The sequence below is a fragment of the Tiliqua scincoides genome, chromosome 1 (genome assembly GCF_035046505.1).
Source record: "Tiliqua scincoides isolate rTilSci1 chromosome 1, rTilSci1.hap2, whole genome shotgun sequence".
Lineage (NCBI taxonomy): Eukaryota > Metazoa > Chordata > Lepidosauria > Squamata > Scincidae > Tiliqua > Tiliqua scincoides.
The window spans coordinates 48,341,035-48,462,837 of NC_089821.1; the positions used below are offsets into that span (position 1 = coordinate 48,341,035).

The window sequence follows — 121,803 nt, forward strand, 5'->3', positions numbered from 1 at the left end:
TTGTTGTCATTGAGTTAGAGCCTAATCCTAGGCATGCATGTCTACTCAAAAGTAAGTCCCAGCATAATCAATGGCGCTTACTCACAGGAAAGTGTGGATAGGATTGCAGCCTTACAGCCCAATCCTATGCATGTCTCCCAGAAGTAAATCCCACTGAGTTGAATGGGCCTTACCCCCAGGAAAGTGTAGAGAGGATTGCATGTCTACTCAGAAGTAAATCCCACTGAGTTGAATGGGCCTTACTCCCGGGAAAGTGTGGACAGGATTGCATGTCTACTCAGAAGTAAATCCCACTGAGTTGAATGGGCCTTACTCCCGGGAAAGTGTGGACAGGATGCAGCCTTGCTCTGCCGGGACCACAGGGCGCCGTCGTTCCTGCCACCCACGCGTTGCACCAGACAGGCAGGGCTCCGCGCTTGCGCCTGGCGCAGCAGCGGGCGGTGGGGGTGGAGGGAGGAGGGCCGTGGCGATCCCGCCTTCTCTCGCGGTTCTTGGCCGGGGCGGCTGGGCCGGGCCTGTGTGTTGCCGGCCGGCTTGCTGGCTGGGGTGCTGGTGCGGGGCTGCGCGAGAGCGGGGCATGGCCCACCGAGGCTCGGCCGCGCCGGCGGAGGCGCCCAAGCAGGCGGAGGCTGCCCTGGAACGGCGGGAGCAGCAGCGGCAGATTGCAGGTGGGAAGCAGAAGCGGGAGGAGGAGCGCTGAGAGTCGGCGTCATGCAGGTCCAGGGCAGGAGGGGGGATGTGTGGGGTGACGCTGGGCGAAGCAGCTGTGGACGAATCGCGGACAGAGGCTTGTGCCCTCCTCAGGCAAGGAAGGCCTGCGAAGAGGAGGAAGGATGAGTCAGAAGAAACATTTTCTAAGCGTGCTTGGAAGCAGTACTTAATTTGTGGCGTGAGGAGTGATGCCCTGCCTAGGAAGCACCAGGGAGGTGTGGTGAGTGGGGAGGCAGGTGAGGCAGAGCCTCCCCGCTGGGGTCCTTTGGAAAGCACCTCACGAGCCACCCACACTTGCCTCACCCACAGCTGAGGCATGCCTCCCCACTGGAGTCCTTCGAACAGCACCACCATCTTGTGAGGCACCTAAGCACCCACAATCTGTGCGTGTGGGTGGGGAGGCAGGTGAGGCTGTGCCTCCCCACTGGAGTCCTTCAAAAAGAACTGCTGTCATCTGAGGTGGAGGGCACCAGGATGAGGTCTCTTGTTATCTGGTGTGCTCCCTGGGGCATTTGGTGGCCCGCTGTGAGATACAGGAAGCTGGACTAGATGGGCCTATGGCCTGATCCAGTGGGGCTGTTCTTATGTTCTTATGAGGTGCTCCACATGTGGGATGTGGTACTTGGGTGCCTCACAAGTTGGCGGCACTTTTCAAAAGACTCTGGTGGGGTGGCACTGCTTCACCTTCCTCCACACCCACCATAGGTCCCTGGATTGCACGATATCCCCAGTTAGAAATCTTTCTCCATAATTCCCCATAGGTCGATTGCACTTGACATCTGCTCCAAGGGGCACTGTTATTACACATTTCAAACGAAAGCTCTTGTGGTGCAAACTGGTGCTGTGGATGATGAGGCCTGTTTAAAGTCCTGTTTACATGACGTTCAGTGGGCTCTGTGGGTGTGGATTGACACGTGATGGGGTGTGGAATAGTTTCTTCATGTTAACTTTCAAAGTTGGCAACCCAGGACTCTCTCTATTCATAAGTCTCTGTGGGTGGTATTGTGCAATTTGCTCTCAATCTACCTTCAGAGAATTTGCATCCTACATCAAGACGTGCTGTAAGTGTGAGTAACGATAGGTATGACCAATAATCATAAACTAGTGTTTCTAAACCACTGGTGGTACTTGAGGTGGTGTCCGGTGGTATTCGCGGGACTCCCAGGTCCTCTCCACTTGGCAGTGATACCAGCAATGCAAAGCAACAGGCAGTAGTAGGAGGCTTGGCAGGTAGAGCTGCAGCATGCATGATCCATGAGCTCAGAAAAACCTTTCTGTCTGCCCTGAGCCTCTTACTGGTGTTTGTCACATTACATCTGGTCTCCCCATCTGGAAATAACTGGCGATGACATCATTGCCAGCTACTTCTGGTGGTAAGTAAAGTACCATGATTAACCTAAAGCTAAAATGGCATCTCAAGTCTCTAACACTAGCTAGAGCTATCTTCAGAAAGGCTTGAGAGATGACTATGAAGCTGCTGGAGCTCTGTAATATCATTGTGAAGGCGAACCAATCTGTCCAGATACCATTTCAGTTTTAGGTTAATCATGGTAGCTTACTTTTTACATAAGAGCTGAGGGGAAGTGCTCCAAAGATAATTATGTTGGCTAGTCAGGGTCTCTGGATGGAGAGACAGACTCTGTGATGCGACAAGACAACTCACTTTAACAACTGAATTCTTTGTATGATCATTTATTTCCCCTTCTTTTGCAAATTTGGGCAGATGTGGTTTCACAATTTTTGTTTTTATTTTTTAATCAAAAATGTGTGCATCGTTTACCAAGCTTTCTTTTAATTCCATCACAGTTCCAAAATTAAGGTGACAAGCCTGATTAGCCTTGCCAGTAGCAATTTCCAAGCTCAGAGCAATTAGGGTAAGCTCTCCTTTTAATAGACATAGGACCATAAGAAGCTGCCATTTTTCGGTCTAGCTCAGTTCTGGCTACACCAGTGTTTCTGAAACTGTGGGTCAGGACCCACTAGGTGGGTCGTGAGCCAATTTCAGGTGGGTCCCCATTCATTTCAATATTTTATTTTTAATTTTAATTTTAGACTTGATTCTACCGTGGTATGTGACTGCATTCAGAGTAATGTTACAGACTTGTACTTTTAACAAGCTACTATGTATATTCTTTTAACAATGAGAGTAAATGGGACTTATTCCTAGGTAAGTATGGGTAGGATTGCAGCCTAGGATTGTTAAAAATTTTCCTGCTTGATGATCTCACTTATGGTCATGACATCACTTCCGGTGGGTCCTGACAGATTCTCATTCTAAAAAGTGGGAGAACCACTAGTCTACACTGGTCTACACTATTGGTGACTTTTCAGGTAAAGGGGCTTTTCCCCAAAGAAGACTGGGTTGGAATCTGAGGCCTTCTGCATGCAAAGCATGTGCTCTACTAATGAGCTATAGCCCTTCTCTGCATGATATCAACTTTGCTTAAACCAGGAGTGTCCAAGTTTTTGGCAGGCGGGCCACATCATCTCTCTGACGTCAGGGAAAGAAAGAATTAATGGACATTTGAAATTTGAATAAATTTACATAAGTTTACATAAATGAATATATTAAAGATGAACTTATATGAATGAATGAAGGTCTTGCAATAGCTCAAGGCCTATAAAAGGCCTTGCACAAAGCAAGGCTGGCCTTTCCTTTGCTGCTGCTACTGCATCACAGACATGAAACAACAAGCAGTGGAGGAAGCCCTCATCCCACAGCTCATGCAAAGAGGTCAAACAGTTGCCTTCACTCTGAGAGCAGTTGTGTCAGGCCAGTGCAGGCTCCAACAAATCTGGAGGGCCAGGGTCTTATTGAAGACTGGGGGCTCCCTGAGGGCTGCATTGAGAGGCCTCGAGGGCCGCATGTGGCCCCAGGGCCAGGGTTTGGGCACCCCTGGCTTAAACCATAGATTTTAACAGAAAATTCTAGAACTCTGTAAATCTTTTAGGAATCTCTGGCTAATGACAGTTGGATCAGGGATGTAGTAGGTCTTTCATATAAAATAAATCTAGGCTCATTGTCTTACATTCCCCATTCTACTTACTCTTTCTTGCCCAGCAGAGCTGCAACAGTAAGATATTGAACTGTTTTCCATATTTGGGTTTGACCTCTGCATTTAGCACTTTTTTGAAGAATCCACATGGCAGTTCTTCTCTAACTCCATATAGCTGACCTGGTTGTCTACATGTGGGACATGCAAGTGTACAGGTCCTGTCTTCAGGTCATCATATCTTGTCTAACTTGTTCATGGTTGTTCCAATGCCCATCAACTTCAATCAGACTGGTCTGAAAGAACAACTTCTTGCAAGTTGTCCAAAGGATAAAGTTGACTAAGAAGTTGTGTTTCCATTAGAAAGGGATGCTCACAATGTCATGCATAAAAATAATACCAGCAGTGACTGAATATGTCTAACCTATGCAACAAAGATTATTTGGGAAGAGACATTTAAAGACAATCCCAAGTTTGATGAGCTGTTACCATAATAAACAATTGTATTCAATTTCCTTACGAATGTGCTTTCCTTGTCCTGAAGGTGACAGGGAGCTCACAGCACTGGCACTGGCAAACATGCTGTATGGCATGTTTGCACCTCTCAGGGAGTAAGCAGCACCAGCGGGGAGGCCTGTGCCACCCTGTTGATGAGGCAGTTGGAGCTCTGGCTGCCATTGGAGCATGGGTAAGCTTCAAGGGGTGTGGGGGTGGTAGGAGGGTGGGGGGAGGTGTTTCTGGGTGGAATTGGGGGGTGGAACAAGCCTGGGAGGGGGGTGTGACTGACGGAGGCCTCCTCTTCCAAATCGAATCGCCCCCCTGGCCTTGGAAGCCTGACATGGGTCTTCTCTAGTCTATGCCAGTTAAGTAACTGGAGCAGCTATGAGAAGCCCCCTTGAGTAGGCTGTGGCTTTTTTCAGGTTAAAGCAGTGGTTTTCAAACTCTCAGGGACAGCTGCTGCAGGGACTGGTGAGTGCATCGCAGACCCTACAGCCTCCCCCAGCGATGCGATCCTTGGGATTGGGTCGCTGCCTTCACCCTGCCTCCTTGCTGCCCCTGCCTCTTACAGGGGCAGAGGCCAGGGCCTTCATGCTGGGGCGTCGCGATGCCCCAGTTTGAAAACCACTGGATTAAGGGGATGAATGTCCTCTTACTCCAAGGAGACCTCCAGCTTGTTTATATCCAGCATAGGATGCAGTAGCTGCCATTTGGTGCTGGTGCTCCTATGCTGTAGGATTGGACCCTAAACCTATTACTTTTAAGCAAAGGCTGAAGTCGTTGTACAGAACCTTCAATTCCCAAAACTCACAGACTTGGAGTTTTCATTTATATACCTGTAATTACTCCCTCCTAAACTTAGCGTATGGCTAACATTACTATTACAGAAACTGTCAATTCAATGGTAAAATATGACACCTTGCCACTTATCCACAAAGTTTTTGTTGGCTTTGGTAATTATCACTTTGTGGCTTTAAACTGCACACAGTTTCTATCCTATATCAGCTGTGACTACTGTGCATATTTCAAATCTGTGTGAATACATATTCATACAGTGGCCCACTTTAGGACAGTAAAAATCTGATTCTGTTTACAGAGGCATGCAGTGCCTGCAGCACTGATGCAGTGTCATGGGGTGTGTAATGTCTCATTCTAAACCCAGACCAAATGTGAAAAAACCCACATGGTAATGGGAATTATTTATGAAATAAGTTGTGGGTTCCTCATCCTATGGATTTCATGCCGTGGAATATCCAAGTATCTTGTTCCTACTCATCCCCTTAATCTTTGGAGTTTGGCACCTTCCATGTGGGTTTTTGAATGTATGGTTGAAGAAGTCACATGGTTCTCAATATTATATTTATTATTATTAACAGGTTCTCAATATCTGTGTGTTTGGTAGGTGAGATGGCACCCTAGACTGTCCTCTTGGGGAACCCTTCACACAATAGCAACTTTTTTCTTCCCAGGCAGGAAAAGGGACTTCTGAGGCAATCCTGTGCATGCTTACGTGGTAGTAGTGCCTCCTCAGAAGGCCCAGGAAACAAGCAACATGTGAATCCTGCTGCCACTGGCAAGAGCAGGACATTTACTGTTATCAGTAGGACAAACCCTCACGGGGAAACTACCACCCCTTCAAGGGATGCAAGGGAGGGCACCAGGATGCAGATCTCTTGTTGTCTTGTGTGCTCCCTGAGGCATCTGGTGGGCCACTATGAGATATAGGAAGCTGGACTAGATGGGCCTTTGGCCTAATCCAGCAGGACTCTTCTTATGTTCTTATGTACTCCTTTTGGCTGGCAGGAGTTTCTGAGATGCATGCAGGCACAGTAAGTCAGCCCAAGGATGATTGGCAGTGTGGGAGGAGGGTCTAGCACAGCTTTTGCCGTGAAGAAAGTCCAGGACTGCAGTGAATGTGCAGTAGCAAATGCCATGCGAGTTGAAACCCACTGATGTGACTCACAAATGTTTTTTTGCTGCAGAATGACTGCATGGTTGGTCTGGGCCGAACTGCATGTTTACTAAGAGTCTTAGAACTGGGCTAGTCACATTTTTATTTATGCAGGAGATGAAATAGGTCATTAGCACTTTTGTTCTGTTTTTATCCTTAAACAAGTTTTAACAATTAAAGAAATTGTCACACATTTAGTTCTCCCGGGTGTTCTAGACACATGCATCCTTGAACTTTAAAAGCCTCATTTCTTTAGCATGAAAACCAGCCACTGGCTTTTTTGTTAAATGTCAGGTCTGAAAGAAGAACATAATGCATGTTGCCCAGTAAGCTAAACTTTGTGAGAAGACTCTTTACATTTTGTCTTAGAACTACTATTGGGATTGAAAAACTTAGTTTTGGGTAGAATACACAGCATTTGATTGCATGCACTTTTAGCTTAATATGTTTGGTTTTATTGAAATCTACAGTGCTGTTTGTCTAGCGGTTTTATTAATATACTTAGCCGCTTGCCTGGTGGTCTACCCTGGTTGTCTACCCAGTCTGCTCTAGCACTGTGGTTTCTAAAGTACTTGGACTTTGGGAACCTTATAAGTTTTTGAGTGGGGGGACGGACGGCAGCAACACAATCGCTATGATTGCCAGGTTTGTTCACTTACCTGGGGATTGCTATGGCTCTCTGGAGCAGGGGTGCTCAATAGGTGGATCGCGATCTACCGGTAGATCGCGAGGCAAAATGAGTAGATCGCAGAGTGCCGACCCCCCCCTTCAGGTGCCTCTGGGAGGAAACGCCGGGAGTAAGGCCCACTGTACTCAATGGGGCTTACTCCCAGGTAAGTGTGGCTAGGATTGCAGCCTCACAGCCTAATCCTAGGCATGTCTACTCAGGAGTAAGTCCTGTTATACTCAGTGGGGCTCAAGGTACACCAACATACATTGTACACATAAATGTTATATGTTATGATGGCGCGAACATTGTAAAAAAAACTCTGGTAGATCTCTGGGCCTTGCTGGGTTTCAAAGTAGCTCTCGAGCCAAAAAAGTGTGAGCACCCCTGCTCTGGAGTGTCTGGGGAGCCTACGACCCCCTCTGCAGCCCTCTCCTAAGCCTCAAAATGTAGAAAAAGGGGGAAAACCCACTTCCTGCTTTAGAATGAAGACCACAAGTGAGTTTCCCCACTTTTTTTATATTTTGAGGCTGCTGATAGGGATGCAGATGGGCTATCAGGCTCCCCAGACCTTCCAGAAAGCCATAGCAACCTCCAGGTAAGTGAAAAAAACCCTTCCCTGCTCAGCAGCAGCATGATCATAGTGATTGTATTGCTGCCAATTTCTGAGCCATTTTCCTTAAAGGGGAATGGCCCTTTTTCAGTTCCCCTGGTCAGTCATGACCCACCAGTTTGGGAATGACTGCTCTAACAAATGTTCAAATTTCATGTACACTGTGACAATTATTAGCTTAAAGCAGTGTTTCTCAAACCATGGGTCAGGACCCACTAGGTGGGTCACAAACCAATTTCAGGTGGGTCCTTATTCACTTCAATATTTTATTTTTAACATAGTAGACTTGATGCTGCCATGGTATGCATTTGGAGAATTTTATAGATCTATACTTTTAACAGGTTAATGTGTATATGCTTTTAACAATGATAACACAGGCCTACAAAATTGAGGGTCAGAAAAGTTTTTCCCAAACTTGATGGTGGTTTGATATGAATTTGGGGTGCAGATTGCAAAAGTGGTGTCCGTTTTGCTCTGTCACGTCTAGTTTTGGAGATATAATATAGCCTCTTTAGTAAATGGTTCAAGCAACTTCCTTATGAGGAAGCCATGGTGTAGGCTTCCTCATGAGGAAGCTGCTTGAACCATTCACTAAAGAGGCTACGCGGTGTCTCCAAAACTAGATACAATCACTTAGGAAGGTTGTGAAATGGATTGATTGATACTGATGGCAGTGTTGGTAACTGTATTTTATTACTCATACTGAAATTAAGTGGGAACACCAATAACTTAAGAATGCATAGCTATGTAAATTTTGTTTTTCTTCATCTTTTTATAAAAAGTAAGCAGAGTATAGCTTGCATCCTTCCTATAAAACTTCTCAAGTACTGACTGTAATGATAGTACAGGCTTTCCCCCCATATCTGCAGTGGTTTGGCCCCCCCTGCAGATACAGAAACCACAAATATGGTGGAACCCTGTATGAATAGCATAATGGGCACAGGGGTCCCCGCGGATCTGCAGAAATGGGTTTCTTTCTATATCTTATGTTTTCAGCCAGGAACTCCTGATTTTGAGAGAAATAATGAAATCTGAGATGTTAACGGTTGTCCAGATGGTGTGTTGTTAGGTAGATATAAATGAGGCAATAGGAAATTAGGTTAAACAACAATCATATTTTGATGACAAACTGCTGAATCCAGTACATTTGTATTATGACACGCCATAACATTCTAGACCCAAAAACATGGAGCGAGTGTGGGCCACATTGGAAAGATTGCCAATGAGGATGGACCATCAATGTATGTATGTGTGTGTATACATTTCATCATCTCTCTGTTCCTGCCACTTTATAACCATGTAACATTGCAAGAGGGAATATGTTGCACAATCATGGCACTAGCACTTGCAATAAACACTTTGGGATTATTATTGTTAGGCAGATAAAACATGATTGGGTGAAGCAGACAGGTAATAAATCTGTCAAGCAGTTGCCTGACTGAATGCAATGTCTGTCTTTGATAAGCTGTCATCAATAAGTTTTCTATACCTGTCATTAGAGGTAAGATTGCTCTCTTGAAGCTGGGGGAGTCGATTTAAGTGAGGCTGTGTCACTTTGCCAAATTGATGTGTTTGTTTCTCAAGTGCCACTTTTTGCATTTGTAATTATGACTTCTATTTAAGCTGTCACATACTGAGCATTTTATAATTAATCTGTGCCTTCAGATCACAGTGACCACAACCAATTAATAACATCCCAATCTTATTCTTCCCCCCCACCCCACCAATGCAGCAACACCAAAATGGCTACCTGTGCAGGAGGCAGTTGTAGAGGTCTCCTCTGGATAAGGGAAAGTTCCCTTATCTGGGAGTAAACCTCCACAAAACAGTGGAGTCTACTTGGACATGTACTAGAGAACTTGCTGGCACAGGTCCACATGAATCCACGCTGCAGGATCAGGTACAGGAAGGAGGCTAGAATTCGGTGGCTACCAAACTTGAACACCCCATGCCATTGCCTCCCCGTTCCAACTTCCTCCACCCTGTCGCCATCTTCCTCCACTCTTTCCCGCCTCCCCCACCAACTTTCCTGCCTTGGCAGGTTAAGGGATATCTACTGGCGCTCTGGCAGCATGCACCTCCGCACATTGTTGGAGTGCATTTTATGACTGCCATAAGGCAGTTAGCACTGGTGGAACTGTTCCACCAGTGGGGCAGCCCAATAGGATTAGGCTGTAAGTATGCTTAAGCTCATATAAATCAATAGGTACAGTCAACTCTGTTTTGAATTGCGGCCAGTGAGTTTTCTTGATTTTTATGGAAGAGATCTATGCTGTTTGGACAGATATGGAGCACTGGTAGTCTTTAAGGGAGTGTCCTCATCAAATTATCTTTTAATTTAAAGCAGCAGAAGTTTCCAAATTAAGATACAAACCACCCTTCGGATTATATCAAAAGTCCATCTAGTCCAGTTCATCTAGACCTGCTTCCCACTAGGACCAACTGGAAGAAAGCTCTTGAGCAGAGCCTGAAGACAATAGTCTGTTCCCATGTTTGTTCCCTAATAACGGATATTGAAAGGTATATTGCTTCTGGCCTTTATATAGCATTCCATGGTTTGGTTCCTAACCTTTTGCACTATGATGCTCTGTGGACAGGAGCTCCTTCTATTGACAGAAGGAGAGTTGTACTCTTGGAAGGCGCCCTTAGAGTATGCTTCTGTTTAAGGAAGAAACTGCCAGTCATGAGCACCACAGCATAATAGGTTAAATCCAGCCCTGTGTTAGCGCATTCCTAGTGAAGAAGAGCCTCTATTCTTGAGCAGCTGGCATATCTCTGTGAAGGAGTCAGCTGGCAAAAAATCTTAGAGAATCTAGTCTGCAGCAGCTTGCAAGAGCTAGGAAAGTGCAAGAGCTGTGCAGTCAGGATGATGGCTGCACGATGAAGGGAAACGTTTGGAGAAATGGAGGTTCTATGCAATTTTCTCATGGAATAATACTTGTAAAAATCCAATTGGAAAATGAGGTTTATGTTCAGTCTGCCTATGTAAACCACTTTATCTATGAGAAATGTAGTATCTAAATATGATAATAAATACATACTTGGAACCTGTATTACTGAGAGAGAACTAAATTAGTGCTGAAGGAAATTATAGACATTTGAATATGTCAGACATTCTTAAATCACAGTTAGTAACATAATATTTTTATAAATATAAAAGGTTGCTTCCCATTTGGCTTGACCTCATATTCTTATTGCATCTTCTCCTGCAATCTCTTTAACGTGTGAATGCAGAACATATTTAAAGTTTCAGTCCCGTCCCGTCCCACTTATTCTAATCCTTAAGTATTCTCTGTAAGAAGATATGAATTAATTATAATTGTGTTTCATTTCAGGAAAGGCCCATGCGGAAGGTGGATCTGCACGAATGTCACTTCTCATATTAGTGTCCATCTTCTTATCAGCAGCCTCAGTTATGTTTCTGGTATATAAAAACTTTCCACAGCTTAGTGAGTAAGTATATAACACAGAATTTACTTTGTTTGGAGACTGTCAGAAGAAGTATATGTAATACCTTATGGTTCTGTAAAACTCTTGAGGGATAAGGAGATCCTCCCAGAAGAGACAATGTGAAAATCATTAGTGTAGGTATTTCCTGTACTTACAGAGCAAATCTGCCCCAAAGCAATATCTACTTGAAAATCAGTATTTATTGCTCTCTACTCAAGCTGCTCTTAAATGCTAGGTAAAACTTTCAGGCAGTATAATTGTTGTACTAGAAATCTTCCGCCTGCAGCTGTCAACTATTAAAAATACTTGAGTTGCTAACAGAACAATCCTATGCATGTCTTTTCGGAAGTAAACGCCACTGAATTCAATGGGACTTACTCCTGGGTCTGTGTATATTGGATTGCAGGCTGATTTTGTTGAATTTGTGATGCTGGCATATTGTCTGAAATGTTGACTTTGCATTTGGTTAAAATTGTGAGGCAGAAATTTCAGCAATAATTTTATAATCTAAATTTATTTTTTAACTTCTGACTTTTTGTTGGAGTGATTTTGAAACCTGGAAAGGTGAAACACCAGCAGAGTAGCATCTTAGGGATAGTTCTGATGAGCTTATTGGCTACATGTGGTGGCCAGAGTCATGTACAATCCCCTGCTTATAGACTAGGTCACTGGTACTCAAACTTGGGAGTAAATCTCCCAAGATAAGTCTTTGTGGGGAACGGGGGAAGGCAGCACTGCTGCAGGGAAGAGGGGCTATTTTTAGACTTAACTTATGTGCTGCCAGGGTGGGGTGTGTGTGTGGCGAATCCCGTAGAGCACTCTGTAGGGCTTTCTGCGGCTGCAGTGAAAGTTGCAATCACAACTAAACCAGAAGTGGGTCGTGATCGCAAGTTTCACTGTCTACAAGCTGTGGAGAGCACTCTGTAGGGCTCCCCACGCCCCCCCCCCAACCCTGGCAGCATGTAAGTTAAATCTAAAATTAGTCACCCTTTCTCCACAGTGGCACGATCCGGCAGATTTCATTGCTGCTTTCTCCTGCCCCCACCCCTTAAAGGGACAGGGGCAATGTTACACGGGCTGGTGGGTTGCGACCCACCAGTTTGAGTATCACTGGACTAGGACATATGATTGATAACCCACAGGAAATCTGAAATTGGCTGTATGTATGGACCTACATGCATTAGGGGGAGAAAGGGGGATGGAGAAGTGCAGGCAACACTGAGTGCCTGCCTGTGTTGGAGGAGCTTGACAGTGAACCAACCCTAGCAGAACTTAACGTGGCCCTGGACTGCCTTGCCTCTGGCAAGGCACCTGGGAAAGACAGCATCCCTGCTGAAGTCCTAAAGTGCTGCAAAGAGATCATTGCCACTAAGCTGCATGAAATCCTCTGTCTCTGCTGGAGAGAAGGTGGAGTACCACAAGACATGAGGGATGCAAACATTGTCACGCTGTACAAGAACAAAGGTGACGGGTGACTGCAATAATTACCGCGGCGTGTCTTTCCTTAGCATTGTAGGAAAGCTGTTTGCCCGAGTTGCACTGAAGAGGCTCCAGATACTTGCAGAAAGCGTCTACCCAGAATCGCAGTGTGGATTCAGAGCCAACAGGTCCACCACTGATATGGTATTCTCCCTTAGACAGATGCAGGAGAAATGCAGGGAACAACGACAGCCACTCTTTATAGCCTTCATAGATCTCACGAAGGCTTTTGACCTGATCAGCAGGGACGGCCTCTTCAAGATTCTCCCCAAGTTTGGATGTCCACCCAGGCTCCTCAGCATCATCAGGTCTTTCCATGAGGACATGAAGGGCACTGTAGGCTTTGATGGCTCAACATCAGACCCCTTTGGCATCCAAAGTGGAGTGAAGCAGGGCTGTGTTCTTGCGCCGACCTTGTTTGGGATTTTCTTCGCTGTCCTGCTGAAGCATGCCTTTGGAACTGCAACAGAAGGCATCTATCTCTGGACCAGATCAGACAGAAAGCTCTTCAACCTCTCCAGACTGAGAGCAAAGTCCAAAGTCCAGCTGAAATGTCTGCGTGACTTCCTCTTTGCCAACGATGCAGCTGTCACCACCCACTCCGCCAAAGATCTGCAGCAGCTCATGAATTGTTTTAGCAAGGCCTGCCAAGACTTTGGACTGACAACACAGGCCAACACACATTTTGCTTCCTTAAACGTTACACCAATTCCTGGGTATATTTGGGGTGCTGATTCCAAAAATGGCATCCGTTTTGCCCTATCACGTCTAGTTTTGGAGACACGGCATAGCCTCTTTAGTGAATGGTTCAAGCAGCTTCCTCATGAGGAAGTCTACACCATGGCTTCCTCATAAGGAAGCTGCTTGAACCATTCACTAATGAGGCGATACTATATCTCCAAAATTAGACGTGATAGGACAAAACGGATGCCATTTTTTGAATCAGCACCCCAAATTCATATCAAACCACCATAAAGTTTGGGAAAAACTTTTCTGACTCTCAATTTTGTAGGCCTGTGCAATCCGTCTAAAGAAAACACAGGTCATGGGTCAAGATGTGGATTCAGCTCCTTGCATTGCAATCTCTGAGCATGAACTAGAGGTTGTCCATGACTTTGTGTACCTTGGCTCAACAATCTCTGACACTCTCTCTCAATACCAAGCTAAACAAACGCATCGGCAAAGCAGCTACCACATTTTCCAGACTCACAAAGAGAGTATGGTCCAACAAGAAGCTGACAGAACATGCCAAGATCCAGGTCTACAGAGCTTGCGTCTGGAGTACACTTCTGTACTGCAGTGAGTCCTGGACTCTTTGCACATGACAGGAGAGGAAGCTGAACACTTTCCACATGCGCTGCCTCAGACGCATCCTCGGTATCACCTTGCAGGACAAAGTTCCAAACAACACAGTCCTGGAACAAGCTGGAATCCCTAGCATGTATACACTGCTTAAACAGAGATGCCTGCGTTGGCTTGGTCATGTCGTGAGAATGGGCGATGGTTGGATCCCAAAGGATCTCCTCTATGGAGAACTAGTGCAGGGAAAGTGCCCTACAGGTAGACCACAGCTGCATTACAAGGATATCTGCAAGAGGGATCTGAAGGCCTTAGGAATGGACCTAAGGGAAATGAATGAAAGGGAAACCTTGGCTTCTGAGCATCCCGCTTGGAGGCAGGCTGTGCAGCATCGTCTCTCCCAGTTTGAAGAGACACTTGGCCAACGGACTGAGGCAAAGAGGCAAAGAAGGAAGGCCCATAGCCAGGGAGACAGACCAGGGACAGACTACACTTGCTCCCAGTGTGGAAGGGATTGTCACTCCCGAATTGGCCTTTTCAGCCACACTAGATGCTGTTCTAGAACCACCATCCAGAGCGTGATACCATAGTCTTCTGAGACTGAAGGTTGCCAACATGCATTAGACTTTTTGTGCTTAGGCAATATGCAAAGAAGAGAACAACTCATGAATTCTTTTGGGCCACGAGATGGGGCAGGTGATCACAGTCTTTGGGTAAAGCAGCTGCTCCCTTATTCCCCAAGCATGCATAATTGATACGAATATCTTATGAAGTTGTTGTGAGGACAGGATAGTACATGTGAACCATACGCTTATATGCTCAGAAAGCTGTATACAAATGCTAAGTGATCATGGTGGCATGTTTGTGCATTGGTATCTTTAATGTATTAGGGCAAATGTTAGCTGCATATGTTAGTAACGTCACCCAATTTTTTTTCTTTCTTTTTCAGAGAGGAAAGAGAATGTATAAAGGTTCCCAGAGATATGGACGATGCTAAAGCTTTAGGAAAAGTTCTCTCTAAATACAAGGACACCTTCTATGTACAAGTGTTAGTGGCCTATTTTGCTACCTATGTTTTGTATCCTTTTGATTAAAAGTGAAATAGATTTTGCTAGGCATTCTTAAACTTGCGTGCTGATGCTGCCTGTTATGTGTTTACATACCCATCATAATTGGTAATTATTGACAACACAAGCCAATGCACATTTTGTTGTGGTAAATTAGACCTATTCTTTGGTATATTTGGGGTGCTGAATCCCAAAATGGTATTGGTTTTGCCCAGTTGGCTCTAGTTTTGGGCGTAGGGCATAACCACTTTATATGCTGATTCAAGCAGCTTCCTCATGAGGAAGACATGGTGTTTCTCGCAAGGAAGTTGCTTGAATTGGCATCGAATCGAAGTCTGCATTGCTGCTTTGTGGCATCACAACTGTATTTTGATGCTGTCCCTAGATGCTTGGTGATGACATCACATGTCATTGCTAAACATCTGGGTTGATGAGGTTCAAGCTGTGTGGAGTCCAGCTTCAAGTTGCACAACTTAGCAGAAGCTGTGCAGAGAGGAAAGGTTCAGCATATGCTTCTCCCCAATTTTCTGGCTTATTATAGTCAGGATTTTTTTTAATATGGGGAAGGATTAAAAATATGACTCTTCACTTGCATTTTGAACAATCCAGCATTCCCCCGTGTCATGTGTAGGTTTTGTTTCAGTCCCATTGCTATCAATGGAAACTATTCCCAAGTAAACCTGAATAGGATTGGAGTGTAAATTACTTAATTTTAAATCAATAAAAAGGTGCAAAAGTGCTTTATGAATTGAACTGATTTTATCCTTGCAACATTCCTGTGAATTGTTTTTGTTGTTTTAGTTGAACAAAGAAGGAATTAAGGTTGAGACAGAATGGCTTGCTTTAGACCACTTATGAAGTTTGAACAGAGACTAGAATTTGGATCCCAGGCAATAGGGTTATTTTTACTTGCTTTCTTAACTTAAAATTGATAAATTCCATCTCCTTCAGTAGAACATTAGTTGTATAAAGGTTGAATGCCGTAAGAGTCAATAAGTAACTTGGTAAATGTTTGTTGATTGAGGAGAGGAAATCTAACTTTAATTTCTGGGCAGCCCAGTTCTATTCCTGGCGGCAGCACCGGCTGCAGCAGAGCCAAAATGGCTGCCTGCTGCACCCAGCGCCACCACTGGAGGTCTTCTTGAGGGAAGGGAACTTTTGTTGAACAAAAGCTCCAAGCCCCGCAATGGGGCGTCTCAAGTCTCTGTTGGCTATTTTGCCGACACAAACTTGAGAGCCTCTGTGTCGGGCTTTGCAGCCTGATATGGAGGATAGAATATGGTGTAGCAGGGTTCTGCTGGTCTCACATCCCCCCCCCCCGGCTGATTCCCCACACCCTGGAATGCCGCCTCCTCCACCCCAACAGACCTTACTGCCACCCGGAGCTCTTACCTTGCTCCAGGTGGCATCTGTCAGGTGCTGGACCCAGTGTTGGGTGGCGGCCAGCACACCCTGCACAGTGGGTGCCATAAACAGGCTTTACGGTGCACTTATGACACCTGGTACTGGAGCTCAGCTCTGGTGCTACGAGCCCTTGGGATTGGGTTGTTAATCCTGTATCTTTAAGGTATGAAAATGCTGCATACAAACAGTCTATCGAGACAAGAGTCTGCTTTTTTACACAAAGGAATTTTTTTAATGCTGTGAAGCCAGTTTGAGAGAAAATACTTAACACATGATCTACTTGTTAAATCACACAGCTTTATTTTTGTATGTTTTTCCTGTGGGGATAGAATATGCTAATTGGCTATTGCAATGTTGTTAAAAACACTTGGCTGTGAATGCACTTTTGACTTAATATGTATTTAAAAGTTGTGATTGCTGTGATTAGTTTCTTATGAGAAACTTTTGGAAACTAAAATTAAGGCTCTTGAATATTGCTATTCAGTAGTTATTTCTCTTATGAATGATGGCAGTTTTGTCACTAACATTCACAGAACTTCTGAATAGCCTGCACAGAGGTTCTCTTAAAACACACTGCATGTTGAAATAGCAATTTGTTCTCTAGCATCCACATTTATGCTGCTGCACTTTATTGAGTGGACACCCAATGATGATCCCTTATTTATCACCGAGTGTTTACTCGGTAGGTGTTGCAGCTCCCTCACTAGCTTATGTGTGATACAAGTATTTGCATGTGTGTTTGTTGGATTTATGCTTTACAATTTTAGGTCTGAACCTAAAAATGAAATATATTAAAGAGAAGAGAGAAGATATTGGGGTGTCATATGTCTGAGCAATATATGTGTACTATGAATGTTCAAATCACAGATTTTTAATTGCTTTTACTGTTAATACTTCTGAAATATAAATTTTTCCTACATATTGTATATTATATTCATGTTGTCCTTTACTGAAACATCAGCTTGCAAACCTTCGCTATTCCTGGGTCTATATTTCTGAGTATACTCTCAGGATTTCTCTACCCCTTCCCATTAGCTCTGTTTCTTGTTTGTTTGGTAAGTATTTACAGCTGGATGTAAATTTTTTCTTTCCAAATATTTTGAAGGTATTTGATTTTTTTAAAAGCAGATAATCTTTATATTTTAAAAGCAGCAAAATTAACCAGTAATGTTTAAATACTAATCCACAGGGGAGTTCATATCATTTGGATTTTTCTCTAACTGGTGCTTTATACACATGTGATTAAAAACTAACTAGACAACTCTTCTAGGTTTGTTTGAAGATCTGGAGTAAGAGATCAGTCTGCTTAGGACATCAGTTCTTCTTCAGTCTGCTTAGGACATCGGTTCTTCAAACTAACTCTTCTAGGTTTGTTTGAAGATCTGGAGTAAGAGATCAGTCTGCTTAGGACATCAGTTCTTCTTCAGTCTGCTTAGGACATCAGTTCTTCAAACTAACTCTTCTAGGTTTGTTTGAAGATCTGGAGTAAGAGATCAGTCTGCTTAGGACATCAGTTCTGTTCTTTCTAGTCATTGAATCAAGGTGTAACAGTGGACATCCTTCCAAAGTGTCTGGAGTTAGGAATAAGAATTAATAAACTTAAGCTCAATCCATGTAAAATTTAACCTGTGTTGGATGAGGTTGCACTACCTGTAATCGGTTAGATCTACTGCTTGGGCAGAGCTAGCCAACTAATGAGGCAAACTGAATAGGTTGTGTCAGGCAGCAGGTTAGTGAAGACAGTGGCTTGATCAAGGAAAGGGGTCTTTCAGGAGAAGGCAGGCTGACCAAGATGAATAGTGCCTAGTAATTAGCATACACATATCACTTCCTACTCCCTGATTTGCCTTTACTGAACCAGCAGCTGGACAGAGAAAAAAATCTTAGTTGTATATGTATCTGCTGCCACCATCCTAGTCTACAGAGACCAGGCAGAGGAGAGCTATCTGGGACCCCCCCCCCCAGAGCGCACTGAACCCTAGGGATTCTTATTAAAAATCAAAGCCACAGTTGCATCTGCAGAGCAAAGTCATAACAATCCACTGAATTATCCATGAATATATGGACCAGGCAGACAAAGGGTCAAAATGTTACTAATTTATTAAAAGTCTACCAAAGGAAAGGGAAGTCAAATGAATGATGGAAAGAAAAGTAGATAGTAAAAGTACAAGCAGGTGGATGGAAAATGCCTGAGCTTGGCTGGAATGTACAAAGATGAGCTTTCATAAAATGCAATAACCATTAACACCCAGCAGATGGAGCAGGGATACTGGAATGTTATTCCGGACCTTTAGCCCACAACACCTTCCTCAGTCTTTTTGGGAATTTTGCTCACTGGCTGGAATCACTTAGCAGACAAAACACCAGAAAGTTCCCAGTTGCAATCTAGCTAGACAGTCCCTAGCTGAAGCTACTTGCATTGCTCTAGGAATCTCCAGCCCTTGCGCTCACTGGTGAGCAAGTGGGTGCTCTTCTCTGAGTTCCCAACTAATGGGTCACTCAGGCAATTGGCAGACAACAACCCCCACATCCTGTGGGCTAGGAATTATATAACTTTGGTGATGTATTTGAGTTACCTGATTGGAGAGAATGTCACTCATATTTAAAATAAATTTAGATGACTGGATAAATTACAAACTGGTATCCATCACTGTTACGTTAGAACTAGAAGTGACTTATTTGCAGTAGGATTCAAAAGGAACACATAATAGAAGTGTTTTCACTAGTGAAAATAATGTGGCGAATCCTGAACTACTTAAGCATGAGCAGCTAAAGTTTTTTCTTTTCACATAAGCAAAGGTGATGAGGTAATGGACCAGAGTATCAGAATGGTGTGTTTGAATTATATAATAACATAATTATCTGCTGCTGGTACAGTTGCTACTAATTCTTCAGTTCATTACATGGTTTATACAGTCACCCCTTGTCTTACTTGCAGTTGGCTTGTCCAAATTCAACTACACGTGCTTGGCAAACAAAAGATTAAAAAAGAACAGTTTAAATGTGTAGGTGATTCTGCCTGCCATTCCACTTACTAATTAGTTATCTGAGAGTGAATGTGAGATCAAGAGAGTGTAACTGTTGCTCCCTTAGTCAATCTTGGTTCCTATCTGTCTTTTGTAACTTTTAAAGAGACGGTACCTATTTTTCCAGTGTAAAGGATTTTCAGAGTTATTTTGAGTATACTCAAATTTTGGCTTTACATTCCGACCTTGAACCATAACCCTCATGTAAGACAAGGGGCAACTGTGCCAGAATTCCGCAATACCTGGCCCCTGAGGCTTTTATTAGAAAAAATTCTAGTATTAATTTTAAAAGTCCATGTGTAAGGGCCAAATACATATGAACAAGTAAAGGCAAAATACTCCACTATAGATTCCAGTGGTAAAGAATTTTATCAGGCAAACACTATGCTCAAAGTGTGTTTGAAGCCGTTACCACCGAAACACCCCTTCCATGGTAGTTTACAATCAATCAAGCGCTAAGGTTCCAGGAGGGAGTGATGCTGAAAGTCGATTAGACTTTTAATTACAGCATTTTTGAAATACTATTAGTACATCTTAATTATATTCAGGATGGCTATATAATATCAATTTGTCTTTCATTTGCAGTGCTCTGGACTTGGCGCCTCTTTCTGTTATATGTTGTCCTATCTAGTTGGAAGACCAGTTGTGTATAGATATTTAACAGAGAAAGCAGTGAAATGGTCACAACAGGTAAGGTCATTCTGGGGGGGGGGGAACAGCTATTTTTGCAAACTAAATGTTAAGTATAAGTGGAAAGAATTATATGTAAGTTGTCAAAAATATGTTCCTGATCACAGTGATTAATCTCTTATTCCTGGAAATAGTATTAAAGACTGATGGCCCAATCTATCCACGATGAGCGCCAGCAGAACACGTGTTCCACTGGTACAGACTGAGGCAAAGCAGCTATAAAGTGTTTTGCAGCAGTACAAGCTGCTGGTGGGAAGTCCGCAGCCTTCCTGTGCATGCCAGCGTACATCAGGAGGACTGTCAGAGCAGGCATGCCCAGCATAAGGGGTGGAATGGGTTGAGGGGTGGGTGGAATGTGAAGGAAATGGGATGGAGGTGGATTGGGCCTGGGAGAAGCAAAGGTTTGGCAGTGACAGCGCCTGTTGAATTGAAACCCCCTTCCTGGGTCTGTTCTGCCTGTATTCTCAATGCAGACTTGTGCCAGCAATATCACTGGCACAGGTCCAAGTTGACACACAGTGGCTGCTGGGGTTAATTGTCCCTTTACCCCAGGGCTTTTCAAACTGGGATGTTGTGACGCCCCAGCCTGTGGGCCTGGCCTCTGCCCCCTTAAGGGGCGGGGCAGCCTGGAGGCAGGGAGAGGGCAGCAGGATTACGCCACTCAGGGGGCTGAAGGGGCTTGGGTGCACTTACCCAAGCCTCCTGCAGCCTCCCCGGGGTGCGGGGAGCCCAGTGCGACCTTTGGCAGGGCTCCCCGCAGCAGTGAAAGTGAAAGTGGAGCGATCGTGCTCCACTTCCGCTTTAGCAGAGACGGGGCAAGATCGCCCCGCTTTTACTTTCACTGCTGTGGGGAGCCCAGCCAAAGGTCGCAACGGGCTCCCCGCATCCTGGGGAGGCTGCAGGGGCTTGAGTAAGTGCCCGTGCTTCCACCCGCCCCCGCTGCCTCCCCCTACCCCTGCAAGCACTTACAGAGGCTCAGACTCTCCATGAGAGTTTGAAAACCACTGCCTTACCCTGAGGAGACCCCAGCAGCTGAATCACTCCTGCTAAATGCAGTGCAGGTCACATACTGTATTGCTGCATGGGGGTTTAGGTAGGATTGGGCTGTGAGTTTCTAATAATAGGAAAGAGGATGGTGTAATTTTGGTTAAAAACAAAAATATCTGATTATCAAGAAGACTGCTAATATTAATATCTTCAAAGTCTTAAAAGAATTTGTATGTACTATAGTTGAAATGGCAGTTCTTTTTTTGACTGGCTTAGGATGGTGTGAGATGCAGATTTCACAGAACTTGCCAGATGAGAAATTCTGTGAAAAATGAAAGCTTACATCCTACTCCAGTGGTTCTCAAACATTTTAGCATTGGGACCCACCTAAAAAAAGTTTCACTTTACCAACCAATCAAGCCTCTTTGGCTATAACAGTGATTGGGCAGCAGTGCTCCCCCCAAGTAGCAGGTTGTTTAACCCTTGATGCACATAGCCTAATGTACCCTGTCAGTTTCTCAGTCCACCAAAAATTGGGTTGTGGGATCCACTGCCCTGTTCCATCAGCATCAACCGATTCAATATTTTGTCTGTTGTGTATCTCCTATTTTGTGGGACCATCATGGTAGCAACTATTTACCGTAAACAATCACTCCAGTATGTACTTGTTCCCATTCAGAATGGACAAGGAGTTGGTTAAATGTTATTATATACCTGTTCTATTTAATTTGTCAGATGCTTACATTTTCTAATGTTCAAATAGTATAACTGACATTAAATTACTTGAACAGAATACACTGTTGTCAGTGTAACTTGAACAGAATACATTGTCTGTTGCCTTGTGTGCTCCCTGGGGCATTTGGTGGGCCACTGTGAGATACAGAAAGCTGGACTAGATGGGCCTTTGTCCTGATCCAGCAGGGCTCTTCTTATGTTCTTACGTTATGTTCTCACTAATTTGGAATTTTTATTTTCCACAGGTTGAACGACACAGGGAACACCTTATTAACTACATAATATTTTTGAGAATAACTCCTTTCCTTCCTAATTGGTTTATCAATATAACCTCTCCTGTTATAAATGTACCACTGAAAGTATTTTTCATTGGTACTTTTTTAGGTAAGACTTCCTATTAATATTTATAACTTTGAGGCATACTGTTTTCTATTAATACATAGCCCCATCTATTGGACAATTGTAGAAAAATGAAATAACTTGCATGTTTATATGTGAAATAACTTGTTTGTCAGGGAATTCAAGCACTTATGGTACTTTAAAATGGAATACAAATGCACAGAAGTGGCTTGGATGTTTTGTATCTTGAAGCATTTTGTTTTTATCACAGAACAAATTTTGCAGTGTAATGGATTAAAAACAAATGTAATAGATTTGTGTTTTGCATGACTTGCATGATTCTGCTTCATATATGTGTACATGCCATGCTTATTCACTAACCTACCAGCAAACAAACCCATGTAGAGTACCTCTTCTGTTAATGGCTGCTGTCCTGCAAATTATTCTGGCAGTAAAGTTATATTTAGGCTAAACTACTAATGTTGTCTATATATTTAGAAACGTGTTTCTCAGCTGGCAGGATTACGGCTTCACTGAACACAATGGGCATACTTCTGAGTAAAATAAATAACACCGTTTTCAACACCTCTACATATACCCGATGTATTGTACATGACAAAAGGGAAAGGACTCATTGGGAAGCTAAGTGGATTCATGAGGAAAAAACCATGTAGGAATAGAAAACCTGTTAAGAACACACTGTTGAAACAAAGCTATCCATTAGTATCTTTGGGGGGTCACACATACTGTTGAGTAGGACCAAGTCTTGGCAAAAGGTTACTTTGGGAGCTCCTGCTTTCAGGAGGTTTCTGGATTTTGACATGGATTTGGGACATGTTTGTTAGCCAGATTGATAAAAGGGAGTTTTGGTGTTGCCAATACACTACATAGATTAAATGGGCTTTACATGCTGATTTCTGAGAATGAACAATATAAAATAGGTACTGTTTTCCTTCGCTATGAGGTGCAAAGCTTGCCTGCTCTTGCATGTGATGGGCATGGTGTGCTATCATACAGTAGTGTGCTGTCATCAAGCTGGTGGCCTATCATACAGTGGAAGTGAAGGCTGCTATCATAAGCATGCTTACTTACTAGAAAGCAAGGGCACGAAACCATGTGGTTTACTTCTGTGTAAATATGCTTGGGATTCTACTGCATGCATTTTGTCTCTGATCTTTAACTTCATAGTAGATAATGAAAACAAATGTATGCTTGCAGGACTAAGCAGTCTTTTCTATTACTTAATCCTGTGTGTTATGACAATAATATTGTGCCAGTAGGTCTTAATGAAAGTTATGGTTTCACCCACATAAGCAAATTTCAATGTGGCAACTTAAAAACATGTCTTAGATGTTTTCAAAGCAGGCTGGAAAGAAAGAATGAGGGGGGACAAAGCAGGGTGTAGACTTCTGGATCACAGACAAGGGCAGCATGACCCAGAACAACACTTGATGCAGGTTCATGGCTTCTGTACAGTTGTGTTGTTTTTTTTAAAAGCTGCCACTGACCATACTTCTCATGCAACTTCTTCAGCTGCCAAAGTGTAGGATTTCTAATTCCATTTAAAGGAACCATGCAAATGAAGGAGGTCCTTTGTTGGCGTGGTCCCTGTAAATGAAACCCTAAGTCTGCACTTTCCTGTTTGTGTTTGAGGAACGTGAGTCAGGAGCAAGGTAGGGAGGTAGATGATCCACTTTCTGCTCACAGTTGGGAAGAAAGTAGATCAGCACAATGTATGTCTGCAGTGAGCTGAAGGAAAATGGTGGCAGTAGTGATAGATTTTGGGTAAAGAGCACACTTCTCTGCCACCCTCTCGCCTTCCCTGTTGTCATCCACTGATGCAACCCACATCACCTCGCTTAATGGATAGGCTGCCCCAGTTGCAGATGTGATAAAAAGGTGGCTGTTTTCAAAACGTCTTTGTTTTGAAGTGATAGGAATTTCGGGTGTATTAAGTCACAAGGTTGTAGAAATATACCGGGAAGCTCAATCAATAATTTGATTTAAACAGGTTCATTATTATTTACGTATTGTTTTGTGTATTTGTATTGGATTTGACGCATATTTTGTATACATCCTTAACATTTTTAAAAATACAGTTGTTTGTTCCATATTAATAACTATCTTTTCTTTCAGGTGTTGCACCACCATCTTTTGTAGCAATTAAAGCAGGAACAACACTTTACCAGCTTACAACAGCAGGCGAGGCCGTCTCTTGGAACTCTGTTATTATTCTCATGATTCTAGCTATCCTGTCAATTCTGCCAGCTGTCTTCAGGAAGAAATTTAAGGAAAAGTTTGAATGAGGGTCAGCCTGGATTTTTTACTTCCCATACTTCATCTCAGGATCAGCACTGTTTCTATTTTCACTTTTCTATTGGATCTTTAGTAGTTAAAATGGATAGAATTGTAAGGGATAAAAAAAATTCCTGAACTTCTTTTGGACTAAAGCAAAATAATTGCAGCCGGAATGACATGCCAATGAACCATAACTTTTTTTAATGACAAGCATTGTTCATTTTAATTACCCTGTAATATTTAATTTAAAATATTGTATATCTGCCTTATCTGATGATCGTTTGTGGCTTGATAGTTTATGTGAATAATGCATTCTTGTTTCCGTGTCTGATCTTGTCACCAGCCTTCATAATTTCTGAAGAATGATGGACCCAATAGCAGATCCTACAGCCCAGTAGAGTAACACTTTCTTTAGAATTTCAGTGCTTGTTAGAGAGCAGGGATGTGGATACATTGACATGTGTTTCAGGAGTTCCTGGATTTCTGTTTTGTCTATTAGTTTTACACTAACAGTGGAAATGTTGAAAAGTATCTGTGTGATAGTTTTAACATTTTTGCTTGGGGTGGGAAGAACGACCAGGTTTATCATGACACATTAAAATGCTGGAGTTTTGAATTTGGCTGCCTGCTAGTATTTTTGATGTATGTTAGCTGTGTTCAAGATTGCTAATACTGTATTTTATTTAAATGGTAATTTATCAGCTGTCAAAAGAGCAATTATCATCAGCATACATTTATAAATGCAAATTGGAATAGGGAAAGATAAGAAACTTTTTTTTTTACTTAAGCAATAGCAACTGGTAATTCCTGAGAATTAGTAATGTAAAGTTAATAAAATATTCAGCATTGATTAGACTTTTATTTTTACAATATGGCCATGTAGAATTTAAAAGCGTTGTCACTGATTCAAAGATCAGTGAATGTTCCAAATGCTGTTGCAGTGCTCCTTCAAGCACAGGTTGCCTCATTCATTTTCTTTTCCCTGAAGTTGGAATGAATGAGAAGCACCTAAACATGAGGAAATGGTATATCTACAAACGAGGAAAATTGCACATGCACCCATTGAGACAAATGATCATGTACATTTTGTAAATAGTTCTTACTTACCAGGAGGATGTGACCTTGTTCTGACAGAAGGTTAACTGATAATTGACTGTAAAACTAAAATTCTTTTTCAGAGTTTTAGTTCGTTCTTATGGTTTCTTCTCCCTCCCCAAATAATGATACTTTATTTTGAATAATATTTTTTCCCATTTGTGGGCTTCATTATATTGTTCCTATTCAGAATGCCTCTCAAGCATGTGCCAGTCTCTCAGCTTGATTACTCTGTGCAGTCATTTTCTTATGAGGTATATGCAGTAGCAAACATTTGGGCCAAAACAAACATTTGGGCCAAGCAATTATACAAATTTGGAAGCAAAGTGAGATTGCTTGCCATTTTCCTGTGACCCTAAGCAAGACAGAAGCAGCATGCAGGCATAGTGTGGACAGAGTTATCCATTAGAAACCTACAGGCTGAAGAACTACTGTACAATACCTATTCTCACCTTTTTCCCTGCCCACATGTGTGCACACTCTTTCCCCCTTCACATCTGAACAGCATTTCTTTATTGACTTATCAGGCATCTAAGGCGCACAGTACTACCCCTCTTGGAATCAAAAGTCCCCCATTTATTAAGTACTTAGCAGATAAGTTGAATTCTAGACTGTAGAATTCCACTGACTCCAGACTGTTGGGCTACAGAGCACAATGGGTAATGGTTTCAGCAGTGAAAGATCCTTTGGTTCCTAGGATAATTGGCAAGTAATGTGAAGTACAGAGGGCAAAAATTACATTTCTAGAAAATAGAAATTGTTGGGCACTCCTGTTCATTTAAAAAATACTAGGCACAATCCCAAACAAGTTTTATTGCAACCAAGGCCTACAAAAACCTAACTTTTGTGAATTGTGCCCACTGTGTGCTCTAAACTCTGTTAGGAAAAAATGAAGAGTGCTTTACAGGATCAAAGCTGCTGGAGTTCCATGGTTGAAGTTTCCAGTGCTTAAGGTACAACTGAAATAGGTTATGGCTTATTAGAAAAAGCTTTCTGCTTCTCCACCCTTGTAAATTAGCTCTCCTCTCATTCTGCAAATTGTCTCTTGCAATGAAACATTTGAAATTTAAATATATCTGAGAATGGTGAAAGGTACTGGTAGCTTTTGCAGCTTTGCTCTTTGGTAACATAGTGAGAACTTTTATTGCAGTATTATGTGTAAATTCACAAGAAATCAATGAATATAGTTTTTGTCATCTGTGTTCCACTTATGCAGTTTTAATTGCTGCTTGACTATTTTTTAATATGTTGAATAGTCTCGTAATACAACAGTATGGTGGTATAACCAAATGTTTTCTAATTAGCCGAAATGTCTTACTGCTTGAATCTGTGTACAGAAGTTGGTTGAGAAATTTCTCAAAAGAATATAAATTTATACCAGCGAGTGCCACATAATGCCAAACCCTTTTGGCCTAATCAGTAAAACTATCTTTTGAAGACTTCACCTATGAGCATTTGTGTAGTCACCTTGCTGATCTGAGTCAACTATTTCTGTCCAAGCTGTTCAGGGTACTGTATAAATTGAAAGAGTTGGATTAAGTTTTGAAACATTGTTTTGCACTACACAACAGCCTTAGATTTTACAAAGTTGTATGATTTTAATCCTTTTAAATAAATTGAATTGTTTTGGTTATGCAGTTGGCTCCATAAACACAGCTCTTTATTTTCCACAGAAACTTGTATCCTTTCCTTTTAAGTATTTAAATTGTATTCAGCCAACCATTCTGCATTCATCTTAAGGAAGTCTGAAGAAAGGTTGCTAGCATAGTTTTTTTAGACTGTGGAAATCCCTTCAGTTCTGAAAAATACAAGCAATAAATAAAATACGCTTAAAATATGTCGTGGCCCCATGGCAGAGCATTTTACTATATTGCATTCCAACTTTTCCAGCTAATTGGAGGGAGCCACAGCTTTTGATCAGGAAAGTTGTAAGTGATTTTGGAGACAGGGATTTTCAAAATAGTCATATTATGAGCTATTATATTTTGAGCTATTGAACAACATTCTTCTGGAGTTCTGTGACTAAAACCTAAATTTGTGTCATTGGTGCTTGACAATAAAACAGTTTTCATAAATCTGAAATGACAGTGTACTATACTGGCAATTTAATTGAAAACAATTTTTTTGTGGGTAGAGACTTGCAGGTTTCAAAAGATTAATTGATTTTTTTTAGCAAATTCCAACATAATGTGGTGTGTTAAGTATAGCCACAATCTATGTTTTTAAGTGAGGAAAAGGAAGGCATCCATTGTTGTGGCACATTACTGTGTTAGTCTTCATACTCCATTAGAATAATCTCTTTTTGACATTGCACATATCCTAAGATGGTGAAGCTACGACTATAAGAAAAGCCGTTCTGGATCAGGCCATAGTCCCATCTTTACTAGCATTCTGTTTCCTAGAGTGGCCCATCACCTACTTTTGGGAAGATCACAAATTGGAAAGAAAGGCACCCTCGTCGGCCACCATTTTCTCCTGCAACTAATGGGAATACTGCCACTAACCTAGAGGTAGTGCATAGCTGTTTATAGATGTGTACTCCATGAATTAGTCCTTTTAAATCCATCACCACATCTTGTGGCAACTAATTTATTCAGGTACACACCAAGTCCCCAGATTGCATACTGGTTCCGTTCCAGAGGCTTGTCCAAAAATCAGAATGTACAGAAGTCTAAACAGGTGGCTCTTGCTGACCCAATACAAAAACACCGCAACAGAAGGACTGTGCACAAAAGTATCCATGTGGCCTTCCATAATTTGTATATCTGTATCTCAGGGAACCAATGTATTTATAGCCTTAAAATATCTTAGAATTACAGTACAGTAACAACTCGAAGGCCAGGGCTTGTCTCTAAAGATGGTGTTATAAATTCCCTCTAGTCTAGGTACTCCTACTTTCTTCACTGGGTATGTAGATCTTATGACTTACACACTGCGTGAAGACGTATCTACTTTAATCTGACCTAATCTCCTGTTAGTCACTTTGTATGACCCCTACTTCTAATAGTGTAAGAGCATGAGAAAAGCTCTATCAACACTTTCCACACCAGGCATAATTTTATAAGACTCGCACATGTGTACATGCCCTAATTCTCTTTTTTCAAGCTACAAAGTCCTGAACACTGTTGCCTTTCCTAAGAAGGAAGGTGATGCAGCCTTCTTATATTGGTTACCCTCTTCTGCACCTTTTCCAGCTCTATAATGTTCCTCTTAAAGTGTGGTGACTGGAACTGTACATGGTATTCCAAATGTAGCTGTACTATAGAATTGTATGGGGGCAGTGTAATTGGCAGTGTAATATTGGTCTTCAATGTGTGCGTGTGCATGATTTGAAATGTTTAATTTTGGCTGCTTTAGGTAATCTTGCAAACTCACTGAACCTTTATGATAAGATAAGAATAAGCTCAATAAATTAAACCTATTGCTGTTTAATGGCAGCAAACAAGATAGATTCCTGCCCATGGAACTTACAGTCTAATGTTAGAAAGTGGAGGCAGCGAGAATGGGAAGGGGGAAGACTGGGAGAGGCAAGGGTGAATGTAAGCAAAAGCAGTTACGCATTCATAGATTGCGGCTGCAATCCTAACCACACTTTCCAGAGCATAACCCCCACTGAACAAAATAGGACTTACTTCTGAATAGATCTGGTTAGGATTGTGCCCTCAGTTATCTGTAGTTATTAGGGATCATACCATATGCAGTATAATAGGAAAGGAAGACTAAAGTTTTAATTTCCTTGAAAGGGAGGTTTTTATAATGGTTGTCCTTTCACTCCCATTAAGAGCAGCTTGAAAAATTGAGCACTGTAAACAGCAAGCCCCTCTATTTAAACTGATTAAGTTCTGACATATAGTCATATGATGAGTGTGCTTACGAGCTTTATATGCATGCAGAAAGCCGCTTTCTCAAAGATAAAGTTTATCTGCTTAGTAAATGCATGTGACCTAATTCTTAGAATGCAGAGCACTGCAATCACTTAAAAGCGCTTTTTCCAGGCTGTATGTGGGAAGGAGAAATGATTTGAATTTTCTAAGACTTTTATCAAAAAACACTTTTTGTTCATGTAATTATGGGAAGGAGAACACATAGGAAGAGAGTTTGAATATGTTTTTCTTCTTTGGGGGAGTTGGTTACTCTAACTAGAATAAACAAATTTATTATTCAGTGCTTATGTGTTTCTAACTGAACAGGTATAGCAATATTTTTTTAATTCACTGCTATAATCAACTAATTTGACAAGAGGTGCTGGACTAGTGCAGGTCTAACACCATGAGAATTACACAGGGAATTATAGGTCATGACGAGTTGCAAAATACAGGTCCTCTGTTTAGTCATCTAATTTAATATCATTTTAAATACTTTCATACAAAGAAAATGGTTATTTTGTGGATGTTACTAGCTCCAAGTATAGATCTTCAATGTGAGGGTCTGTAATACTACTAGTATTAGTAGAATACTACTAATTCAGTCCAACAATGGACCAGGAGGGTTGAATGGCAGCTCCAGAGGGAAGGCCCGTAGATACAGTCCTTCTGCTTATTCCTTTCTAATACTGTTTTTATATTCAATTTTTATCATTGATTTTTCATTTTTGTGGAACAGCCTGCTCAACAGTAGTCTGCCTAAACAGATGACTAGAATGGGTAGGTTCAAAGAGCAACCTTAAATGTACTAGAGGACTTGGACACGTCCAATGAAATGTGCCTCTTTTTTCCCTTTTCTTTGAAAGCAGCTCCCCATGTTGCTTTGGAAACATCCCTCAAACCTTACTATGTAGCATTTCTGTTTGAGAAATAAAAGTCCAAAGTGTCTCTAGACATATAGAATTAGCTGTGTGGTTCTTTGGATCCAGACAAAATAAATACAGGATTACCCTTCCAACCCACAAAATTTCTTTATGCCTATGTTCTTTTTAGTTGTATATGCTATTGTTTTCCTTTAGATACTATTGGGGGGGGGGCTATTTAAAAACACCTCCCCAAGGCAAATACTACAATACGGTATTTTTGTTGCTACTACTGCATGCGCACCAGGGCTTAGGTTTCTATATATCTATACAAGTTATGATAGTCTCAGATAACCTTCAGATTGCAAATCAATGCAGAGAGCTGCAGAGAGAATTAAGCAACAGAGTTGCCTGGCAAGGGGAAAATAATGACCTAAGAAGACACTCCCCTGCTGCTTGTGTGCACTGTAAAATGTAAAATGGCATTTTTTGCTCCTTAGAAATAACAGACTTTAGGGAACAAGGCTACAATCCTATCCACACTTTCCTGGGAGTAAGCCCCATTGACTATAATAGGACTTACTTCTGAGTAGACATGCATAGGCTTGGGCTCCAAATAGGACAAATAAGGACCTATGTCATAAGAAAGGGAGGTTTGAAGAAGCCTACCCTTCTATGGCAAGTGCCATTACATTAGAATAGTGTGGACATTCGTGGACATTAGGTTCCCCCCCCAACTCACACCACACACAGTATGAGCATTCTAGCATAGCTAATAACCTTAGGGGTTGCATTAATAATATTTTAAGTCTCTCGCTCCCCCCAGCTTTGCAGCCAAATTATATTCAGTTCCTGAGGCTTCCCTAGAAGCTTAGCATTTCCTGCTTTTGGAAATAGTTAAATGTGGAATATTTCCCAGTCTAATTTTTTCAGGCTGAAATCCTGTCTGTGGGAAGTAATATTATGCAGTGATGAGGATTAATTATGCCAATGTTTTATCACTTAGAAGAGGAGGGAACTCAGAGCAGTGATATTTGCCCAGAGCAGCAGCAGCAGAAACTGCTGGTAGACTGGAGAGAAAGATGCTGAAGAACATCTGTCCCCCACTACATCTACTGCCACCACACCCATTAGGTGAGCAGAGCCAGGAGCCACATTGTACCACTGAGAGCATCTAGCCATAGTTCTTGTTGATATTGTGAGAGCATTACCTGCTTATGAATTTGATATGACTGTGAACTTCCTGGAGAATTGTGATGGAGAAAGAAAGAAACAAAGAAAGAAAACCTGGTGACTATAAATATTAGAGCATTGTATTGAAGAAAGGAAGCAGGATTGATTGTGTGGAAGGCTTTGAGAATAGAGTGTGGTTAAGAAGGGATACTTGGGGATACTGACATAGCTAGGGCCCCAAGATATTTAGCTAACCCTTGCAAGCTGTAGTAGAGGAGATGTTGTGCACAAAGAAGGTTCCAGATTCAATCCCAGGCATTCCAGGTACATAATACTAGGGAAAGTGCCTTTTGTAGTCATGGAGCACTGTTGTCTGTGTTGCGTAGAACAGTGGTTGTCAAACTCTTTTGCACCAAGGCCCACTTTTTAGAATTGCAACCTGGCGGGACCCACTGGAAATGTGTCATTAACCTAGAAGTGATGTCTTGGCTGGAAGTGACATAATCAATTTAGGGTTCAAATTAACCTGTGGTCAGCCAAAGGTCCCATTACACAGTGCGCTCCTGCTGTTATTTTGCATTGCTCAGAATTCAAACGTTCCAGCTCAGAAGTCAAAACAGAAGGCAGATTGGATCCACACAGCCCATCCCCCTTTCCAGCATCCCATCTTCCCACCTAGTCAGGGCAAAGCACCAGGCCTCTCTCCCATCGGAAGCCGGCCCGGCCCAGCAACTCCGGACCCTGCATTTCAGCTCTGTGTTTTCAATGGTGGCTGAAGTAGGTGCTACACGACTGACCTGAAATTGGCTTGCAACCCACCCCGTGGGTCCCAACTCACTCTGGTGTGTAGATGCTATGGAGCTAGATGGCCTCATAGTCTGACTCGCTAAAAAGTAACTTCGTATGTTCTTCCAACAGCCCTGGTGAATAGCTGTAGCATTGCAAGAGAGGTTGGGGGTTCTGCACGCATCTCTAGTGTACGTCTCCTTCGCTCAAGTGCACACTTGTGCAGCTGAACCACACCCTGAATTCCAGGAGTTTGTAGGGAGGTCTAGGAAGAGACCAGGAGCTGAACTGTGAGTAAGTAGAAGAAAAACTTGCTGCCTCCTTCTGGGTGGTGGAAACAAAGCAAAGGAAGGAACTATAAGAAGCGCAGAGAAGAAACTGGGGGCAGGTTGAGCAAGGGGGGCAAGTGCAAAGGACATACTGGGGATATACATTCCATCAGGGATGTGTGGCGGGGAGGCAGGAGAGGCAGAGCCTCCCCACTGGAGTCCTGTGAGAGACGCGCGGGCACCTCGCACAGCAGCAGTGCTTTCCGAAGGGCTCCAGTGGGGAGGCTCTGCCTCTCCTGCCCCCCCCCGCGTGCCCGTGTGGCAGGGCCAAGAACACAAGCGCCCTGCCTACACAGAGCGGGGGGCGGGCAGAGGAAGAGCCCTTCTCGCCCCCTCCGCGCCTGCAGCCCTCGGCAGCAGACCGCAAGGAGCATCACGTCATCCCCGCCGAACTGCGCACGCGCAGCATTGCGGCTGCGCCTCGGTCCCGCTCCCCCCGCCGGGCACATCTGGGGAGGGGGCATCCTGCGAGCGCCCGCCCGCTCGCCGCCCGTGTGTCAGGCCCGCTACCCACAATGCCGCGCGGCCCTGGCCGCTCCGCTCCGTCATGGAGGCAGCTGTGGGGGCCGCCGCAGCCGGGGGAGCAGCAGCAGCCGCGGCCGCGGCGCCCCGAAGCCTCTTCTCTTCCCGCCGGGCGGCCTGAGTCGTCCCGCCTCGCGGGGGCTCGTCCAGCATGAGCTGCGGCGGCCCCTCTCCGTCCGCCCCCGGCCGGTTCGCCGACTACTTCGTGATCTGCGGGCTGGACACCGACACCGGCTTGGAGCCCGACGAGCTCTCGGGTGAGTCCGCCGCCCGCCCGCAGCCCCCGGCGGCCGACAGCCCCGGCAGGCATCCTCCGCCGGGTGCCGCGCCCGGCGCTGCCCTGAAGGCAGCCAGTCCTGTCCACACCTTCCCGGGAGGAAGCACCCTTGACTCTGATGGCCCTTACTTCTGAGTAGATACGCAGAGGCTCCCGCTCCGAGTCTCCCTGGCGCGGGAGGGCCAATGACAGCCTCCTGCTTCGCAGCCCAATTTTATGCATGTCTACTCAGAAGTAAGTCCCACTAGAGTCAAGGGCGCTTCCTCCCAGGGATAGGATTGCAGCCTAAGAGCCCAATCCTATGCATGTCTACTCAGAAGTAAGCCCCATTAGAGTAAATGGGGCTTACTCCCAGGAAACTGTGCATAGGATTGCAGCCTCGCAGCCCAATCCTATGTGTGTCGACTCAGAAGTAGGTCTCATTAGAGTCAATGGGGCATTCTCCCAGGAAAGTGTGGATAGGATTGTAGCCTGAGAATGGAAGGAGGGGGCCTTGTGTGTGGCTGCTGTGGGAGGGCAGAACAGGAGCTCTCAGTGAGAGCTGATCCTCAGCACCAGCCCCTATATAGCCCCATATAGAGAATTTGAATGTGCGGCCTCCCCCACCCTCTTTGCTCGGAGGAGCTGGTGCCAAGAAGATGCTCAGTCAATGGGGAAGGCAGAGGAAGCCGCCAGCTGCCGCTTTGTTTTGGCAGCAGCAGCAGCAGCAGGAGAGCTGTCACCCTCCCTCTCCCAGGCCTCAGCTCAGTCAGAGCGTTTGGGCTTGTTAAATAAAGGGAGATGTTGCTACTTCCAGTCCCTTTGGGATGCAAAGGCAGCTTCTGAAGAGTCGGGTGGCAGTACCATTATTTTAACTGCAGGGGAGAGAAGGAGTCTGGTACACCCGATTCTTCCTCTCCTGCTGCTCAAAGCCTCTGTGACTTCAGATAACAATCCTGTGGCTACAGGTCTATCTCTCTCTCTCTCTCTCTACCCGGTGTTCCTGAAAATTAAATTGCAGGTGTGCTGTCACTTAAGGGGGAGGAATATGTTCTCCTATCTCTGTTGTTATGTGATTAGGTTGTTAAGTGAACATTCAGCCCAATCTAGTGCCTTTGTTGTGTAAACAGACACCCCCTGCCAGACACTTGCTGGTTGTGCAGGCTACTGGAGGCCAATTGCCTCTTCTTTGCATTAAGAGCCTTTTTTTGTGTAAACAGGCACTCTGCTGCAGGCTGTGGGAGACCTGATTGCCTCATTAAGAGTTTCTTTGTTGTGCTTTGACCACCAGCATATACTAGCAGTTGTTAAGTGGAAGGTCATTAAGCGATGCAAGCCTGTAATTCCAAAAAGAGTTGTGGTAGAATTGCAACTTGCAAGACTAAAACTTTACTATTTCCTGTGTATGTATATATATCCCTATTGATCAGCAATCTCCCAGTCGATCATAATCTTCGGGTTCATTCAAAGTTCATACATACAAAGTTCATACTTGAAATGAAGAGGGCTCTAGTTCACAGAAGTGTATTCTACTATAAGTCTTACAGCCCAATCCTGTGCATGTCTACTCAGAAGTAAGTCCCATTAGAGTCAATGGGGCTCACGTCCAGGAAAGCGTGGGTATTGGGGTTTCCCATCCCTTTATCCTGATTCCAGGAAAACTTTTATCTCCTTGTTTCAGTTACTGTTAAAAGCTTAAGAGCAGATCCAGGGGTTTATTTATTTTTTCTGAAGGTGACAACTTTAAATGTTGATATGCTTAGAAGTGTGCACCCTCAATTTTGAAAAATATGATAATTTGCCTAATCATTTATCAAGGTGACAATGTTGTGTGTGTTTTGCTGATGTTTAGAATTTCTGGTTTTCAACAGTAAAATATGACTGCCTCTTTGTTTTGAACTGGAATGTGCAAGGGTTTAGTTATTGCCCATAAAATATATTTACAATAACTGTGTGCATCTGGTATTTGTATATCACTACTTTTAAATACTGTAGAACCTTATTTCTGAATTTACAATGCATATTTTTGTAAATTCTTAATGTGCCTCTCTTCTATAACTAACAACCTGATCTTATGCATATTTACTTGGAAGTAAATCTCACTGTGTTCAGTGGTGCTTATTCCTAAGTAACAGCCCAATCATATCCACACTTTGCTGGGAGTAAATTCCGTTGAGTAGCCTACTTCTGAGTAGACATGCATAGGATTGGGCTGCCAGTGTGTACAGTACTTTATAGTACATCAAGATTTCTTGAACTCTTTACTGGTCTTAAAAACCTTTATTCAGTTGTAATACTACTTGCCAAGTAGTTTACATTGGGAGAAAAATGAAATGAAAATGAAAATAAATTTAGGTATAGTGTATTCAGTACATTTTCTGAGCTGTCTGTTTCTCATATCAATTAAATATGAACTTTTTTGAGGAATCACTTTGTTTGTTTTGCAGACAGATACATTAAGTTTATTATGGCTCACATACTATACAGACTTAGACTTCATTGTAATATATGCAGATTGTTGCAGGACTTAGGGCCCAATCCTGTACAACTTTCCAGCACCGGTACTGCCATAGTGCAGCCCCAAGATAAGGGAACAGATGTTCCCTTACCTTGAGGAGGTCTCTGTGACTGTCCTTCTACCACAGCATTCAGTGCATGCCCCATTGGCACGACTGCACTGGCACTGGAAAATTGGATAGGTTCGGCCACTTTGTTGCATAATTCTGGTTGTAAACTACATTCTCAAAATTAAGCATATAGTATATTTGCAGGATTGTCAATGGTAAATTTATACTGTTTTTTGTTTTTGTTTTACTTCATACCTCAAAGCAAGCACAGATTTCAAACAAAATGATCAGTACATTGTATAGTTCTGGATATCAGTTTATTTCATGGTGAGCCACTGAATATGAACAAAACTATGTTGCTATGATGCTGCTTTTCTCTATATTACCTAGAATAGTATCACTGAAGTGTCAAATAGTTTTGTGCTTTAGATATATAACACCTTTTGACTGAATATGCAGATTACATCTTTCATTGTCTGCTGGTGTGACTGTTTTAGTGATACTGATTTGACAGTATGTTATGAAGAAAAAAATAATATACCATGTGGTAAAATTCCTATTTATTTTTAAATAGGAATTTTACATATTTATGGCCCTATCCTACTCCCCTCCCCAATGGTATAATTAGTGTTGCACACTGGAGGCTGCTTTACAGCAGTTGCCAAGCTGCTGACATGTGCTGCTGGGCTGCTGGCAGGGAGGCTGGAGTGGTCTCCCATGCACAAGCAGATCTACAGAGACCTGCTGGAGCAGGTAAGCCTGTGCAGGGGGTTGAATGGGTATGGTGGGCAGAACAGGATAGTGATAGGGCAGGGAGGATGGTGAATCAGGCTTGGGAGGAGGCAGGATTGACAGTAGTGTTGCATGCCAAATGCTGATCCAATTCCTGGGCCTGATCCACCAACCTGGGACAATGTGAACTTGTGCCAGCATTTGAGCTGATGCAGGTCCAGGTTGACCCATAGTGGCTGCTGGGCTTTACCCCAGGGCAAGGGGACAAATGTCCACTTACTCAAGGAGACCTCTAGCAGCTGAGGGGACAAATGTCCACTTACTCCATCCAGCTCTGTTGGTGCGGTGGCTGGATGCAGCCTTTGTGGGCCGCTGTTAGTCTCTATGCATGCCCAGCCGACACTTGAGGAGGCACAAATGTGCTTTACGTCACATTTGCGACCCTCACAGGCTGGTGCAAGGGACTTTTGCCAACTGAGCACTCCCTTTGGATTGCGCTCTAAATTGGACCATCCCAAGTAATTGTGCATAGGATGAAACTAGACAAGAGAGAGATTAAAGTAGTCTGTAATAACCACATAAAACTAATCGTGCTATTTTAAAAGTTCAGAATGATCACTGATAGGATAGGAAAGAATATAGATTCTTGTAGACCCCAGCTATGTAAACTGAGCTGCAGTGGGGGGGGGATTGGAGTTGGTAAGGTATTAATTTCACCACATTGCCTCACTTTAGGACCCTTGCTTAATTATAATGTAGCCAAAAAAAGTTCTCGTTCTATTTCTTCCTGCCAACAACAGCCCCAAAACAAAACAATAGTAACACATATATAGGATTAGGTTTAGGATGAACTTGAAATACAAAGAAATTAAGGTAGGAGGGTTTTTGTTTATTTCTTTTTTTCTTGGCCTATGCCTGCAGTATGAAAATGGTTATTGTAACTATGTTGTGTATAAAAGCAGTTTGCAAATGTTCACATCTAGGTTCTTGGATTTAGAAGTTACACAAATCCAACTGCAATTTCTTCTGAGTCCTGTGGTTTGAATTCAATACTGTACACTCAGTTCAGTGGTGTTTTCTAAAATATGTATGTATTTACTAGAATGAAAAGAGTATTATGTAAACTTCCATCTCTTGAATATATTTTTAGCTTGAGAGGCCTCTTTGTGCCAGTGGCACAATGTGTCCAATAAGTGGCAATTGTTGAAATAAAGCATTGGCATTACAATGCAAAGAGGAGAAAGAAGGAAAATGGGAGTCCTAAAATAGAACAAAGCAGAGATTAAACACTAACAATAAACGATTGGTGCACACTGCAGTTCTCCAGGGCCAAGTCTGCCTTGAGCACTGCCTTTGAATGATGTCATAGTAACTAAAATTCACTATGAGAAACTGACAGTTCCTGCTAGAACTCTTAGCAGTTGTACAGTTTTGTTCTAGCTCAGGAGTATAGAAATTGTGTGTCTTCTGGGTTTATTTCAAGAGTATAATTAATAAATGGTATTTGAAAGTATGACACAAGAAGGTCAGTACATGTTTTTATTATGATAATTTAATTGGAATTATCAATTGTAGTTAAAAATGTATGCACTTTTGTCAGTTCCAGACCTGAATAGCTCACTCACATATCCCTGATAGACTTTAGACTGGAGTACATTAAAAGAACATATGATAAAGATGGCTTTTTCCAGCTGGGAAAGAAATAAAGCATTCTTTTCAGTTGTTTAAATTTCAGTTGCCTAGCCTTTGTGCAGTCCAGTCATGTTAGCCAACTGCATCCGAAACAACAGAATGTCTTGTGGGATCTTAAAGGCTAACAAATATATTGTGGCCTTAACTTTTTGTGGAGACAAATAACCTTTGTTAGAGACATGAAGTGGGTAGGCCTATGTACTATGGGTTGGATTTGGAATGGTGGGATTAGAGGTCAGCATGTGTGCAACAGGGCTTCCCTGCCTCTCCTTCTCACTGTGCTTCATCCCTTCATCCCTGTGCTTCATAGAAATGCTCTGCTGAGAGTTGGGAACTCTCTGGAAGGGTATGGAAAAGGATATGGGGGAGTTGCAGGGGAATGGGGGAATTTCCTAAAAAATGGGCCGATGCACCTTCCCATGAGTGGCTCCACTTGCAGAAGATGCCTCCACCTGATTTTCAGCAATTCCCTTTCTTCCCCTTCATCGTCCATCTTCAGAAAAGCCTGTTGGTGGGTGTAGGAGGATACTTTGGAGAGATAGTGACTGCCCCCACCATTGCAAGATGCAGTGCATGCCCCATTGGCATGGCTGCATTGGTGCTGGAAAGTTAGATAGGATTGGGTCCTGAGACTTTAATTTTTATAATTATCTACTGGGGATACAAGGTACATGGTAGCATGGCAGGTTAAACTGTGGAGCCAACGAGCCTGTTGACTGCAAGGTAGGCAGTTTGAATCCATGTGACAGGGTGAGCTCCTGTTGCTTGTCCCAGCTCCTGCTAACTTTGCAGTTCTAAAGTATATAAAATGCGAATAGATAAATAGGTACCACCTCGGTGGGAATGTACACTTAGCTGTCTAGTCATGCCAGCCACATGACCACAGAATACTGTCTACAGACAAACACTAGCTCTTCGGCTTGGAAATGGAAATAAGCACCGCCCCTAGAGTCAGACACGAGTAGGCTGAACACCGAGGGGAACCTTTACCTTTACTGGGGATACCTGTTTATCAGAGATTAAGGGCATAATCCTAACCAATTTTCCAGCACTGACATAGCTGTGCCAATGTAGTGTGCACTGCATCCTGCCGTGGGAGGTAGTCAAGGGGGGCAAGGTAAGGGCATGTTTTTTACCTTACCTTGGGCCTGCATTGCGGCTAGGTGAGTGTTGGAATATTGGTTAGGATTGTGCCCTCAGGTTCCAGTCAGAAACCCTACCTGTGCTCCAAAGTGTAGGAAGGGCTTGTGCAGCTTTATACGTATCAATGGAGGGCTTAGAGCTGAATGTTCACAGAGATGTGCATATGGATCTGCTTCCTTCATTGATATGATTGGGGAAGTGGAACTTTTTGATAGTGAAGATTAATCTGTGTAATAAAGTTTCTGTACCTAGTATACTATAAATTATATAATTATAAGGGTATGGTTATTTGATTTCTCTGTAAACGGCTTTGTGAACTTTTCATTGAAAATGGTATAAATATAGTTAATAATTTAATAATAATATGCTTATAATACATAAGCATATATGTATTCATTGCTGATACCTGGTCTAGTGTGTAATAATTTTCATAAGTTTGAAGAGGATTGTATAACTGGATGGAAAATGCCCATCAACTTCAATTTAAATTGGACCTCTTCTGTGTCCTATCTTGTCTACATTGTATGCGTGCTAGGAAAATAGTGCAAAGGAGCTCATGTGCACTTTCAGTCTCATGTAAAAATTTTAAATAAAGAATGTAGTATAAAATAACAAGTCTTTTTGAATCTGTAATTAATAGTTTCACTAGCTGTCAGATCTAGTGTTTTATGGTTGTTATTTATTTAAAAGATTTATTAGCCATATTTTTGTTCCCAAAGGATTTTGAGAACAGAAGATGAATGGACTTCTTGTGATTATGTGCAAGTTGGGTAGAGAGAGCATTGGAAAATATCCAGAATGCAACTTTGAACTTCAAAGAAAAATTTCAGAAAAATCTGTTTTGCATTATAAATTCCTGTGACTTGATCCACACTTATATTGGTGAAGCAAATCTAGTCCCTTTTCTGCTGTTGAAACACTTTTTAGGGGTGATATGCTCTCCTCTCTCTGTTGTTTTTACTTATGGTACTTCTGATTCACTTTATTTCTATGTATTTCTTGTAAAAAATCTTCTGTTTTGGTTCAACAGTCTAATTTTGCATTTATTAAAGGCGGAAAGTATTTGAAAATGCACTAGTTGTTTTTGGAAATACTAGCTGCTACAGCTCTTCATCTTTTCCCCATGTATTCCAGTAACATTTAGCTGAGGCAGACATATGATTTAAGTCATACATACAGTCATCTGCTGAGATTAGGTTTCTGGAAAACCCAGTGGATACTAAATTAGTGGATATGGAATTATTGATCCTATGAGATCAGTAGAGCTAAGGGGAGAGGTACCTAACCTGGTCAGGATGGCCGCTGGGGATAAGTGAGAAAGGCAGCGGATAGTGCAACAGAAACTAACAATTGTGCTCCCATGGATAAGTGAGACCATGGGAACTGAGTGTGTAGTTACTGAGGATTAATGATATCAGCGTTTCCCTGCTCTTGTGGCAAGCAAAATAGTTGCATTGGCTAGGAAAACGCTGAAGGCACAGGCATTATATTGTATGTCTGCCTCAGTTATATGTTAGCAGACATATATGAGGAAGAGGTTTGAATTGGCAGCGGTTCCATATTTCAGGTAATATCTGGTATGGCCCTGAAATATTTGATTGTATAGGACAACTAGATAATAAAATGAATGTGGGAATCCAACTGAAGGGTTTTAAATTGGAATAAGCAATTTTAATAAAAATAAGATAACCAAATAGTTGGAGCTCAAAGGAGCAGATAAGCAGGTTGATGAAACTTATTATTGCTTTCTGTTGTTAAATATTTAAGCTGTTAAATATTTTTGTTTGTGTGGCAGGTGCTTATTTTGCCATGCAGCTAGGATGTTACACTTATCAGCATGACGCTTAACATTGGTAAACCTCTTCCTGCCTCAGTTTCATCTCCCTTGTTTGCGACCACATTCACAAACCCACTGCATCATGCAGTAAAGTAGGGCAGTGCAATAGCATATCTCCAGCCTTTGACGAGACCTGATGTTGGGCTGCAGCATGATCTGGTTGTGGTATGACAATTGGTGAAACTTTTGTGATTGAGAGGGAGAAATTACTGTACAACAGTCCCCATGTGAGGAGTGGCAGGCCTAATTCCCTGACTGGGAGCTTTTGTAGTAGTGCCAGCTGTTTGTTGCACAGCAGCTAAGCATTGTTTTCTTCTGACATCATTTGTGCCTGCTATGGGAGTGGAGGGTTACACCACTGTAGTGGAGCCTTGTTGTGGATTGTGCTCTTGATAATTACACTATTCCCTCACCAAAGGCAGGATCTTAGGGGCAGGAGGTCTGGTCTAGAGGGTAGAGCCTCCGTCTGCCTGAAGATAACATCCACAAGGTTGCTAGTTCGAGGCCACCGGCACCGTGCGACCTTGAAGCAGCTGATAAGCTGAAGCCGAGCAATTCCATCTGCTCTGAGTGTGGGAGGATGGAGGCCAGAATGTGAAGCCAGATCGGAACGAAACACCTTGAATGTAGTGGTTCTTGAAAGAAAGAACCTTCTTTCAAATTGTAAAAATCCCTATTTAATAAGGGATTTAAATAAAAGCCTGCCTATGTAAACCGCCTTGAATAAAGTCTTGAAGAAAGACCAAGAAAGGCGGTATATAAATACCTGTTGTTGTTATTATTATTATTATTATTTATCTTATGCATATGGTACTCAATGTATCTCCAGAACTGCATATATCCAGTGGGTCATGTTGCATGGAAGAACTATGTTTATAGCTTTTGTATGCCATACTCCTCCAAGAAGCTCAAAATAGTGTACACTGGGTAATTTCATTCTATTCTCACAACAAGCATTTCTGATACCTTGGGTTATGTGAGATTGTGATATGTCCACAGTGTCCCTGTCTACAGAGTGTACATGGCATGTTACACGCAAATAAGTGTCAACAGCAATTTCATACTCCTTTAACAAGGGGAAGAAACACTATTGGTGAGCAGGAATGAAGAAACTTAAGTACTAGCATTTTCTTGGCTGCCCATTTCTTCACTCCAAATGACCTCCCACATGTGATTCCAAATACATTGCAAATACACATTTGAAAGTCTTTGTGTGTAGGAAACCCTGCAGGAGGAAGTTCTGGAGTGTGGGAAAGGTGGGCAGGGAAAGGGTTGTGTCCTACCCCACCTCACTATGCTGCTTCTGGTTGCTTCCATCAGAAATGGCTCTTTATGTCTTAGAGTTGGTTGGATCACTGTTATAGACATGTACATGTCATGGATTTATTTGAATATGCATTTGCCATACTGAAGCATGATCCATAACCACTGCATGTCTTCACACAAAACCTTCTAGCATTGTTGGCCAGAATCACTGGAGATGGGGTCCTTCACCATTGAGTCAAGAAGTTAATGCATAACCTCCAGGACCTCCATTGTCTATAAGCCCACTCCTCTATGCAGCTTCCATAACAGAAGCAGCTATTTCCAAGGATAAGCCAACTATATTAGTAACACCTGCTTCAGCTCCATCAGCCCCTGGTGCAATCCCAAGCTTTGTATGCCTTCTAAAGCACATACAAAGTTCCTGCATGAGTGAGCATTGACTTTAGTTCTGGGTGCAGTTCTGTGCAAGTGCTGCAAATGCTGCTGGGTGTTGGAGAACATGGGGATGCCCTGCGAAGTGACTTTTATTTCAGTAATTCTGCAGAGATGGCAAGAATTTGAGATTGGGTTTATAATAGCACTTGTGAAGTGCTTTGAATGTGTCATTGCCTTAGATTACCCTGTTTTTCTCCTCTCACTGAAGAAGTCTGTGTTGTTTGCTGTGTTTTGGAATACCAAAGAGTTCTTTTGTTTGTATTGGAACTGAGGCAGACGTGCCATGGTAGCTGATACTGCAGTGAAGAATGGAGTCGCTGATGTAAGGAAGAGCAGCTGTATGCTGCCAAAATGTCTTTGGAGTTGCTGCCTTATAGCCAATGTTGTGATACTTTTTTTTTTGTGCTGGGTCACATTTATAACTCTGGATGGGAGGACATGGATTGTAAAAGAAACAATAATAAAGCAAACAATAAAACAAATTACTTCTTTGCTTCCCCAAGCAACTTTTAAAAGTCTGCCTATTAGCTATCCAATGTGTGTTTCAAAGTAACATTGTACAGCAACTGCTCAACTGTATTTATTTATTTATTTGCAAAAAACCCGATCCATTTCTCCTGATGAAGAAGCCCTAATAGAAAGCCTCAAGGCTTGAGCAGCTTATTTATGTGACCCAAGCTTCACCTGCCCCCACTACCTGTCATTGATAGAAAAAAAAACCAGAAAAAAGATGCTCAGACATTTATCTCTTTATGTTAACTCAAGGTTGCAAACTGCAGGAGCTCAGTTCTTTGCAGGGCAGTTAGCACCTGTCTGATTTTTGAATACAGTCCTGCGTTGCTTAGTGACAGGGATGTGGACTGGCACCCTCGTCACCAAGCGAGGCTTGACGTGATGTGAAGTCTCTGAACATCAAGGGGATCTGTGTTTCCCTTGCCTTTGGAGGCTTTTTTTGAGGCTTGTATCCATACGCTGCCTCTGCGAGGCTCAGAATGCCTGTTTTGAGCAAAAAGACAGGAAACTGGTTTTCTGGGAAACCAGAAGTCACTTGTTTTTGGCTGAAATGACCGGTCTAAGCCTCAGAGAGGTAGCCTGCAGATGTGCACCGCCTCTGGGAGGTTCAGAAAAGCTTCCGGAGGCAAGGGGAGCGTGGCTTCCCTTGGCATCGGAGGCTGAGGGGAGTGTGAACAGGGACCAGTGGTGGCCATTGCATATGCGGGCCGTCGCTGGCTGGAGCGTTGCTGAGTGATGCTCTCTTGTAGTCTTGGGGCTTGAGGCAATTACTTATCTGACCTTTCTATCACCCTTGTTTTCATTGGAGGCTCCAAGGGACCCACCAGAAATTGGGTTGCCTCCCACTAAGTGGGTCCCAACCCACAGTTTCAAAAACCCTCATTTAGATTTACAGATGGATTAAATTTTTATACCAAAACTGTTCTTCCATCAAGATTTTAGGATTTTCTTGAGCTGTCTGCCAGCCCTGCCATGAAGCAACATGATGCAGTTTGTTTTGGCAATGGATGGCAGCAAGAGTGAGGGAGTAGAAGATTTTGGGTGCCTGCCTCCTTCTAGCGGCTAGCCCATCACAGATGTGAGCTGCATTGATTCATTCACTAAAAGCAGGCAAGAATCAGATTATCCATTTCTTTCCACATGCACAGTGCTTCACTATCCTTTCCCCTTGCTCCATATTCTTTAAACCCTGAATAATAATGGAGTGAGGGAAGGGGGTAAGGAGGCTGTCACAAAAGTGTTTAAAATATAAAGGGAATGTGTTGCTTTAAATGAGGACAGAATGTGACCAGGAGATAAAGAGCTTTTTTGTTTGGAGGGGGCGGTGTGCATGGCAGAGGTGGCAGTGGCAAGCAAAGGGCTACATTGGGCAGCAGACCCAGTGTGGCCTGCCCAGCTGAACTGCATCTCAAAAAAACCAAATTGTTGAAATATTTTTAGGCAAATATTCAGAACTGGTGTTCTTCCCCAGATTGGTAAGTCCCTTTAAATGCGTTTCTTATGAATACCATAGAATCCTCAGCCTTGCCTCTAGGCATTTTATGGGAAAAATAACTCTATAATGTGACATTGTCAGAAAGTGTTACTTAGTGAACATGATACATCAGATACTCTCCTCTGATTTGAGGTGAAATCTTCCTGCATTTCTGACGTGTTTGGGCTCACAAGAAATATTATTTGGGGGTTGATATTTCTTATATTATCTATCCTTTGAAAAAGGAAATTGTTTAGCTTTTTGCCCCTTCCGGCCAGAATTTGAAAAGTTTCTTGGAAAATTATCATTTAACATTAGTTGCTTTCTTTCTATGGCAGTTTGTTCTTTGGTTGTACAATTGAATTATTTTGTGATTTATATATTATTACAATAATGGAATAGGTTTGATAGCTTTAGGTATGGTGTTGGCTAAAATTAAAACATCAGCTATATCTATGGTTTTCAAACTCTCCAGGAGTTTAAAACCTGCAGTAAGTCCTTGTGGGGGAGGCAGCGGGGGGAAGGCAGCAGCACGATCCCCAGGATCGCACCGCTCAGGGGGCTGCAGGGACTGGGGTGCACTCACCAGTCCCTGCAGCAGCCTTCCCTGGGAGCATCTGCAGGGCTCCCCAGGTCAGCAACAGTGAAAGTGAGCGATCACACTCTGCCTCCACAAAAACAGAAGTGCAGTGCGATCACTCCGCTTTCACTACTGCTGACCTGGGGAGCCCTGCAGATGCTGGTGCAGGGCTCCCTGCACCCAGGGACAGCTGCTGCAGGAACTGGTGAGTGCACCCCAGTCCCTGCAGACCTATCAGAAGTGAAAGTGGAACGATCATGCTTAGTGGAGGCGGGGTGCGATCGCCCCACTTTCTCTTTGGAAGCCTCAGGGAGCTCTGTGGACAGCCGCACAGGGCTCCCCACACCCCCGGGAGGCTGCAGGAGGCTCTGGTAAGTGCAGACAAGCCCCTGCAGCCCCCTGAGCCCCTGCCTCCTGGCTGCCACTGCCCCTTAAGGGCGAAGAGACCAGGGCCCTCAGGCTGGGGCGTTGCGACACCCTTTCCTGAAAACCTCTGAGCTATATGATTGTACGTCCATTCTCTAAATACTTTCAGTGAATTGGGTTTATTTCTCATTTGTAGACATGTAAAACTAAATTGATATATTTAATCCAACAGCCCGACACCAAATTTCTTTTATTTGCCTGATCTTTAAAGTTTACTGAAGGAGTAATGCACAGCTATTCAAACCGGGGTGTCACGACACCCCAGCCTGACAGCCCTGGCCACTTTCCTCTTAAGGGCAGGGGGAGGCAGCGCCATGATCCCCAGGTTTGCATCATTAAGGAGGCTGCAGAGACTGGCATGTACTCACCAGTCCCTGCTGCAGCCTCCCTGAGGTACAGGGAACCCTGCACAAGTGTCTGCAGGGCTCCCTGAGGCTTGAAAAGTGAAAGCTCCACCTCTGGTGGAGTGTGATCACTGTGCTTTCACTTTTAGTGAAGGTGGGATGTGATTACCCCCCTGCAGCCCCCTTAGTGATGCAATCTGGGGATCATGTCGCTGCCTTCCCCCCATCCCCGCTGCCTCCCTCCCTCCCCTGCAAGGATTTACTGCAGTCCTCAAACTCCCTGAAAGTTTGAGAACTGCAGGAGTAAAGAATAGCTTGATAGGATAAAAATTGTATAAATATTACATTTTATTATGTTTCTAGTCATACTATATGTTCAAAAAACTGAAATTGGTTTTTTCAGTTGAGTGTTGAACATATTTGACCTTCCTTTTTAAAAAAAAATTGACTACGATATACCTAACGACTGAGTTGGATCAATAATGGTCTGTACAACAGAGAGATTAAAAAAATTAACCATTTGTTAATTTTTGTACATGTTGTAAATAACAGTTAGATAGTGTTTGATGTCTTTATTTTTTTATTGCTATTTTAACTAGATCAGATTTAGTATGAACTAGTGCCTGGACAGAGATGGTTCAGTTGATGATTATTTAAGGCAGTAATTCTCAACCTTTTTCATCTCATGGCACACTGGCAAGGTATTAAAATGGTCAAGGCACACCATCAGCTTTTTGACAATTGACAAGGCACACTGTGCTGTCAATGGGTGCTCACATCCCCACTGGACCTACTAATAAATGACCTTCTCCCAAATTCCCACGGCACACGTGGGGACCATTCGCGGCACACCAGTTGGCCATGGCACAGTAGTTGAAAATGGCTGATTTAAGGTCATTTTAACATGACTGAACAACTTTTATTGCCTGTTATTGTGTTTGCAATGGACACATCTCAAAATGTGGTATTAGTAAGCAAAAGAGGAAATGGATACATTGTTGTCCTCAGCTGGTTGTTCTTCAGATGGTTCTATTGGTATTGACTCTTTTTTTGCATTTCAGACATTTGTATATTGGATGACCTGAATAAATTGCACCTGACTAAATTGTATCAATGTTGCAGGATTAAAATTACTGGATAGCCAAATGGTTGACTTTCTGAATACTTCTGTCAGCTTTGATGGTTTGCTTTATGGCATAAATATGTTCCATTAAAAAAACTGTTTAAACAAAAAAAGAACAGAAGAGTCCTCTTTCTTTTCTCATATATCAGATGAAAAATAGCTCTGCCTGATATGCATGACTCTTGAGCTTTAGAAACTACAAAACAGAAGGGGAACCCAAAACTTAGCCATCACATTAGCTGAATTAACATTTCTTCTTGTGAAGCTCCCTGAGTGACCATGTGCATCTGTCAGGGCCCAAAGAGCTGCCAGATTGACAGTTCCACTTATGTATAGGAGTTTTTTTGGCTTTGTCTCTACCAGTGGCAGCACACCATGAAGTGTGAGAGGCTTCCACAGGAAAGAAATATCACTCTCCTGCATGTGCACAGTAGCCCTTTTTGTGTGTGTGTTGGATCCCAGCCAATATCTTTTAACCAACCTACTTCATAGGGTACTTATTAAGATATAATGGGAGAAAAATGTGTGCTGTCCTAAGCTTGTTGGAGGAAGGGTGAGATATAAATGTGATGTGATGGATGCATCAGAGTACAGTATAGTACTGTTGTGACATTTCTATCTTTATACATTTTTGTATTTTGCGCTCCAAAATACAAACCTTGTTTGGGATTTTCTCCGCTGTCCTGCTGAAGCATGCCTTTGGATCTGCAACAGAAGGCATCTATCTCCGGACCAGATCAGACGGAAAGCTCTTCAACCTCTCCAGACTGAGAGCAAAGTCCAAAGTCCAGCTGAAATGTCTGCGTGACTTCCTCTTTGCAGACGATGCAGCTGTCACTACCCACTCTGCCAAAGATCTGCAGCAGCTCATGGATCGTTTTAGCAAGGCCTGCCAAGATTTTGGACTGACGATCAGCCTTAAGAAAACACAGGTCATGGTTCAGGATGTGGACTCACCTCCCTGCATTACAATCTCTGCGCATGAACTGGAGGTTGTCCATGACTTTGTGTACCATGGCTCAACGATCTCCGACACTCTTTCTCTCAATACCGAGCTAAACAAACACATCGGTAAAGCAGCTACCACGTTTTCCAGACTCATAAAGAGAGTCTGGTCCAACAAGAAGCTGACGGAACATACCAAGATCCAGGTCTACAGAGCTTGCGTCCTGAGTACACTTCTGTACTGCAGCGAGTCATGGACTCTTCGCTCACAACAGGAGAGGAAACTGAACGCATTCCACATGCGCTGCCTCTGACGCATCCTCGGCATCACCTGGCAGGACAAAGTTCCAAACAACACAGTCCTGGAATGAGCTGGAATCCCTAGCATGTATGCACTGCTGAAACAGAGACGCTTGCGTTGGCTCGGTCATGTTGTGAGAATGGATGATGGCTGGATCCCAAAGGATCTCCTCTATGGAGACCTCGTGCAAGGAAAGCACCCTACAGGTAGACCACAGCTGCGATACAAGGACATCTGCAAGAGGGATCTGAAGGCCTTAGGAGTGAACCTCAACAGGTGGGAAACCCTGGCCTCTTAGCGGCCTGCTTGGAGGCAGGCTATGCAGCATGGCCTTTCCCAATTTGAAGAGACACTTGGTCAACAGTCTGAGGCAAAGAAGGAAGGCCCATAGCCAGGGAGACAGACCAGGGACACACTACACTTGCTCCCAGTGTGGAAGGGATTGTCACTCCCGAATCTGCCTTTTCAGCCACACTAGACGCTGTGCCAGAACCACCATTCAGAGCGCGATAGCATAGTCTTTTGAGGCTGAAGGTTGCCAACAACAATTTTGCGCTCTTACAGGAATCTGCAGCCTGCTTGACTTGTACAAATATAACTGCTGTAGATGTCTCTGGTCTTGAATGGCACATTTGTGATACCTTCAGCCCGCATAGCGGCTGCTGTGCCAGCCATAGGCACAGTTAGGATTGCTTTCTGAAATGTTTTCCATACAGATGTATTTAGCACTTGCATGCATTTTATTTTCTTGATTAATAACTCCTGTCTATTATTATTCTCCTGGAAGAGCCCACATGTGTTTAGTTCTACTTATGAGGCACCTTGTTCTAATTGTCATGGCTTTTTCAGGCTAAGCTACTAGCTGCAAGAAACTGGGTTTTCTTGGTGACAGTACCCGTTCTTGGGAACTTGTTCCTTTGGAAAGCTTGCTAGGTGCGTTTATTAGTGACTTTTGGAAGACTGGTCAGGGCTTTTTATATCAAAAGGCTTTTGGTTTGAGCTGACTTTTTAACCTGATTTTCTTACCTTGGGTTTGCAAAATCAGGAGCCGGAGTCCCTGAGGCAGTTCATGGCTGAACACAGTCACGTTCTGGCAACTCCTGCGACGCAGCTGGAACCAACCGTATTGGCTTCTGCCTTTCCATTGGACCATTTCAGTGACGTGGAGAGGGGGGATTTGCTGCATGGGTAACAGCCTATCCTCCATACCTACTTTACCCAGGCTTCGCGTACTGGAGAGGACACTGTTCCAGATCTACCATTCAGAGCGCGATACCATAGTCTTCCAAAACTAAAGGATGCCAACATGGATTTGCTGACATTATTTTTGAAAGAAACTGTGTAATGTGTGACTTTTTCATGTTTCAGTGTTCTTATCTGCAGGTCTGGTACTGGCTGAAAGGTGGAATGTAAACTAAACATGTAAATATATTTCACCATTCCAAGCAACTCAGGTTGATGTACAAGTGACTGTCCCATTTAGTTAGTTGAAACCTTTCATTTTACTGATTTTTATTTTTTAAAGTAGAGCTTCTGTATTGCTGTGTATCTCCAGCTCTATGGAGATTGGTTCTACAAAAACATGCCTTGAAGATTCTTTGAAGTCTTTTGAGTAAATGAAGAAGTGTAATCTGAAATAATTTTGCATTAACAAAGAGCACAGCAACAATTCCAAAATCAGCCTCTCTTGCAACTTAATGATGTGTTGGAGAATAAATGAAGGATTGAATGACTTCCCCTATCCCATGTTCGCAGATGGTGATAAAAGCTTTATTTGCAGCATGTTGTTTAATATAATTCTGCCATATTGTTATAGCAGCTGTAATGCTTTGCGTATTTATTTTCCTATTCATTCTGTGAAGGTGACAGAGTTGATTTTGGGAGTCATAGATATTTTCTTCTTATATAGACAGCATTGCATTCATAGGAAATTTGTCTGAATATTTGAAGTTGGACCGAATCCTCAAGCTCTAGCCACTGCTGGAGCTTGAGGGTTAGGTGAATTTCTGGTCTGACAAAGAGTAACAAGTTTTTCCCATTTTGTTTGAAAATCTTTGGTATTTTGAGTGCTAGCAGCTGCACCCATCAAATTGGCTTTAATGTTTGGCGGGGACACTTACCACCCACTGCTCATCTGAGGTGTCTTCCCCATGCTGAGGCCTAGTGTCAATTGGCACTGGCCTCACCACCAGCACAGCATTCTCACCCAGCCTGTGAAGTGCCTTATGGCACTCGCACGACAGCGGATGCCAGCTGCTGGCCATCAACGCTCTTAGGATTGGACCCTAATTGTTGTCAATACAAGCTCCATCAGAATACATAATACACACTCTTGTTTTGGAGTGGGTAAGCTAGGTGTTTGTCATAACAAAAGGAAATATGCAGCTTCTCGGGTTTAAAAAACTACAGGTGTGCCCTGGAATCTGTGGGAGTTCTGTTCCGGAACCCCCCCCCCATGGTTAAGTGAAACCATGGATAACCAGGGGACCCCCCCCCTTCCAGAGGGGATTGCAGGGGGGAAGTGTTGTGAATCTGATTTGCAGATATCTGAAACCGCAGATATGGGATCTGCGGATATATCCCCCCATACGTATTGTCTGAATGTACATTTGATTCTGGCTCCCACACACTCCTGGGCAGAAATCTCAACCAGTTAGTCAAGGTTTCTGTAGAATCTCATTAATCTTGATTTAGCTCAGCCTTCATATTATTATTTTTTATTATTTTATTAATTTATACCCCACCTTTTTGCCCAACGGGCACACATTGACTGGAGGCTCTAATATATACTTCCTAGGTTTAATTATTTGCAGTCCTGGAAGTTTGAAGTAATCTTCATAGATCAGGCTTCATGCCCAACCCATTTGAGTGTGCTTTTCCTACTCCCTTTCTTTGCTTTTTCCATACCCTCTACTATGCATGGCTTCTATGACTTTTGGCTCATCTGTAGGCAGTGCAGTCATGGGAATAGTGTCACCTCCCGATCCTAATGGTAAAATGAATCTGATAGTTCAAAGTTGATTGTAAGCCTCAGGTGTACACCTGGATTGATTAGCTTCTGCAGATTCTTTAAGAAAAGGATTTAAGGGAGTGAAAAAATTGTATCAAGAAAAAATTCCACGAGAGACTTTGCACAGAACCTTGCTTCGTATTTGTTTCTGAAATTATGCCCAAGGCACACCAAAGCAGTGACCTGTCCTTAATTGTGAGAATAAAAATGAATGATTATGTAGATGTTTAACCTAAGTGATTTGTGCAGTAATGCACAATTAGCATTCGTGGAAAATATAGTTTGACATCTTGCACGCTGGAGAGTCTTATTCCAACATAATGGGTATTGCCATTGTTTCATAGTTTTCTATGCATTCCGGTAATCAATATTTTTCTGTAGTCTGAAAAAAAATCATTTGATAAATCAACTAATACAGTATATGAAGTTGGAAAATATAAAACATACCGGTTTCGTTACATTTGAAGGTGTTGTTTCAAAGCAGATCTGTAGCAATAAGAATTTTTGCTATTAAATTATAATGCAGTGTTCTTTTTATTTGTCATATAGCATTATGCCAGTATATACAGGCCTCTAAAGCCCAAGATGGTGGTGGCCATTTCATTTCAAGTTCAGCAGAAGGTAAAATAAAAACAGGGGGAAAACATCAACAGTTTGATTCACATGAATTCTTCTTTTCTAGCGTTTCTGTCTGTGGACCATTTTGTACCTTTTAGATTTCCCTTCACAGTTGATTACTGTAACAGATGATGGATTCCAGTCTTAAATACCAAATAATGCTATTAGAGTTGGTCTTACATGCATTTACACTTCTTGCTTAATATTTGCTTCTTACCTATATGTGCGTTTCCTAAATTAATTTTGAAATGAGCTTTGATTTTGGTGAATATAAAAATGCATATCCATAATACTTTTCTGAAATGGATGAAACCAGTAAAGTTGGTGGTTTAACTAAGTTCCATAGTTAATGGAAAGGCACAGATAGATAATTGTATGCAGGACACTGCAGTGCTATATTAACCTCACTTTTACTCTTTCTTGCTAATCACTATTTTGCATTTCCTGTTTCTCTGAAAGGAATCATTTGAACTTAATACTTTTACTGCTTAATAATATGCTTTCCGGGCATATTAAAAGAGCTTGTGGTGAAAATACTGAGATTCACTTGATCTTTTTTTCATTTTTCAGGTGAAAATTTTGAGCAAACTCCCTTAAGACGCACGTTCAAGTCCAAAGTTCTTGCTCGGTATCCTGAAAATGTTGAGTGGAATCCCTTTGATCAGGATGCAGTGGGAATGGTTTGTAGCTTGTCATATTCTTAATTTTCCTTGTTATACTTGTACTACAGTAGTCTGAAGCAGATTTAATAACCCAGCTCAGAGGAAACGATGTTTTCCTGTTATGTGAACAAGTGTTAAGTAGGAACCTGAAATGCGGTTTACTGCAGTTGGGAAAAAGAAACCAGAATCAATGTGTGGTTTCATATCCCGATTTGATCCCTAATTCTGGTTTGAAGTAGACTTACATAATGTAGAACTGTGGTTTACTTCATAGCAGAAGTAAAGGCTTTCCCTCTTCCTCATTTTCTTTTTCGTGTTGACAGGAGATATACAAAGCCATGACTTTCAAAGCTATGTTCACTAAGCAGGAAACTATGATTTCCTGTTACAATTGAATCAGGCCAATGTTCCCCACCATTAGTTGTCCTTCTAGTCCTCCCACCCACACAGATGCAGATTTCTTACAGCCCAATCCTATGGGCCATTTATGCTGCCAGAACAAGTGTTAGACCTTGTAGGAGCTGGGAGGGAGGAAGAGCAGAGGTGGATTGGAGTGAGGGTGGGTGGAATGGGGAAGCAACAGGGGTGGGAGGAGGTTGGATAGGTCCTGGTAAAGGGGTGGGCTCACTGGAGGCAGTGCCTGTTGAATTCAGAACCTCTTCCTGGGCCTTATTTGCCCTCACAGATCATCTCAGACTCATGCCAGCAATATTGCTGGAACAGGTCTGACAGCAGTAGGGGCTTACCTTGATGTTGTAAAATGGATGCTGACGGAGCACAGGGACAAAAATGCTGCAACTCTGCTGCCAGACCCTACTACTTCTGCTGGGGGGAGCAGGAAAAGAGAAGGGAGGGGTGAATGGGTAGAGGAGGGCGGAATGGGGCAGGGAAATGGTGGGAGGGGGTGGATCCGGTGGTGGTGGTGTATGCCAGACCTAATCCCCTGTTTTTCAAAACTTCCCACCACTTTCTTCTCCTTGGACTTGCACCAGCGCTTTGTTGTTGAGTGGGAGGCTTAAGGAGAGTTGAGGGAGTATAATTCTGCTTTCCCCCTCCATAGCCTCTCGATTTGCCCCCCATCCCACTGGAAACAACATGTACCTTTTTTGGCATAGCTGCATTGATGGGAGGGGAAGAATAGAATTGGGCTCTTAGTCCATTATCTAAAAAGAGAACCAGAGAGAGATCCATCTGGGCAACTTTAAATCTATCCTATTAAAGATGGGCTAATGCAATCAGGATACTGGAGTCCTTATTTAAAGCACTTTAAAAAACTGCCAAAATTGGAGCTCCTACTGTTTTGCGACAAAACTGTGCCATTTCTCAACCTGCAGAGCTGTTTTTAACACTGAAAAATCCACTTCCAGATTGCATGGAGATTCCTTTCTTCTCCCAGGCTCCCACTGCAATGCATTCTGGAGCAAATCTCCAGGAAACCCCCCTGCAGGATGCAATGTTCGCTTGTATGGCTTGGCCAATCAGTGAGAGAGAGAAGGATAAAAACAATAATTTTGCACAGTTGAATCCTGTTTTAGAGTTATTAGTATATCATTTAAGATACTTTTGGAAGACTTCATAAAATTTGAGTCTGATATCTGTGCATTTACTTAAATATTTTAAATGTTAAATTTTAATGTAAAATTTGCAATTGATTAGGCATTTTAACAGGTTATCTTTGAAAGCAGAGTAGTGCTTATCGTTGAGAGTACACAATTACTGAAGTAAGCAATATACAATGTTTGTTCAATCTTTTTTCCAGCTATGTATGCCTAAGGGTCTATCTTTCAAGACACAAACCGATGCAAGAGAACCTCGATTCCATTCGTTTATCATTACCCGTGAAGATGGCTCAAGGACATTTGGTTTTTCTCTCACATTTTATGAGGAAGTTACCAGCAAACAAATCTGTAGCGCAATGCAGACATTGTATCACATGCACAACGCGGAATATGATATTCTTCATACTCCACTTACAAATGACAAAGATAACTGTAGCACCATAGAAGACTGTAATGGCACCTCCGTATCAAAGCTACAGCGGTTTAATTCGTACGATATTAGCAGAGACACGCTTTATGTCTCTAAATGCATTTGTCTGATAACCCCAATGTCTTTCATGAAGGCATGTAGGAAAGTTCTTGAGCAACTACACCAAGCTGTAACATCCCCTCAACCACCACCATTACCTTTGGAAAGCTTTATCTACAACATACTCTATGAAGTTCCTCTTCCTCCAGCAGGGAGATCTCTAAAATTTTCAGGAGTTTATGGACCAATTATATGCCAGAGACCAAGCACCAATGAATTGCCATTATTTGACTTTCCAGTTAAAGAGGTTTTTGAGTTACTTGGAGTGGAGAATATGGTTCAACTCTTCACTTGTGCTCTTCTGGAATTTCAGATACTGCTTTATTCACAGCGTGAGTGTCTTTTTTATTTTGTAGATTATAGTTAGGCATAATAGATAAATAATAATAAAACTGTTAAAGGAAGATAAAGATCTTACTGGGAAAAGTGTTTCTGAAACTATCCAGTTATGGCCAAAGTCATGGCCTTTGAGAATGATGGCCAAATTTGCATGTGTACATATATCAGATTGTACATACTTTTGCTGATCTAGCTAGAACTGGGAATGTTAAAGTGCTTGAACAAAATGTTGTCACAGTGTGCCTCACAACCTGATGTATTGGAAAAGCAGTTGAAGATTACCAAGTAGTGGCAATGATAGAGACAATGGGACAGTTAACCTCTAACACTGGTCCTCTTTCCAGCACCATGGGAGTGCAAAAGCTCCATTTTTATGTATCACTGTTTCTACATGAGGTTGTTCATACCTTCTCTGCAATTTGCACAATTGCTACAACTTGAAATAATTGCTACTGTTTGTGCAAATATGGCAGCTAACTATATAGATTCCAAACAAACATAGTTCCCAAACATTTTAGCACCACGACTGGCTTTTTAAAATTACACTTTGTTGGGGACCACTTAACTTTAGAAGGCTAAGGGTGCAATCCTATCCTGCGCTGGAGCAGACAAGCCATGAGGCTTGCACTGTATCCAGCACAGGATAGGTGCCCAAAGTGGCTCAGCCAGAGTTTCCCCTTACCTCCTTGTAAGCCACCCTTGCACCCTTGCACCTATGGTCTCCTCGAACTTGTGCCACCTCTTGAGGTGGCGCAAGTCCAAGGAGAGCAGAGTGACTTGAAGCTGCGCCAAACTCCCCGGGAATGGGGGGTGGGATCCTGCATAACCGCCGGTTCCCAGCCCCGCCTCCTGCTCCCTACCCACCCACCCCCAGGGCCGCCCACCACCCACCCTCCCCCCATAAGAACATAAGAACAGCCCCACTGGATCAGGCCATAGGCCCATCTAGTCCAGCTTCCTGTATCTCACAGCGGCCCACCAAATGCCCCAGGGAGCACACCAGATAACAAGGGACTTCATCCTGGTGCCCTCCCTTGCATCTGGCATTCTGACATAACCCATTTCTAAAATCAGGAGGTTGCGCATACACATCATGGCTTGTACCCCATAATGGATTTTTCCTCCAGAAACTTGTCCAATCCCCTTTTAAAGGCGTCTAGGCTAGACGCCATCACCACATCCTGTGGCAAGGAGTTCCACAGACCGACCACACGCTGAGTAAAGAAATATTTTCTTTTGTCTGTCCTAACCCGCCCAACACTCAATTTTAGTGGATGTCCCCTGGTTCTGGTATTATGTGAGAGTGTAAAGAGCATCTCCCTATCCACTCTGTCCATCCCCTGCATAATTTTGTATGTCTCAATCATGTCCCCCCTCAGGCGTCTCTTTTCTAGGCTGAAGAGGCCCAAACGCCGTAGCCTTTCCTCATAAGGAAGGTGCCCCAGCCCCGTAATCAACTTAGTCGCTCTCTTTTGCACCTTTTCCATTTCCACTATGTCTTTTTGAAATGCGGCGACCAGAACTGGACACAATACTCCAGGTGTGGCCTTACCATCGATTTGTACAACGGCATTATAATACTAGCCATTTTGTTCTCAATACCCTTCCTAATGATCCCAAGCATAGAATTGGCCTTCTTCACTGCCGCTGCACATTGGGTCGACACTTTCATCGACCTGTCCACCACCACCCCAAGATCTCTCTCCTGATCTGTCACAGACAGCTCAGAACCCATCAGCCTATATCTAAAGTTTTGATTTTTTGCCCCAATGTGCATGACTTTACACTTACTGACATTGAAGCGCATCTGCCGTTTTGCTGCCCATTCTGCCAGTCTGGAGAGATCCTTCTGGAGCTCCTCACAATCACTTCTGGTCTTCACCACTCGGAAAAGTTTGGTGTCATCTGCAAACTTAGCCACTTCACTGCTCAACCCTGTCTCCAGGTCATTTATGAAGAGGTTGAAAAGCACCGGTCCCAGGACAGATCCTTGGGGCACACCGCTTTTCACCTCTCTCCATTTGTGAAAGTTGCCCATTGACACCCACTCTCTGCTTCCTGGCCTCCAACCAGTTCTCAATCCACGAGAGGACCTGTCCTCTAATTCTCTGACTGTGGAGTTTTTTCAGTAGCCTTTGGTGAGGGACTGTGTCAAACGCCTTCTGAAAGTCCAGATATATAATGTCCATGGGTTCTCCCGCATCCACATGCCTGTTGACCTTTTCAAAGAATTCTATAAGGTTCGTGAGGCAAGACTTACCCTTACAGAAGCCATGCTGACTCTCCCTCAGCAAGGCCTGTTCGTCTATGTGTTTTGAGATCCTATCTTTGATGAGGCATTCCACCATCTTACCCGGTATGGATGTTAGGCTGACCGGCCTATAGTTTCCTGGGTCCCCCCTCTTTCCCTTTTTAAAAATAGGTGTGACATTTGCTATCCTCCAATCTTCTGGCACCATGGCCGTTTTGAGGGACAAGTTGCATACCTTAGTCAAGAGGTCTGCAACTTCATTCTTCAATTCCTTAATAACTCTTGGGTGGATGCTATCAGGGCCCGGTGACTTATTGATCTTTAATTTATCAATGAGGTCTGAAACATCTTCTCTTTTAACCTCTGTCTGACTTAACTCCTCTGTCAGGAGGGGCCGTTCGGGCAGCGGTATCCGCCCGAGGTCTTCTGCCGTGAAGACAGATGCAAAGAACTCATTTAATTTCTCTGCCATCTCTAAGTCTCCTTTTATCTCCCCTTTCCCTCCCTCACCATCCAGAGGGCCAACCGCTTCTCTGACGGATTTCCTGCTTCTAACATATTTGAAGAAGCTTTTATTATTCCCCTTAATGTTGCTGGCCATGCGTTCCTCATAGTCTCGCTTGGCCTCCAGTATCACCTTCTTACATTTCTTTTGCCACAGTTTATGTTCCTTTTTATTCTCCTCGTTAGGGCAAGACTTCCATTTATGGAAGGAAGCTTCCTTGCCCTTCACAGCCTCTCTAACTTGGCGCACCCTCGAACACCTCCCTCCTCCCTCCTCTCCCTCCCTCCTTGGCCCCACCCTGGAACACCTCCCTCCTCTGAAATGTTATGTGACAAGTCATTGCAGGAGGAGGGGAGATCCCCACAAGTGTGCCTTTGGGTCCTGTGGCCGGCCCTGGACAAATGTGGCCTTAGATTATACCAGGGGGAGGGGGTTCTGGCACCTGCCTTCCTCCTCCCTAGATTTAGCTCTGGTGGGGGTTCAACAATGTGCAGGCTTCAACCTCAGCCTGCTGCCTCACCATCTCTATTCCTCTTCACTTGTCTTGCCCTAGCATTATAAAGGGTATATCCACCCTCATGGAACCTGCCCCTTCTGCCCTCCCAGGCCATGTAAGGTTCTCCCCCTGGATCCTGCTCCCTTTCTGCCTCGGTTGAGCAAGTCGCTGTCTCACCCATCACAGCCCATCTTGCTCTCTCTGAGCAGTTCTCAACCTCCCCAAGTAGTCCATGGGGTGTTGCATCCTACCTGGCCTCCCTGTCAGGGGTTAGGGAGGAAAGGATGGACCACCAGCTTCTGACGCTGGGACTGGAGGACACCACAGAAGTCCCTGTGGCCCTGTTGCCAGCTTCTGCTGGTCCTGGCCAGCAATGCCACTACTGTGATTGTTCCCTGCCCACTGGCCCAGAGATTGGGGTGTGCTGCCTCATGGCTGGCCAGATTGATCTCCAGGAACTTTCTTGGAATTCTGGCCAGGCTGTCACTGTAGGCGTAGGCCAAGAGAGGGAGCCACATGTGGTCAGGGATCCCTGGTAAGTCAAGCTTTCGGCTGGAGCCCCCACAGCACCTATATTTTGCAATGCCTTGTGTTGGTCGTCTAGTGCTCCATGAACTAAACCTCTAGATTTGAACTGTTTTCACATGTTGCAGATTTGTGATAGTTCTTATGTGTTTTGTCTTTCTAACTGTTGTGCTTTTTAGATTACCAGAGACTGATGACTGTGGCAGAGACAATTACAGCACTGATGTTCCCATTCCAGTGGCAGCATGTATATGTTCCCATCCTTCCAGCCTCCCTCCTCCATTTTCTAGATGCTCCTGTTCCTTATTTGATGGGCTTGCACTCTAATGGACTGGATGACAGATCTAAGCTGGAACTCCCCCAAGAGGTGAGAAAAGTTTGATTAGTGTTGGAGTTAACTTGTCTCTTAACAAATTCTGAAGGGGAGGAACTTGAATTGATGTTAGATTTCTTTACATAGCGAGAGAATGTGCTCATTGTGTATGGTGCTCAATTTTTTCTAGGCTTGATTTGGTAAGGGAAACTGAATTGTACCTAGAAATATAGCTTTATCTACCTCATTTCTAGCATCTGAGATTTCACCAGGCATCATCCACACACTTTCAAGCATATCATAGCAGCAATAAAGGGTAGAAACTTGCTTTAAAAATTAAACCTTTGCCAAAGAACAAATGCCCAGGTATATACAATCCTGTTCCCTAGATATGGAGTTCAGTGCCTTGAGCCAATCACTTGAGAAGATAGGGTTTACTTAAGGTATCTTTTTCCTCTAGGTTTTTCCTAGCAACCTCTTGTTGCTAGGATTATTGTCTCAATACAAGAATATTAAGATGTATTTACTGGAATAGAACACATCCAGGAATTTTTTATAAATATTTTCTACCTTGCAGACACAGGTAAAGGGACCTATTAAATGATTCTTTCTAAATCCATTATGCCATTTTTGAATATAAATTTTCAGATTTGTTTTTATTATAGTACCACCTAAATTTCTAGACACTATACAAAAATTAAAAATGCAAGCATATTACACACCCAGTTTATTTCTACAAATTGTCATTCCACTCATGATTACTTTTATTCTCTCCTGACTTTAATTTCCAGGCAAATTTGTGTTTTGTGGACATAGACAACCACTATGTTGAGTTACCAGAAGACTTGCCTCAATTTCCAAATAAACTTGAATTCATTCAGGAAGTCTCTGAGGTTCTTATGGCTTTTGGGATTCCACCTGAAGGAAACTTGCATTGTAGTGAAAGTGCCTCCAAAATGAAGAGCCTCAGGACATGTGACATTGTCTCTGATAAGAGAAATGGGAATATAGCAGGATCACCTTTAAATTCTTATGAACTATTAAAAGAAAATGAGACTATAGCAAGACTTCAAGCACTTGTCAAAAGAACAGGTGTGAGCCTAGAAAAGGTAAGATATACTGCTCATGGGAACTTCATGATGGATTAAGGAAATAACTGGTACCAGATGGTTTGAGGATTTTGGTCTGCATTAGTATCACAGTAAGAACGTAAGAACAGCTTTGCTGGATCAGGCCAAGGACCCACCTAGTCCAGCTTCCTGTATCTCACAGTGGTACAGCACATGTCTCGAGGAGCATTCAAGAGAACACATTACCTGTATCCTGTTGCTCCTGCCTTACATCTGGCATTCAGAGAGAGGCTACCGCTAAAAATTGGAGGTTGGTACCTGTGATGAACTTTTCCTCCATACATCTGTCCAGTCCCCTTTGAAAGGCATCTAGTAAACAGATCTCGATGTTCAACATCTGAAATTAACAAATGTTGTCTACTTCTTTTGCTACCTTAAAAGTTAGATTTATTCCGTGGTATATTTAGGGTGCTGATTCAAAAAATGGCACCATTTTTGCCCTATCATGCCTGTGCCATGGCTCCCTCATGAAGAAGCTGCTTGAACTATTCACTTTCAAGGCTATGCCATATATCCAGAACTATGAGTGATTGGACAAAATAGATGTCATTTTTTGAATCAGTGCCCCAAATTCATATAAAATAACCATAAATTATGAAAAACGTTTTTCTGACACTCAAATTCACAGGCCTGTGTTACTGTTGCTTAAATTGTGACTTTAAAAAATTTGTTGCAGTTTGAACTGTAGTCCATTCTACTTATCTTTTATATGGCTTATTGCTGTGTGTGAAGTCTGAATATTGTCTTTTGAGTACTCCTTACGAGGGAACTGAGAGGGTCAGCTGTAGATACTGAAAGGTTTTTACAGGTACTGTAAGTATTCCTCCTCTGTTGTCCTATTTTAAAACATATTAAAAGTTTGACAGAGATTAGCAGTTGGGAACTGATTGTTAATTATGTTAGGGCGCAATCCTAACTTGCAGTCAGGCTGGTCAAAGTCCCTTGGGCCAGCCTAGGAGGGTCGCAAATGTGCCGTAAAGCACGTTTGTGCCTCCTTGAGGGGAAGTCAGGCCGGTGATCTGAGAAGCGCCTGCCTGCAGAGGCTGACATAAGTTTCTGTGCCAGCTTCCCCTTAGCCGCTTCTGTTGGCCTGCCTGCCCCGACACAAGCAGAGAAGATAGGTGTGGGAGAGGCAGGGAGGAGGAGAGAGGGAGGTGTTTTCTGGGTGGGGGGAGGGTGGGTGATGGGTAGGTGGGAGGGGAGCAGGAGGCGGGGCTGGGTTCTGGTTGGAGCCCAACCCCCATTCCTGGGGAGAACGGAGTGGCTTCAAGCTGCTCTGCTCTCCACGGACTTGTGCCACCTCCAGAGGTGGCGCAACTCTGAGGAGACCCATTGTGGCCAGCAGCCCTTACCCAGGGGTAAGGGGAAACATTTTCTCTGACCTCTGGCTAAGCCACTTCTGGCCACAATCCTGTGCTGAATACAGCGCAAGCCTCCTGGCTTGCCTGTTCCAGCACAAGTTAGGATTACGCCCTTAGTCAACTAACTTTTTTAATTTGGGTTTTTTTTGGCATTATAGAAATAAAGTCAGATCAGAAAAAACAAATGTATTTATGATCTAGCATAATAGTGAAATATTACTGTTCTTTGTGCACCATGTTTTAGAACATCTTAGTATGAAACAGTTATCAAGTGCAGTCATTTCAAGCTTGAATATAACTAATATTTTTGGACATTATTGCAATGCCCCAAATCCTGCAGAGGCATTCAGTTGGAGCTAGTTCACAGATTATGCAACATGAAAGCACTGCATTGGGCAGCACCTTGGAGGGGAGGGGTGATGAACTGCTGACTGTCCCCCATCTGCTTGCCACCCTCTTCCAGCCTGCTACAGGCAAGGTCAAGTTGCTAGGATTTCAAGGGGTTTCTGATCTACCCAGGCCAGCCCTGTTTTGATGAAGCTTTCAGTTGACTAGGCTGAAATAACTTACTCTTTCAAAATAACATAATGCAATGGTTGCCAAATGCTCTGGGTAAGTCTTTGTGGGGGAGGGGCGAATGTAGCAACACATTCCCCAGGATTGTGCCACTGCCAGGGGCTTCATTTTACTCACCAGTAGCAGCAGCAGCCTCTCAGGGATGTAGGGAGCCTCATGGAAACCACTGCAGGGATTCTCAAGTCTTGGAAAATGTAAAAATAAAGACTGTGACCCACTTCTGGTTTCACGATCGAAAACTGAAAGTGGGTTGCAATCTTTATTTTAAGGTTTTCCGAGGCTTGGGGATCCCTGCGGAGGCTTCTGTGGGGCTGCCCACACTCCTGGAAGGCAGCTGCTTTGCTGCTGGTGAGTAAAATGAAGCCCTGTCACCCATTTCTAGGACTAGGCTGCCCAACGGTACCATCCTGGGGATCATTTCGCTGCATTCCCCCCTCCTCGCCCCTTTAAAGGGCAAAGCCTCCTGAGAACCTCTGACTTACTGGTATGTGTTACTAGCCTGTCAGTTGCTAGGACATGTTGCTCTTCATGGGATCACTGCCCATTCACTTGGGAAGTAATTTCCTCTGCACAGATGAATTTCCTTGGGGCAAAGATGCCATATTGAAGGATGTGTAGGGCAGCTGCATGGGAACTTACATGCATTTTTTTTAAACATGACATTATGATACAGCCTTGGCCAGCAGCAGGGTTTGACAGAGTGATGTCCACATTTTCTCTTTTATGACGACAGCTTCTTTCTGCTACCTTGGAGAAAAAGGGGCACTTGGCATACCTGTAAATCCCCATTCTCTGAGGAGACAGAAAGGAGGGTACAGTAGATACTCACCTATAAGATGAGAAATTTCTGCCAATAAAGCAAGTGTAAATCATCTCCTTGATGGGTCAGAGCTGTTCAGGCAGCCAGGAGAGCAAAAAGACAATGCAGAAATAATTACAGGGCAATCAGTTTCCATGGTGATGGGCTCCAAGACATGCTGCAACCAATGTTAACCTGTTCACTCCTGAGAAAAAAGGCAGCCAGGGATCAAAGCTTCCATTTAAATCAAGGAAGCCTCCTTCGCTTTGGTAGGATCACACCTCACCCTTCTGCACCCTTGTTCCATTTTGCAACTGTTTGGCAGAGAGGTCTAGTTTTTAAAACATCAGGGTGCAATCCTCATAAGAAGTACACTTTTTTCCCTTTCTATTTGGTGATAAACCACCATTTTGTCAGATCTTGTAATTCCAGCAGATGTTCAGATCTAGATGTTCTGACTTCTTTATAAGTTTTTTCTCCCAAATACAGATCACTATATTTGTTTCCATTTCTTTACAGCTTGAAGTTTGGGATGATACTGGTAGCAAGAAGGATCTCAAAGTGCAATGTGATGAAGAAGAGCTCAAGGTTTATCAGCTCAATATTCAAGTCCGGGAAGTTTTTGCTAATCGTTTCACTCAGATGTTTGCGGATTATGAAGTTTTTGTTATTCAGCCCAGTCAAGACAAAGAGTCATGGTTTACCAACAGGGAGCAGATGCAAAATTTTGATAAAGTGAGTATGAAAATGGAGACCGTGGAAGGCAGTGTGGGGATCCATGTACAAGAAGGGAGAGAGGGAAAGGAGAGCAAAAGACTGTAGCATACTACTAGTCTTTCAAAGCATGAAGAATAAGGAACATAGTGTCTAAACTGAGCCACAGAAAGAATATATGCTTTGTAAAGTAGTCATTATTTTGTTGAGTGTTAGGGCAAATTCACAAGATCACCATATGATTAACTCATTGAAATGTTTGGTGGACAATATGAATATGGTGGTGTTTAATTCATGGGTAAAAATCAAACCATTAAATGTGTGAGCCTTGTGTTATTGCTGAAGATCGGGGTGTCCGAACTTTTTGGCAGGAGGGCCACATCATCTCTCTGACACTGTGTCGGGGGCTGGGGAAAAACAGAATTAAATTACATTTCAAATTTGAATAATTTACATAAATGAATATATTAGAGGTGGAGGCTTATATGAATGAATGCAGAGGCTTATATGAATGAATGAAGGTCTTGCCAAAACTCAAGGCTTATAAAAGGCCTTGCACAAAAAGCAAGGCCAGCCTTTCCTTTGCTGCCACTACTGTATCACAGATGTGAAACAGCAAACAGTGGAGGGAGCCTTCGTCCCACAGCTCATGCGAGAGGTCGAACAGTTGGCCATCATGCTGAGAGAAGTTGCATCAGGCCAGTGCAGGCTTCAGCAAGGGCCAGAGGCTCATTCGAGACTGGGGGCTCCCTGAGGGCCGGATTGGGAGTCCTAAAGGGTTGCAAGTGGCCCCAGGGCAGGGTTTGGGCACCCCTACTGAAGACTGACATTCAAAAAGGGCCCTTTCTTGTAGATGGCTGCCTGCTACTATTTTATTTGAGAGTGACTTTGGAACCTGTGCAGTATGTGCTGTTGTGGTGAATGGAAGCCCTTCAACTGTACTAGAAGTAGAGGTGGGCTGCTGTTGGTCTGATCCTTTCTGCTCACTTTCAGAGAGTGCAAAGAGGATTGGATAGTCAACTGAAGTGACTTGGTGAGCAGGGGGTTGGAGGGGGATAGTGAGCAGATGCATGATACAGGGCATTCCTTGTCAGGTTGCCACTCCCCCCTCCCCCAGCTCACTGCTTGACACTGGTTTTTCAGTCAGTGTCATGGGTGGACCAGCCCTGATTCTATTGGGAAAACTCTAGCTGTACATAATATGAGACTGGCTCTGGAGGCAGCCCAATCCTAAGCTGCCCTGGCACCCAGAGGAGCAGCGATGCTGAAATGGCCGCCACTGCATCCTGTGGGGCTGAGACAGGCACCAGAGTCTCCTTGGGGTAAGGAAATGTTTGTTCCCTTACCCCGGGGAAAGGCAAGGTGGCTCCAATGAGTCTCTTTAGAGCTGTACCAGCTATTTTGTGTTGGGCTTTCTGGCCTGGGAGGGGGCACAGCATATGGCTGCCGTCTCTGTCTCCTCCTGGGCCAGATCCTTCCTCTGGCCCACCCAGTTCTGCCCCCTTCTCGCCTCTCCTGCTGTCCCCCGATCTCAAAACGTCTCACTGCTGGCTGACTGGAGGATTTACTGCTGGAGTCGCTCCAGTGTTGTCTTCTTGTGCTGTCTTCAGTGCCGGCCGAGCAGGCTTACCGCCCATGCAGAAGTGCCTTTTGGCACTTAAGTGACTGCAATTGCAGGGCAGCGCAGCAGCTGCCAGCGCTGGCCCATCATAGGATCGCACCCTTAATCAATTTGAACAATTCCAACTTCCATGACCTTTGTAACCTGCATGCAATGGTTAGTCTGGGATAAGGCCAATGTGGCTGACACTTGTGCCTGTGTAGAACGAAGCATGATGATAACACAAGTGTTCTCCTGTGTTTTGCTCACACCTGTTCTTTGGTCAGGTCTGTCTGCCTGATTATAGCCAATGGGCAGTCCCAGGAGCTGAGCTAGGATTTTCTGCCATTGAAATAAGTCAATGGAAGATGAAATTTTGATTCCTTAAAATCTCATACAAAGGGGAGGCTGAATTGAGATTGTGCACATTTTGTTCCAGTACTTGCAGAGGTAACCAGACATTATTGACACACCCCACTGACCCCAGGAAGAAAACAAGAAAATTGCAGCTAAGTAAGTGACCCCAGCTAGGAACAGGTCTAGGTAGCTTACATAAGGATTTTGCTTCATTTTACCTCTAATTTCAAATGCCAGCTTTTGCCTGTCTGAAACTTGCCCATTTACCCTTTTTTGTAATTAACTATTTCTCTTTTTAAAGACTCACTAGCCTGTTTCTTTCAGAACAGAGTGAAGGAATAGGGCCCTTGCTGTCTTAGAGGTTGCACATGGGCTATAAGGTCTTGATTATATAGGTGCAGAGAAGTTGGGGTTGGTCAGGAGTTGACTCCTAAGATATTTTTTGAACAACTGGATTCTGTGCTGAGGGAATTCCACTAATTGGGTTTTCCCCACAGGCAGGAAAAAGGGAATGGGCAGGTGCCCCCCTTTGGATTTGTTTCTTCCTAATAGCAGCAATGTGCCCTTTATGTGGCTGTCTGTGTCAGGGTGCCAAGTCTGTCACAGTTGACCTTTGGGGCACAGAGGATATGTGGGAAGGTCACATGCACAGGCAGTGTACCTTTCTTCTCTCCCATCCCCACATGTAGTATTGGCAATTCCACTGAATTATCACAGTTACCTGAAAAGTTTAAGTAAATCTACTTTCTAGAACACATGAAAATAATAATGAAGTTCTAAAATCAGAAATTTTTGAACATTTAGACATTGATTTAAACTGAACAGTCAAAATATACAATAGTGTTTTCAAAAATATTAGTAATGGTTGGATTTATAACAACTCCGAGGTAGTCTAGTTTTTATTACTGCTCAGTGTGGAAATTTAAGTTTTATATCATATGTAGCAGGTAACATTACACAGGTCAACACACATTTTGCTTCCTTAAACGTTACACCAATTTCTGGGTATATTTAGGGTGCCAATTCAAAAAATGGCATCCGTTTTACCCTATCGTGTCTAGTTTTGGAGACACGGTATAGCCTCATTAGTGAATGATTCAAGCAGCTTCTTCATGAGGAAGCCTACACCATGGCTTTCTCATGAGGAAGCTGCTTGAACCATTCACTAAAGAGGCTATACTATATCTCCAAAACTAGACTATATCTCCAAAACTAGATTAGGGCAAAATGGATGCCATTTTTGTAATCAGCACCCCAAATTCATATCAAACCACCATAAAGTTGGGAAAAACCTTTCTGACCCTCAATTTTGTAGGCCTGTGTTATTGGTGTTGGGGGAAGAGGGGAAATGAGCATACTAAATGGTCTGCAGTGTACCAGAAAGATCAGACCTAATGGCATGATTAGGTGCCATTGTGTACGCTTATCAGGGATTGTGTATGCTTATTAGGGACTAACATTTTTCTTTTAGTAATATTCTCTCATAACATACTACTGTTGAAGTTCTCTTGAGCTTCAAAGCAGGATAGAGCACTGAAAGAGCCTAACTGCTTGACTACCATTATCAGTACACATAGTTGCATAGTTTCATTGTGAAAGCCTTTAACTCAGGGTTGTCAAACTTATTTCATGTAGTGGATTGAATTGCATTCATGGTGTCTGCTGAAGGCCAGCAGTTACGTCATTAAGGAGGAAGTGACATCATTAAATATATGAAGATTAGGAGAAAGCACATTATTCTGTCATAGAAACTCATTAGCTGCAAATGAGAGGAGAAAAATGTGCAAATTTTGTTCATGAGACAGCCCAATTATCAATTGGGAGAGCCCAGTTATAACGGGGGCTGGATAAATTCCTTCCAAGGGCCGCGTCAGGCCCATGAGCCTTAGAACATAAGAACATAAGAACAGCCCCACTGGATCAGGCCATAGGCCCATCTAGTCCAGCTTCCTGTATCTCACAGCGGCCCACCAAATGCCCCAGGGAGCACACCAGATAACAAGAGACCTCATCCTGGTGCTCTCCCCTACATCTGGCATTCTGACTTAACCCATTCCTAAAATCAGGAGGTTGCGCATACACATCATGGCTTGTACCCCATAATGGATTTTTCCTCCAGAAACTCGTCCAATCCCCTTTTAAAGGCGTCTAGGCTAGACGCCAGCACCACATCCTGTGGCAAGGAGTTCCACAGACCGACCACGCGCTGAGTAAAGAAATATTTTCTTTTGTCTGTCCTAACCCGCCCAACACTCAATTTTAGTGGATGTCCCCTGGTTCTGGTATTATGTGAGAGTGTAAAGAGCATCTCCCTATCCACTCTGTCCATCCCCTGCATAATTTTGTATGTCTCAATCATGTCCCCCCTCAGGCGTCTCTTTTCTAGGCTGAAGAGGCCCAAACGCCGTAGCCTTTCCTCATAAGGAAGGTGCCCCAGCCCCGTAATCATCTTAGTCGCTCTCTTTTGCACCTTTTCCATTTCCACTATGTCTTTTTTGAGATGCGGCGACCAGAACTGGACACAATACTCCAGGTGTGGCCTTACCATCGATTTGTACAACGGCATTATAATACTAACCGTTTTGTTCTCAATACCCTTCCTAATGATCCCTAGCATAGAATTGGCCTTCTTCACTGCCGCCGCACATTGGGTCGACACTTTCATCGACCTGTCCACCACCACCCCAAGATCTCTCTCCTGATCTGTCACAGACAGCTCAGAACCCATCAGCCTATATCTAAAGTTTTGATTTTTTGCCCCAATGTGCATGACTTTACACTTACTGACATTGAAGCGCATCTGCCATTTTGCTGCCCTTTCTGCCAGTCTGGAGAGATCCTTCTGGAGCTCCTCACAATCACTTCTGGTCTTTACCACTCGGAAAAGTTTGGTGTTGTCTGCAAACTTAGCCACTTCACTGCTCAACCCTGTCTCCAGGTCATTTATGAAGAGGTTGAAAAGCACCGGTCCCAGGACAGATCCTTGGGGCACACCGCTTTTCACCTCTCTCCATTGTGAAAATTGCCCATTGACACCCACTCTCTGCTTCCTGGCCTCCAACCAGTTCTCAATCCACGAGAGGACCTGTCCTCTAATTCCCTGACTGTGGAGTTTTTTCAGTAGCCTTTGGTGAGGGACCGTGTCAAACGCCTTCTGAAAGTCCAGATATATAATGTCCACGGGTTCTCCCGCATCCACATGCCTGTTGACCTTTTCAAAGAATTCTATAAGGTTTGTGAGGCAAGACTTACCCTTACAGAAGCCATGCTGACTCTCCCTCAGCAAGGCCTGTTTGTCTATGTGTTTTGAGATCCTATTTTTGATGAGGCATTCCACCATCTTACCTGGTATGGATGTTAGGCTGACCGGCCTATAGTTTCCCGGGTCCCCCCTCTTTCCCTTTTTAAAAATAGGCGTGACATTTGCTATCCTCCAATCTTCTGGCACTGTGGCCGTTTTGAGGGACAAGTTGCATACCTTAGCCAAGAGATCTGCAACTTCATTCTTCAATTCCTTAATAACCCTTGGGTGTATGCCATCAGGGCCCGGTGACTTATTGATCTTTAATTTATCAATGAGGTCTGAAACATCTTCTCTTTTAACCTCTATCTGACTTAACTCCTCGGTCAGGAGGGGCCGTTCGGGCAGCGGTATCTGCCCGAGGTCTTCTGCCGTGAAGACAGATGCAAAGAACTCATTTAATTTCTCTGCCATCTCTAAGTCTCCTTTTATCTCCCCTTTCCCTCCCTCACCATCCAGAGGGCCAACCGCTTCTCTGGCGGGTTTCCTGCTTCTAACATATTTGAAGAAGCTTTTATTATTCCCTTTAATGTTGCTGGCCATGCGTTCCTCATAGTCTCGCTTGGCCTCCCCTATCACCTTCTTACATTTCTTTTGCCACAGTTTATGTTCCTTTTTATTCTCTTCATTAGGGCAAGACTTCCATTTACGGAAGGAAGCTTCCTTGCCCTTCACAGCCTCTCTAACTTGGCTGGTTAGCCATGCGGGCACTCTCCTGGATTTAGTGGAACCCTTCTTTCTTTGCAGTATACACCTCTGCTGGGCCTCTATTACTGTTGTTTTAAGCAGCCTCCATGCACTCTGGAGAGACTGGACTCTTTTTACCCTCCCTTTCAACCTCCTTCTAACCAGCCTCCTCATTTGAGGGAAGTCCACCCGTCGGAAGTCAAGGGTTTTTGTTAGAGATTTGCCTGGTATTCTTCCCCCAACGTGCACGTCAAAACGGATCGCAGCATGATCACTGTTCCCCAATGGCTCAGTAACGTTTACATCTCTAACCAGGTCCTGCGTACCGCACAAAATTAAATCCAGAGTCACCTGTCCTCTGGTGGGCTCCGTGACTAGCTGATCTAAGCCACAGTCATTCAGCACGTCAAGAAATCCGGTTTCCTTATCGTGACCAGAACACAAATTGACCCAGTCAATATGAGGATAATTGAAGTCCCCCATGATTACAACCCTGTCCTTCCTTGTCACCTCCCTGATCTGTTTCCTCATTTCAAGGTCCCCATCAGATTTCTGGTCTGGAGGACGATAGCACACCCCCAGTATTACATCGCTGCACAAGCCTGGTAATTTAACCCACAGAGATTCTACGGTGGAGTCGGACCCACCTTCAATCTCTACTTTGCTGGATTCTATCCCTTCCTTAACATAAAGGGCCACCCCACCTCCAACACGCCCCTGCCTGTCCCTCCTGTAGAGTTTATAGCCCGGGATTGCGGTATCCCACTGATTCTCCGCATTCCACCAGGTTTCCGTTATGCCCACTATGTCAATATTTTCCCTTGTCACCAGACATTCCAGTTCTCCCACCTTTGCTTGTAGACTTCGGGCATTCGCATAAAAGCATTTATACACGGAATGCCCCAGGATGGGCTGCTTATTTGCTCCTTTGTCCCCGCATCCTCTCATTGTGCCAAACCGTCTATCACATCCCATCTCCCTAACTTTCCCAATTTCTTCTCCTACCCTGCCTTTGTCTTGTTGTTCTCTAACCTCCCCATCCTCATCCCATAGGGATGAGGAGTCCCGAACCGGATGCCCCTCGGCTCCTGTCGGCCTTCCCCCAGGGATCAGTTTAAAAGCTGCTCTGCCACCTTTTTAATGTTATGTTTTGACACCCCTGCTATGTTTTGACACCCCTGTTATGTTTTGACAACCTTATGTTTGACACCCCTGCTCTAGCTATTAAAAATATTTAAGTTTCTCCCATATTTGTGGATTTTCCCACATGACCCAGTTTCTTCCACAACTTCAGCAGTTTTGAAGATGTTTACATTTTTGGAGATCAGAAAAGTTGCAGCTGTTTGAGGAACAACTAGTTATTTCCTTGACTGGGGATTGTAGAGAAGAACATTGTGAGCTATCCACTTGGCAATCTTTGGTTTTTCTGTATGTTTGCCAGTTTTGTAGCCCTATCTACAGCACTTGTTGGGCTGGAGCACCTTACGCCGTACCAGCTGGCCTGCCTGTTCCAGTGCAGGATAGGACTAGGCTGCCCAATTTCTAAATTAATCTAACATTTTTGTTCAGTAGTTAGAGTTGAAGGAACTGTAAGTTGCATTGTCTGTCTAACTGTAAAGCCTACCTGTAACAAATTATTTCCTTCTACAAATTAACTTGTATAAAGTAACATAAATTCATGTAAGCTGGTATATTTCTGCTTCAAAATGGAATGCATGTCAAAATAATAAAATTAAAAAATAGTAAAATTAATTTTAAAAATGGTATGTGGATTATTGAAATTCTTTACCATATCCTCCTTTAGAAATGATTTAACATAAGGATGTGATGTGTTCTTCCCTTTTCATTCACTAGGCATCATTCTTATCTGACCAGCCTGAACCTTATTTGCCATTCCTCTCAAGATTTTTGGAGACACAGATGTTTGCTTCTTTTATTGACAACAAGATCATGTGCCATGATGATGATGATAAAGACCCTATTCTGAGAGTGTTTGATTCTAGAGTGGATAAAATTAGGCTGTTAAATGTTCGAACACCAACTTTGCGCACATCTATGTATCAAAAGTGTACTACTATTGATGAGGCTGGTAAGGGCTACAAAATACTCTGTACTGTAATTGTGCGTGCTAATGAACCTGAGCTGATGCTCAAACAGAAACACATGAAGTGGAGCTTTTGAGAACTGTAGCATTAAAACAGCAGTAACAACAGTAGGAGACATTTTTTAAATGGAAAGGTGGAGGACGTAACTGTGAAATACAGTGCTGGAACAAACACCTTAAGTTAACTTCGCATTAACTCAGTATGGTATGCATTTCTGACCTTAGGAAGGAACAGATTCCTGTCTTGTACCTTATAGACAGGATTCTTCTCTTCCCCCGTTGTCTTGTAATTCTGTTTTATTTCACAACTTGACATGAAGCCATTGCATCACAATACTGTGTTTTCACATGTTTGTGTAATGGTCTTGTTTTTTTACAGAGAAAGCTATTGAGCTAAGATTGGCAAAAATAGATCACACTGCAGTCCATCCCCATTTACTAGATATGAAGATTGGGCAAGGAAAATATGAACCTGGATTTTTCCCCAAGCTTCAGTCTGATGTACTTTCTACAGGACCAGCAAGCAACAAGTAAGCAAATTATGGTTGGAAGATTTTATTTGTACCAAATTGAGCAATTTGAGAACCATGTATTTTTTGAATTGGGCATTGGTGGTGTTATCTTTGCTGCCTATTGTTCTTGTCTTTAGCAAAATGCAAAAACACTCAAGCACTCTAGCCACTATAAACAGGCACTCGGGTCCTCAATATATGATTGTGCAGGCTACGTGTGTTCTCATCGTATCTAGTTCTTGGAACTCTAGACAAGAACTGCAAACAAAAAAGGTACATGAAACAAAGTACAAGTGTTAAACTATCAGAAAAAAGAAATGCATTTTTCTTTGAAGGCTGATCTTTTATATCACCATAGTTATCAAAAATTACTAGCAAAGCAAATTCTCAGCATTTGCCAGATCCAGCACTGTATATGCTTATGGTTAAACCACATGTGGCAGTATTTTTGACAGGTCTGCTACTGATTCCTGTTGGTTGCAGCCCAGAATAGATACACATGTACTCATTTCAATATATGAACTTGTTCACCTAAAAACAATGCTCAAACTGTTTTCTAGGCTTGGTACATCTGCTGCATGGGTCACCTATCCATTCCTTAGAAGTTCTTGTCTATTTTGAAAAATCAGAAGATTGACTAGTATTATTTAGCTTCTTTTAGCACTCCTGGCTGACTAATTTATATTTATAGTCAGGCATGAGAGTAATGTGCACATGCATATTAATTCTACATGTGGTAAATGCCTTTTAGACGCATTTTCTTGTCCCTGAGATCGGTTCTTCAGAAGTCTAACTCATTTAGCTCACATACATTCTGGACCCTGTAAATCCTGTTGGTAACACAGGCTTCCACTGGCCTTGGGAGAGTCTCAAGTGTCCCTGTTTATTATGGTTCTGGGCTTTCCCTTCTGCACCTTGTTCGTGTCACATGCACACACTTCTCTTGCCTGTATATGGGAAATTCGTTCAAGAACTAAGTACACCTGGGACTTATACATCTTGATATTAAGTGGCATTCCTTTTGTCTCTGAAACCACATCATGGAGATGTCTGAACACAGGCTCTTTCTGTGTTCTAGAAAAGAGCTTCAGCCATAGATCATGTTAGGAATGTTGCTGGTTTGGCTTCAGAAAATGTCACATCTGTATATTCTCATATACGTAGAAGCAAGGAAATAAGCTTGCATAAACATTCTTGAGCATGATCTACATAGTGTGCAGCTAAATCTCCATCTCCAAGTAAAGTCCCCTTTCCCTCCTCACATGCTTGGATCCTGCCTAAAGAATATCATTTTTGATTTTGTAGATGGACCAAACGAAATGCACCTGCACAGTGGAGGCGAAAAGACAGGCAGAAACAGCACACAGAGCACCTTCGTCTTGATAATGATCAGAGAGAGGTGAACACTGTTTTGTAACAATATCCAATGTTAATGTTTTTCGTTTTCATAGAATATAAGTTCAAATGCACAAGATGCATTTTTCATCACCCAAAATGATCCAGATCTTCATATGATATAAACATATAAGCATCTGAAAAACTTCTCCAAATTTCTGGTTCACTTCTGGTTCAACGAAGGGAAGAGTTTCACATTGACTATGAATGAGAAAGCCCTCCCCCACCTTTGGTGTTTGTAACTTTTGTTTTTTCCTCCATGAACAGGATTTATTTGTACGTCAAGTAAAACCAGAATTTCAAATATCAGAGTGCAGATGCTCAAACTAGTCAGTGAACAAGCGCTCAGAGGATTATTGCAGTCACTGTCCACCAAAGTCTATTACTTACTGTGAAAATATTCACAGTGACTTTTGACTATTTCAGAGGAATCCTATAAAGGCAGATAGCCAAAAAATATTGTCACTGATAATAATTTTAGATCACTGGGGAAGCAGTCATAATTCTTTTTCCAAATATAGAAAAACTGAGTCCTAAGCTGCTATTTTTTTTCCAAAATAATATTGTGTTGCATGTAGATGCATGAATTTTACATGTTCTGTTTTAAATTTCTTTTAATTATAAATTATGTTGTATCATTATACTTTCTCACTTTGGAATGTCACAAGTTGTCTTAAATGACCTTCGTCCTGTTCTTGCATGTGTGCTTTTATTATTTCCTGCCTGCCTATCATGCTATCGCTTAACATGAGCTGTTGATTTTTGGTTTGTTTTTTGTTTTGCTATCTTTCCTGTCTCACCAGCACCTGGATTTTCCTTTGCCAGAACTTCAGTTGCAATTATATTTAGACTTGGACCAGCATGATTGGCCTTTCAGGCATTCTGTTAAATCTGTTTCAGAGCTGTACCTGGTATGTTGTGTTTGTGTATGTATATGTGTGTGTGTATAGCTATTACATATGTATACATAAAATGGAAATAAAGGTATATGGCTGTGGTGCTGCATAAAGTTACATATGGTTATATCCAAAGTTATCTTCCAGTTGCATAAGGGGGCTTTCGCATGTGAATATGATAGTGCAAGGTTGTTGCGCATAGAAATCCTGATTTACACAAGATGTCACACATAAAATAGTTATGCAATTTCTTCCATGTGTGATTGCCTGACAGCATACATAACAGTGCAAAATGTCACTTTATTTTTGTATGTACTCTTCAGGATATAACCCATAGTTATTTTATTGCAAACTCTGAAGAGGCTTCCCTTCTTCAGAATGTTCCGTGCCATTTCAAAGAAGTTGGCTATAGGGGTTAGTGCAATGGTACTGCACTAAAATATGCAGAATATTTTAATATTTCTACAGTAAAAATTATTCAGTTGTTGTTGTACCGTAACACTAGCCAGACTATTTAAACTGAGGTTTAGTGTCAGTGAAATACAAAGGTGTGAATCTTTGAGCGCTTGTTAAGGCTGCATTTTTTAATGAAATGGGAAGGTGTTCCTGTGGATATGAAATAAGTGAGAGAGCCACAAATCTATTTTTATAGAGTACGTAACTCTACTGAGCACTTTTTAAAAAAAAAAAAATGGTGCCTTTTTGTATACATTTATATTCCTATTTTTCTACAGAAGTATATTCAAGAAGCCCGGAATCTGGGCAGCACCATTCGGCAGCCAAAATTGTCTAACCTCTCACCATCAGTAATTGCACAGACCAACTGGAAATTTGTTGAAGGTTTGCTGAAGGAATGCCGAAATAAGGTATTGTGCAGTTTTTCTTGTAGCTAGTACATAGGAACAGGGGAGCCCCCATATCTATAGATCCTGTATATGGGGTTTCAGGTATCCATAGATGTGGGGACCTCCTGTACCCCCCCATGCCCATTAAATCATTTTTAAAAGTGATTGGGACAAAAATTGGCTTGCTTAAACAAGCAACTTTTAAAAACAAGGTAACTTTTAAAAATGATTTAATGCGTGTGGGGGGGTGTGAAGGGTGGGGGCAACCCCCACTCCTCATGTGCCTCCCCCCCCACATGCCCATTAAACTATTTTAAAAACTTACCGGGTGTGCCTTCGTGTTTAAACAGGCTGCCTTTGCAACCGGGAAGAAACAGCAGTGAAATCTTCCTATTGACCTCACTGGTGTTCACTTTAACCATTCTGGCTGCTTAAAGAGAAGGAGATGGTGTTCTCTTCAAGACGCTGGAGTGGTTAAAGTGGTCACCAGTGAGGTCAACAGGAAGAACTCACTGCTGTTCCTTTCCTGTTGCAAAGGTATCCTGTTTAAACAAGAAGACACCCCCATAAGTTTTTAAAATAGTTTAATGGGTGCACAGGGGGGCACATGGGGAGTGGGGGTTGCATGGGGAGTGGGTGTTATTTTAAACACTTAACTGGGGCAAAAATCATCAGTTTTCACCCCAGTAAGTGTTTAAAATGGTGTAATGGGTGTGGGGGAGCCAATGGGGCTGAGGGGAGGTGTCTGCAGTCCCCCAGTATCTGTGTGGTGGTGGGGATCTGGAATGGAAGCCCTGTGGATACCAGGGCATGCCTGTACTTGCCTTCTGCTTCCACAGATATAGGTTTGTGAGCATTTTATATGTTAGATCCTGATAATGAAGAAATGAAACATTTGATTATGAAAATTTTCATATTAGTCCACAAGGAAAATAATTCTATCTGTATCTTAGGCTATGTATGTAAGGCTATGAATTGAGCAATGGTGGCAGAACATCAGAATGGAAAACACTGTTGATCTAAACAATTCATTTTGCATTTCATTTCAGCTTGTCAGTTAAGCAATCTAAATCCAGTGATTTTGTCAAACTGTTGCTCATACGAGGTAATGTGAAGGTCATATAATGTCCTTGTGATTTCACGTAACAAAAGGCAACTGTCACTTTGCTTTTTCTCTATCCCAAAAGACAAAGAGGATGCTAGTGGAGAAAATGGGCCGTGAAGCAGTGGAACTTGGTCATGGTGAAGTGAGCATTACAGGAGTAGAAGAAAATACACTGATAGCCAGCCTTTGTGATCTCTTAGAAAGAATATGGAGTCATGGTCTGCAGGTGAAGCAGGTAAGGACTAAAATATTGTTGTTTATAATTGTTTTGTCACTATTTTCCAATATTTCAAAAATGTAGCATTAACATTTCAGATATTAAAGTACAGACTTGTGCTTATTGTACCAGCTTGAAGTTTTAGAATGGCATTGGGATATTGTAGAGAAAACAGAATTTTTCCTATAGGTACAGCTGCCTAATTGAATACTAAAAGTTCTAAATCCTCTTTTTCTCTTGCACCTTTTACCTTAACTGTGGACTGTTGACTAACAAAAAATGATAAAGTGAAACTTCAGAACCTTGTTTAATATGTATGAGCACTCCCAAACCTTCTAAAGAGAATAATTTTACTGATGAATTTCTTTTATGAAACTGCTGTTTATGTATCAATGCAACAGAAAACAATACATTTCAGTTCAGGTATCTGAGAAGATTTACTGCAGCCTTATTATCTTGTTTTGTAGACCAGATCTTTTTAATTTTTTCCTGATCTCTTATGAAGGACTGACTTTGCAAAAATCCACCTGTAGAATGCAACAGTTTCTTTGTGTGAAGGTATATGCTGTCTGACTCTCACCTTCCCTCTTATATGCTACATAGGATAGAAGCTGTACTACTTTCATCTTAGAAGATAGAGCATCAGTATATTCTGCTACAACTCAGATTTGGGCTTTTCAGACCAGCAAGCGGCCAACCCTACATAAGGTTAATGTTTTGGATTGATTGCAGATGTTGGCAAACAGTGCTGAACGGTCTGTTGTGGTAGAGTATTTAGGAATCTGATGGAGGATGTGTAATACAGCGAAACACTTCTGAAATAAAGATTTTAGAGAAAATTACCATTCCTCCTTGTAAAACCAGATTGGGTTTTAACTGCAGGAGTCTAGTTTTATTTATTTATATTTTGAGTAATCTTGAGTGCAAGATTATGCCTTATAACAAGACTATGTGAAGATAGCTTCCCTCAATTCCCTCTATACCGCATATACTGCTTGCCCATTCCCCTATTGCTTGACTGCCTTAGCCCTTCCTAGCTATCAACCTGCTCTTTCATTTGTGATTTCATATTAGCCTCACCCTATTTATCCCTGTTTTGAATGTATGATAGAGCTTAATCTGTTAGTTTTGAGAGTACTTTTCCTCCTTTGTAGCCATCTCTCTTTTACACATGATTAAAATTCTCACATGGCTTTGTCACATATTAGCATGCAGTTCAAGGAATTACGAGGAGTTTGTTCATAATTCCACCTACTGTGATTTTCATTTGCTTTTAGTTCATGTAGACTTTTGTGCTCTTTACATGATCTGTTCCAGCACTGGAGCCAGCATACATGCTGTTCATTATATTGATGTTATATTGAGATGCATTTATGTACAATGATAGCTATACTTACTGAAAAATATGTCTGTTATATTGTCTGCCTGACAGTTGTTGTTGTGTTAGGTCCATCAGTACACAAGAATTACAGAATCCATTCTTTTTGTCCAGCCCCCAGTGCAAAGCATGACCATACTCCCTCTAACCTTCTACAGATCAGCACATGAAATCTATGCCAGTGTGTCAAAAACAATTTGATCAGCAATGCCTGCTGATCGGATAGCTCTAGATGAGAAAATGAGAGCAGCAGGGAAAGGGGAAGAGAAAAGAAAGGTCAATATCCAATGTGCTGTAGGAAGATTTCCTTCCCAGCCCAAAATGTGGTAGATGGGAATAAGCAGCACCTATCCATTGCATCTTTCTTTACTTCCTTTGTTTTTAAAGTGAGGCAACAAACAGAAATGGAATGTTACATCAATTTTGCCATTATTATCTTGAGCCCACTGAGATTCTTCATTTCCACCAACTTTTTAAGGCTCCTTTAGCATAGTTCAACTTCCTTTTGATTCACAACCTAAATCAGTAAATTTTTAGCCATCACTGCTTTATACCACAGAGTTCTTGGTCTAATTAGCTCTCCTTTCATCATTGTATGATCCCCTCTTATAAATATTCAGTTGTTGTAGGCATTTTGTATTTTGCGAGCACTCAACACTGCCTTGATCTAAAAAGTTTAAACTTGAAAAATATTAAAACAATAATAAAACTAATTTGGGCTGGCTTTTGCTGTGCAATCACAAAAACATTTAGAATATAAAGAAATTTGCCTCTGATTGAATTTGTGGCTATTTTTGCCTTTCTAATATTTTGCAGTAAATTCTCCATAGTGAGTAAATTCTCCATGGAGTGAGCCCAAAGAACATGGCTATCTCATCCTTTTTCTAATCATGTCCATTCATTACACCATCCCACATGATGGCATTTACACAACCTTATTGATGCTGACATCTTTTATGTGCGCCAGAAACAAAAATAATGGAGCTCATTTCATCAAGATCCCTCCAAGCTCATCAGGTTTCTCATTAAGCAAGAGAGAATTAGAAGGGTGAATCACACTGCGTCTGAGAGTGAAATGCTAAACACCACCTCTTTTGCCACAGACCTACTTCCTCTGCTACTGCTTTCTCAGCTGACATTTCTGGTCTTGGTTGCTTCATTTAATGGTAGCCTAGATCAGTCTTTCTCAAAGAATCTGCTGTGGCGGATCAGCATTTCCCCCCCCCCAATGTGCCATGGGCTAGTGCCATAGAGGCACATGGCATTAACTGCTCTTATCTCATCTCTCCCACTTCCTTGTTCTTTTCCCACTGTCTTGTAGCTTTTTGAGTGGCTTGGGGTTTGTCCAAGTCCTGTAGCAAGCCTTTGGAAAACACTGAGAAGCCAGAAGTCACAGGAGCTATGGCACAGAGAGGCAGCAGATGGCTTGCAGGCCAGTGCTAATAAGAACATAAGAAGAGCCCCACTAGATTAGGCTAAAGGCCCTTCAAGTTGAGCTTCCAGTATCTCATAGGGGCCCACCAGATGCCTCAGGGAGCACACAAGACAACAAGATACCTGCATCAAATCAGGAGGTTGCACATACCCATCAAGGCTTGTAACCTGTGACCACAGTTTAAATAGCATTGCTCTTGGCAAAATTATATAACAATATTGGTGAAGGTTCCAACTTCCATTATGTGAGCATTACTTTAAAGATGCCTTTTTGAAATCTTCCAGTTAAGGATTTTGAGATAAGAAATTATCCAGACAGGATTTTTAATACTTAGGTGTGAGGTTAATTTCAATATATTCTAGAAATTTAGTAATTTTTATTATAGGAAATAATGAGCTCAAATCATTCTTATTTTAAGGAGAACACTGAATTTTAGTCTGCGACATTTTATTTTATCCTCCAGAATGATTATTTGAGGTTTATTAACAAATACATATGGTGTTACATTATTTACAATTTCAAGGATGTAGCAAAATGTTGTTACATTTCACTTAGTGAAAATTAGGTCTTATCCTAATACAATACATTTCTTCCTCTTATATTATTTTTGCATATGAAATAGTGTGCTTGATGTATATCATATTTGATGAGTGCATACGTTTCTATATTACTGAATACACATTTGGTGAGAAATCCCAATTTGCTGAATAATGCCCATAGTGTTTGTATACTTTAGGAAACAAGTGTGGAGTTTTGTCACATTACATTGTACATACGGAATATAATGATGTTTATGTAAGACTTTAGTAATGTGTGAAGTTGTCCTTATTCCTAGAGCGGATTTCATTGTTCTCACTTATCTGCTTATAGCATTTGGATTTGGAAGTTATTAGCCAGTGTTGGGAACTTGAGTCGGGTGACTAGACTCGAGTCGTGAAAATGTGTGATTTTGGGTGACTGCGACTTGTGAGTTGCACATGTGGAAGACTGTGAAAAAGACTTTAGTCAGGGTCCCCCTGACTCGGCACTCATCCCCACGCATGCTGACTCAAATCTGTCTGTGTCTGGGGATGCTTGCTTACTGTTTCTGTGGCCACGAAAACCTTGTGGGGCCATAATTCTGACTAGCAGTAGAGAGTGCCAACTGGGAGGCAGGAAAGGGTTAATGTGAACAGGAGCAAGGAGGCGGGACTGGCTCTTTTCCCATTTCTGATAGGAAGGAAGGTGATCACTGGACAAAGGATGGGCATTCTCATATTTCCATTGGCTGAGGGAGGGCAGGAAGAGGAGGGGAGGGACAAGCATTAGAGTCACAAAAGTTGACTTGGAAAATTCCCACTATAACTCTTTTTCAAGTCGAGTTGTGGGGGGTGGTGACTCGGTGACTTGACTCGAGTCAAGCCACGTTGGGTTTTCCCATCCCTAGTTATTAGATCCATGTAATCCTTCTGCATGTTCAAGATGTTTGTACTAAAACTCTTGCAAATGATGTTGGGCCTTTAGCATATCTCATGTGTTTGTCTGTGGAACGATGAATTCTATCTTACTGACATAAGAACTCTGCTATTATTTACACAGTGATTTGCTCTGGGATGCAAGGGTAGCAGATAAGGCCAGTGGAGATTTGGGGAACTTGTGGTTGCAAGCGGACGGTCCCACTAACATGGATCCATAAGATTCAGTAGTTTAGCTGATGTAGGACTGGTGAATTTGTTAGTAGTTTAATTCAGGTGATTTTTCAAATTATCTGACCATTGTACTGTATCTAATTCAGATGTCTAGTAAGGTTTTCAGATTTGGCTACAGCTTTGATATCTAGGGCAAATGAGAACTGTTAACCGAAATACACACACACACACACACACACACACACACACACACACACACACACTTTCCAGAAAAACGAAGTATAAATTCAGACATATACAAAATCTGGAAAAATGTTTTAACTAATGCAGGTATCTCCTGCTTTTTGATGCCCACTTTTTGACAGTCTGCTTTTTGAACACATTTCAGTTATTACCAGAAGACATACATTTGACACATGCTCCACTCTTTTGACTTACGTTGTCATGTTTGCACCACCAACCATGTGCCGCTATCTCAACTGACTTAGCATCATCTTTTTGTTCAGTCTGTTGTGCTTATCATGCAGTACAGCATTCATACAGTGCAGATTTGTGCTTATGATATTCATAATGGCAACTGGGTGTAGGGATAAAGGAAAAAGAACATTTTTCCGTGGCCATTTTGCGTTTGCAAGCTAAAAATAGACTTTTCAACAATTTATGGTTTTTGACGTGCTTTGGTCCCTAACCCATTGAATAAACTGGCATCACCTGTATTTTGACTAATTACAACTGCTTTGTCATTGACTAGCATTGCATATAAGCACTCAATCCTACATACTTTTACTGGAAATACCCCTCCCCCAAGTTCAGTGAGGCTTACTTCCGTATAAGTCTGCATGGAATTGGAGACTTAGAGTTGCAAAGAATAACCTGGACTTACTCTTAGTAACTTGAATCAGACAGCGAAGGTAAACGAGCCTATCCCATTGGCAGACACTGTCAGTTATATTAATTCACGAAGCTGGTTCAGTTAAGATTACCATGATCCTGAGTCAAATAAAACACTTCCTTGTTTCCCATTTTCATCAGATTTTGTTATGGCCTCTCACAGCCCAATCCTAATGCACTGGAAACAGGCAGGCTGGTGTGCTTGCATGGTATCCACAGCAAATTTGGATCCACACCAAAAGCAGCGCAGCTCGAGGCAAGAGGGATCGCTTCCCCTTACCCTGGGATCCCCTTACCCTGGGATCCCAACTCCCGTCCCCGCCGTATCCCAACCCCCATCCCTGCGGAGAACGGAGCGGCTCTGCTCTCATCAGACTTGCGCTACCTCCAGAGGTGGTGCGGGTTCGAGGAGACCCATTTGGGCCAGCAGCCCTTACCCAGGGTTAAGGGGAAGAGTTTCCCCTTGCCTCTGGCTGAGCTGCTGCTGCCAACAAACCTGCGTTGGATGCAACGCAAGCCTCCTGGCTTGCCTGCTGCAGTGCAGGTTTGGATTGCGCCCTAACTTGCACCCTAACTTGTAGTGGATCTTTTTTTTTTTTTTTACGGAAAGCTTAAGCATTGAAACTGATTTAGGAAATGGAAAATGCTTTCTAAAAAATCTAACTGTTGGCACTCGCATTTGTGACATTTTATGAAACTTAATTTTATCAAAAGGAAGAGATAGAAGAAGTGAAAACCATGTCAGTGCTTTTTTAGAGTCAAAGATAGCTTAAACAGGAAGGTGAATCTTTTTGTTTGTTTTTGCAAAATACATAGTACGATATTGCAATTGTAACAGTATATTCCAGTCAGTACATGGAAATCCCTTCTGTTCATACACTTGTTTAGAATAGTAAATTAACTTGTTGTGAACTGGTGATAGTGCTCCAAAATGCAGGAACCTGTATGAATATACCTTGCATAACAACCTCTGTGTAGCAGAGCTAATCCAAGCTGATTGAAGCAGTGTTTCTCAAACTGTGGGTTGGGACACACTAGGTGGGATGCCAATTTCAGGTGGGTCCCCAGTCATTTCAGTATTTTATTTTTAATATATTAGACTTGATGCTCCCATGGTATGTGACTGCATTTGGGGAAATGTTACAGCTCTGTACTTTTAACAGTCTACTACAGGGGTGCTCAATAGGTGGATCGCGATCTACCGGTAGATCGCGAGGCAAAATGAGTAGATCGCGGAGTGCCGACCCCCCCTTCAGGTGCCTCTGGAAGGAAATGCCGGGAGTAAGGCCCATTGTACTCAATGGGGCTTACTCCCAGGTAAGTGTGGCTAGGATTGCAGCCTCACAGCCTAATCCTAGGCATGTCTACTCAGGAGTAAGTCCTGTTATATTCAGTGGGGCTCAAGGTACACCAACATACATTGTACACATAAATGTTATATGTTATGATGGCGCAAACATTGTAAAAAAAACTCTGGTAGATCTCCGTGCCTTGCTGGGTTTCAAAGTAGCTCTCGAGCCAAAAAAGTGTGAGCACCCCTGGTCTACTATATATATTCTTTTAACAATGATAAGCCTAGGATTGTTCAAAATTTTTCCTGCTTGATGATGTCACTTCCGGTCATGTCATCACTTCCAGTGGGTCCTGACAGATTCTTATTCTAAAAAGTGGGTCCCAGTGCTAAGTGTGTGAGAACCACTAGATTAGAGTAGAGACTAGTAACTCTAATTAGCTGCATTTCCAAGTAAATATTTTTGAAGCTCTTTTAGAAAGAATCAGGGATATGTGGGTGTGGCAGGTAATGCAGAACCATTCCATTGTTGTCTATGAAAAAGTCCCACCCCACCCCACCCCGCCTACTTACGCCCAAGAAAGCTCTCCTTACACCACTTTCTCAGGTGTAAGGAGAGCCTCCTCAGGTGTAAGCAGGCACTTTTCCATGGACAATGATAGGGTAGTTCTGCATCACCTGCCACCCCCACACTGAACATCCCTGGACAGAATGTATTTACCTTTTATTGATTTTTCTTTTACAACTCTGCATTGAGTCCTTTAATCTTGGATCAGTAGTAAATATTTATATAAGACAACACACATTGTGATGTCTTAGGTGTATTTGGGGCCCTGATTCAAAAAACTATCATGTCTAGTTTTGGAGATACAGTGATGCCTCACAAGACGAATGCCTCGCGCAACAAAAAACTCGCAAGACGAAAGCTTTTTGCGATTTTTTTGGTGACTCACAAGACGAATTTTTCTATGGCCGTGCTTCGCAAGATGAATTTTTTTGCATTTTTTTTGGTTTTGGTTTGTTTTAAATTGTGCTTCGCAAGACGAAATTTTCGCAATACGAAACGACTCGCGGAACGAATTAATTTCGTCTTGCAAGGCATCGCTGTATGGCATAGCCTTATTAGTGAATGGTTCTAGCAGCTTCATCATGAGGATGCTTCTGCCATATAAAAACACCATAAATTTTGAGAAAAAGTTTTTCTGACCCTCAAATGTGCAGACCAGTGTTATTTTTAAAGTGCATACCATACTTTTTTTGTGCTGGTAGTGCTCCAGACTGGTGATTTAATGCTGCACTCAATTAAAAAATTTTTTTCTTTTCTTAGGGGAAATCTGCTTTGTGGTCACACTTGTTGCATTATCAAGAAAACAGGCAGCGAAAACCTACATCAGGAAGCTTTAGTACCTCAGGTAAGTTAGCTTGCATAAAGGTTATGAACAATTTTGTCATTTTGAGGGGGAAAAAGGCACAAAAGATGATGGCATCAAACACTAGAAAATTAGGCTCTCCCATATCTTCAAATATGATCAAGATTTGTATATTTTCTCTTGTAATTTGCAGCTAATGAGTTCCTAAGTGAGAAAAAACTGTTTATTTTTTGTTATGACCTGTTTAATGACATCACTTCTTGCCTAATGACATCACTTCCAGCCCTCAGCAGGCAGCATGAATGCTATGTGGCCATTCATATGAAATGAATATGACACTCCTGGACTAGAGCATCAGCCGCTTTTGACTACCAGCCCTTAGAAAGGTTAGAATCCAGGAATCTGGAACAGGAGAAGAATCAGGCTGCAAAAAGAAAGCACATAGTCCTTTAAGGAACACATGTTGAAAATCAGTGGACAGTTATTGGCAGTTGCCTTGGGGTTAGATAAGTAGTCTGTGGTTCTCACCTCTAGTCTTTTGAAAATGCCCACCACAGAGGGATTTCTCTCTGTCCTTTCCAGAGAAGCTGTTGGTCTGATGTTGGAAGCAAAGCAGCATCAGGCCTGGTTAGTACTTGGATGGGAGACCGCCTGGGAATACCGGGTGCTGTAGGCTTATACCATAGTCTTTTGAGACTGAAGGTTGCCAACCAAACCACAGTTATGCGTGAAATGTTCAGAAATGAAATTTTTCATAGACCATGGCCATTAAGCCTGAACAACACAACACTGCAACACAAGCCTGCAACACTAGTACCGGCCACGAAAGCCTTAGATCATATGTCAAAGCAAATGTATTAGAGCAGCTTTTCTCAATGTTTATCGCCTACCATGCTACTTGGCATTGTCCACCTATTGGAGGTACCACCAGAAGCAACTGGTGATGATGTCATCGCCAGTTACTTCTGGGTTAGGAGGGCAGATGCAACGTGACAAATGCTAGTAAGAGGCTGGACAAGAGGGCTTTTCATAGCTCATGAAAGCATGCTTTGGAGCTCTGCCCACCAAGCAGAGCCTTCTACCAATGTTTGTTGCATCACTGGTCTTGCTGGCAGGCAGCACATGTCTAGGGTACTACCTACAAGTACTATCAGAAACCACCTCAAGTACCACTGGTGGTATCCATACCACTGGTTGAGAAACACTGTATTACAGGTACACAGAAGAGTTATAGAATGCCCAAATATCCACCGTCTAATGTGTTCTGATCTGTACATAGGAATATTATTGATCAGATACTATTAGATTTAGTTTGACCCAGTAATTGCAGGAATTGCTGTGTGTATCTCTGTGCCAAATACTGAATTTGATTACTGATTGAATATGTTGCTGAAAGTTAAAAAATATTTATAATGTTTGACATTAACAAAAATGTTTTGTATTCTTATTATAGGAATACTTTTAGATTCAGAAAGAAGGAAATCTGATGCCAGCCCAGCAATGTCTCCCTTAAGGGTATCTCTCATCCAAGACATGAGGTTGTATTTTTTAAATCCCTAAAGATTTAGCATGTATAAAAGGTTCACTCGTACTTTAAATATAGTTGACTTTAAAGTGTTTCCTTTTCTTTTGATCAGTATGTTCCTTCTGAGCTGAAACCAACTTCTGCAAAAATTCAGTTGATTAAAAAAAAAAGTATGTTATTGCTTTCTGTTAGAATGTAAGAGTTCTTGCAATCATCTCCCTGTGCAGTTGATAACAAAGTGCCCTGTTGGGTATTAGATATACTAGTTTGGTATATGTTTCTTAATCAAGTCTAATTCATCAGACGCATGGAGTGAGCTGGAAAGGTTGTATATTAGATTATTTATTCTTACACCAACACATAAATGTATGCATACACTCCTAGGTTGTTCAGGTTCAGGTTGTTCATGGAGGAGAAGAAACTTGGTAACAAGTTGAGTTTTTAAATGATTGCTTCCTGTCCATTTCCCTTTCTTCCTTTCCTGTCCTTTTTTTTCTTTTTCTTTTTTTTGCTGTAGCATATTAATACTTCTGAAATTTGCAGTCAAAGATTGTTCCATAAGTTCTGTTGTCCTGTTGGCAACCTTCAGTCTCAAAAGACTATAGTATCGCGCTCTGAATGGTGGTTCTGGAACAGCGCCTAGTGTGGCTGAAAAGGCCAATTCGGAAGTGACAATCCCTTCCACACCGGGAGCAAGTGCAGTCTGTCCCTGGTCTGTCTCCCTGGCTATGGGCCTTCCTTCTTTGCCTCTTTGCCTCAGTCTGTTGGCCAAGTGTCTCTTCAAACTGGGAAAGGCCATGCTGCACACCTGCCTCTAAGCGGGCCGCTCAGAGGCCAGGGTTTCCCACTTGTTGAGGTCCACTCCTAAGGCCTTCAGATCTCTCTTGCAGATGTCCTTGTATCGCAGTTGTGGTCTATCTGTAGGGCGCTTTCCTTGCACGAGTTCTCTACAGAGGAGACCCTTTGGGATCCAGCCATCATCCATTCTCACAACATGACCGAGCCAACGCAGGCGTCTCTGTTTCAGCAGTGCATACATGCTAGGGATTCCAGCACGTTCCAGGACTGTGTTGTTTGGAACTTTGTCCTGCTAGGTGATGCCGAGGATGCGTCGGAGGCAGCGCATGTGGAAAGCGTTCAGTTTCCTCTCCTGTTGTGAGCGAAGAGTCCATGACTCGCTGCAGTACAGAAGTGTACTCAGAATACAAGCTCTGTAGACCTGAATCTTGGTATGTTCTGTCAGCTTCTTGTTGGACCAGACTCTCTTTGTGAGTCTGGAAAACGTGGTAGCTGCTTTACTGATGTGTTTGTTTAGCTCGGTATCGAGAGAGAGAGTGTCGGAGATCGTTGAGCCAAGGCACACAAAGTCATGGACAACCTCCAGTTCATGTGCAGAGATTGTAATGCAGGGAGGTGAGTCCACATCCTGAACCATGACCTGTGTTTCCTTAAGGCTGATTGTCAGTCCAAAATCTTGGCAGGCCTTGCTAAAACGATCCATGAGCTGCTGGAGATCTTTGACATAGTGGGTAGTGACAGCTGCATCGTCGGCAAAGAGGAAGTCATGCAGACATTTCAGCTGGACTTTGGACTTTGCTCTCAGTCTGGAGAGGTTGAAGAGCTTTCCGTCTGATCTGGTCCGGAGATAGATGCCTTCTGTTGCAGTTCCAAAGGCATGCTTCAGCAGGACAGCGAAGAAAATTCCAAACAAGGTTGGTGCAAGAACACAGCCCTGCTTCACTCCTCTTTGGATGTCAAAGGGGTCTGATGTGGAGCATCGAAGACAACAGTGCCCTTCATGTCCTTGTGGAAAGATCTGATGATGCTGAGGAGCCTGGGTGGACATCCGATCTTGGGGAGAATCTTGAAGAGGCCGTCCCTGCTGACCAGGTCGAAAGCCTTCGTGAGATCTATGAAGGCTATAAAGAGTGGCTGTCATTGTTCCCTGCATTTCTCCTGCAGTTGACTAAGGGAGAATACCATATCAGTGGTGGACCTGTTGGCTCGGAATCCGCACTGCAATTCCGGATAGATGCTCTCTGCAAGTACCTGGAGCCTCTTTAGTGCAACTCAGGCAAACAACTTTCCTACAATGCTAAGGACAGAGATGCCACGGTAGTTGTTGCAGTCACCCCTGTCGCCTTTGTTCTTGTACAGCGTGATGATGTTTGCATTCCTCATGTCTTGTGGTACTCCACCTTCTCTCCAGCAGACAGAGGCTTTCATGCAGCTCAGTGACGATGATCTCTTTGCAGCACTTTAGGACTTCAGCAGGGATGCTGTCTTTTCCAGGTGCCTTGCCAAAAGCAAGGGAGTCCAGGGCCATGTGAAGTTCTTCTAGGGTTGGTTCACTGTCAAGCTCTTCCAGCACAGGCAGGCACTCAATGTTGTTCAGCGCTTCTTTGGTGACTACATTTTCTCTGGAATATAGCTCAGAGTAGTGCCCAGTGTTCCATCTGCTGCACCCAATCCTGGATGACCTCGCCTGTGGCAGACTTCAGAGGGGCAATTTTCTTCTGTGTTGGACCTAGGGCCTGCTTGATACCATCATGCATCCCCTTGATGTTGCCTGTGTCAGCTGCTATCTGTATCTGGGAGCAGAGCTGGAGCCAGTAGCCGTTAGCACATCTCCTGGCAGTCTGCTGGACTTTGCTGCAAGCAGCTCGGAGGACCTGCAGATTGCACTCTCTGGGACAGGCCTTGTATGCTGATTGAGCTCTCCTCTTTTCCTCAATGACTGGTGTCAACTCCTCAGAGTGGGCTTCAAACCAGTTTGCCGTCTTGTTGGTCTCCTTGCCAAATATGGATAAGGCGTTGTTGTAAATGGCCTTCTTGAAATGTTCCCATCTGTTGGATACGTTTGTGTTGGCCGGGCCTGGAAGAGATTCCTCAAGCGCTCGTGCAAATTCCTCCACTTTTCTCTGATCCCTGGGTCTTGCTGGTATCAATGCGAGGTCTTCCTTCCCTTTTCCTGTGGTACAGTCGCTTTGTTTGCAGTTTCACTCTGCTGCACACCAGGGAGTGGTCAGTGTCACAGGCAGCACCCTGATAGCTGCGTGTGATCTTGATGCTGGGAAGGCTGGAGTGTCTGGTGAGAATCAGGTCGAGCTGGTGCCAATGCTTTGATCTTGCGTGTCTCCAAGAGACTCTATGTTGGGGCTTCGTGTTGAAGAACGTGTTGCTGACACAGAGACTGTGATGACAGCAAAACTCTAGCAGGCATTGGCCATTTTCGTTCATCTTCCCAGTGCCGAAATGACCTAAGCAAGTGGGCCACGAACTGTTATCAGCACCAACTCTAGCATTGAAATTGCCGAGGATGAACAATGGCTCTTTTACGGGGATCTTCTTGATAGTGGTGGCCAGGTCATCATAGAATTTGTCTTTGGCTTCTGCTGGAGACGACAGCGTCGGTGCATAAGCACTATTGAGAGTGACAGGTCCTGCTGATGACTGGAGCGGCAGGGACAAAATTCTTTCACTTCCCGCAGTAGGTGGGATGATGGATTCCAGCAGGGTATTTCTGACTGCAAAGCCAACACCATGTTCCCTGGTTTTGTTTGGTGGTTTTCCCTGCCAGAAAAATGAGAAATTTCTCTCCTTAACAGATCTCGAATCTGGCAGCCTCGTCTCTTGAAGGGGGACGATGTCCATCTGCAGTCTGCTCAGCTCCATGTCAATGACAGCTGTTTTGCGTGCATCGTCTATTTCTTGCAGGTCATCAGAGAAGCCAGGTGTCATTGTCCTTACGTTCCAGGTGCCCAGCTTTAGGGCAGGAGTTTTCTGTTTTCTGTTGCATGGTGCAGAGTTATCGATCCGCTTGTCGGTTTTCACCCTAAACCCCACGCACCCCATGAAGTTAACGGACCGTGGCGAGGCAACACCTGTCTGGCTGGGGACTGCCCAGCTTAAGGCGGGCGGTAGCTGACCAATGAGATGCAATGATCTCTCCCACCATCAGAAGCAGCCCCTGGCGTCACGCTGTACGCCAATCAAGCAAAGACTTATAACTGGTAAACTGCTGCTTCCTGTGATGTGCCGACGCCGTATGGCGAAGTTGGAGTGTCCTCTCCAGTGCGCGAAGCCTGGGTAAAGAAGGTATGGAGGATAGGCTGTTACCCATGCAGCAAATCCCCCCTCTCCACGTCGCTGGAATGATCCAATGGAAAGGCAGAAACCAATACGGTTGGTTCCAGCGGCATCGCAGGAGTTGCCAGAGCGTGACTGTGTACAGCCACAAACTGCCTCAGAGACTCCGGCTCCTGATTTTGCCTCGAGGTTGACTCCTGAAGCCTTTTCCACAACTGGATATGGCCACAAGGCAGTGGAGGTTTGAGGTCAGAGTTTCCTTCTCTTAGATGAGCTGCCTTCCCAGGCTGACAAGTCCCATCTACCTCCTGCCTGTCATTTTGACCCAACCTTGGAACTGGCATGAGGGGCTTTCCAAGTCAGTTAGGAATGACCTTCCTCTGCCAGGGAACTAGTGCCTCTGCTGCAACACAGACTCATCTAAACGTTTCCTGTAGACCATGATTTACTTGAATAGCATCTGAGAAACACAAGCTGGTGTCTTCTTATATTTAGGCATTTAATGAACATGCATGTATATATGGAACTTGGTGCCTAGGAACTAGGAAAGCATGGCCCAGGCCAGTTGTTATTAACAGAACTGATTACAAGAAGCCTCAAATTCACAGACCAAGAGGAAGGTCACACTTTCAATCAGAGCACTTGCTGCCCATCCAAACAGGTTGGTTCAGAATCTGTGGGTCTGGGCCCTCACCTGACCTCTGGAAGTGGGTTTTGGAAAAGTGGAAGTGCCTTTCTGACATCTCTGGGAGTGTTCTGAGACCCAGAGAGACTGTGCATGGCTTCCCTGGACATCAGAAAAGCGCTTCCAGTTGCATCTGGAGGTCAGGTGGGGCTTCTACCTTGACATCAGAACCTGTGGTGAATAAAATTTGTGGTTTCCGAATCCATGGATAAAAAGGGCTCACCTGTAGTTTTAGTTGTTTGTAGGCTTGAACAAAGATTGCAACATTTTTGTTAGATGAATTAGGCAGAAGGCTGTATTCCTTCTGTTTAGAAACTTCGAGGTAGTCACTAAATTTTCATACGTTTTCCTGACCATTTTGCATTCCTGTAAAACTTTTTCTCTATCACAGTGAAAGGTACAATATTAATAGTATGATCTACTTTTCTTTTTCAGACATATTCAGAACATTAGCGAAATTAAAACAGATGTTGGTAAGGCTAGAGCTTGGGTTCGGCTCTCCATGGAAAAGAAATTACTCTCCAGACATCTGAAACATCTTCTTTCTGATCATGAACTAACAAAGTAAGCCTAGTTAATCTTTAAGTGAAAATAGTTGATCTTTAAGTGAAATACTTGTTAAAGGAGATCTGTGAGTTTGTTTTAAAAGAGACTTTAATACCCTTGTATTCCTCAGGTTCACTATTCCTTTCCATAGGGCTCCTTGCATTTTTTGTTTTCTGGTTTTTCAGCCATAACTTTTGTTAGAATGGAGATATTTCATTCCGGTTTTTTTCATTGCATTCTGCTGTAGATTCTGTATCCAATGGCATATAGCATGATGGTATTTTTCCTTACCACTGCGATTTGAGCGATTTTAGTCACTTGTGGTGTCACCCCCCCCCACAAGGCTGGTACCTAAGATGGACTACCCCCCTGCCCTTGGCTAGCTACGCCACTGCCTGACTCAGAGGCAAAAACGACAGAGCTTTAGTGAATTTAGATGCTTCAGTCAGGGTAAGGTTATAGTATTTTAGGCAACAATGACTAGTAATGTGCAGGTATGAGCCTCTTAATGATGGGGATATGTTCTCCTATCCCTGTTGTTATGTGATTTGGTCATTAAATGAACATTCAGTCCAATCTATTGCATTTGTTGTGTAAAAAGAAACTCCCTGCTAGACACTAGCTGGCTGCACAGGCTACTGGAAATAATTGCCTCTTCTGTGCATTAAGAGCCTCCCTGTTGTGTAAACAGACACTCTGCTGCAGGCTATGGAAGATGGAATTACCTCATTAAGAGCATCTTTATTGTGCTTTGACCACTGTCATATATGCAGTTCATCACATAACAGTTGTTATGTGGTGCATGCCTGTATTTAATCAGAAAATAATGGTTTGTTAAACCTTTATGGAATGTAGAGGTGTTTGTAAACGATGTTATTTTACTCAGAACCCATTGTGTTCAGTAAGACTTAGGCTGTAATCCTATATTGCCAGAAATAAGCACTACTAAGAATAGAAGGTTTGAAACCAAAACAGTGATGTATAGCACAATCATATGCATGCCTATTCAGAAGTAAGTCCCATTAAATTAAATGAGACCTACGGCACAATCCGAAACTAGTTGGCCATCGCCATAATTAGTGTTTTGTTGGTGGAACACACTTTACAGTCACTGCAAATGCTCCATGGAGAATGGAGTGCCTGCTGAACCAGGAAGATTGATGGGGAGGGCAGGAGGCATATCAGGGGAGGGAGGGGCTGATACCTGGGGCAGGCTACTTGCACCACATGCCTTTCTGGTAGCAGCCAGCATGCCCCCCTTTTTTCTCCGCAGACTTGTGCAGGCTAAAGAGCTGGTGCAGGTCTATGGAGACCTATTGGCATATTTTCCCTTACCTCACCCAAGTCTCCTGATCACTCCCTCCCAGGATGCAGTATGAGGATGCATACTTTTTTGCCTGACTTTAACATGGGGGGGGGGGGGAAGGATAGGATTAGGCTGTTACTCCCAGAGAAGTGTATCTTGGATTGCGACTTTCCTTACACTCTTTGTGTTAATGTATCTATATTGATTATACCAGTGTGTGAGACTCTCTCAGCTTGGAAAGACTTCAGTTCAATCATATAATCTTTGCCTTTGCCAGAAAACTCTACAAACGCTATGCTTTCCTCCGCTGTGATGATGAGAAAGAGCAGTTTCTCTACCATCTTCTGTCATTCAATGCTGTTGATTACTTTTGTTTTACCAATGTTTTTACAACGATCTGTAAGTATTACTTTTCATTGTTGGGCTACTGTTAAAAATGGTGTAAAACTTGTCTTGACATTTTATAGAACCTAACTAATTTTGTTGTGCTGTCAGGGTATATCATGTTGGGAGATACAGCATGTAGTTTTCCACTGTTGAGAATACAGGTCCAACCTTGTTATACACGGATTTGAATGCTCCCTGCAAATGAGAAGGAATGTGCTGATCCCGGGAGAAGGGGAAAAAATCCTTCCCTTTAAAATCACAGTTTAAAAAACCCTTTTTACTGTTGTAGAGAGACAGTCATGTAAGTGATTACAGGTATAACAAAATTATCCACAGATTTTTCATGGCGGCGGGGCGGGGGGATCCATGGATTTTTCTATCTCAATGCAGATGAGAAGTACCCGTTAAATTAAAGGAAAACAGTTGTTTAATAATGCAAGAGAGGGCAGCTGGCTGACAATCCATCAATCATTCTCCAGGCTTCACTCCTCCCTTCCCCCTGAGCACATGAACTTAGGCTAAATGGCAGTGATTATCACCTCCTCCATTCTTTCCACCTCACTGAGGCTCCTGGTGAAGGGAGGGATTGCTGCTTCTTAGTGAAGCCTAATTGCATGGAGAGAGACTGATTGCTTCTGTGTGCATAACAAAAGGTCAGCAAGTCTGCTTTTAAATCACAAAGGGACTTTGTTTTTTTAAATTGATTTGCTTTAGTGCATTTTTTGCCATCCAGGTGAGTTCTGGGAATAGATTCATGAGATTCAACCTGTATGTTTGATGCTGAGCCCTGGAGCTGGGTGCTGTAGATGTGCCATAAAGCATGTTTATGGCACCTGACAAGTAACACTGGCACTAGACCCTTGCCAGTCAGGCACTGAGCCCAGTGCCGGCAGGGAAAGGATACGCCACCACCATAAGTTCAACCACCGGGTGGCAGTGTGGCCTTTAGGAGGTGGGGAGGAATGAGGCAGGGAGGGGGCAGAATCGGTGGAGCTCTGCCCTGCCCTGCCCTGCCATGCCATATCCAGACCTCCATGTCAAGCCTTTGGAGTCTCTCAAGTCTGCGCTGGCAAAATAGCCAGCGTAGACTTGAGAAGTCTCATTGTGGGGCTTTCCCTGGGGAAGCTGACGAAAGTTCTCTTCCCCCATGGAGACCTCTAGCTGCTTCCCCACGCGTAGTTTCAGTGAGCAGCTACCACTGGGCTGATATGCTCCTCCAGTGGTTTCCAAGATGAGCAGTACAGTGAAAGCCACTGCTGCTGACCATGACGAGACAACATTAACAGTCCAATCCTATGCTTGGCTAAAATGGCTGTCACTGTATCCAGCAGGCGCTGGGAAGCAGCCCAAGGTCTCCTCAGGGAAAGGAGACTTTTGTCCCCTTCCCCAGGGAAAGCCCTAAGCCCCACAGTGAGGCTTCTCAAGTCTACACCAGATATTTTGCCACTGCAGACTTGAGAGACTCTGTGTCAGGCTGGAAGGTTCGACATGGAGATCTGGATATGGCTGAGCAGAACTCTGCTGATCCCGCACCCTACCACCCTGGTTCCTCCCATCTCCCCGCCCTTCCCCCATCTCGTTATGTCCTTCCCCATCTCTTAGAGGCCTCACTGCCACCTGGTAGTTGAACTTCACCAGGGGTAAGTTCCTCTCCCTGCTGGCACTGGGCGTGTCCTCTCCCTGCTGGCACTGGGCCCAGCACCTTACTGGTGTGGGTGCAGCGCAGGCACTCCTTACTCACTGGGTGCCATAAATATTCTTTACAGCACGTTTATGGCATCCAGCACCAGCTCTTGGGCTTGGCACCGGTGCTGGTGAAGTTCAGGATTGAGCCTTTACTTCCTCAATACACAAGGGTGTTTTAGCTGACTACTCACTGACTATTTGTGAGTAGACCTGCATAGGATGGGGCTGAGGCTACAGCCTTCCACACCTTCCTGGGAATAGGTCAGGGACTACAGCAGGGCTTGCTTGCGAACAGACTTGCCGGGCGTGGGCTCCCACTCACCCGTCCTTGCGCTTGGCCTTGAGCCAGGCTGTTCAATCCCAGGCACCCTTTCCTGGGAGTAAGCTTCATCTGCTGTAATGGGGCTTACAACTGAGTAGACACACATAGGAGCAGGCTCCAGGGCTGCCATCCCAGGCTCCCTCTCCTGGGAGTAAGCTTCATTCGCTGTAATGGGGCTTACTACTGAGTAGACACACAGGATGTCTCCTCAGCTGTGGAGGAAAAGCCTGTCCTTGCACTGAGTGGGTACCTGCTCAGGGAAAGGCGGGCTGCAAGGGCTCGCAATGGCTGAGGAGGAGGGCATCCTGCTGGAGAGTTGGGGAAGGGAAAAACAGGGAGCTTAAACCTGCAGAGCGGGCAAAATTGAAAAGGGAAACCAATGCGGGGCAGGTGGGGGTGAAGGGAGAGGAGGGCAGTGAGCTCAGGGGGCGGAGGGAAGCAGCCTGCCCTCCCAACACAGGTGCCTCCTGTCATCCCCTTTGCCACTTTCACCTGGAGGAGCCGCAGCAGACAGCTGAAAGAGCCGCGGGTTGCCGACCCCTGAACTAGGGCTATGATGGCAGAATTTCAGCTCAGCCAGTGCAACTGAAGTTGTGCTGGCATCTGTGGGTGTATGTCACATCCTCTACAGCTCAAAACATTTTGTAGTTTTAGGATTGGGCTGTTAGATATAATATTGGGAAATTTTTCAGGTCATTGAGGGAGAAATAATGATCACAGGCTAAATGTGGTAGGATGATGGCCTTCTGTGGTGAGCAAGGACCAAATCAGCTCAAATTCCCTAGTTTCGTACCCATTCTAAAATACTGCAGCCACTTGCCTTGTCACTTGAAGCTGATGGTTGAGCTAATTAAATGGGTTTCCAAAATGGGAAGTCTTCTCTGACATCCCTGAATAGTTATGTCTCTCCTTCTGTTATTGATTTATCTGCACTTTGCTAAAAATACTGACCAATAGTCTTGCACTTGAGTTGCAGATCTTCTAGCTGTCCATAGAGGGCAGTGATTGTCTCAGTTGGAAGAATACATTTATTTCTTACGGTTTCTGCTAATAGATCTGAATTTCATAATCAAGAATTTGTTATTGTGCTAAATTTATATTTTTGTTATTGTGTTTATTATTATTATTAGATCATCCTTTTCTTTGGCATTTTGATGAGTGTACAGTAATAGTGCTGATGGTATTTGCCTTTATCCTGTGGACTGATTTTTTTTTTTTGTCAGCAAGATAATTTCTTGTTTTTCCAGTGATTCCATACCATATATTGATTGTTCCTAGCAAAAAACTGGGTGGCTCAATGTTCACAGCCAATCCATGGATATGCATTTCAGGAGAGTTGGGTGAAACAGGAGTGCTACAGGTTCCAAGGAATACATTGGAGATGACTTTTGAGGTATGGCAATGGCAATAACAAATTTTATTATTTATTACAGTATCTATATACTGCCTCTCTCTTAGATTCAAGGCGATTTACATTGGCAGGCTGACCTTAAACCCTATTTTATCAAATAGGGTTTTTACAAGTGTTACTCTATGAGAAAAACTCTAGAAACCTCCATTTCTCCAGATGTTTCCCTCCATAGTGCAGTTGTCATTGTGACTGCACAGCTCTTACCTTCCAAGTTTCCACAGGTGGCAACACATCAAGCCTCAGACAGATTCTCATGATGTTATCCATTTCCTGCCAGTGGACTCCTCCACAGTCCACACTCTTACATATTCCTTCTTGCCAGAAATGGCCACTGCCACTATAACTGAAGGTTCAGGGGTTGGCCTAGTAGGCCCCCTGATGGGTGTAGGGCCTCAACCAGTACCCAGTCTGGCCAACTTCTGGCACCACATCTTCAGGGGGCGTCTTTTGCTTTTCCTTCTTCCTTGTCGGCTTCTGAAAGGCTGAAATTGGCTGCTGTGAGAAACAAGATGCTGGATTTGGACTGAACCGGTGGGACTTTTCTTTTATTCTTAAAGGATACACATATATGCTGATAATTACATGTTTCTAACTTTTGGAATTTAATATTTTTGTAACCACTACCAAATGGTAGCCAAACGGTGACACAAAGCTGTGTCAGTCAGTAGCAGCAAAAACAACAAAGTCTTGTGGGACAGTTGTGGACCTACCATTAGGTTCAATAGGGCAAATGTCCCAAGTACGAGCCTCTAGGACCCCGCGTAAGCCTCTCTGAAGCTCCCGATAGGGTCGGAAACTGTGCTTCCTGTTTTCTGGAAGCACAGTTTATAGCATCGGGGAACCTCAGAAAGGCTTCCCCGACATGGGCTATGGTTGCGTGATGCTCCATGAGCCTCAGGTTGGTGGGGCAAGGGTGGATTTTCAGCTGCTTAGTGAGACTGTCAGAAAGACCCTGTTTTGTTTTGAATGTGCCAGAAAGGTGAAGGTGACCCCAGTAAATGAATATAGTCAGTACATATGTGGTGATTGCAAGGGGAGGTATAAATTACTTCCCTTAGAAAATTTTCTTTTTCCCCCTTTACCATTTGGTTTGACTCTTGCCTCTTTCTCTCAGGCATCGCATTTAGCATTTATATGGTTTATATAGTAGTGCTGTATTCCTTAGATAGGAACACCTATGATTCATGTGACGTTTTCTTCCTGTTTTGCTCAAACATGTTTTTTGCTTTTCTGATTTTTTCAGTGTCAGAACCTGGGAAAACTTACCACAGTACAAATAGGACATGATAATTCTGGGCTGTATGCTAAGTGGCTTGTAGAATACGTAATGGTCAGAAATGAAGTAACAGGTCATACTTACAAGTAAGCATAATTTCAGCATTTTTAAAGGCATTGTAGATATACAAAAACTGTATTTTTCAAATCAGTATTCTACAGCAAAGTTGATTTCAAATTCAGCAAATCTACTGATCGCATTAATTTCTTGCTGTCGTATAAATATTAAAGTATTGTTGCTCAGAACACCAAACCCTGTTTAAAAGGCCTTGCTGGCCCGAAGGTTTGCTTTGAGCATTTTAAGCACTAGGTGGTCCAGTAATATGTGTTGTCTTACATAGTCTGTTTCTTATTCCATAGGACCAACTCAGCTACTGACACAAGTTTTATTGTAGAAAGCTTATTTGTATTTAATAGATGTGCTGTGTTTTGCAGACCTTGATTTATTATAACCTCCTGTGTATAACAACCAGTGGCAGCTTTTGAGGTTTGGAGTTGGGGCCAATGTTTCTTGCTAACGCATAGTGTACATCACTATAACAGTTGTTGTGGTTCATGTGGGCAATACACATGTATAGTTTTATTTTAATGTGTATATATACACTTTTGAATAGCCACTATATGCCAAACAAAAGCCCTTCACTGACACTAACCCCTGTAATGTATTTTTCAAAAGCATTAGGGCCCAATCCAGAGCCCAGCACACCAGCTTACCATCAGCACGGACTGTTGCAGATGGGCCATAAAGCACATCTGTGACATTTACTCTGGGCCCAGCACAAGAGTGAGCCCAGTGTGAGACCATGCTGAGCCAGCTCCGGTGCTGGGCCTGCAGTCTGCCACTTGGTGGGTCGCCTGAACCACAGGGCAGCAGAGAGGTGAGTGGGGGCGGGGAGAGGTGGGGGAGGACGAGGAGAGGGTGGGAAGGAGGCATGGTGGGGGAGGGTACAGGATGGGAGGGGCGGAACCAGCTTAGCTCAGCTCCACTGGATCCTGAGCTTCATGTCGGTGCTTGTAACCCAACATGGGTCTCCTTGATTCTGCACCGGCTCAAGAGCCAGCGCAAGTAGCAAGTAGCCCCATTGCGGGGTACTTCCTTTACCTGGGGGAAGGGAATGAAAGTCCCTTCTCCTGAGCAGCCGCCACAGGCTGTCTGGTTGTGCGTTGGATGCTGTGCTAGCCATTTTGGTGCTCAGCAGCTTCGTGGGCCGGGCAGCCTAGGATTGGGTTATTAATCTGCTATTCTAGTGAATAACAATTGAGAATCACTACTTGCATTTTCATACTAATGATATCATCAAAAATTTGAACATTGAGGAGTATTTCTTTGTTTGGGTTGCTTCACATATCCCCAAATGTTGAGTCTATTTATTGTAGCTTTTCCTTATGCTCGAGGTTCAGTATAAGTAGTGTACAATAAAGTCTCTATATTGGTTGCTGTGTGAAGCAACAATACAAATCCAATATGGAATACAACCTTCCCAGGATCTCAGCGCAGAATAGGGTAGCCCAACCTGAAGCCATTCTTTAAGAAATCCCTCACCACATCCCAAATACTTTTTTATGCGGTAACAAACTATTAAGCCACCTTGAAACTAGAGACTCAGACATGAGGGAGAAGCAGTGGGAGGTGGGGCGGAGAGATGGCAAACGGGGAGAGGGGCAGGCCCAAGAGGGGGGTGGTACTGGCAGAGGCCTCCTCCTCTGAATCCTACCCCCCTCCTGAGCTGAATTGTCTGACATGTGACTTCGTAGGTCTGCACCAGCTAAATTGCTGGTGCAGCTCTGAGAAGCCCTTTGAGCAGGCTGAAGTTTACTTGGGGCAAGGGGACAAATGTCCGCTTACTCAGAGACCTCCAGCTTGCTCAAATCCAGGCCAGGATGCAGTGGCTACTGTTTGGTGCTCATGTTCCTGTGCTAGATAGGCTTGGGCCCTAAGTCTTTAAACGAATTCTTTCTTTTTCTTTTCTTTTTTTTTGGTGGCCCTATTTGCCTCTGTGGAGCAACCTCCACTGACTTTTCTTAGTTGGACTTGGATACACACTAGCATTGTTGAATTATCAGCCCACTAATATGGTTAAAATGTTCTTTCTGTTTACTGACTTCAGAGACCGACTGCAAATTTCTCTCTGTGTGTATAAGTGGTTTGAATGTTGTGAAATAGATGGTTTGTTTATACCGGCCAGCCTATGAAAACAAACCTATCTATCAGAAAGTTTTGTAACCAATGGATTGTATTCAGTACTAGTGTTTAATAAACCCTGTCAGTCTGTAGATGATCCAAAATATCTGTGTGTTTATTGTCCAGTATCCTGAAGCTTCTAATCCCAGTGGAAACAGGGATTCAGTGTACACAGTTCATTTTCTTGTGACCAATACTATTCCTCTTTGATTGTGGTGATTCTGTGCTTGTAGTAAGCAGGTTGTCTGAATTACTTGCTGTGAGCAAAAGCTGCCATTTTGGTTGCTTCTGTAAATCTTCCAAATATGAAGTGATTGGTGAGCATTACTGCAGGATTGTGGAACAAATAACTGCTGCAAGCAGTGCCATGTTTTGGCACAGAGATGCAGGGAAGGAGAGTTTAATAAAGACGTGCAAGCTTGAGTAAAAAACCACATTGACCAAGTGTGTACTTTTGTGTAGACTCTTATAAAGGTCAAACCTAGGAATAAAGACTATATGACTTTTTTTCTTATTTCACATCTTTAGGTTTCCATGTGGAAGGTGGCTTGGAAAAGGGATTGATGATGGTAGTTTAGAGAGGATCCTAGTGGGAGAATTGCTGACAACCCATGCTGAGGTGGATGAAAGGCAGTGCCGAACTCCTCCTTTGCAGCAGTCCCCAAGCATGATTAGGAGATTTGTTACTATATCGCCAAACAACAAACCAAGTAAGCTGGGCAGATGGTAGTGACCTTTCACGGGTAATATCCTTGTAAAAATGTTGAGAAAAATCTCTGCAATGATCACTTGAAAATAATTTTGCATCCTCAATCCATTAAAATGAAATACCTTAATCAAGTTGGTCTTTGTCTTCATCAGGCTCCTCAAATATATTGTTGTCCTTGTGTAGCTTGCATAGCTGTGTGTCAAGCAGTCTTGACCCCACTGATTAATTGGGGGGAGGAGAAGAGAGAGAGAGAGCACAACACATTAGTTGAGGCTGCAATCCTGTGCATATTTATTTTGGAGTAAGCCAATTGATTAAGGTAGGATTTACTTCTGAGTAAATGTGCATAGGATTGCATTGTACATTTATCAATTAAATTATAGTTTGCAGCCCTAATGGTTATAAACTGCAGATTGGAAGCAGTAACTGACTGCTTTCTGCTGGGGGTATTCTTGTTTACAAGAATTGTCCCCAACATGTTGCTGTGTTGAAGCCCCTTGACCTATAGGCATCATTTCCCCAGTACCTTAGCTGTGGCTCAATTTCCAGTTCATTTGCTTGATCACCACATCAAATTATTATGCAAGGGTTCCATAAGCTTTTATTGTGAAAGGGTTGTATCCTAAGGTTTTGCAGGGTGCTGCTCTTTCATCAGAAGCTCCTTCTTTTGCTGGAAGGAGCATTTCACTTATTCAAGGTGTTCTTATATGAGCAGAACACACCTGGGAACGGAAGAAGCTTCTAGCGATGGAGCAGCACTCAACAAAACCTTAGATTACAAACCATGAACATAAATTTGTGCGAGTCTGGCCTGAGACCTCCTGATGTTCTGCTGGCCTCTGTTCCTCCCACCCTACAGCATTCTAATTCAGCAGTCTCCTTCCCTCCACATTTCCTCTTCCTCTCTTTCCCTTTATTCCTTTCCAAAACTAGGGAGTGGAAGGAGAAACAGTGGAGGCAAGTAGATGGACAGAGATGGGCACCCCTCCATCAAACTGCTGCCTGGGTGACCACTTCAGTTAGCCTTATGGATGGGCCAGCCCTAAATGTGGGTAATGATGCAGTTTTAGAATGTAAGAACAGACACATATTCTTTAAACTGGATTTAATGTTAACAGTGCCAATTGCAGTAATGCATGATTACAAAACAGAATGCAACTCAGAAAATAACATGGCACATTTTCCTCACGCCTGCCCTAGAGAGATAGTTTAATCCTTGTTTGTATACTTACTGAGATTCTAATGAATGATTAAACAAAAGAGATTTTCCCCCCTTTTGCACAGAGTTGAACACAGGTCAGATACAAGAGTCTATTGGTGAAGCGGTCAATGGAATTGTTAAACATTTCCACAAACCAGAAAAAGAGGTAAGAACTGCCATTCTTAGCAATAACAGAACTTGATAATGTTTCCTTTCCTGATATTTTTGTGCAGGCTAATTTATTAAAGTTCATAACTGGAATTAATATGAAGAATCGTCCAGAAGATATGTCACAGATGGGAAAGATCAGATGTGTAGCTTGGTGTTTCTCCTTAATCTGGTGATGCCTTCAGATGCTCAAGTGGCGGCAGTGACTAGGAATTCTTTTTACCAGCTTTGGCTGATACACCAGCTGCTTCCTTTCCTGGGAAACCGAGACCTAAGTTAACCACAGGCATTCATGCATGAGTATTGTAATGTGCTGTACATGGGATTTCCCTTGAAAAGTGTTTGGAAACTTCAGCTGGCATGGAATGTGGTTGCTGGGCTGTTGGCTAGAGTCAGCCAGCAGGAGAATATTATACCAGGTTTCTTAGGTCTACATGGGTTGCCAGTTCGTCTTCCATGCTTTAATCTTCAAGTCTGCCAGTCTTTAAGTGTAAAGCTTAAAGGACTTGTGACTGGAGTCCCGAGGAAGAATTTCCAAATTGTAAGAGCTGTCCTGCACTGGAACAGCCAGCATCTTGCAGTTTTGATCTCTCCCGGATAAGAGGTTTTCAAGCGGAATGCTGTTGTTGCCTGCACTGAGCAGGAGGTTGGAATAGATCCAACTCTTAACATTCTGTGATTCTATCTATACCTTAAGGGACTGCCTTTCCCTGTATGTGCAGCCTCATGTGCTCTATCCAGTGTTGCTGGCCTTGCTGCAGGTGCTTCTGTTAAACAAGGTTTGACAAATGTTCATGAGGCGCAGAGTTTTTTCAGCATTGATGCTAGTTTTATGCCCTCCCCATAAGGCTCCCAACTTCATGGGTCTTTAAGGTGCCAAGTTAAAACCTGATTTTCAAAAGGTATTTGGGCTGACTTGATGCTATTTTATTCTGCTGTTTTATTTTGCATGATTGTATTTATAAATTGTTCCTTACTGCTTACTTAACTTTAGTTAATTTTACTGGTTTTAATTGTGTTGTTTCTTATGCTGCTCTGTCACTGTTACTGGCAGAAAATTTTGCCATTTTTATTATGTTTCCTGTTTTGGAGATAGTTATAAATTGCCTTTCTGCTTGTTAACCACCCTAAATTTGTTTTTATCAGAGAAGAATGTGATACAATTTTTAAAAATAAAGATGCACACGCAGAACTGAGAAATGAGATCTGTAATTATTAATAATAATAATAATAACAGTATTTATATACCGCTTTTCAACTAAATGTTCACAAAGCGGTTTACAGAGAAAAATCAAATAACTAAATGGCTCCCTGTCCCAAAAGGGCTCACAATCTAAAAAGATGCAGAAGAACACCAGCAGACAGCCACTAGAACAGACAGTGCTGGGGTGAGGTGGGCCAGTTACTCTCCCCCTGCTAAAAAAAGGAACACCCACTTGAAAAAGTGCCTCTTACCCAATTAGCAGGGGTAATTGGAGTTATACATGGTCAAAAACATAATCATGCATCAAATTTTTATATTTCATGCCAATTTTAATTAGTGTTTAGTAAGTTTGGAAATTGTTGGGTTTATTATAGCAAGTATTAGCAGCATTTGGGTAATGACAAATTCATTCAGGTAGATGAGGGCAGTGGAATTTGTATGTGCAAGGGAAGGGCACTCATACAGCTAATTCTCAATCCCTTAATAACCTTTAAATTCGATTTCATAATTACATTAAAACCATTTCTTAGAACTTGGAGGGGGAGGGTACCAATTGTATGAATTTTCACCAACTGTTCCCTTTTTAAAACAAAAGATCAGAATCTTTTAAAATCAAAAATGTTCAGGTTTTGAGACCATAGTCCACTGAAATTTTGCATACCTGTTGTTTCGCCCATACCTGTGATCGGCATGATCAAAGGGTAAGAGATCAAAGACACTCCGAGTGAGATGCAGCGGACACCCCATTGGTGCCTTTGCATCACCACATGGGGAGTTAGGTAGGATTCAGCTGTTACTTAAGTTGGGGTATCCAGTATACTATTAAGCTTATGGTTCTCATTTTGATTAACGTCTAACTGTAAAATCCTAATTGTTCTGCGCTCTGACTGATATTCAAGATTTATTTCTAGGTTGTTTCTGATAGGTATTGCTAAACTGATAAATTGAGTTACTGTAGAGTGTTATGTGCTGAGAATAATTGAATAGCCTAGTTGCGTGTCCTAGTTTTTATTTTTTAAAAAATGGACATAGTAATTTGTGACAGACACAGTTTATATCATTTCTGAATTGGACATCTCACAAATAAACAGAACAAAACATTTTTATCTCCCTTTGGCAGAGAGGCAGTTTGACACTCTTGCTATGTGGAGAAGGTGGACTTGTCTCAGCTCTCGAGCAAGTGTTGCAGCATGGATTTAAATCTCCCAGGCTCTTCAAAAATGTCTTTATCTGGGACTTTTTAGGTAAGTACAGAGAACCTTCCTCGAATCTAGGTGTTTTCTGCATGATCATCATCCTTAAGCAAGTTTCATCCTTGCCTGTTAGAACTACAAGCATGGTGAACAGATGTAGACCTATGCCTGTTTAGTACCGTCTGAGGATTTGCCCCAGTCGTAGTTCTTAACCTTCTTAAAATATAAATTCTGTGCTGACTTGAAAATGTAATATAAGCATTTGTTCTTCTTGATCAAAAGATTCACATCTTAACTTACTATACAGCATTCATCAACTATTGTGAAGTAGACTTATTCTCCCTCTGCAAGTGTCTTTCCTTCCTATGCTGTCCTGCCAAGTGTTTTTCTTTTCAGATAATACTGCAAGTGACCCAGTCTTGTAAAGGGAGGGACTGCAGGAACAGACTGGGAAGAGAAAGCTTTGTACCTTCATGCTTTTTTGTTGTTAAAATTGGACTCTCAGTCACCTCTTTCAGTGCAACTGGGATAAATCTGTGTTTCAATTTGTGGGTCTGCCACTGTTATGTTAAGTTCAGTTCTTAGGCAAGGCAAAATAAGGCACTGGAGGAAAATATATTAGATTTCCCCATTGCCAGGTATGAAAGGTTAGGTGCAATGACATTTTGATTGTTTAAACATCAGAGTAAACAAATTTTTAAGACTTTCTGCTCCCAGTTGTTGAATAATACCGATGTCTAAGGGCCCAATCCTATGGTCTGCACTGCGCCTCCGTGGTGCAGACCATAGTCGCAAACGTGCCATAAGGCATGTTTGCAGAGCTTACTGCTGGGCTCCCACCGGAGGTGGCTCAGCTCTGGCTGGCTTGAGCCACCGCCCGGCGGGTGCCCATGTTCTGCAGCTTGGCGGTGCCTGCAACCGCCGGGCTGTGGAACAGCAAATGGGGAGGTGACGGGGGCATTCTGGGGAGGGGGGAGGCCGGCAGTGAGGGGGGCGTGCCAGAGGCATGCCTGGGGATGGGTGGAAGGAGGATCTGCGGGGCTCCACTCCGCAGGATCCTAGGCACTCGTGGAGGCTGTGTGCCTTACATGAGCACCTTTACTTTAGCGGCGCCCTTTGGGCACCGCTAAAGAGAGTAGCCCCATTGCGGGGCTGCCTCCCTTATCCAGGGGAACGAACATCCCCTACTCCCAAGGTGCATCCCGCAGTAGTGTGGGAGGCACTGGATTCGGTCATCTGGCCTCCTCCTTCCATACCATCTCCAACCTTTGCTTCTCACCTGACTCTCCTTCCCCCTCCTTGACCTGCTTTATCTCAGCAGCTTAGCTCCCTTGCACTTAATTTCATCCCTCTTTCTGCACTGATTTCTATTCTCACCCACTTCTCCTCCTGGCCATTGTCCTTTGTCACTCTCTGCCCTAGTCTCTGACTCTCATTTGTCTTTCTGGCTGTTTCCCTTCTGCTTTGTCATTTATCCCCCCCCCCGGCATCTATCTTCTGCACTCTCAGTCTCCATCAATCTCTTTCTGCTTTGCTCTCCTTCTTCCCTCTGGAACAATCCTCTCTCTACTGCTTGGTCTCTTGCCACCTGGCTTGTCCCCTCCATCCCATTTCAGCTTGTCCACCTTCTGCCTCCATGCTCAGTCCCCTCTCTCTTCAACATTTTCACCTGCCTTCAGTTACTCTTTCCATTTTGTCCGCTCCCTTCCACCGCACCTCACTCTTTTCTCTGCTTCTTGCTTCACCCTCTCCCTTCTGCCTCCCTTACTTGCCTTCCCCGTCTCCTCTTGCCTTGCAGTTGTCCCACCCCGACTCTTCCCAGCTGCATGGTGTCCGATGTCTCTCCCCACATTGGTCCCAGGCTGCGACACTGTAATCCCACCCCTAGTCTTGTAAGAGCTGATTGAACCTGTGGTTCTGGGTATCTCTGAGCTGCAGGTGCCACAGACTGAAAATCAAAATTAAAAAAGTTTTTTTTATAGCATAAGAACAATTAAATTGCTATCAGTATGTGGCAAACAGCCCAATCCTACCTAAATCCCCATGCAGTGGTGCAGTGGCACCGGCGTGGCTTCCACTGCATCCTGTGGAGGTTTTCGGCTGCTGGACTCCTCCTTGAGATAAGGGGATATTTGTCCCCCTATTGCAGAGTAAGCCCCAGAAATCGCTATGGGACCACATGGACCTGGACCAGCTTGATCTCTGGTGCAAGTCCACATTGTTCTGTGCAGATGGATCAGGCTGAGGAAGGGGCTTGGGATTCAGTGTGTGCCATCGCCACCTGATCTGCCTGCTGCACAAGCTTACCTCCTCTGGCAGGTGTCTTAGCCTGATGGCATGTGGGAGACTGCTGCAGCCTCCCCACCAGTAGGCCCACTGCACTCGTTGCTGGAGGCTCCTATAAAGAAACCTCCACTGGCACAGTGCTTATTACATCGGTGACATAGGGGAATAGGATTAGGGCAAAAGATTAGAAAATTTCAGCTGATTTAATCATTATGTTCCATGTTTCTCTGTGTCTTCAGAAAAAGCACAAGGATATTATGAAGCTCTAGATCAAAATGAATTGGTTCCAGAGGAAAACTGGCAGGCAAGAGCCAGGAGTTTTTGCCGCTTTGTGTCGGCCATCAACAACACTCCTAGAAACATTGGAAAGGATGGCAAATTTCAGATGTTGGTGTGCCTTGGAGCCAGGTACTACATTCCTATTAATACTACTACTAATCCTTGTGAACAGGCTAGGCTGGTGGGAGGACGCACACCGGCCTCTCTCCACCAAATTCGGACTGAGAAGGGTGAGTTTATGCCAGTTCAGGCAGGCCAGCGCAGGAGTTGGAGAGGATGGCAGGAGGGTGGAATGGAGTCAGGGAGGGGGTGTTATTGAGCAGGTGAGCCGGTGGGCAGGCCGGGAGGCGAATTGGGCCCAGGAGGGGGTGGAATTGGCCTTGGAACCATAAGCCACATCCTAACCCCCACTCCTGGCCTGATCAGTCTTACATGGGCTGCTTGGATTTGTGCCAACAAATTCACTGGCACAAATTTGAATATCCCCATAGGGGTGGCTGGCGCATTACACAGGTGAGAGGAAAAATATCCCCTTACCCCAGTTGCATTCCAGCCAGCACTTAATTTGCGCTGGATAGAGCACAAGCCATTCAGCCTGCCTGTTCCAGAGCAAGTTAGAAATGGGCAGCCTGTGTCTTTAGCTGCATAGCTGAATATCAGATTTAGCCACTGTGAGCCTAATCTTCATATCTAATACTTAATAGTAGCTTGTTAAGACTGAATAGGACTGCAAATAAATCAAAATAGCAAAATTTCTGTTTGCACTGTGTGGGATGCTGCTATAATGGCCTTATGCTGCCGCAGTTATGCCAGGCTTTAGCATCAGATGCCACTTGTTTACAGTAGAGTTGTTGGCCATGTTTGTTTCAGGTAATTTGAAATATGAAGTAAATAAATTAGGTTTATATTGAATCAACTTCTAATGATGGGATAGTCTAGTTTTTGAAATCTGTAGATTATCCTTTAGGCATAATCAGTAGCTGATAGGGTAAATAGTGTCCCAATGAATAAGGCTCAGCCTTTATCCTGAGTTGCGCCAATTGTTTATGCCAGTGGTGGGCCTATGGGGGCAGGGGGGCAAAAGCTCTAGGCGCTGTGCCTGCCACGCCCCCGCCACTGCTGTTTCTGCCTGCTGCTCTGCCCCTGTTCCACAGGCAGGAAAAGCTCCATGTGGTGCTCCGAAGTGCACGAAAAGACTTCTGAGGCTTCTGGCCGTGAGTACTTAAAGAGTACTTTTGTCAGGAAACTGGAAGAACTCATTAAGATTGCACCAGAAGCCTCAGAAAGTTTCGCAAGCCTGTTGGAGCATCGCATGATGCTCTGTGCGCTTCGGTAAGTATCCGGGGGGGGGGGGGCGGCATGATACTGACCTGGTCCTGGGGTGGCATCGGGCCAGGTCAGTTACTGGTTTATGCAACTCAATACCTACTGGTAGTGGGGCTCAAGCCGAGGTCTTTCCCAGCCCTGCAATCCAAGAGTTTGAGATCTCTTAAACGAGATATGCTAGGGGCCTGTGCCACATACAGAATGATGTTCCACTGAGTTGAAGCTTTTCCTTTGTTAATTAATTAGCTGTCTGCTTCTGGTCAATTTAAGGCAGTGCTACATTTTATAGCAACAGTAATATTGGGGCTGCATGAGTAATTTTGAAATAGATAGGATAAATGACTGGAAGAGCTCCGCTTCCCACTGAGCACCCCCATAAGCAGATTGTTGCCATCCTGGTCACTTTTAGTAAGGGGAATGCTGAACTTTCAGGCTATCTGAGTAGCTTTCTGCTCATCTAGTCCTGACCTTTAGCAGTTTAGTGCTTTATGTGAATTGCACTGTAACACAGACTACTAAGGTTTGAGGCTAGGTGAGCAGGAAGCTGCTTTTTTAGCTCTGAACCTGAACAGGGTAGTGCAGGGTAGGTATTTATCTCTCCCTCCCCCATGCTATGATGTGTGGGAGTGTGTTCTTTTTTGGGGGGTGGGGGATAGGATTGGGACACTTATAGCTTCATGTAGCTATACGTAGAAGAAATAGTCAGGAGAAGTGTGCCAATTTTCCATTTCTCTCTCTCTCTCTCTCTCTCTTCTCTCTCTCCCCCTACCTCCTATAGGGCAGTTGCTCCTATAGGGCAGTGGGAATGCTTAGCCCTTATTAGGCTCTGGAGTTTTCTTTTTCTAGTGAATATTACTCTACATACCTCAGAAAGTCCACTGAGTATGGAGAAACCACTATTTTGTCTGTGAATTGCCTGATTTCACTGCTTAGCTATAGTAATGGAACCAGCAAGTTCAGTTTTAGAAGAAATTAGAGTAATAGGATACCATGAAAAGTTATCTATTCTTCTTAATGAAAGAAGAAAATTTTTCTAATACTTTGTTTTGGAATTTTAAAACATTTCCTTACAGAGATCACCTCTTCCATCATTGGATTGCCTTGCTGGCAGATTGCCCTATCACAGCTCAGATGTATGAGGACACAGCACTAATAAAAGATCACACCCTAGTGAACTCCTTGATCCGTGTACTGCAGACCTTGCAGGAATTCAACATTACATTGGAGGCATCCCTCGTTAAAGGAATTGACATCTGATCTGTCTCTTGCTGCAAGCACTATAAAAAAGCCACAAGGAACAAAACAATATTAGTATGCAAAGATTGTTGGCTAATACATCACATCCAAACATTCATGTCACTCAACACACTTCTTCTGGAAGGAAGCTCCGGAGTATGAAGAAATGGATGGAAGCTGTAAACTTGATGTGTAAAGGGAAAAGATTCCTATAAGTCAATGTTAGAGTTTATTTGCTGATTTGCTTTCACATTCTTTCATGTGAAAGAATTAGATCATGAGTATTGTGCAGCTTATTTTAAAGCTGTAATATTTCCTTGCCATAGCAAAAGGTACAGTGAAAGGCTCTTGGCATTCTCTGAACTTGCCTTTAGACTGTACGTCAAAGTGTAATTCACACATTCCATTTCTGCTAAGGGTCATTTAGCAATTTAAAAAGTAATATTTTATAAAAATTAACATTATAATCATTGGCTTTTCCATGTTGGATCACTGCTGTGCTGCAAGAAAAACTAAGTGTTCAAGTATGGAGTAGAATCCAGAGTGTGCACAAGCCACCTTCCTGTTTGCTATGCTATATTGAAGCCCCAAGTACTTGAAAAGATATTGCTGAGGGTTGGGGGACCCTAAGCAGCATGATGAGATGGGGGGGGGGTGACACACTGGGAAGCCGCGAGGGAAAATGAGAACTGGTGTAACATAATGACTAAGAGATCAAGCCCTGTGCGTCAGGGCTTCCTTAGTTTGAGTCTTGTCACTGTCACAAACTCTCTTAATCCTAACAGGACCTTATGTTGCTGGAACTAGCATTCGGGCAGCATAATGTCCTTCCCAGCTGTCACAAAATACAAGGGCTTTCACTCAGAAAGCACTGTATGTTACTTGTTCTTATTTTTATTATTAATAATCCATAGCTAGTGGATGCTCACTCTAGTAGGTGTTCCCCTTGTGGCTTCCACGTATTCCTCCTCCCTCTGCAACTCCCTTGTATTTTATTGCATGCAGCCACCGAAAGGTCCTCCAATTCTCAGCAGCAGCTTTTGAGGAGGGACTTAGGGGGCTTTGGTAGAGTGAAGAGAGCAGAAAAGAAGGTTTGCACTGATGCACATTGTGCCAGAGCAGCACTCTGGATGCCACTCATTGTTTTTAATAGCCTCAAAGCACTAAGTCATCAGCAAATCTTTTTTCTTTCTTTTTTTGTCAGTATTGTTTTTAGAAGCCTTTGGAGGAGTGAGTCATGCAGATGTGCAGAGATCAGTGATATTTTTTCATATGGGAATGAAATTGTAAGCGCATTTTTAACTGGCATTTTTTAATTTAACTTTTCATCATATTGTAATGTCTTTATCAAAACACACAAACAAAAAGAATCTTAACAGGCTATCTTACATGTCTGTTGTGTTTTCAGTTTAGGACCTAATTAGAGCACAGCCCACTTAAATAAAAAGCCCAGAACAAGTGTGTCTGTTAGCAGAATGTCTCAGAATGGATCTGCCTTTCAAACCTGATTTGTTTATATGTGATAACTCTCCAACTGATCAATACTAAAGTAATAACTCTAAAGCCTGTGTATATTCAGTGTAATGGCTAACAGTCTAATCCAAAACTTGCTGCAGTAAAACATAAATACATATGTTGGGATATAATTAGGGTTGCAAACTCTGAAGCTCTTCCTGAAATTTTTTTTCCCCAACATGAAGTACTGTTAAAAATTCCTGGAGAGCCTATTAATATCTCCAGGATTGCTCTTGGAGATTCCAGGCCAAACGTGAAGGATTGGTAAACCTAGATACAACAAACTTTATACTTTGGTGACATCCCTGCAGTGCCTGCACAACTTTATAACAGCATCACAGGAATAGGTGCTGGTGCAGATATTTGGGGTTGGGTGTGAGTGAAGTCAGTATTACTGTGACTTGCCTGTGCTGCTACTCAGCCCAATGCCATGTCAGGGTTTCTGATCTTTCTCTTGATAACCCCATCTCACAGGCGCAAGAACACATCATGTGAAATGGTTATTTTGTGTTTTGTTAAAGACTGGATTGCTTGGTTGATTGTGAACATTGTGTAAAGAATATTAGCTTACCCTCATAATGTTCAGAGTTTATGGACTTCTTAAACAGTAAAATCCTAATTGGAAAATTGAATGAATGCCTAGAAACAACTGTCCTTGTTAGACAACTGAACTAAAATTCTAGAGGATTCATATTTTACTGAGGAAACATTAAGATACAGGGCTTTAGGTTTCTGTATTAAGAGGCCTTGATGAATAAAAATCTCAAAAATTAGGCTCTTTAACATCTGAAAAAGCAGTGAAAAAGGAGTTTAATTGTTGGTCTCTCCAAAAAGTAGCATTATTCTTTATTTTATCATCTTGTGATCCTTTTTATTCCAGTAACTTAAAAATATAGCACATGTATTAAATTTTACTGTTTTTACTTTTCTTGTGTTTATTTCTTTATTTTAATTGGGTCCTTTTGTCAAAACAACATGCTCGATATTTGTAAGGATGAAACCATCTTATCATACTTGATGAATGAAGATACTCATGTTGATCTTGGTTGCATGGATCTTCTAAGGCTATTTCTATGTAAGCACAACAATAATTTTTTTCATTGCATCTCATTTAAAATTTTAACACATATTGCACATGAAGCAGCCCATATGGTTTTTTTTTTCTAAAGCCTTCCTTTTGCAGCCTCACATTCTCCAAGTTTGCAAATAACAGAAAGATGGCCTCTAAATTACCTACCTCTAAAAAAGGCTTTCTTCTGATTGTAGCTAACACAGCTTATTATTTCAGCACAGGATTGAAGAAAAAAATTATATGGATGTACATGATTGGATTTACCTCAGAACTATCTTTGCCATCTGTTAATACAGAGAGAAATTGGATTTTGCTTTCATCACTGTGCGTACTATCTAAGAAGGCAAACATCACAAATGATTCAAGTTATATAACATTAGACTGGCCATTTTATTATCTTGCAAAGCATGCAGTGTTTAAAATCTATTAGGCTTTTTAAAAACACAAAGGAAACATACCTATACTATTGATAGCCAGATGGTCCTACTTCCATAAATTATGGGGCAAATTGTTCAAGATAAAAGGATTTCTAAAGGCAGCTTAAAGTACGGCTTTGTTAAGCAAGAAGTATCAAAGAACCATGAAACAAGTTATGGAAACCCAAGGAGACTGCAAACCTCTTGTTTTTGAATGTCTGTGTCTCCACCATTACTGCTGCAGGGGATTAAAAAAAATTGTGATAATGGTATGGGAGGTTAGAGGTTCAAAGATATAAAAATATTAACTTGGAATTGTTACACATACAATGCATATATTTGCATCTTTTAATGTTTATCACAATGAAAATAATTCGTTCCATCATGCCACTGCAACTAGTGCAATTGTGGCTGAGCAAACTAAATGCAATTAGCTATTTTTATTTTCTCTCAACAAAAAAGATTGCAATCACTGAATTTGTCACAATCTCAACACAGACCAACTTCTAAAAGTTTTATTCTAAATCCTGTATAGGGCTAATTCTGCATTTGTACCAGAGCAAAATATTGTACCAGAACAATATTTGTTCTGTACCTGGATACATTCATGCATTCCACTCAATACAATCTGTAGACCGAATACATGGATTGTCTATAAGAGTGAATCAGGTACAGTCATTCACACAGAAATATGTGCCTGAGTATAGCCAGCTAGTACAAACATTCTATACCTGGGTACAACATAAAATGTGAACAGCTCTTATGTTACAGAGCAAATAAATCATACAATGTAATGTTACATTTTTTTACACACGCACAAACACACAGGGGCATCTCAAGTAAATGTCACACACTTTATAGTGTCAAATTTATTAAGCTATAATTCACACACATACTACATATGGTGTATGTAGAAGCAGTTGTTTGGCCAAGTGAGGACCCCAATCCTTTCCAACTTTCCAGTGCGGATGCATGCAGCCCTGGGGTAAGGGAACATGTGTTCCCTTGCCTTGAGGAGACCTCCATGACTGCTCCTCCACCTCAGGATGCACTGCAATTATGCAGGGGATGGACAGAGTGGATAGGGAGATGCTCTTTACATTCTCACATAACAACAGAACCAGGGGACGTCCACTAAAATTGAGTGTTGGGAGAGTTAGAACAGACAAAAGAAAATATTTCTTTACTCAGCGTGTGGTCGGTCTGTGGAACTCCTTGCCACAGGATGTGGTGATGGCGTCTAGCCTGGACATCTTTAAAAGGGGATTGGACAAGTTTCTGGAGGAAAAATCCATTATGGGGTACAAGCCATGATGTGTATGCGCAACCTCCTGATTTTAGAAATGGGTTATGTCAGAATGCCAGATGCAAGGGAGGGCACTAGGATGAGGTCTCTTGTTATTTGGTGTGCTCCCTGGGGCATTTGGTGGGCCGCTGTGAGATACAGGAAGCTGGACTAGATGGGCCTATGGCCTGATCCAGTGGGGCTATTCTTATGTTATTATGCATACCCTATTGGCATTCCTGCATCAACACTAGAATGTTGAATAGGATTGAGCCCTGACAGCACAATCCTAACTTGTGCTGGAACAGGCAGGCTGGCGGGCCTGTGCTGTATCTAGCAGAAGTTTTGGACTGTTTGAGGCTTGGCCCAAGGCAAGGGGAAATTTTTCCCCTTACCCCAGGGAGATCCGCAGCAGCCCCAATGGGGCTACACAGATCTGCGCCATCTAAATTGGTGACGCAAATTCAAGCAGCCCAGAGTTGCCCTGCCCAGGAATTAAATGTCGGATCCTGGTCCCATCTCCCATTCCCCACCCACTGGCTCCCAGGAACATCCACTGCCACCCTGCCCGAAACACTTCCCCCCTGCCCTTCCCACGTCCCCCAGGCCCCTGTGCCAGCCAAGCTGGTCTGGTGCAAACTTACCAAGCCCTGGGGCTCACATTTGCCACACTCTTCAGCTGGCATAAAGGACTTGCACCAGCTGAAGGGCGCTCTGGATTGCGCTCTTAATGAATAAGATCAAGTGCTCAAAGTGCTCCCAACTGACATCTATACACCATTGACATTTCTGAATAAGGAATCTGCACACATCCACTAATATATGTGCTGGGATAATTCTGCACATCTCTTCAATTGTTTCCCTTAGATGTTTGAGTGTTGCAGGTTTTCTAGTATGGTGGAATTACTGCTCATTAAAATGAGTGTACATTTTTGAGACACCCTGTGTGTGTTTGTGTGTGATGTCATTTTCCCTCTACAATAATAGAACATTTCCGTCCTCAGCATGACACCTGAATTAGTGCTATTAGACTAGACAGTTGCTGTAGTGCGCCAAAAATAACCCCCCAGAACACTACTGCTAAAATTCTTCCTGAACATACTATAAAAGCTCATCCTAACAGCTACACAGCTTTAAGGTACTATAGCAAGCCTATCACCTATTCAATGAAAAGTGGGAATATAAATTCTTACATAGCTAAGAGTTGTATATTTTTTCTTTTTTCATAGCTTTGATGATACTGGTGACCAATTGTTTTTAAGCAGAAAGCTATTAACTACAGGCACAGCCTTTTATATTGTGTTTAATAACTAGAGCAGGGGTGTCCAAACTTTTTGGCAGGATGGCCACATCATCTCTCTGACACTGTGTCGGGGTCTGAGAAAGAAAAGAATTAATTTATGTTTCAAATTTGAATAAATTTAAATAAATGAATATATTAGAGATGGAACATATATAAATGAATGAAGGTCTTGCAATAGCTCAAGGCCTATAAAAGGCCTTGAACAAAGCAAGGCTGGCCTTTCCTTCGCTGCCGCTGCTGCATCACAGACGTGAAACAGCAGGCAGTGGAGATAGCGCTTGTCCCACAACTCACATGAGAGGTTGAACAGTTGCCCTCATGCTGAGAGCAGTTGCGTCAGGCCAGTGCAGACTCCAACAAGTCTCCAGAGGGCCAGAGGCTCATTGGAGACTGGGGGCTCCCTGAGGGCCAGATTGGGAGTCCTCGAGAGCCGCAAGTGGCCCCAGGGCCCGGGTTTGGGCACCCCTGATCTAGAGGAACATTTTATGAACTAAATAACACTTCTTTTTCATTGTGAAGAGTATTTTTGGTTTCAAAGTTTTGTAAGTATGAATCTTGGTATTCCAGAGCTCCTTATTTTTATGTGCATTTTAGAGGTGTGAGCAGATACTGCTTCTGCAGTGAAGCTCTGAACAAGAAGTTGGCATGTTTGGCAAGATTTCTGTTGCCACAGTTAAAGATGTTTGGAGACTTGAACAAAATACTTCAAAGTTTTATGTTTACTTCTCAGTTTTGTAGTTGCTTTTATACTTAGAAATTTGTTGCAGCATCAATTTCAATAGTTTATATATTCTCAGGATGTGAAGAATTCCTGGCATGTTTTTAAGGTCAGTTTTTCAAGTTTACAGCATCAGGACAGAAAATACAGGTACTGTATTCCTTTTCTAATTTCTGAATTGTATCTTGTAATTCTAAATGTTTGACAGGTATAGCTTTCTTTATTGAACTGCAATAAACCTTTCTTCTAATATGACCAACAGGATTAATTTGATGTGCCATTTCTGGCTTATGTTTATTTAATCAGTCTTTATCTTTTATTCAATTTCTCCAAACGTTTAGTATTCCTAATGCTGTTCACACTCTTTTATGTACTCTGTGAAGGATGTCGATTTGCATCCAGCTAAGTACGTAGGACTAACTAAGGGTGCAATCCTAATCTCTTATGTCAGTGCTTTCCAGCACTGACTTAAGGGCAATGCAGCTCCGAGGTAAGGGAACAAACATTCCCTGACTTTGAGGAGGCCTCCGTGAGTGACACCCAACTGCAGGATGCAGCACATGTCCCATTGGCACTGCTATGGCAGTGCTGGAAAGCACTGACTTAAGGGGTTAGGATTGCGCCTTAAGAAGGACAATCAATGACAGCGTAAGAATTTAGCTTTCCAAATTTCAGTTTAAGAAGGTATTAACAGATATCTGAGCCACTTCCACAAAATTACTGCCTTTTTTCTCTAACAAACTCCTGTTTAACATGTGCAGTTTTCACACCAAAGATATTAGGATGTGTGTATTAGGATCTAATGGGGCCATGTTAAATATTGTACACTCTTAAGTTACTTCAAAAGTAGAAAAGACAAATAAAATACAAAGATGGGGAAGATGATGGGAATTCACAGTCCATTTCTAAGCTGCCTGGTACTTGGGGCTGTAGCAGTGCCAAACATGGCTGTTGCAGCATCCTGAGTGCAACTGGGCAGCCATCAGCAGCTCCTTGGGGGAAGGAGACATTCATCCCCTTTCCCTGGGTAAGGCAAGTAGCCCCGCAATGGGCTCTGTGTTGGGCCGCACAGCTCTGGTGGAGCTGAGTTCCACCAGTCCTGCCCTGCTCGCTCCACCCAGAACACCTCCTACCTGCCCACCCTCTGGCTCCCCCCCCGCCCTGGAATGCCTCCTCCCTGCCTTCCCCCATGCCCCCACCTTCCTCTTCACTGCCTGGCAGTTCAGACAACTGCCAAGTGGCAGAGAACTGGCCTTCCACTGGTGCTAGCCCAGCACCGGCTGGCACTGAGCTAGCTCTGGTGACGGGCCGGCACTTAGCCTTGCAAGCGTGCCTTATGGCACATTTAGAATTGGGCCTTCAGTCTCTTACCAAATGTAGACAGAACTGTTGAAATTATTCCGTCTGTCATTCCTTGTGGAATGGGGATGATTTTGTATGTTATCTGAAGAAAATTTGAAGGGCTTTATGATTGCAGATTGACAAACTGAAGGAAAGTGCTACAAAAACCAATGGGTATTATGACGTTTCAGTTATACGTATATACCAAAAGAAACTACTATTCTTTAGTCTTATAGTTTTGTATGTTTGTACTGCTAAGTTTTTGGTAGGTCTAGAACAGAAAGGTAATATAAGAAAACGAAGCAACTTGATGCGTTTTCTCAAGAACCTGCAGGCAACTACAGTTACTTAAATTTGATTTCTCACTTGCTTTCAACTTGGTAAGAACTGGAGGAATCTCTAAAGTATATAATTGACATCTTTTTGTATTTACAGAGGGCTTTGCCTGCAGTTTTAAAAGGCCCATCACATACAATAGGGTTGTTTCTAATTGGTTTTTAGAAGAAAATAACCTGGATTGTTTCAAAAGCAATGAAGCTTGATACTCCAGTGAGAAAGATGTATGGATAATTTATGGCTACTACTAGGGAAATAGACAAAAGACTGAGAGAAAGTTGCTAAGTGAAGATTTATAAAAGTGTATGAATCACTACAAATGGCCTAGTGTTTCTCCCAGAGCAAAACAAAAGCGACAAGAAGGTGGGAGAGTGCTGCCTCCTTTATTGGAGAAGGAAAGGTCACAGAAAAAAAGCAAAATGTAACAGCAAATACTTTATTTCATTTATTTATAATAAAATAAATGCTGATAACCTGTCCTGTTGTAGACTTAGGCATGCCTACAGCCACTGAGCGTCTAACTCTGTTCAGGGTCAGGCCGTTGAAGTGCCTGTGAAATCCAGTTGTAGTAAGAGCTTCAGTAAATGTTTTTGCCTGGAGAAAAAAGCAGCCAAATGCTTGCATAAAACTATGTAGGTACCAAGAAATACATATATTGGGAAATGTTACATATGTGACTGTATCTGTAAACATAATGGCTAGAAATTGATTTTTTAAAGTATATTATTGAAAACATCCACTAAAATTGAGTGTTGGAAGAGTTAGGACAGACAAAAGAAAATATTTCTTTATTCAGCATGTGGTTGGTCTGTGGAACTCCTTGCCACAGGATGTGGTGATGGCATCTGGCCTGGACGCCTTTAAAAGGGGATTGGACAAGTTTCTGGAGGAAAAATCCATTACGGGTTACAAGCCATGATGGGTATGTGCAACCTCCTGATTTTAGAAATGGGCTATGTCAGAATGCCAGATGCAAGGGAGGGCACCAGAATGAGGTCTCTTGTTATCTGGTGTGCTCCCTGGGGTATTTGGTGGGCCGCTGTGAGATACAGGAAGCTGGACTAGATGGGCCTATGGCCTGATCCAGTGGGGCTGTTCTTACGTTCTTAAAAAAAATACACACCAACCATGAGCTTCATTTATCCAGCCCGTGAACTTGTTGAATGTGTGGGTGGGTACTTTCTGGTGGTTTCTATGAAGAACGTGAAGCAGTTGCTGGTATATATGTGTGTGTGTGTGTGTGTGTGATGAATTTGGACTCAGAACTGAAGTTTACCCATAAAAACCTTGCATTTTGGTTGCAGATTAGTGTCTGAATAAAGATCTGGATATTACACATTTGGTAGCCTTTGAAGATGTTAGCATTTGCGCAGTGAGATGAATGATTTCAATGGCACAATTACTTGGGAATTAATCCAGCTGGGCCCAGCAGGGCTTATTTCTGATTGAACATGCATAGTTCATATTTTTTAAATGCTACTGTAATTGGTAGCTTGTTTTGTATGTAATCATGCAGCAAAAATAATCTGGCATATCTAGGATTGGGCCAGCGCACAGAGGGGTTTACAACAGCAAAACACAGTTCCACTGGCATAAAATGGCTTCAGGCAGTGGTCATTTTAGGAGCGCTGCCATAATCAGCAGCAGCGCGGGAGGACTGCTGGCAGATCCAGGAAAGTAAGTCTGACAGGGGTGGGCAGAACAGGTAGGAGACGGGGGCAGGGAAGGAGGAGGAATTGGCAGTAGTGCCACCACTGAAATCCTTCCTTCCCAGCCTCAATCTGCCTTCCTAGGTCTACTCAGACTAGTGCCGGTAAAGTAGCTGGTGCAGATCTGAGTAAACCCAGACAGGCAGTGGAAGCTGTATTCCATGTCCCCAGGCATGGGAACAAATGTTCCTTTACATTTGTTCCCAGGTCCCCAGGAGACCTCTGGGGCTGGAAACTCCCCAGCAGCATACAGCATGTGCCCCGTTAGCATGGCTGCATTGGCACAGGGGAAGTTAAGTAGGATTGGGCTGCCAGTCAAGATATGATACATTAGAAACTGCAGGAATCCTGGGTTCAATGTGGAAGTGGTTTCCATGTATAAAATCTCACCTTCTGCTGGCCCAGACCAAGCCCTCCTGTCTGAAGCAGTGTCACAAGTCACTGCCTGTGCAAACTGTTCTGCAACAAGATGCCTCTATGGTTTCTCGCCCTGTTATGTAAAGTGAATCATGACCAAACACTCTTCAGTTTTCCCCTGTGACCTTGGGTCAGTAACTATCTCTCAGCCTCACCAGGTTGTTGAGGACAAAAGGAGGAAAGGAACCATGTACACCACCCTGAGCTTCTTGGAGAGAGGGCAGTATAAAAAAGAGAAAAATGCATACCAGCCCTGCCATCTTCTCATCATCACCCTCTAGCTCAGGGAATTGGGTTGAGGAAGCCAATGCGCAGCTTTGGTGACTAATAGAGAGCCAGTTGTGGTAATCCCCTCCCAGTGTAGATTCCTCTCTAGGGTCTCCAGGAGTTGAATTGCAGGGTTGAGAATGACTGTAATGCAGACCCCTGTAAATGCACACTCCATACCATGCGGTTTATTACCTGTCATTTCATAAACTGATTAGTTCTATAGTATTCTCAAATGTTGTTCATGTAGTGTTGGGTAATTCATGTTTGTCAGTGTTAACTTTAACCACCAGAACCAGTGCTAGCACCAGTTTCTGGGGACCCTGAAGACCTGCACTGCCCCCCACCCACCTCATGATGGTGTATTGGGGCTACCACTGGTATAAGGGGATTCAGAAGCTTGCCTGACTGTGTGAGCTCACTGATGGGCCCTGGTCTTTCACCAATACTGGAACCAGCACCCTTTTGATTTTAAAGTCAATGTAAGACAGGCTGTTCTAGAGCAGTGTTGCTTCAAACAGTGGTACTCATACCACCGGTGGTACTTGAGGTAATGTCTGGTGGTACTTGCAGGACCCCCAAACCCCCACTGCCTGGCAGCGAGACCAGTAATGCAATGCGATAAGCAGTAGTAGGATGCTTGGCTCAGCAGGCAGAGCTTGAAAAAGCTCTCATGTTCAACCTGAACCTCTTATGGGTATTTGTTGTGTTGCATCTGGCCCCCCAAGCTGGAAGAAACTGATGATTACATCATCACCAGTGATTTCAGGTGGTACTTCCAAGAGGTGCACCATGCTTAATGGTCAGTAGTGTGGGACAATAGTTGAGAAACGCTGTCCTAGAGCAGTGTTTCTCAATCAGTGATACGGGTACCACCAGTGATACTTGAGGTATTGTCTGGTGGTACTTGTGGGACCCCTGGACACCTGCCACCCAGAACCAAGACATGGAATGCAACACAACAGCTATAGGAGGTGTATCGGGCAGCACTTCAAAGCATGCTTTTTTTGCACTCAGAGAAGCCTTTCCCTCCATCCCTAGCCTCTTACTGGTGTTTGTCGTGTTGCATCTGGGCCTCCCAACCCAGAAGTAACTAGCGAAGATGTCACCGACAGCTACTTCTGGTGGTACTTGGTACCTTGAACCTTGTGAAGGTGGTATGGTGGAGGACAAACATTGAGAAACACTGTTCCAATCTAGAGCAAATAACTAGGACATGCAACACATGAGGTGGAACAGACCCTTTGGTGAAGTGTAATAGGAGGGAGTGGGGAGCTGGGGCAGGGAGCCTCACTCTGAGAATGGGTGCACTATCGGCATGTCCTATCTTCATCCTGTGAGTAGGAGAACAGACTCCCCCTACCCAGGGTGACCAGATGTCCTCTTTTTCCAGGACACGCCCTCTTTTTAGCCTCTTGTCCTGGAAAAGAACTTCAATGTCCTCCTTTTCCCTGTGAGCAGGCAGTGCAGAGCCATCTTGGTATTAATAAATTATAGGTCACATCGTTTTAAATGTAATAACAAGCAATACAATGTT

The 121,803-nt window shown here is 43.2% G+C and overlaps 2 protein-coding genes across 3 annotated transcripts; both read left to right on the plus strand.

The window, feature by feature from the left end:
- The first annotated feature begins 507 nt into the window (after positions 1 to 507).
- On the plus strand, positions 508 to 24,823 carry TMEM41B (transmembrane protein 41B). The gene is made up of 7 exons (XM_066631807.1): positions 508 to 668; positions 10,769 to 10,886; positions 14,611 to 14,739; positions 17,094 to 17,187; positions 19,744 to 19,848; positions 21,816 to 21,954; positions 24,046 to 24,823. Exons 1-7 carry the CDS (start codon positions 578 to 580, stop codon positions 24,213 to 24,215), a joined length of 846 nt encoding a protein of 281 aa, XP_066487904.1. The 5' UTR covers positions 508 to 577; the 3' UTR covers positions 24,216 to 24,823.
- Positions 24,824 to 32,819: 7,996 nt separating this feature from the next.
- On the plus strand, positions 32,820 to 112,325 carry DENND5A (DENN domain containing 5A). 2 transcript variants are annotated; one of them, XM_066639848.1, is made up of 24 exons: positions 32,820 to 33,095; positions 52,032 to 52,103; positions 52,671 to 52,780; positions 54,522 to 55,182; positions 59,146 to 59,333; positions 60,071 to 60,388; positions 63,665 to 63,880; positions 71,659 to 71,893; positions 72,288 to 72,438; positions 73,726 to 73,819; positions 75,446 to 75,577; positions 76,744 to 76,896; positions 77,482 to 77,586; positions 84,829 to 84,913; positions 86,325 to 86,409; positions 91,606 to 91,734; positions 93,300 to 93,421; positions 96,665 to 96,810; positions 98,072 to 98,190; positions 100,814 to 100,995; positions 102,279 to 102,361; positions 104,688 to 104,811; positions 107,286 to 107,454; positions 109,725 to 112,325. In XM_066639848.1, exons 1-24 carry the CDS (start codon positions 32,990 to 32,992, stop codon positions 109,906 to 109,908), a joined length of 3,969 nt encoding a protein of 1,322 aa, XP_066495945.1. In that variant the 5' UTR covers positions 32,820 to 32,989; the 3' UTR covers positions 109,909 to 112,325. The 2 variants fall into 2 exon arrangements, with proteins under 2 accessions (XP_066495945.1, XP_066495944.1); XM_066639847.1 differs by lacking the exon at positions 77,482 to 77,586.
- The last annotated feature ends 9,478 nt before the right edge of the window (positions 112,326 to 121,803 follow it).

What these genes read in the sequence shown, in the direction of transcription:
- TMEM41B (XM_066631807.1), top strand. Translation starts at nt 578, where the DNA reads ATGGCCCACCGAGGCTCGGCCGCGCCGGCGGAGGCGCCCAAGCAGGCG. An exon ending in CAGTGAAATGGTCACAACAG is followed by an intron (nt 19,849 to 21,815) that starts GTAAGGTCATTC and finishes TATTTTCCACAG; the next exon opens with GTTGAACGACACAGGGAACA. An exon ending in TTTCATTGGTACTTTTTTAG is followed by an intron (nt 21,955 to 24,045) that starts GTAAGACTTCCT and finishes CTTTTCTTTCAG; the next exon opens with GTGTTGCACCACCATCTTTT.
- DENND5A (XM_066639848.1), top strand. Translation starts at nt 32,990, where the DNA reads ATGAGCTGCGGCGGCCCCTCTCCGTCCGCCCCCGGCCGGTTCGCCGAC. An exon ending in ATGGTCTGCAGGTGAAGCAG is followed by an intron (nt 76,897 to 77,481) that starts GTAAGGACTAAA and finishes TATGCTACATAG; the next exon opens with GATAGAAGCTGTACTACTTT. An exon ending in TCTGATCATGAACTAACAAA is followed by an intron (nt 91,735 to 93,299) that starts GTAAGCCTAGTT and finishes TGCCTTTGCCAG; the next exon opens with AAAACTCTACAAACGCTATG.